The sequence below is a fragment of the Numida meleagris genome, chromosome 8, assembly GCF_002078875.1.
Source record: "Numida meleagris isolate 19003 breed g44 Domestic line chromosome 8, NumMel1.0, whole genome shotgun sequence".
In the NCBI taxonomy this organism is placed as follows: Eukaryota; Metazoa; Chordata; class Aves; order Galliformes; family Numididae; genus Numida; species Numida meleagris.
Window position 1 is genome coordinate 241,852 of NC_034416.1, and position 131,726 is coordinate 373,577.

The 131,726-nt window shown below is 47.9% G+C and overlaps 6 protein-coding genes across 15 annotated transcripts in view; 3 read left to right on the forward strand and 3 right to left on the reverse strand.

The window, feature by feature from the left end:
* Window positions 1,093-13,924, reverse strand: VSIG4 (V-set and immunoglobulin domain containing 4). Of its 3 annotated transcripts, none has more exons than XM_021406256.1 (9): window positions 13,905-13,924; window positions 13,689-13,785; window positions 6,859-7,215; window positions 5,611-5,892; window positions 5,193-5,231; window positions 4,432-4,500; window positions 3,665-3,772; window positions 2,966-2,987; window positions 1,093-2,317 (listed from the first exon to the last, which is right to left on the reverse strand). In XM_021406256.1, the coding sequence occupies exons 2-9, from the start codon at window positions 13,717-13,719 to the stop codon at window positions 2,080-2,082; spliced, it is 1,146 nt and encodes a 381-aa protein (XP_021261931.1). In that variant the 5' UTR covers window positions 13,720-13,785; window positions 13,905-13,924; the 3' UTR covers window positions 1,093-2,079. The 3 variants fall into 3 exon arrangements, with proteins under 3 accessions (XP_021261931.1, XP_021261930.1, XP_021261929.1); XM_021406255.1 differs by lacking the exons at window positions 13,689-13,785; window positions 13,905-13,924 and adding exons at window positions 9,484-12,321; window positions 13,380-13,396; XM_021406254.1 differs by lacking the exons at window positions 13,689-13,785; window positions 13,905-13,924 and adding an exon at window positions 9,484-12,611.
* LOC110403074 (heat shock factor protein 3) lies at window positions 14,808-30,589 on the reverse strand. 2 transcript variants are annotated; one of them, XM_021405872.1, is made up of 13 exons: window positions 30,385-30,587; window positions 29,360-29,468; window positions 28,061-28,188; window positions 24,551-24,675; window positions 23,640-23,715; window positions 22,898-22,959; window positions 22,354-22,435; window positions 21,925-22,058; window positions 20,282-20,527; window positions 19,909-20,014; window positions 19,337-19,402; window positions 18,157-18,223; window positions 14,808-17,571 (listed from the first exon to the last, which is right to left on the reverse strand). In XM_021405872.1, the coding sequence occupies exons 1-13, from the start codon at window positions 30,502-30,504 to the stop codon at window positions 17,240-17,242; spliced, it is 1,653 nt and encodes a 550-aa protein (XP_021261547.1). In that variant the 5' UTR covers window positions 30,505-30,587; the 3' UTR covers window positions 14,808-17,239. The 2 variants fall into 2 exon arrangements, with proteins under 2 accessions (XP_021261547.1, XP_021261548.1); XM_021405873.1 differs by having other exon boundaries at window positions 17,429-17,924; window positions 30,385-30,589.
* On the forward strand, window positions 30,713-55,652 carry HEPH (hephaestin). 4 transcript variants are annotated; one of them, XM_021405868.1, is made up of 21 exons: window positions 30,713-30,844; window positions 33,000-33,196; window positions 35,313-35,557; window positions 36,227-36,439; window positions 37,002-37,181; window positions 37,446-37,700; window positions 38,258-38,426; window positions 39,542-39,681; window positions 40,560-40,691; window positions 41,239-41,450; window positions 43,137-43,287; window positions 43,598-43,810; window positions 44,590-44,800; window positions 45,082-45,221; window positions 46,115-46,246; window positions 47,153-47,259; window positions 47,966-48,191; window positions 49,596-49,735; window positions 50,116-50,278; window positions 50,950-50,982; window positions 51,527-55,652. In XM_021405868.1, exons 2-21 carry the CDS (start codon window positions 33,000-33,002, stop codon window positions 51,769-51,771), a joined length of 3,504 nt encoding a protein of 1,167 aa, XP_021261543.1. In that variant the 5' UTR covers window positions 30,713-30,844; the 3' UTR covers window positions 51,772-55,652. The 4 variants fall into 4 exon arrangements, with proteins under 4 accessions (XP_021261543.1, XP_021261545.1, XP_021261544.1 ...); XM_021405870.1 differs by having other exon boundaries at window positions 30,720-30,884; XM_021405869.1 differs by lacking the exon at window positions 30,713-30,844 and adding an exon at window positions 30,955-31,342.
* LOC110403385 (probable G-protein coupled receptor 83) lies at window positions 71,223-82,194 on the forward strand. Its single transcript, XM_021406538.1, has 4 exons — window positions 71,223-77,196; window positions 78,924-79,049; window positions 80,676-80,809; window positions 81,327-82,194. The coding sequence occupies exons 1-4, from the start codon at window positions 76,819-76,821 to the stop codon at window positions 81,946-81,948; spliced, it is 1,260 nt and encodes a 419-aa protein (XP_021262213.1). The 5' UTR covers window positions 71,223-76,818; the 3' UTR covers window positions 81,949-82,194.
* Window positions 104,722-118,205, forward strand: LOC110403285 (probable G-protein coupled receptor 83). Of its 3 annotated transcripts, none has more exons than XM_021406366.1 (5): window positions 104,722-105,789; window positions 106,548-106,673; window positions 107,795-107,928; window positions 110,448-111,688; window positions 113,764-118,205. In XM_021406366.1, exons 1-4 carry the CDS (start codon window positions 105,364-105,366, stop codon window positions 111,040-111,042), a joined length of 1,281 nt encoding a protein of 426 aa, XP_021262041.1. In that variant the 5' UTR covers window positions 104,722-105,363; the 3' UTR covers window positions 111,043-111,688; window positions 113,764-118,205. The 3 variants fall into 3 exon arrangements, with proteins under 3 accessions (XP_021262041.1, XP_021262043.1, XP_021262042.1); XM_021406368.1 differs by having other exon boundaries at window positions 113,773-118,205; XM_021406367.1 differs by having other exon boundaries at window positions 117,063-118,205.
* Window positions 118,325-131,726, reverse strand: part of EDA2R (ectodysplasin A2 receptor) — a 14,750-nt gene continuing 1,348 nt past the window's right edge. For both annotated transcript variants that reach the window (XM_021406365.1, XM_021406364.1), the window contains exons 2-9: window positions 127,974-128,082; window positions 127,189-127,367; window positions 126,312-126,397; window positions 125,877-126,041; window positions 125,250-125,396; window positions 124,410-124,900; window positions 123,792-123,840; window positions 118,325-123,387 (exon numbers count right to left, since the gene is read on the reverse strand). In XM_021406365.1, the coding sequence (XP_021262040.1) occupies window positions 123,092-123,387; window positions 123,792-123,840; window positions 124,410-124,900; window positions 125,250-125,396; window positions 125,877-126,041; window positions 126,312-126,397; window positions 127,189-127,367; window positions 127,974-128,063 (1,503 nt within the window). In that variant the 5' untranslated portion in view covers window positions 128,064-128,082 and the 3' untranslated portion in view covers window positions 118,325-123,091. The remainder of the gene's footprint in view (window positions 123,388-123,791; window positions 123,841-124,409; window positions 124,901-125,249; window positions 125,397-125,876; window positions 126,042-126,311; window positions 126,398-127,188; window positions 127,368-127,973; window positions 128,083-131,726) is intronic.

A 131,726-nucleotide genomic window follows, 5' to 3' on the forward strand; every position in this document is an offset into this window, starting at 1 on the left:
ACCACGTCTCTGTGCAACATGATCCAGTGCCTCACCACCCTCACTGGAAAAGACTTTTTCCATATATCCAGCCTAAATCTCCCCTCTATATGCTTGAAGCCATTTCCCATTGTTCTATCACAACAGACCCTACTAAAGAGACTGTCCCCTTCTTTCCTGCAGCTCCCCTTTAGACATTGACAGGCCGCTATCTCTAGGCTGCACAGCCCCAGCTCTCTGCCTGTCCTCGTAGGAGAGGTGTTCCATCCCTGGGATCCTTTTTGTGGCCCTCCTCTGGACACTCTCCAACAGGTCTGTGTCCTTCCTGTACTGAGGACTCCACATCTGGATGCAGTGCTCCAGGTGTGTCCTCACCAGTGCAGAGCAGAGGGGCAGAATCACCTCCCTCGCCCTGCTGGCCACGCTTCTTTTGATGTAGCCCAGAATATGGTTGGCTTTCTGGTCTGTGAGGCACATTGCTCACTCATGTCCAGCTTCCCATCCACCAGTACGCCCAGGTCTTTTTCAGCAAGGCTGTGCTCAATCCTTTCATACCCCAGTTTGTATTGGTAGTGAGGGTTGCCTCAGCCCAGGTGCAAGATCTTGCATTTGGATTTGTTGAACCTCATGAGGTTCAGCTGGGCCCACTGCTCAGCCTGTCTAGATCCCTCTGGTGTATCAACCACACACCCACAGCTCGGTGTCATCAGCAAACTTGCCGAGGGTGCACTTGACACCACTGTCAATGTCACTGATGAAGATATTAAAGAGTATTGGCCCCAGCACCAACCCCTGGGGACACCGCTCATCACTGATCTCCATCCTGACATGGAGCCATTGATAAACACTCTCTGGACTTGATGCTACAGTCAGTTCTTCATCCATTGAACAGTCCATCCATCAAATCCATATCTTTCCCATTTGGAGAGAAGAATGTTGTGGGGTACCGTGTCAAAGGCCAAAAGTCAAACTGTGGCCATGTCTGGTCTGTACCCCTACGCATTCTTCAGAACTGAACCACAAGACAGAGCAAAAGCACAAATTTGTAAGCAACAGAAACATGAGGCACTGCGTGGTGAAACACCAAGAAAGCCAGCATACATACACCACAGATGCTTTTGAAGCATTTCATATTTGCCTGGGATATAAATCACATTGCACACATCAAGCACTTTTCAAGGCACTTTACAAACATAAAAGCTCACAGCATCCTCATTAGATAGATGAGCATGAACATCACAGTTGTAACCAGACAGATTTAGTTGTGTCCCATACAGTGAGCCAGTGTCAGTCTGTTGGATCCAGGGAGATCCCTTACTCAGTCACTATTCCAAATGCCTCAAATTTATCTCTGCAATGCTTCTTTTTTATCATGCTTCTGGTTTCCACACCGTAAAATAAACTGCTAGCAATCCCTTCAACGCCAGCTCTGCTTTGCCAGGAGAAAAACAGGGTGCCAGTTAAGAGGCTCATCACCTACAGGGTTATTCTCATTTCCTCTACATGATGAGCTCCAGTTTGATTGCAAAATGATATTCCTGGGATATCGACCCCCTGTGTGGTCCCTTAACTATCCTCTAACAACAACAGAAAGACAACTCAGGAACAAACAAGCTGTACAAACAGTATTTGCTGAACTGTAAAAGCCAGAGGCCATCCATTTCCAGTACAGTTCCTGGCTCCTCACGGTCTGGTATGCCCGAACAAGGGAACATGCACTTGAGAGTGCACCTTGCTGGCATTACTGGCTAGCAGTGTTGCACCCACCTACACCTTGACCTGGAGGCAAAGGGCATTTCTGTTTCCACTCCTTCAGATCCTTTCTTTTTCACTTCACTCCTTCAGGCTGCTCAGAAATTATTTGCTATTTAAAAATGAATAGACAGCCACGTGGCTGAAGGTTTCTGCACCAATGGGCAAGGACTCATTTGCCAAATCCTAAGACGGTTATGCAGTTCCCCTGGGTTAAAGAAAGCAGTAAAACTGGTACATTTATCAGAGGAGAAGGCAGACAGGAAGAAGTTTCCCTTGGTAAAGTTTACCGCTCAGTATCTGTAGCACCATCTTCTACACAGCTGCTCATGTGGAAATGCTGGTACTCTACTGAAAGTTTTGTACTTCATATTCTGATTCCATTGCATTCACAAGCGTCTCACTCTCAGCATTTTTACTCAAGCATGTGCTCTCATAGCTGTTGCCTGCTATGCTCTCATAGTTGTTGCATGCCATGGTAACAGTTTCATAGGTTTCTTCAGTGTCAGAATGTATCTTCTCTTTTCTGCACTTAGCAGGGACTGCCACATCAGTGTCCAGTCTAACAACATCTGCAGTGCTGTGGCTGAAACAAAGAGACATTAGTAAGAATGGGACCAAATCCTCCTAAACAGCTGCTCTCTCACTCCACCTCCTCAACAGGTCAGGGGGAGAATATAAAATGGGCAAGTTCTTGAGTTAAGATAGAGGCCCTTTAATGACAAAAGCAAAGGCCATGTGTGGAAGCAATCAAAAAAAAGAAGTGGGGAGATTTATTCCCTACTTCCTATCAGCAGGCAATGCCCAGCCACTGTCTGGGATTCAGAGCCTCAGTACACGTGATGGTTGCTTCCAAAGACAATTGACATAACTGAAAATGCTTCCCCCTACTCCTGCCACATCCCTCAGCTTTTATTGCTGACCAGGGTATCATATGGTGTTGAAAAGCTAGTGGTCATGATAGGTCAGCTGTCCTGGCTGTGCCCCTCCCAAGTCATTGCCCACCCTGACCTGCTGGCCCCTGTGGGTTGGGAAGAAAGCCTTGGTGCTGCACAAGTGCTCAGCAATAGCCAGATCCCTGGGGGGTTACCAACACTATTTTAGACACAAATGCAAAGCACAGCACTGTTAGGGCTGTTATGAGGAACGTTAACTCTATCCCAGCCAGATAAAAGAAATCTTTGGCTTTTCACTGACAGTCTTCTCAACATAATAGGTGAAAAATTGTACTTACAAAGCAACTTCATAAATGGATTCTGAAAAAGAAGGAAGAATTCAACACATGCATCAATACATTTAATGACTAATGTGCCACAGGAACAAAAATAAAAAGAAAAGAAAGAAAACAAAACCAAAGAAACCACGACTGGTCCCAGATATTCCCACCTCAGGAATCACTCTCCACCCTGTCGCTCCCTGGGGGACACTGGCTGAGGCAGGGTGATGGGGACTGTGGGGATAGGAATGGGGCTGGGAAGAGCATAGTGCCACCCCGCCCCATCCCACCACGTCCTACCCCACCCAACCCTATTAGAAATATGCTATTCTGAATATCTTTAAAAATAATTAAAAAAAGTGTTTGATAATAATCATTGTGAATTAGCATCAAGAAGTTATAGGAAGGTAATTTAAAGAACAATGTGACAAGAAGAAAACTATGGCCACCTATATTTAAAAATAAAACATTATGTCCTCTGCATGCTCTTGTGTGTTCAAGCATTCAATAAATCTATCCTTTGTAAACTAAGGAGGAAATGCATTTTTCAGTCTTTCACCACCTATTTTGATTTGTGTGTGCTTTGGTCAAGTGTCTTCACAACTCAGCTAGCAGACCTGTCACACGTAGCTGTGAGGACAGTACCAGCCCTGGTCCACAAAATCCTCAAAGCTAAACCACAGTGGGCATTCAAGCTCCCCACAACAGCCTACTCACCATTTTTGGGCTTTCTAGCACAAGCAATAGCGAAAATGACAAGGAAAACCACAGCACCACCCAACACAGCAATCAGGATGACCAGGTACAGGTGAGTCCTCTGGGAACCTAGAGCAATATGGCACAAGACTTTCAAACAGAGAAGCCCTCCCAAGCTGCAACAGCACTTACATGGTGCTGACCACATCCTGGAGGCCCAGCCAGCTCCTGGGCTCTGCGTGCAGTTGTGTGCTACTCATCCATGTCCCTGCTATTCCCTGTGTAACAGCATCTTACCCATTTGGCTCCACATGGGTGTATTTGTGTGAGCCAGAGCCTCCTGCTGAGTGCTGAGGCTGCAGCTGTGAGCTGGGCAGTGCATGTCATGAAAGAAAGGCTTTCAGGTGGTGCCCTCACCACTTTTCATTCAAGGATACTGTCCAATTGTATCTGGAGCATGTTCAAACCTACCATGGCACTGCAAACCTAGGTGAGGTACAGAAAGTCAGCTTGAGTTGCACAGTCCTTACTGTTGCTCCAGCCTTAAGTTCAGAATGAACTACTGTTCAGGAATGTGGCAAGAAGCCCGGATGTTCTGGTTATGAAATTTATTTCTTTTTTCGCTAAAAATATCCGGTTTATTTTAAGAGTCCCTCTAGGTCCTTTGAGAACAGGCAGTAATACCACTTGTAGCCAAAATACAGAACATGAACTTGGGAATGGAAGACACCGAGTGGTCAGTTTGAGTCCCCAAACTTGTTCTGAGTTACACTGATGTCCCCACTTACTCTGAGTTGTTTCATCCTTTTCTGGGTATCCCACAGCATTCTCAGAAGTCACTGCTGCTACAGGCAGATCTGCAAAACAAACAAGAATGAAAAGCGTGCAGTGCAATTCTAATCTGCCTTTTCTAGGTGGTGAAAACAGATAAAATCTTGAAATAAGCAACCCCTTAAGTTCTAGCTGCTGAAGCTGATTTACATGACCTACTATGGTGGGGCACAATCAGCTCAAATGAAATATGACCTCAATGTTAAAGTTTCTACAAGAGGATCTACTCTAGCCCAGGTCTGAATTCCCACAACCCACAAAGATGAACTGGCAACTGCGAGTCCTTCCTCAGAGGAAATATCCTTGGCAAGGAAAGCAACCGCTTTCCAGCAGCTTTTGTCTCATTTGTATCTGTTGTTTCTGTTTGGCCCTTTCTGAGGTCTAAGGGGAGTCTGAGGTGGCATACCTAATTGTAGATATCAGTATGTTTTACGTTTTGCCACAAGCTTTCGCATCCTTTGGGCTAGTTTAATGTGGGCATCATTGAGTTTGTGTTCCCATGGATGGCTGCCAAGAGACTGCCGTAAGGAGCCAAAGTGGCAGTACACAGTCTGCATGGGCTCTTGGGAAGGATTTCGGGCATTGCATCAGCTTGTTGTCTCGGTGACTTTTGGATTGTCTTAAGCATCCCCCCCAAGAACATTGTTATTACTGCTAAGCACTGGGTCAGCTCCCGCCCCCAGCTCCTCGCCCTGGCCGCACGCTGCTCCCCACTGACCTGTGGCTGGACGCTGTGCCTCCGTCGTGACGGACAGATCTGCAAGTGGAACAGGGCAGGAAGGCTCAGTGTGTGCCAGCAGGACACAGCACTCCCTCAGCCGCTCCTGGCAGCCTGGCATGCTTCCCCATGGGCACCACAGTGTTGGCCTCGCTTGGTCCATGTGGCCTGCCAGGCACCATGAGGTGTGCTGAGGGCTGAGCAGGGCTCCTTCCTGCTCAGACCTGCTGCAAGGGGCTGGGGGCCATCTCCTGGGCCCTGCCTGACCTGCCGCACTCTGAAGCGGGCAGGATGCCAGCTGCCCCTGTGGTTCCCCCATCGTGATCCACATTTGGCATTAGGAACCTGAGCCCTGTGCAAAGGGAAAGGTTTTCCACTCTGTGGCTCCCCTGATGAAGAGCTGAGGGCTGGGACTCACCTCTCACTGTCAGCTCAACAGGATCGCTGCGCTGCACCGTCCCTGAGCCGACCCTGTTCTGTGCCTCACAGTAGTATGTACCAGCGTCGGAGGGCTGCAAGCTGCTCCACACCAGCTCGGCCTCGCTGCCCAGGAGCTGTCCTGTCCTGCCCGGTACAGCCCGGAACCAGCGGTAGCTGATGGGGGGGGACCCATGGGCCACACAGGTCAGGCTGGCCTTGGCTCCTGCCGGCACTGCCAGCCCCAGCGCTCCGGGCACAATGGTAGGCTTGGTCACAGCCACTGCAAGACAAAGCACATGGGCCTGGATCATGGTGGAAGGTTTCCCTCATGCTGAAGCAGCTCCCATCCTCACTCTCAGTCCTTTCCCAGGACATCACCACCCTGCTGGGTTGCACTCTGTGCAGCTGTACCTGCAGCTAGGTCTCCACCAGCTCTGTCAGCTATCGCCACTGCTGCACCATAGCAGCCTGCACTGCTGAGCCGTTGCCTTTTCCAATGCTGCCATAAGCCCCCTCTGAGGAAATAATGTTTTTTTTTTTTTATTTGTTTGTTTTTTTTCCCCTCAAACATGCTCTGAGGGTGCTTGGAAAGGGAGAAGGCACATCTGGCTAGCATGACTCCCATGAGCTACAAGAGCCAGGGATACTGGGTATCTGCACAGAACCAGAACCAGAGCCAGCCCTGGGTGCTAGCTCAGTGTATGGGAACTATTGAGTCACAGCCTGAACCACTGATTGAGCACCTGGAGGAAAGACCCAGTCAGCCCTGAAAGCACAGGTGAAGGCAATTTACTGTGTGACCAGAAGGGCTGGAGCCTGGCTCCTCTTAGACCTCATTGAAGGGCTGACTGCCACTTGGGGAAAGATCTCTTTCTAGAGATCTCTCCTTGGTGGTGCTTTTCCCTGCAAACCCAGAATCTTCTGATACAGGTGAGTGATCTTCCCTTCCTTTGTAGCACATTTCTATTGTGCTGGTCCTTCCACCTCTTTTGTAATGCCTTTTCCATTGTGTTGATCTTTCTGATTGCTATACTCGCCACCTGGATCTGTGGCCCCTTGGGAGATCCAGACCAGGTGCAGACTCACTGCTACCCCTTTTTGAATCCACAGTACTGAGCACAAGGCTCTTCCTGGCTGGGTACCTCAACACCCAGCTTGGGTGTGGGTAGGCAGAATGGGGTGAACTGCTTCTTCTCCTAATTGTTCTGCAGATTAGACAAGAGCAGGGCTTTATTGTTGGATTTACCTTTGATGACTTTAACTGTAGTGATCACCTCCTTTGTTATCAAGCTGTAGTTTTCAGACCTCCAGGTGATTTGACAGGAGTAGTGTCCGCTGTCAGGAATTTCAAGGTCTGTGATTTGGAGTGAGGCATCCCCTGGGCTATGCCTTGGGACACTGACTCGGTCTCGGAACCGAGACAGCAGGATGTGGTCACCAGAATCATCCCTCCGAAAGATGGTGGAGGTGCTAAGGTCTCGCTCCATGCTCCAAGTGAGTGTCTGCTGTGTGAAACCTTCTGAGGGCGTATAGGTACATGGTAAAGTGGTGGATCCCATCCATTCCCCGTTGACCTGAGCGGCACCAGACAGATCCAGCAGGGCTGCAGGAAACAACAATTGAAGGGAAGCAACAAGAACGCAGCAGAAGAGGAGAACACCCCTTAGGACCATCAGAAACCACTAGGTAGTGGAAGCCAGCATGTGGTAGCATCTTAGATATACTGTAGACCATAGCCAACTAAATCTGGGCCTGTCCCCATCTCACTGAGCATAGGGAAGTGAACAGTTACATCAAACTCATGGCTATTCTTATTGCTTCTCTCTGGACACTGGCCAGTTTTCAATTCCTTCTCTGTACTGAGAGGCACAAATCCTGCTCCCAGAAGCAGTATCACAGCTGCAGGCCTTGCAAGAACTTAAAGGAGCATCTCTTATTCCTAATCCCTAGCCACAGCCTCCATGCCCTACTTCTGCTCCTTGGCGTTCCGCTTATGCTTGCAGGATGACTCAAACAGCAGTGGCCTCTCGCTCTCCTGCTGACACTGCTTGTTCTGACAGCACCGCTTGCAGCATTGTCCTGTACCGTCTGTGTGGGAGGAAGGATGAACAAATCAAATTTACTGTGTCACTGCAATAAGCACGCATGTTAGACCAGGCGTTTGCACCCCTTAGCATCATTAGCTTATTATGAAACTTCCCCAGTGCTCACGGAGGCAGCAGTACAGCTGTGAAGGGAGAAGCCCTTCTCTGTGCAGCAGCGTGTCTCTGAGCTGCAGGAGGGGCCCTTCAGGTGTGGAGAGGGTCTGTGGGTCTCTGTCCACGGGGGCAGCTGAGGGAACTGCCAGGGCTGAGCTCTGTGGAAGCTTGTTTCTGACATGCACCAGCGAAATACTTATCTCTGAGACAGTATTTTTAAAAGAAATATTTCCTCCCTGTGATGCTTATTAAACTGAGATGCTTCCTGAGACCTCCAGAATAGCACTGTCAGTTCTCACACCAGGGGAGGCAGAGCTGAACTAAACAGAAACCTGCAGAGCTGTTTGGAAACAGCAGACTAGTGAGAGAGATTTGTATTATCAGTAATGCATGAAAAAGAAAAAAGTTCTTGCACTCCGGTCTATTGGTAAACAGTTGAGTACCTCCTTCCTAGCCTGCTAGCACCAGCTTTGCTGGTGGCATGGAAGCACTATGCAGGCAGGTATCTGCCTTTACTGGTCTGAACTACTGGATTTGAAACTGGAACAGTGGACTAAACCCAATCTTTTTGCACTATCCTTGGAGAGCTTCAGCTCTGACCTAGATTTCTTGGCTTGTATCTGTTTCAGCCAAATAAACACCCAGCCCAGGACTCAAGTGGGCTCAGGAGGAGAGGGAATGGACTTCACTTATTCTCCCACTCTATCCAGCTGTCTGCCCTAGAGGCCATCGATCCTCTGGGAAATGTCTCACATCAGCAGCATATTTCCTAAATTTTGCTGGACTTGGCTCACTTCTATCTATGCCCCTTTTTCTCATTCCCCCTTTCCCTAGAAAGGGGCAGGTTGTGTCCCACTGCATTAACTCACAGTAAATGACTTAAGTGAAACCTGCAGAGAAGCTTTTTTATGAAACTGATTCTATGATTCTGTGAAATGTGGAATATACTTCAACCTGTTCTTCCCTGTATCGGGAGCAATTCCATGCTTCTGTAAGCAACTTGTCAAAGCACCTTTCTCCTGCTTTCCAAGACCTTCCTCTGCCAATCTCAGCTGTCCCAGGAGCAGCACTTATGAACTGAAGCCAAGGTTCCCATGTCACCCCTCCTAATGCACCTAGAGAGCCAGTACATCAGGAGTAACCAAGGGGAATCGCGTGTGCCCGCATATACCCTCACAGTTACAGCTGTCTATCATCATCTTCCCAGGACCACACTAGCAGAACAATGGAGATGCATTATTAAATTGGAATCATAGAATCACCAAGGTTGGAAAAGACCTCCAAGATCATCTAGTCCAACCGCCCACCTACCAAATTCTAGAAGAATGTGCACAGTCCAACTTCACAAAGACAGACTTGGAAGGTAACGCACCACGTCAGAACACCTCCTCTACAAGGATCCTGAGGAATCCTGCTTTGTTCCTGCTCTGGCACGTGGAGCAGACCTTCTGCCTAATTCTGCCCCGTTTTCTCCACTCCCAGAAGCAGCTGGGTGTTCCTGAAAGGAGTCTCCCCAAAGGAGATTCATGAACTCTCAGGCTCTATTTTTCAAGCAAGAAACTAATGACTTTCCACACTACACAACTTTCAAAAAGCAAGACATCATAATTGAAAATAATTTTCCTACCCTCTTAGTTCTCTGGCTTTTCTTGTACAAGGAAGCAGTTACTTACCCCTGCAGCCAACAAAAGCCATCGCCACCGCCACCAGCTGCACCACTCCTCCCATTCTCGCAGAACTGCGGGTCTGCTCTCCTACTTCTGCACTTGGTGAGAGACCGCCACACTTCTTGGACCAGAAGACAAGTCAAGAACACTTCCCTTTCTTCTGTCCAGTGTCATCTAGGATCCAGGCTGTGCTGCTGTCCTTTTTCCTTCCTTCTTTTTGAAATATCACGAGTCCATTCACCGAGGTGAAGGATGACCAAAGACTGCCAGGATCTGTCTCTTTCTATTTCAAATCCCCGGTCGCCACCCCCTTCTCTTGCCATTTTCTTGCCTTTTTCTGACTAATACTCTTTTGTTTTCTTCACGGTTCTGTGAATATTTATTTCTTTTTTCCTTTTTGTTCTTTCAGTTATTCCATGTATGCATTCACTTCATAACGAGCTTTATGATGGCCACATAACCAAGTACTCAGTAATGAGGGAAAGCCAACTTGAGAATGCTTGAAAAGCAAGAATTCAGCTACCTCTGACTTGTGTGTGATGATATGGCTCAGCATCTCTTTCCATCACATGCAAGGGTTCAAAACTGGGCATCCAGAAATGGAAAAGCACAGTAGCCTTCAGGTGGGAGGTGTGCCTGCACCTACTCACTGAACACTGTGCAGGAGCAAGAGGCAGAGATCAATGTTCTGAGGCTCCGTTTGTTTCCTTGGTGCCTTCTTTGCTGATGATACTCCGCTCTTCCACCACACGCATGCACTGACTTCAGCAGCACATTACGTGCAGGTCAGTCTGCGGCCTGAGTGAGGAAAAGGAACAGCTCTAGTTCCTTTGCCCAACTGAGCCTTCTAGACCACAAAAAATTGTACTTTTTTCCTATTTCCACAGAGAAGTATCGAAAAACCAACATCCTGCTCTTTACTATGAAAGGAATTTCCCCACAAAAGCTGCATTTTTCTCTACCTGCCCAGAAACTGTGCCCTGTTGTGATGCAGCTGCAGATATACTTGCTAGGGCAGCAAAAGAAGGTGCATGGTGAAGGTCAGCAACCTGGAGTCATCCACAGTTAATGCTACAGAAGATTTTACCATCCAGAGGTGAACAGACAATCGCTGCCTGCTGCTCTCATTTTCAGAGCATCACAGATTATCTTGGTGCACTTTTCTGCTGCTGTCATCTGGCTCATGAGCCAAAGCCATCATGTTTGTCATGTTTTGTGCTCTGGAAGCACATGCAGTGCTTTCTGGGGAAGTGACTTGTGGCTGCTGGCAGTGGGACTTGGATCTAGGAGGTGTTCTGGGCACAATCTAAGGATGCCTTTAAAAGTAGATCCAAATGTTATCATAGGTGTTATGTACAGAATTATTATGTGTGTAGTATATAAATATTAATAAAAAGGAGGAGTTACAGAAGACAATAAATATATATGAAAGCAAGTCTACCAAGTGAATTATGTAACAGGCAATTATTCATTAAAGCTACTGCTTAATATTTTTTCAATAGTCATATTTTTAACATCCAGTTAGTATATAATTTTAACAGCTGCATCATTCAACACAACGCACTGAAGTACTTCCAAGAAACAATTTCATTTCCCCTGCCACTCCTCATTATTGTGTCAGTGGTGAAGATTTCCGTCCGCACAGACTTCTTGGTAGGAAAGAAAAGACTGATGGAGGGAGAGAAACAGCAGAGCCCCCTGGAAGACTTCTCTCACAGGGAAGTCAATCACATCAGTATGGGAGGTCTAAGGGCTGAAAGAAACACCAAATGGCATTTCTAAGCCAAAGGCAGATGTGTGTGAAATATGGGGGCCATTTTCTCTTGGAGCTGGAAGAGAAGGGCAGTTTCTCATCTTGCCACAGCCGTGTCCCATCACTGCAGGTACCCATCCTGGTTACGCTGCAGCTGAGTCAGACTGTTCTGTGGAAGTGCTACAGCCTGGTGGTGGTGGGCAGCTCTTCCTTTCTGTGCAGGCCAATGAAATCCAGTGATGATCTCCATTTTCTGAAGTCAGTAAACTGATGAAAACAGTGCAGGTTTTGTTTCACTCTTTGGGTGGAGGCATATCCACAGTTGGATGATCTGAGGAATGTGATTTCAGCTGAGCTATGCTTATTGCTGCCATAAAACTTGCAACAGTAAAATTTGCAGTAGAACTATGTTAAGCATGGCCAGCCTGCAGGAAAAAGCTGAATGTGGCAAAACTGGTGCAGAAAACTCTTCTGAGGCTCTGGGCTAAGAATTACCAGCAGCTGTCATGTTGCTGAAGAAAATAACAGAGGCAGAAGCTTGTTCCAGTAGCCTACCTCCTATTCAAAGGCTTTGCAAGAAGCTGGATTTGTGGGACCACGCCCTGCAAGAAGCTAAAATTACTGATATGACAATTTTTTTTAACCGGACATGCAAGACTTCCCAAAGCTGCAATTGTACAGGATAAAAGTTGACTACTTCACTAAACCAAACATGAAGAACCATAGTTCCTCAAACATGATCAGCACTACATCTTTCTCCCCTTGTGACAGAGATGTAGCAGTCAGTGTTCTCCCTGAGTCATGCAGACAGCCCATTTCTTTCTTACTGGAAGACTTCTTGTGGTTTTGCATCTGAGCACATCAAGAAAAAGCCTTTCATGTCCTTATATTTCTGCACCTCTGCTTTGAATTGAAAGCACTGATTTCTCCCTTTGCAGTGCCAGGCCGTAAGGCACTCTGCAGCCGTGCTCATCACAGGCACCCACCTTCCTTCTGCACACTGGGCATGACATGCTCCCCAGCATCATTTCTTCAGCTCTGACAAAGTGACCAATATCGCTCTTCGTTCTGGTATTTCTGCTCCTACATCTCTGGCCAGTAAGAAGCAGCACAACAAAGGTTCGTGTTTCACAAGAAGCGAGTGCAGATGGGACCTCCAACCCCACCCATAGGGCCCAGATCTACAGAGCTTGTGTCTTACCCCCAGGTTTTGAAATAGCCTGCCAAGGGCTAGAGAAGTTTGCTGCAATTTTCCTGATGATGCAAATAAGTTTTTTAGCCTGCAAAGGGGTGACAAGCACTGCTAAGCTTTGTGCAAACCACCAAGAAGAAGGTGACTGAACAAGATAGAAAGCTCTCAACGTGCTATTCATAAAGCATTTGCACCCAGTTAAAAAAAAAAGTTACTGCAGGACATTCTTATTTGGCACAGCCATAGCCAACTGCCTAGAGGGAGTGCAAATACTTTCTGGATGGTCCACAGAATCTAACTGCATTGGACTTTACAGTTGTGTGCATCACAACAGTTTTCCCACACTTACCAGAGAACTGTACAGACAATCAAGAAAACACTGCCTTTGTTCTACTTGACAAAACAGGATTTTAGTGTTAAAGAGCACTTCCTTCAAGGCTCAAGTCATGCAACACAGAAGTAACATACAAGTGATCTTTCCAAAAAATTAACTTCCCTTCCTAGAAATTCCCAGGTCGTTGACATCAGTTCTGGGTTACCCATGACCTCAGCCAAACCCTTACAAAGGTTTCCTAGCACTAGGAAAGGAACCTGTATGTGTGAAGCCCTCTGAGTATTCATTTCCTGCTTGGTGCCACTTAAGGGTTCACAAACGCAGGTATCAAATCCTCCCTATACCTACAGGTTTCCCACTCACCAGTTACCAACGCTATTGGTAGCCCCACTGCTATCACAGTACTTGTTCTTTCCAAGTTCCTGCTTCAGTGGCTCCTTGAAGGCTGTCTGAACTCTGATTTTAGAAAACACAAATGCTTCCGTGGGATGATCTGCCTTAACCTCAGCTTGTCTTCCTGCAGGTTTACTGCATGCCATCAACTGTGCTGCACAAGATGCACAGCAGCTGCTCTCTTCTCCAGAGGTATCCCACACTGGGTTAGGAGCCTGTCTCTATTTTACCTTGCCAACTGCCTCAAATCCTCAAGGAGGGTTTCACCATCCAGTGCAAAATCCACAATTTTGCTTTGAAAACAAAGATGAAAGAAGAAGGGACAGCAAGTTAACTTTTAAGAGCAAGGGTCACGCTGCCTAAAAGAACTACTTGTTTGAGGCAGAACACAGATGTTCTTTCCCAGCTAGGTTAAAAGCAGCAATAGCGGAAGCACAGGCAGGGAGAGAAGCGTGGGCAGTGCAGACTGCATTGTCATTCCTGAGTCCATACAGAAGAGCCACATCTCGTGGTTTGGCTGGCTCTACTCATTACCTCACCTGTAGAAAGGACAAGCCCCTCTCCCTTCATTCTTTGCTCAGATGTTCATCTGGTCCCCTAACGAGTACCTCTGCTTTCCAGTAGCTCCATGTAACACTATAGAGCAATGGAAAGTACAGCAATAGTGGGGTAGCAAAATCCAAGGCTACAGCAAGTGAGGATAAGACCAAATGCAGCAGCCATGGACACAGAAACAAAAGAAAAAAGCTGCTTACCCTTAGAAGACCTCAGGTAGGCAGGGATCTCCAGCAAAATACCCTCACCTCCACTGCTAGCCCTTAAATGAGGGCTGGGAAGGGGTGGATCCTGGCTGCTGGCATTGCATGCACCTGAGCTCCCCTGGGCTGGCCCTGCCTTGCACCAGGTGCTCCATCACTGCTTCAGGCCCTGATTTAGCATTTCAGCTACACTCCATACAGCACCATAGCCCCAGAGTCCCACGTTCTCATTGTAACGAGTTCTGAGATGGACCTGAGACAGGTGGGCTGCTTTTCAGTACGAGAGACAATCCCTTCCCAGCTCCTCTCCACAAACACATGCACACACATACATACACTTTTAAAAATTATCTTTCTTAAAAAAAAAGAGCATTACTGCAAGGCTCCAAAAACTGCAAGCTCATCTAGAATTGAAACATTAAGAAAACATAATCATTTCCCAGAAAATTTCAATGGTGTTGATTTCTTATTCACTCATGATTTTTCTGTTGTTCTCTGTGAAACCCTTTTGGTGATAGTTGCGTGTCTTGCAATATTACTGCAGCTATTACTCAACTTCCACACTGGGTAGAAAGATGGCAAGGCTTCACTGGCTTTCTACGCTCTCCATGGTACAACTCATTTTATTTCACATGCCAAGCGTCTCATTTCACTAATTCTGAATCTCAGATTGGATTAGCAACAATTCTTGCATCTTTGATTCCCTAACCTGTGGCTGACAAATATCATTTAAACACAACATCCAAAACATATCCCAACTCAAAGAGATTCACCATAATTCCTGTACTTATAAGCATAGGACCACGGTATGGTCCCTGGGCACACACAGATGCTCACACACAATCATCTATATGGGCAAAATAAAGATAACAATATAACAAAACAAATGCAACAAAACAATGCAGTCCTGAAGTTTAATGATTTTCATTTGCTTCCCCACATGTGCAATAAGCTGCATGTATTCATTGGTCATATGCAGTCATGTTAGGATTAGAGCTCAAGGGGACTAGGGTGAGATCATGGAGTCACTGAATCGTAAAGGCTGGAAAAGTCCCCTAAGATCATCAAGTCCAACCCTCGACTGACAAAGTCGTATTTAGCAGGACAGCACTGTCAGTCCCGAGCAAGGCCTCAGTCCATCAGTCATGCAGTGGCACAATGAGACCTAGTGAAATTTAAAGCTCTTCCTTCCAGAAAGTTCTGAAGACTGTTTGGGAAACGTATCAGCACGCACAGAGGAACATAAACAGAACGTACAAGAATCACAGTTCGGGTTTTGCAATTCCATAGTTTAATTAGTTCAGCGTGTATTTTTTTTTCCTTGCTAATCAGCCTTCTATTGCAATCTTTGTTAGGAAACTAGCAACTATACCCAGTTCCTAGGCCAGTACATAAACCAGACACAGATTCACAAATTTTAAGTTTTCCTAAGCCTCGGTTTCTTACTTCTTAAGAGACAAAGTGTGTTAAAAAAGTATTATGCAATTCAAATACCTGATGGTGAGATGCAGTGAGACCAGACTCCATCATGGAAGAACATGACACTGATCCATCACAGGACTATATTTCAAGTCTAACCTGCTCAGGAAATGGAGGTTACAGAAGATCAGCCCCTCAGAGAACTCTGTTACCTGCACTGTGCTGTTACAACAACACCAAAGAAAAGTTTGGTCTTTATTGTTTCACTCTTGGCAAAAATCAGGACTTTCGGGAAGAAATAATTAAAAAAAAAAAAAAGGGAAGGTGTCACAGATGTAAGGAACCGTTAAAAGCAGGGGAATAAAATGACACTGTGAAGGTGTTTGAGGTGTACACATACTCAGTAGCAAGAGCCTCCTTCACAGCTTAGAAGATTTGACAATGAAGCAGAAATCTAACTTAGCCAGGTCAGCATAGATAATATGCATTATCTAGAAGGCTTCAGCATATCAAAATAACTTGGATTCTTGAACATAAAAAGAACCCAAATCTTATTAGCTCAAAGACTTCAGAGAGAATAAAGCCTGTAAGTAGACCGACTTCCTAAAACTGAAAAACGTCTCCTAGCACTGCAGTTACTTGAAGAATCAGGTAGTGCTGTACAACTGTTTTTCTGCTCCAGGCCTCTTCGAGCTCCAGCAGCTGTTATGGCTGTGGAAAATTTCAGATTTCTGTGAGCTAAGGACAGGCTCTTCCCAACCTGGTGCTGGTGAAAGAGCCCTTGTCCTACTGATAACAGGGGATAAGAACTGATGTCCACGTCACAGCTGTTCAAAGAAGCCAAGAAAACAGTGTAGGAGGGAATTTTGGGGAAAATTTTCTGATGAAGCTGATACTAGCTTTTGTAATTCGCTGTCAATCCATCTAGTTGATTGAGCTTTAAGATCCAACAGGCAGAAAATCCATGAAAAAGTCCAATGTTTACAAAGAGTCAGATAAACAAGCAGCTATTGCAAGCAGAAGAGGAATCTTAACATCATGTCCCCTGTCAGTGCAAGTTACCCATGACTTTTTGTGTGTTCTTGTTTGAAGGATAGCTGCTGGACTGTGCTAGACATCTCGTGAATCAGTCCTACTCAGAATTTCCAAGAACAAGCGACCTACGTGCTAGGTGCAGGTTACTCTAGAAAAGCCGCCATGCAATGTGCATGAGAAATCAGCACTATGCACGGTGGCAAGCACTTCCTACCGCAACACCTACAATCCGTGGCAATGGATGTGTGTTAGCATGTTAAAAAGTAATACTCCAGAGTTCAAATGTAATTTTCCATAGGAAAAATGTTCACTGTACCTAGGAGCAAATCTAGGAATAGGAAAGTAATTTAAGCAGATGCAAACATTTGTAGCCACAAACTATTAAAAAAGAAATCCCAAAAAAAAACCAACAGCAACAACAACAAAAATTCTTAATTCCAATCAGAAAACAAGTCACTTCTTGAAACACCTCAGAAAGAATAAAACCCATGTTTAAAACATTACACAACACGTTACTACATAGCTAATAACAACAAAACAAAAAAAACCAAACAGCCAAACTTTACAAACAGGATACAAACAGATTTCCTTTTGCAATAAGGATATCAGATAAAAACAGTTATGAAATACACTGTGGTATGTTTACAGGGAGGTTGTCCTTCCCTCCTCCCAGTGCCTTCAATCCCATTAGCTCTTCTTTTGAGGGCTTTTTTCAGCTTTCCCACATGTGCTCTCTGCTCACAGAAAGAGAACTTTCTTTAGGTGATATAGAATATGACACTCAGGAAGCAGGAGAGGAGAGAGAAGATCAAACTTCTCACTGATCCATTTATCTTTGCTGTCTATTTCACACCACTAAGCCAGTTATAGATGTAAGTTCAAGAAGTTTCTATCTCAGAGGCTTCTTCTATGAAGTTAGCAACGGGACTGAGGAGTAAGAGTGGGAACAGCTTGTACTCTCCATTTCCATCTTCCGAGAGAGGTGGATCACCCATTCCCAGAGTGTCCACTGGGGGCTCAGCCTGGTTTGCTGGAACTGCCAGTGGCAAGACTGTTTCACTGCCTGATGGAGGATGGAGAGCAGGTTTTTCCTCCAGGGGTGCCAGGAGGAGGTCTTTTGGATCCTCTGTCTTCCCACCAGCTTCACCAGAAGGCAGTTCTTCAAGCAACGAAAGCAGGGGATTGGCCCTGTACTGTATCAGCTGCATATCTGAGGGAAAACAAACATTTTAAACTCCTGGCTCCTACAATACGTAAGTGAAGTCTCTTACTCAAGGCAAGGAAAACTGGAGAGGCTGCTTCAAAACTTGGTTCACTAAAGACAAGCACACAGCTGAGCTCTGACAGATTACACCAAAAGCTGCAAGAGACTAAAGCCTGCAGCTAAGGCTCCTGTGTCTTTTAAGATCAATGTCTGAAACACGCATCAAGTCCCTACACAGACCGCATGCACTGGCATCACTGAAGTAGTAAAATGAGTTGCACTGAATTTATGTGGGTTGTAGCCCACAGAAGAGATACTTCCACAATGGCATTTGCAGTTCTTCTCCTTAATGTGGCACTCTGTCACACATAAGAAAAGAGGAACAGTTAACACCAACGTGGGAAACAGAACAGGGTTTGTAAAACTGAGGCACAGCTTCATTAAGATCAAGGAAATCCCAGTCGTCGTAAACATTTTAAGCCCAGGCCAAAGAAGGAAATAAGCCGTATTACAGGCTAGAAAAATTCCATTTCAATACACAGTTTTGGAAGAGCACGGAATTGTCACAGCTCTCTGTTCCTTCCTGCCCACCTTTGCTTCCTGCTGATTCTCTCTCACTTGCTCCCAGATCTTCAGTGCTGTCTCCCAAGTTTGCAATCTGAAGCAAAAAGGACAGAGAATAAGACAGAGTGCTCAACAAACAAAAATATCCAATTATTTACTGACTGGTTATCAAAATCAGTGGTGAAAGGAGGAGCGAAGAGGAATGAAACAGCTGACCAATGTAAACTGACCTCACAAACCCATTACTGGAGATAAAGGCTAGTAAACAGGAGAAGACACTGTGAAGTACAGACAAACTTATCTTACCAAAATCGAACAGTCTTCTGATTAGCAAATATTTATTTTTCCAAACCAGAAGTTTGTCTTGTTGGAATAACACAGTTAAACATGATTTCATCAATACAATCAAGTTTTGCAAACACTGCTTAAACACAGCAGCATTTTACCTCAATTGTGGTGTAAGCTATTATTACAGGGAAGTCTTAGTTTAAATACTATTTCTAGGCTACAAAATAAATGACAGTGCAAGACTCTTTTTGTAATGTGAAACATTCTTAGGAACAGGGCCCAGAGAAGCAAAATTATACTGAGCTTTTACACGTCCTCTCAGGAAGTTCTATATGGCCGTGTTCAGAATAAATACAACATACTGCGTTTTTTAATTCCCTTTTTGAAAAAATACTTTCCTTCAGCCTTCTGATAGACCGCAGGCACACAATCTGAACTACAATCCCAGATCTCATTATTACTTGGCTAAAAGACAGCAAGCCAAGCAACTCTTCTCACACATACCAGAAAATGACAAGATTTTCTGACCTCCTCTTTCTAAACAGAAGATACAGAAGTAATAGAAAGGAATAAAAAAAGTTCCTCAACACAAACAGCTGATTCAGCAAACACCAGTCTTCTTCTTCCTTATGTTCTCAGATGCCTCTATTATAAAGCAAAGAATACCTTATTTTAAGCCAATTGGCACACCAGGTTATTACCGCAGCTGGAAACAAGACATGAAATTCTTTTGAGAATCCTCTTAAATTCCTGTATGCCAATGGCAATAACAGAAAACATTAAATCACCTAGATTAGATAAAATGGTAGCTTCATCCTGTGCTATCAATCCAGTCCCTACCCTCAAATTGCATCAGTCAAAATTTAACTTCCTACAGCATTTTAACCCTTCCCATCATAGGAGCAAATCTTACTCTTACATTTTCCATACCAGGGGAAGTTTCCATCAAGTTCATATCCAGGGCTGGCAGTTCAGAGTTAAACACCTGAAAGCAGAAACAGATCATACGTAGGAGAGCACATCACATAATAAAGTTCTTAAAGCAAAACTTCAGAGCAATCCCACTCCATCCACCCAAGTAAGCACAGGGATGGTGGCTCCCTGTGCCAGTTAACTGAGCTGACAGGAGAGGAGAAAGATACCATTTTTCCCAGTGATTCCAAGTACATGGCTGAGTTTAATTCCACAGTGCCACGATGCACAATCAACCAAATAATGGGGATGTGATGACATACAACAAAGCGGAGTGTATTTTTATTTTCTTTTGAGCTGTACAAGATGAAAACACTACATGAACTGAGAATGGCTCTCCACATTAGTTTGTACTTTGTTACACTCCTTGGATGACTATGCACCATTCTATCCGTAACTATTCACCCTTCAGGATTTTCTTCTCACTTGATAATTATAACACAGAATAAATTTGTGAAATCTCCTAAGGCAACCTAACCAGTGTTTTTCAGACACCAGAATAAATGAGAAGACACTTACATCGCTGAAAGTTTCAGAACCAAAGCTATACTGCTTCCCAGATAACATTGCTTGAAGCTCTTCAAGGCTGGCATCAATGCAATTAAGAAAATCCTGAATTTCTTCTCTAAAAAAGACAAAATTATACAGTACCATAAGAAACAGTCAGCACTTAGGGCCCTTTTTTGCACCACAGGGCAGGAAAAACCTTTTACAAGTGAGAAGTTAATTTCTGGGTTATTACAGCTGTTGGGCAAGCTGAGTATCAGACTGTGTTACTCACAATCCAGAACAGTTTATTGCCAGATGAGCAAAACCACAGTCCTGCATCAGTTTCAATGGTCCAACTCTTTTCACAACAGGAACAAGGAAGCCCAAAGAGAGAAGTTAATACCTGTCCAGTAAAGGATCATTTTGGCTTCCAGAGTTATTCTCGTTCAAGATGGAGTCAATCACTGACACGGGGTCTTCTGGAGCATTAGCTTGTGCAGTGCGGAGTTCCACAGCAACATTGCCCATTTCACTGGATTTGCTGACATCATTTATATGAACTGGAGGGATAGGTTCTGCACAATGTAACTCATTTGGCTGCGATACTTGACAAATAGGTAAGCCAGGATCCAGAGATGTCTGTGTCTCTCTAGAATGTGACCCAAAGAGAAACAACACACAAGAAAATTCATCAACCATGTTACTGCTCGTTACACATTTAGTATTTAATATTTTAATGCCTAGTGAGGTCAAGTACATCAAGGGCTCAAATAACCAACCATTTTTTTATAAAACAAGGTAAGTGCCCTCCTAAAGGCAAGTGACATCACTTGTTAAAGCCTGTACAGTCAGCACATATTAGCGCAGGACACCCCATTTACACCGATTCACAGAACAGTTTGGGCTGGAAGACATCTTTAAAGATCCCCAATCCAAATGCCCGGCCATAGGCAGGCACACCTCCCTCTAGAGCATGCTGCTCAGCAGCCCTGCCAAGCCTGACTTTGAACACTTTCCATCATTGGTCATCCACAACTTCTCTACCCAACCTGTTCCACCACCTCACCACCCTAATCACAGAATGAATTCTTCTTTATTTCCAATTTAAACCTACCCTCCTTCTGTTTAAAACTCTTGCCTCTTGTCCTGTCACTAGAGACCCTGATAAAAATCTCTTTCTTCTTACTCCCCTTTATATATTGAAAGTCAAGCTTTATCAGTTTCTAGAAACAAGAGATGCACCTTTAAGCTTCTGACTTCTACACAGGAAAAACCCAAAGAAAATTTGTGAATTTTTAAAAGGTTCCATTTTCATTCTAATTTTTTTAATTTATCAGAAAAATCTAAAAGCTTTCTTCTTTCAGCATGGTGACCAAATGCTGGCTCTGGAACTGTTTAGACGGATAATGAGTTCTTAAATAGAACATACAGAATGTTCTTGACTTCAAATAATGAGATTCTGACGGACCAAAGAAGGCATAAGACTACATGGACATGTGGCCGTAGGGAAACTTGTAATATTGTGTCTCTGGAAATAAAAGATTCCAAACTGGTCTATATTTTACTCTGAAGGTTAACAACTGAATGGATTTTCACAAGAACCTGAGATCACAAAAAGAGTGCCCTCCCTCCAGTTGCACTTAGCACAATATTAGCAAGAATAATACTGAAATCAGAGATAAAATTACAAATTTCACATTATCAGTAAACAATGAATGCATTCAGTTTGTTGTTTGGTCAAAAAGTTATGTGCTCATTTGTTGACCAGACAAAAGCAAGTTCCCAGAAGTCGTATCACAGAATCACAGAATGGTTGGGTTGGAAGGGACTCTACAGCCCAGCCACCACCATCCCTGCCGTGGGCTGGCTGCCCCCCAGCTCAGGCTGCCCAGGGCCCACCCAAGGCCTCAGGCACCTCCAGGGATGGGGCACCCACTGCTCTGGGCAGCAGTGCTGGGGCCTTCTGCCCTCTGAGTAAAATGTTTAACTTACATAACGTAACTACTTAACAAGTTAAGCATAAATCTTTCACATCCTTATACGTACCTGTCTCTGCCGCTTGTGTGTGCTACAGCAAGGAGACCATTGGTGGCATTCTCCAGGGTATCAGTGATATCTCGAATGATGAGACCTGTACGATTTCCATCCTCATCATCTGAATTATGTTCAGAAAAAGCCATCTGCAGGATATATCAAACAGAATGAATAAAACAAAAAGGTTTGTTTTGTTTTTTTTTTTTTTAAACATTTACTCTCTTCTCTTCTTGCAGCTTCTATTTCCCATTCAGATTTCATCTACACCAAGTTGCAATGATTTGCATGACTTTACAGACAGGGCAATGCTTTAAATGGGTCTATTTCAAAATAGAGTGCTTTTCATTATAACATTAGGGCACCTGCAGCTGTAAGGAAGACTTCAAGATCACTGTGCAGCATTTTGTCTAACTCACTGTCTCTTTCCCTGCACAGACTTACTGCTTGGCCACTCTCCACAGGTATGCGAACATACTGACGGCTGTACTTGGAAGGTGAAGCACCTGCAGCATCCGTTAGAGACCTGAGACAAAGTACAACGTTAGTGTATCCTTCCACAGTAAACAGCTCTAGCAATGCTGAACATGTGCAGTAGCAGTAAGAACTATTATTCATCCACTTCTAAAACTAGCTTTTTGAAGTTACTTTTAATGAACAGATTGCAGACCGATCAAATTCTAAGTACGCTTTTGGTTTGTAATGAATCAGTAACACTGGCACTTTTTTAGAAAAGAGTTAACATTTCTGGCAACTGTTTCCTTCAAAATATAAAACTATAGTGTACTGCCTTCTCACCCTATTGTTCAGTTTTGAAAAGAAGAAATTCATGCTTTTTTCAACTTCTACCAGTTTTCTCAAGTATGAATAAAAGAACACAAAAGTGATAACAATATTATACACCCTAAGAAAAGCATCTTGCTTCTAGAAGTTGATTCATCTCCACAATGCACATCGGACGCTAGTTCATGACCTATCCAGTAATTACCTTTTTCTTTTGACCCCAACAATATAATTTCCTCGCATCAAACTTAGTATAAATTGAAGAATCTAAAAAGGAAAAACAAAAAGCCAAAAAGAAATGATCAGCTTGGCAATCTGAATGCTAAGATATTAACTCAGACTTAGCTCTTATGATCTAAATAAGCAGGTAAATTAAATATCCATTCATGCCCTTATCTTAAAAAGCAAAATGATAGTTACAAGAGGCATTGAAAAACCATCTCACTTGGACAGATTTTTTTTTAATGCAATAAAATACCACAGGTCACTATGGAAGATTCCAGACCAGAAAGAGACGAGGGATAAACCAGAGAAAACCTGATCCAGTGCAGCAACTCCTACAGCTTCCACACCGATTTCTTGAGAGGTCTGTCCAATCTTTCACAAGCTCCATTCTGTGTGCCTGCAATCTCTTGCTTTAGGTTCCCATTACTATGCACTGACTCCAGCCCCGCATTTACCCCCAGTTAACTTGATTTTCTGGTTTCTCTACAAATAAGATTCACTGAATTGAAATTCTTTTCACTAAGATTTTCTTTAGTTTTTGCTTGTGATTCTTTGCTGGGCTGCTTCTTGGACACTCAGGAACTGTGAACATTTTCGTTATGCTGTATTAATATAGCCTGTTCAGCTCTGTGTCATTTATCATTCTACATAAGCAAAGAATGCCATCAAGTATCACAGAGGCAGGAATAAGGATGGTAGCACTGAAGATGCTGCAATGGTACCTTAGACAGCAGCTTCTGTTGTTGACTGTGCTTCTGCCTTAGAACTGCCACTTCTTTCCACAGGGCCTTATTTTCTCTGCAATGCAGAATAAATCAGAAGACAGAGGATGAACAGAGTTTACTTTATGATTTAGTTTCACAGCTTTCAAACTTTCACAGTACCTTGCAGGACCAATGGCAACATATTTTCCATGGGTAGCTAACAATTGGTTCATCAAATCCACTACTACAAGCTCTGGGTTAAACTAACTCCGTTTTCCCTTCAGCAGGACCAAAAGCTCATTAATAGCACATTCTAATCTTCCACTGTTCCATCAATAATCTTGATCTGAGGTACTCCTTCTTTCAAAGCCTCCAAACCTTAGAATAAGGACACGGTGTTTGGAAACAGGCTAAGTGCAACACAGACCACCTCAGAATGGTTTCAAATAATTTAAAAAACACAAAACCAAACAGGAAGTGGAGTGTATGCATCTCTTGAGCTCTGGTTGATACCCACTTGCATGCCAACGATCTCAGCGCATTACCACTGCCCATTCAAAAAGCACACGAAGGAACAGAGACAAGGAAACACAAAGTCTATTTCCAGTCAGGAAGAAAACCAAACATTAATTCTAGTTGCATCTATCCCTCTTGTGTGTTTAGAAGAGGAAATGATTTGATCCCCCTAAAAAGCTACTACAGATGATGGCAACAAAAAGCAAACCTCAAGATAGCCAAGTAACTCACAGTTTGAATCTCCAGTCTGCTACTGCATTATGGAAACAAACAAGATCCAGAATGCTGTGTGGCATGGAATGAGGATTCTTAGGAAAAACAGTTTCACCTGTTTGCAGTTCAACTGAAACATGTATTTAGTCAAGCTCCATTACATGTAAACAATGCCTAAGTGCTCCTGAAGGAGGCGGTACCTCTTCATGTTCGCCAGTCTGATATCCATGTTGTTCTGCTGCTCCCTCATTTCCTGGACTTCAGAGAGTACTTTGTGTAAGTCCTCTGCACAGACCTTGAGATCCTCAGTTCTCACTGCAGATACCTAAAATAGGACCAAGTTTTACATGCTTTACTAAGGACAGTGCCTTTTACATGCCATTCTGAGTGAGCAGCGCAGCAAGGCTGTGGAAGGGGCATCAATTTCATTAAAAAATTAAGTAGGATTACTAACTCTTACATATCACAAAATACCACAATTGCTAAAGACGACAGCCCTTACGACAACCTCGATTGTCCGAAAATAAACAAGATGTGAATGAAAACACCATCACAATTCAAGCTAAAATCCAAAGCATTGGTTGAAAATGGCCTTCCCTAAGGGGTTCTTCCAGACAGGCCTGGTGAAAGCTTGCCCTCTAGTGTCAAAAGGTAAAGCAAAACCAAAACGACTGACCGAGGAGTCAAGAGGGAATGGTCTCACTCCCTTCAGGCGTGGGTATACCTCCCAGCACAGGAAAAGCAAATTTCCATTAAGTTGCTAAGGAAAAAATACAGGAGTCTAATTACATGACTGGAAAATTTGTCCCACACCAGGTGAACTGCAGATTCCTAAAGCACTGCTTCATCTGTTACCTCTCAGTGACATTCCAAGACTTTGTAGAATTGAATTCATGAAGTCAAACTGCTTTTCTACCCACAGCAAAACTTATAAATGCCACCTCTTCAGTGAGGGTGGAAGAGTTATTAGACAGCAAAGAGCTCAGTTTCTCCCCCCCACAGTTCCACACTTAAAATATTCCAGCTCCTTTAGTAACTCTGTGGTGGTAGCATTAACGGCTTATGTCCAATTGAAGTTTAAAAATAATATATACAAGTTTTACATACAATTTTAAAATAATGTTTTAAAATCATATGAATGATATGTACAGGTTTTGTAGGCACAATTTAAAAAAAATTATTTAGCCAAATACAGACTGCAATCAAATCAAACGCAGTCAAAGCAGGTAACCACCACATCTCCCTTCCTCCCTAGCTGCATGCTATCATTTTACTTGTTTTGTTAAAATCCAAGAGAGACGTGGAAGCATCTGAGATGAGCCTCCTGTTTTCATGCAGGTTGGCTCACAGATCCCCACATCTCCTTTTTATTAAGAGTGGTATTAATTGGTCAAAATTGACCAACAATGCTGTAAAATAACATTCCATCACTTTGCGATGAAACAATGCAATTATGAAATTTTGTGCTAGAATTTCTCCTGCTTCTAACAATGTTCTTACACTAGCTCTTTTACACTAGTTTGAGGAATAGACTTGCAATTTCATATAGACTTCTCAAAAGCTGTAACTGCAGGATCATTGTAGGATTGTCCACTCCAGCCCAACCAGCTGGCTGTAACCTCTCATGCTTTTTCCCCAACGTTTTGATTCTGTTTCAGAGTAAAACATCATTCACCAAGCTAAAAGGCAGCTGAGCAATTGACAAAGATGGTTCACAGCCCCCTGCCGGTTGCTAGCAGACAAGCAGCAAATGTTTTCCAAAGCAATTGGGTATAATGTGTGGTTACAGCATTTTGATGTTAGAGCGCACATTTGTTGTTTTTTTTTTATCTTAACTACTTTTATAAACTCTGGGGAGACCTAATAGCAGCCTTTCTGTATCTAAAGGGGACTATAAGAAAGAAGGGGACAGACTCTTTAGCAGAGTCTGTTGTGACAGGACAAGAGGAAATGGTTTCAAACTAAAAGAGAGGAGATTTAGATAGGTTATAAGGAAGAAGTTTTTTACAATCAGGGCAGCAAGGCACTGGCACAGGCTGCTCAGAGAGGAGTGGGTGCCCCGTCCCTGGAGACATCCAAGGTCAGGCTGTACGGGGCTCTGAGCATGGATGGAACTGTGCCTGTCCCTGTTCACTGCAGGGGAGTTGGACTAGATGACTTTTAAAGGTCCCTTCCAACTCAAACGATTCTAAGATTCTATGACATTATCCCTCTGCAGAAATAACTGTTTTCTTAGTACAATCCAATGTTAAAAAGGATGCACTGAATGGCCTGACAGTTCTTTCCATCTACATTTTCAGATGCTTCATTATTTGTTGTAGATAGTACCATATGCTAATATACTTTATGTACCCTAAAGGAAATTCTGATTCCTCTTCAGCACATCACCTCTTCATGGGAAGGATACCCAAAAGATGCAGACAGGGGTGGAAATTTCAAATGCAGCCAGCATACCTCTTGGAAGAAAAGCCCAACTAAGACATTCTGCCAAGTACAAGGAACAGTTTTCTTCCAAGTTTGTGACTACATAATACGGGTGTCAAGACTGAGGCGCATCAACAGAGATCCTAGCCCTAACAGGGAAATGGAGTAAACAAAGGAAGTCCAGCATTTAGATGCTCGCCTGTTCGAGGCTTAAAAGTCACTTCATAGCACATACTGAAATACATTTCCTTTCCAGACAGTAAAGAGCAAGAAAAGCTAACGGACATTTTATTCATTGCAAAAATCACATTTCCTGTGCAACAAAGAATATATTTCACCAGAATTTACAGGAATGTCTTTGGCACTAACTAGAGCTTTTGTCTTTTCATCTAGAGTACTCCACCCAGTGCAACACTCATGGGATACATAGTGCCATACGTAATGTCAGCAGCTGACTGTCCCAGCATACCAGAAAGGAAGGTGTGCAAGCTAAGACAAGTCAGCAGTTACAGCATCTGCAAAGAGCAGAAGTCTGTGTCAGAGAAGCAACTGCAACTACATTTGATCAACTGTGATTCTGAGCAGAGAGCTCAGCGAAGAATCAATCAAAACACAATTGTGACTCTAGCTAATCCTCAAGCCTACTCTCTGCTTTTATTAACTTGGGCAATGTAGCTACCACATTATGACACTCTAAAGAAAGAACTCTGAAGTTCAAATGTCAACATGATGTATCATGATAGGTCTTTCTCTGGCAGCCAGGACATTAGTAGCTGTAACGTGCAAGCAGAGAATACATATATATGCAGATACAGTTAAGACAAGGCCCAAATGTACAAAAGAAAGCTAGAAAGTACCTAAAAAAAAAAAGCAGCTTAAAATATAATTTATATGAGCTTGTCCAAATGAACTGATTACTGCTGCCCATGCTGTAACCACCTTTATCATTAACGAAACTGTTGAACACTGCTGGACCCAACACTGACCCTTGAGGTACACCACTTGTTACTGACCTCCAGCTAGCGTCTGTGCCACTGATAAAAGCTGTAGACCTTCTTCTGTGTGTTGCTAGACAACAACAGGGTGCATTTTGTTTAACAGCTGACAAGAGGAGGCCAAGCCAAGCATTAGTGTGGCATTCAGGAGGGAGTTGCTAAGGCTTGCCAATGCACAGCTTTGGTTCTCCTGGAATTTGTTGGCTGTAAGTGTTTGAAACACTCAGAATTGCTCTAGACAAGCTTGTTTTTCAACAAAAACAGTGAAGTAAATAAATGTTTAGACTGTACCTTGCGTTTTATGTTTTCCAATAAATGTGCATTTCCTTGCTTGAAGAAAGGGTGCTGGAACTCAATGACTGAGTTTTTCTCTGCTGTAATCATACCATTCTCCAAAGCAACCACCTTCCTGAAACCATCTGTGGAGAGGGATTGAAATAAAGTCATTTCTTTTAATGTAAATCTTTACTGTTACAAAATGGAGCTAAAGAAAACCGCAAAGCTATTGAAATACCTACAACTACACAGTTATTGGAAGCAGGAGCTTCCTTTCAGTGCTCAACCATTTCACTGTTCTGATCCCCGCAGACAGGGAACGCACCCACCACACCACCAAATGATCTTTGCAGGTTCTACAAACAGCATGCAGGGCGCAGGCCTACTAGTCCCGGGAGGCAAGACAGTCCAAATAATCATAGAAGCAAGTCAGCAGAAATTTCTTAGGACACCTCGCATAAAATCTTGTCCCAAAGGAATGGACAGTATGTCCCACCTTCCCTTTCATCCCTATAAACTCAGGTGACTGAGTATCAAAGCAAATGCTGTTGTATCCCACCAGAGTCTACAGAATAATAAAAGGAAGAGAAATTAGCCCTCAGCCTATGGCAACACAGACACATACAGTCTTCTTCCATCCCAAACTGCCTGCATGAAATAAGATATTGCCAGCTCTATTTCCACTACTGCTTTAAATACCAAAGAGAAGATGCAAATTAGTTGACAGACCAACGCGTATCTTCCCCCATTCAAGTTTTTTAACACGGTTGGTGTATTCCAGCCTCACTGCACCCCGAAAGCACTATCATGAGAAAATTTCAATTTAAGCAGCATGAGGAGGAGGCTGCCATCCTACTGCATGCCTTTATAAGAATATTTGTATTTTATCATTTAACCGTGTAATGAAACAACTGACAATTGTTTCTTCGCATAACAGGCAGACAAAGCATCCTCTCCTTTCCCAGGAAGGACTCACTTAAGCACTTAACCCCCTTACTCCAAAGGGAAAGTCTAACCAAGGCAGCCAATTTCTGTGCAGTCTGTACCTCCACATGGCCCCAAACTCATCTGCTACAAAGCAACTATTTCTGCTTCGCACACTGACCTGACTTGGGATTGCCATCTTGTTCTGACTTCACTGCCCGTACACGCTGTATACACATTACCGAACAGGCAGTATGTGATGCTCACAAGTAGAGCAAAGAAAACACAAACAAGAGACTCAGTCCAGCTTAAGCCATCGGTACAATTAATCTTGCTTCAACAGAGGAGGCAACACATATGCACACATGCACAGCAGCAGCTGATGCTTACACATGTTGAGCTGTCGGATGAAGCTGGAGATGTTATTGTGTTTAAAGTACTTGGGGAGCAGCTCCTTGGCAAACCGCTGCTCATCCAGGATGCAGAAGTTCTCACCATTCTGGGAAATAAGAGAGAGTAACAGTGGGGTCAAGCATAATGTTTCCGAGGTGCTGCTTTTAAGTCAAGACCATCGATAGAGCCAATTCCTATGACATGATGGGCAAAACACAGCAAAGGGCATCACCTGAGAGGGCTTAATGAGTTTTCAAGACTGTAACAAAAAATTGGGGGAATAAAAACGTTTCATGGAACACTCCTCTGGAATTGTTTTTTTTTTTTTTTTCTTCTTTAAACTCCGAAGTTCCGGCCTCGAGCCAAAGAAAAACCGTTCTAACAACAGTCCCAGCCCAGGAAGGGCTCGGGCCGTGGGCCGCACCAGCCGGGAGCAGCGCGGGGCGGCAGCGACACGGGGCGACCGGACCCCCCCAGTCCGCACCTCGCGGAGCCGGATGGTGCTCGCGCGTTCGTGGCGATCGCGATGGGAAAAGAACGGCTCTCTTCACCTTCGGCTTTTAAAGGCCGACACCGGGAGAAACGGGCGGAAAAGGGACAGAACGAAAGTCAGCGCCGCCGGCGTTTGTGCCTGCGTGCGGCTGCGGTGTCCCCGCCCGGAGGAGCGCAACGCCAACGCGGCCCTCCGCATCACAAAAGGAAAACATTAAACTTAATGGGTCCTCAGAGCGCCCTACTGCCGCGCGCCGCTCGTTGCGCCGTCGGGGTTGGTGGCTCAGACGCAGCGCCCGGGGCAGCGCCGCTCCGCTCCGAGCGCCGCGCGGTGGGGCCGGGACGCGGCACAGGACCCCGACGGGCCCCGCTCGTGCCATGCGCCAGCGCGCCCGGCCCGGCCTGGTGCGTCCCCCGCCGCAGACCCCGTGCGGCCCCGCTCCCCCTCCGCCGCTGCCTCCCCTGGGCCTCGCTCCCCGCGGGCCCTCGCAGACCGCCACCGCCTCCCGCTGCCCCGGGGCCGCCCTCACCCGGCTCCAGCAAATGACGTCGTCGCTCTGCGGATCCTCCACCAGGGCCCACAGCTTGGCCAGAAAGCCGGGTACCGGGGCGGCGCCGGGGGCGCCGGGCAGCGCCGACCCTTCCCTCATCCTCAGGCCGGGCCGAGCGCTCGTGCGACGGCCGCGCGGGCGGATCCCCACCGGAGACCGTGACGCCACGGGGGGCAGGGCCTGCGGGCCGGGGCAGCCCGCTCATTGGTGGGCGGGGCCTGCGGGTCGGAGCAGCCCGCTCATTGGTGCTCGCCGCCCGGCTCCGCCCCGCACGCCGCGCCCCGCCCCCTGCCGGCGCGTGCCTCTTGTTTTGCTCCCAGGGGAGCGCGGCGCGCGGTCCCGTGACCTCACCGCGCGCCTTTAAAGGGACCGCGCGGCGGCTGTGGTGGGTTTGGCGCGTCCCGCGGGAGGGAAGCTGCGGGCGAAGTCGCATCCCCAGGCAGGTTCCGCCGAGCTCCAGCCCTACCTGCGGCGGGCAGGTGTGGGTCCGTGATTGGGTGTGGGCGGGGCGGCTCTGGGACAGGTGCGGGACAGGTGCGGCCGGTGGTGGTGGGCGCGTGTCGAGCTGCGGCCGCTGGGCCGTGGTTGTGCCGCACACCTCGGCGGGGCCTGGGAAGCGCCGCGGGCGCCTCTGTCCCTCCTCAGAAACGCGCGAGTGCCCTTCTGCACAGTCAGTGCCGGGAGGCGGCGCCGGGCGGACGGACCCGCAGGGTGGAGGGGAACCCCGGGCCCCGCCCCAGGTGCGCGCTGCTCTCGGGCCGGGCCCGGCCCCTACCTGCACGCGGCGGGCGTCGCCCCTCTCCCGGGCAGACTTTGCTCCCGGAGCGCGGGGACCGCGGCTTCCTGGGCCGCTCCCTTTGCGCTGCCGGCACGGACGGAGATGTTCCTCCGCTGACGGCCGCCCCTCCGCAGGACCGCGCCGGCCCCGCTCCGCACGGTAAGGGACGATGCGCGCGGCCCCGTGCGTGCTTCCCCTCCCCTTCCCGTTGCTCTTTGTGTTTGTCTCTACTGTGAAGCCGGGGTGAGCCCCGCGTTCACTCAGATAACTTCGTCTGATGAGCGGCGGTTGATTAGCGAGACGATAAACTGAGACTATTCGTTTAAATTCCTGTTTTACTAATTAATTACGAATATGAAGTCTTGGGATTAGAACTCTGCTATCAAAATATCGAGGTTCAGGGATGACTCGAGCACAAAACTCGCGTCTTATTTCAACAAGAAAGGAACTCCGGCAGGCAGAGCTGGATGGCTGGGGCAGAGCCGCGGGGCTGTGCGGGGCCGGGGTTCTGCGTCGTGTTGGTGCTCCCCGAGGCGGGCGGGTGAGTGATGAGAGCCATCTCTGTATTGCAAACAAAACCCATTTGTGTTTGCGTGGCATTTTGCCACCATCCCCTTCTTGAAGTTTAAGAAAACTGAGGACGTTGCTCTTTCATTGCATTTTTCTTATACTTGCATTTTCTGTTTCTCTTCGAACTTTTTTGAAGTTGCTTTCATGTATCTCAAGAGCTGGATGTGTATTTTCGGTGATGGTTTCTTTATAGGCTGCATCCAACGCTGTTATATCTCTGGATGAGATCTTTCTGAAGCACTTTCACGTGGGTTTGTATTTAGTTTCTCATCCGCTTTATTCCTTACTTTTTTTTGTATCCTTTGTGTAATTCTGCCCTCTCATGCTCCATCAGTTTCTCCTTCATATAGGTGGTTCTTTAACAAGGTAGAATATTGTGAATGATTTCAAATAATTCCTGCTATTTGCTTTGGATCCCCGAGTGTTCCTGGTGCCTCGCACTGAGCTTGGCGCTGATGGCAGGGTTTATGAGCGAGCTCCTTGCTTCATGATGTAGATCATGGAGAAAGTATTACTGGAACCAGTCAAAGAGAACCGCCTTGTGCCGCTGCTCCAGACATACTCCCTGAGTGGTAGGGAAGCATTCTTTAAGGGCAACCTTGAAAGAAGTTAGAATTTAAAATGCTTCATGGTGACTAAATCGTGTTTCTTGGGTGGCTTAGTAGAGCAGAGAGGGATTGTGGCAGTAGCTGACAGTACTTACTTGCTCAGGACTGTTTTCCTTTGCCTTTTATGTTGTCCTTTATGATTATTTGGGACATTGGTGTTGGTGGAGAAAAGTCACTTCTGGTGCCTGTGGTGGGTTCAGCTCAGGGCCCCTCTGATTTAGGTCACGCAGCATGAGCGCTGTGGGTTCCTCTGCTTCAAACAGTTCTGTTCACCTCATCTCCCTCTGAGTGAAGGATTGGCAATTATAGCAGCGTTTTCTCAACACTGTTAAACAAAATATTTGGAAGAGCTACTGACAAAGGGAATTAAACTGTTAGGAGAGAAGCGTGGTGTGGGGTTGCATGCTGGTTGTCAAGGCGAATCTCTGTCCACCTTGTGTGTTATGTGGATGATTTCTTTTATTTCTCAGACCTAATGGGTATTCAGATAATGATCCCTGCAGAACTTCTACCTGACTTCACACCCTCTCAAATGATGTTGGTTTGAAGTCCTGTACCATTAAACCAACTTATTAAGGATAAAGTTATGTGGTCAGGTTCTGCTTCTATTTCCTTTGTTTTTCTTTCCCCCCCCACAGATGTATCCTCCACCAGAGCATTTGGCTTGGACCATGATGCAGTTGTTCTGGTTGGTGCTGCTTTGCATCCATTCACCATTGCCCGTGTTTGCTGGAGGCATCACCCGAATCTATTACCTGGGGATCCGTGAGGTGGACTGGAACTATGCCCCAACAGGAATGAATGTGTTCAGCAACCAAAGCATCGCACATAGCCTGTATGTTCAGTTCTGTAAGAACCGAGTCTTGTGCTAGCTGAACGTTTTCTGTGTGATTTTGTGCAAGTATTCTGGGTCATCTAAGCAAGCAAGAGACATGATCAGCTGTTTGGTCTTTATGAGCTTAATGGTTAACTTCTTTTATCATAGGAACATAGAAACTGTACCAGTGGGGAAACGAATGGTCAATTTAATGGAGCATCCAGTCACCAATGCCAGTTGTGCTAGAGGGAAGTGCAAACACTATAATAGAACAGCTTGTGTAATGCTCTGAGGTTTGGCTTTTCCTAGTTCCAGCTGGTGATGCAGGTATCCTGAAGCATGACGACTTTTCACCTTGATGTAAATGACTTGGTGGGGCTGGCTTGTTTTTGTGTAAATGACATTTCAAGCCTTAGAGGTGATGGAACTTGCTTAGTGAAACCTTGGGGTTGTTTGGAAAAAGTTCTGTTTTTGTGAGGGGAATTAAATCTGGAAAATGCAGTAATTCCCTTGAGTCACTACAAAAACAGTTTGTTCCCAGTTTTCAGAATAACAAACTTTTTTGTTTTTTTTGTAGCTTTTCACAGACTTCTAAAGGCATTTGTTTTAGCCCTTTTTCTATGACAAACTATTTGTTGATGTGCCCAATCATTTAGCATTACACACCATAATAAATAGCACCCAGGGGTTTCTACATCTTTCAGAAACACAGCAGGAATTGGAGGAGGTCAGAGGAAAAACAAGGGCTGTCAGTTCAGTGTGGGTCCCCTTTCTGTGGAGATGCCAAATAGACTCAATTTGTTTGCAGGAGAAGCTCCCGAAGGTTCAGGCTAAATCAAGGTGATACAGGTGTTTTCACCGATTCCTACAGTGATAACAAATGCAGTATTTTTGGTTTACTTTCTCTTGGAGTACATGAAGAGAAGAAAATGAAATGAGAAGCTATTAAACTCTTTTAAAACTGTCACTGCCAACAGTTAGCTAATGGTGCTCCTGTGTGCGATGATTGCAGAAGTGAAACTGCTAGCAATAAGAAAATTGATAGGAGAATGGCAGGCATGGTAAAATGGTAGAGTAATTCTACTATTTGTGAAGAGATGGGCTATGTGGAGAAAGACAGGTTGCAGAAAAGTATGAATTACCCATATACTTTGATGCTAGCCACGGGATGACTTCACTAACATGAGCTTTAGATTGCATAGCCCCAGCCCTTCACAGTTTTGAATGAGAAAGGAGTGTTTACTCTTCTGGCCTCTGCTGTTCATCTTCTGGAGGTGTGCATTGGCTTTGCCCCTGTTTCAGAACAATGAACATTGCTGCAGTTTGAAGGGGGTGGGGGAAAGTAACCTGAGCTCTCGTCTATGCCTGTCTCGTTCATATCTGGGCCATGACTCATCTCTTTATCTACTAAGAAATAGTCATAAAGAGCAAATATACTCATGTCTTGAACTTTAGCACCTCTGGAAGCTGTAATGTGCTGGGTGTATACCTGCCATACTTGTCTGTCATTCTGCAAGTAACTGGCAATCTATGTAGGAAAGCACCTTTCAGGCTCCAGGTCTCGGCTTGAGACCTGTGAGATATTATTTTTAACCTTGTGAGCCAGCAGCAAACCCTACAGAGGCATTGAGATGAGTTTCCAAAACACCATTGAAGGCTGAAGCAGGAGACGGAAGGGCTTTGGTCTTCCCCATGTGACTGCCAGAGAAGTGCCATCCTTCCCACCTCCCTGTTTGCATAGCTAGGGCTGCGCTCTGAGTCCTTCCATGAGGAATTCAGGACAAGGCCATGGCTGTGTATCTGCAGGAGTTTGGCACCTACGTGTGCCTGTGGCTCACGGAGCTGTTAGCTGGCCGGTGTCCTCTGCTGAATTTTGTGTACTCAGAAGCAGGCAGAGCTGTTGGCTGTGCTGCATGTTTTGTGCATGGGCTGTGTTCCCCTCACAGCAGTCAGAGCTGGGAAGTGGAGGTTTGCTGCTGGCTGTGGACGTATTAGAGTAGAGAATGGGAGGTTCCTGTGATGCTGAAAGCTTTGGGGCTTACCTGAAAGCAGCAGTGACACACAGCTTTCTCCAGTGTTACATACTGTTTTGTATCATGACTCACTGTGCCTTCCTCTTCTCTGAATTTAACAGAAAGGCCTCAGTGTTCCTCCAGCCTGGCAAGGACAGGATAGGAGGTACATACAAGAAATCTGTCTATAAGCAATACACAGACTCTACCTACACCACTGAGATTCCCAAACCGGCATGGCTGGGGTTCCTTGGGCCCATCATCCGAGCGGAAGTGGGAGATACCATTAAAGTACACTTGAAAAACTTTGCTAGTCGGCCATATACGATCCATCCTCATGGTGTCTTCTACGAGAAGGACTCTGAAGGTAAATGAACCATGTCCATAAAGGAGATGGATTTTTCTGATTGGGAACTGAGGAGTATGCACTGAGTAGAAATGTCTGTAACGAAACCTGAGACTTGGTTAGCCCAAAGCTGTGTTGCTGGAAAGCAGCTGCACTTTGGTCTGTACTAATCCAGCGTTGTGACTTGACTTAGCTTCTTGGATCTGGGAGCAGTCTTCTGACCTGGGCATTATGGTACACAGTCCAGATTTCTTGATTTTTTTCATAGAACCTCTAAAACTTACTTGTGGGAGAGCAGCATGGGAGAAGAGTTATATTATTTGAAGTGTTCGTAAGAATGAAGTATGAGGCCAAGGAGCTGCTATTTCACGCAACCCTAGGGACTTGTAGGGAGGCTGACTGTGGCATATGGCATTGTTGAAGGCAAAGCAGTGGTAGGCAGAATGGGAACAACCTTTCTGACTATGCTGACCAGTTTGTTGGGCAAGCTGCCTTACAATGGGTCTGTGCCTTGGTTTCCTTTTGAGAGAGTGATGTTTAAATGCTATTTCAACCCTGGAATGCCAAGTCTTGCTTTGAAAGATGCTCTCCAACTTCTTATATGCAGCTATCTGAGTGTGAGAGGCTCATTATAAAGCTACGTGTATGAATATCTCTGCTCTTCTTGAGTTGATTGCTCAATTGTTCTAGGATCCCTGTATCCCGATATGTCCCCCCAGGATCAGAAGAAGGATGATGCTGTCTTCCCAGGAGGGAGTTACACCTACACTTGGACTGTCCCTGAAGATCACAGCCCAACAGCTGATGATCCGAACTGCCTGACCTGGATTTATCACTCTCACATTGATGCACCAAAGGACATTGCATCTGGGTTAATTGGGCCATTGCTTACATGCAAGGAAGGTAAGAAGAAGGCAAAGCAGCTGAGGGCTGCAGTTTAATGGTTGTGAAGATTTTGTGATGACTTAAGGGCAGGATGAAAGGATGCTCCTGTGGGCAGCTCCCAACTTTGTAGGGAAAATGCAGCATGACTGGAGATGACAGCACCTGTGTTGTAGCTGGGTTCCAATCAGTACATTTCCTTTATCCTGTTGTGGCCAGGTAGATGAGTTTGTAGGTTTGTTGATTGAGAGGGCTATTTGAATCCATGTTAAGAGAAGGAATCTTGCATGAGACCTAGTTTGTATTTTTTAAAAATAGAGATACTGTTTGATTTCAGCAAATCAAAACTCTGAAAGAGTTGCAGTTCAGCCACGCAGAGCTAGGGCTGTGTAGAACTGAGCTAGCAGGGTTAATTAGAAATTCATGAGATCACTGGAACTCTGCAGTGTGCTGGAATGGTGGAGAAAGCATCTATCTCTAATTTGTATGATAAGTTGCTGTTCTTCTGTTGGTGCTTTAAACCTTTAAAATTGATGTCTGCTTTTCTGCACAAATGGGTATTTATTCTTTTCTTTCACCCTAGGGATACTGACAGGCACTTCTCAAAGGCGCCAGGATGTGGATGTTGATTTCTTCCTGATGTTCAGCGTGGTGGATGAGAACCTAAGCTGGTACTTGGATGAGAACATTGCATCATTCTGCACAGATCCGGGATCTGTAGACAAAGAAGATGAAGAATTCCAAGAGAGCAACAAAATGCATGGTCAGTGTCACTTTTGTAAAGCTGCTGACTTTGCCTAGATGCTCAAGATGTGTCAGTGCTCTGATAAATTTATTAGTTGTTTGGAGATTCTGAAAAATGGTTTGCGTTATGAAATGAGTTGTGGAGCTAAGCTCTCCAGAACAAGAAGAGGAAGGTTGGTTCTGGCTAGGTTCCTCCTTCGAACATGTCTGTGCTGTGACTTGCAGGCAGAAGCTCTGATGGTCCTTTTTCTAACCTCTGATTTAACTTGCTTGCCTTTTTCAGCTATCAATGGTTATGTGTTTGGGAATCTCCCTGCACTGACAATGTGTGCTGGGGATCATGTTGCATGGCATCTCTTTGGCATGGGCAATGAAGTTGATATTCATACAGCCTACTTCCATGGAGAAACACTCAGCATTCGAGGCCATAGGACAGATGTGGCCAGCCTCTTCCCAGCCACTTTTGTTACAGCGGACATGATCCCCGGTAACCCCGGGAGATGGCTACTGAGCTGTCAGCTCAATGATCACATACAAGGTAAGATGGAGGCTGGAATCTGTTCTGCACTCTGTGGCTTCCCTTTTCTCTTCCAGTGTGGTCTTGTGATGTACAGTGTGATAGGGGACAATGCCTTGGGCAGCATTCCTGCTAGAAATGACCGTAGTTAAATGGCTAATTCCTTGTCTTGTATAAAGTAGGGTTGATTGGCTATTAATACGTAGGTCAAACTTACTGGGGATGGTGTGATATTCTACATCGATTGCTGGTGAATGATAAATCTGACACAGCAGGAAGTTAAGATGAGATGGTGGCCTAAAAATGCTAGTTACTTTAAGAACCCCTGGTGTGATACATTAGAAGAAGACTGTTTGCTGTCTGTCCATACTTACGAAGCATCCAGTATTTAAATGTAAGGAGCTCTGCTCACCAGCAGAAAGAAGCTTCTTTCTGTGGGAACAACCTAATCACCTTCTCCCAGCCACGTGCCTTCTGGGACAGCAGAGAATGTCCAGTTTCTGGTAGGAGGGTGCTTTGTTCCGTGGCTGAGAGGTTTAAACGTTAAGCCCGTCTGTCTTGCACGCTGTCTTGAGCAGCTGGGATGGGGGCGATCTATGAAGTCCGGCCCTGTTCTCGGCAAGCTCCGGAGCGCGCCCTGCAGGGGAGAACTCGGAAGTACTACATAGCTGCAAAGGAGGTGCAGTGGGACTATGGACCTTCAGGACGTGACCGAAGCAGCGGGAAACAGCTGAGTGAGGCGGGCAGGTAAGCTGATGGCCTTGCAGCTGTGGCTGGGGGTCTCTAGTCTGCCTCGGGGAGGCTGGGTAAAGATAATGTGGGACTTGTTTCTTAGCAAGCTACGTGCCTGCAATTCACATGGAGTGGCCCATCTAGAAATGTCAGCTGCTATAACTGGGCTGTACTGAATGCAGTACTAGGTATCTCAGGGGACTTCACATGGAAGTGTGCTGTTGTGTTTCATAGCCTTACCTAGAAGCTCCAAGAGTCCCTGTTTATGTGGAATGTGAGCTGCTGCTTTTGTCTCTGGGCTTCACTGCTGTTTGTCATGTCTGACCTAGCAAGAAATGTAGAGAGCTGATGAGCTCTTAAACAAACACACACATCTTGCAACAGGCACAGGGTGGCAGAGCTAGCCTGCAGATATGCTTCAGTGTACCCTTGCTGCCGCAAGCGATTTCTCAGAAATCAAATGTAGTGACCTCCATGACATCCTTCCATCCCATGTGTCAGGTGGTTTTGATAGTGGTTGGTTGAGTAGTTTCCCTTTCAGACTTTGGCAAACTGAAACAAAGGCATGCCTCTCTCTTCATTCCCTTCCCCAGGAAGCTGCTGAGAGAAGTAGAAGTGCAGAGTGGTTAATGATTTACCCAAAGCCTTGCAGTGACTCTTGCAGACCTTAGAACTGAAAGCTGTGACTGGTCCCTGTAACCAAACTGCCTTTCCTGCAAGGCAGGTTACAACTGTGTATTGCTGAGGATGGTGACAGAAGAAATAAAAATACAGAACAACTGTAAACATTTTGTTATGATTGCAGCTGTCCCCTGTGCTGTGTCCTGTCTTCCCATTTATTCTGTTGCCCTCATTTGCTTATCTTGTAGAGAGATGTTGTGCCTCTGAACCTGGCAGTCTCAGCTGGGAGAGGATCTTGTATCATCACAGCTGGCAGATGAGCCTGGAGGGTGGAAATGCTTCACAGAGATGCTGCCCTTCTCTGGAAAGCTGCTAAACCTGGAGATGCGACTGGCTTTGCCAGAGGGATGTGTTGAGAGGGCATGCTTAGGGTCCTTGTGGGAAGGAAACAGGAGAAAAGGACTGATTTTCTTCATAAAAATGACCTGATATCTGCTTTTTGTGTTTAGTCCTGCTGAGCAGTTTTTCAAGCGTAGCCTCTACCGAATTGGGGGAGTTTATTGGAAGGTGAAGTATGTGGAATATACTGATGAGAGCTTCCGTGAGGAGAAGCAGCAGTCTGAAGAAGAGAAACACCTTGGGATACTTGGTAGGAATCATCCAGCAACACAAACCCTCTTTCAGTGCCAGTAAGAATGATGGGCTGATGTAAGGAGTGCCCTTGTTTCGTAGTATAGTGAGGTGTTTTACTGTAGTTTTACTTAAGAGTGAGGCAGATGGGCCAAGGATATCTGATGGTAGAGCACAGGGAATTGCCTTTCTGCCAGAGCACTCTTCAGAGGTCAGTAGTAGGGACTGGGAAATGCATTATAGTATTTGACAGTATAATGTCTGTAACCAGAGCAAGCCTATGGTTCTGGTGAGTATCCTCAAGGTGAGGTACAAATCCGCTGCTCGCAGAAAGCTTCCACTTGAGTGATGTCTGTGATAGCTGGGTATCAGTGGTGAAGAAAAACAAGAATATCAGGAGTCTGTAAAGGCAAATGAGTTAAGTGAAGGCTGTGATGTGCGTGGTAGGGGCATATATATGTGTGGTCTAATTTCCTGCATCACTGGAGACTAATGACACCAGAAATTAGTGGTAGCAATACTGGGAGAGGCCACAGGAGGAAAGAGCACATGGAATAAAACACAAATCTGTGGGAAGAGAGCAACGGTTGTTATTACCATTAACAGCCACATTCCTACGGGGAGACAAGTTACTGAGGGTAATCTTGCCTGTGACTTCATAGGAATTGTGGATATTTTCTACTAAAATAAACAGGAAAGAATCCAAGGAAATCATAGTCAGATAAGCAACATCCAGAGGGGGAACTGCACAAACTCATTCAAACTGATCTCGCATCCACCTCCGCTCCTAATCTGCTCCCATCTGCCTTGGATGGAAGGTGGCCCTGCCTTGCTTGGTTCACCAGTTGTCCTGGGATTTGCTCCATTGTTGACATGCTTTCTCTACTGTTCATGTAGGTCCTGTAATAAAAGCTGAAGTTGGTGATACCATTCTGGTGATGTTTGCTAACAAAGCCTCCTGGCCATTCAGCATCCAGCCTCATGGAGTGTCCTATGGGAAGGCATGGGAAGGGATGTGGTACCATGATGGTTTGTGGCTTGTTTATTTTCATTAATTCAATACTCTTCATGGTGGTGGAGCTCTGCAGCCCGTGCCTCCTCTGTGTTGGAAGTTCCTGCAGCCAGGAAGGACTGGATGGGCTCAGGAGCTGGGTACTGGGCCTGTCTGAGGAAGAAGTGAAGGAGTCTTTCTGTTGAGCTTGTGCCCAGGGAGGGTGCCTGAGGTAGCATGGTTCCAGAGGTACCGTCTTCACCTGAGAAATGGTAAAACTAAACCTCAGGTGTTCTCAAACAGAAGCATAGTGAGCAGAGGAGTGTGCCCACTGCGTTCCAGCTTAGGTAGCCATGTACTTCCAGCACTTGTCCTAGATGCAGTGGTATCTACTTATCTGCTGTCAGCATGCCCATCTCTGCCTTGATACCAGGAAGGGGTTTGTGAGAGCAGCTGTGTGCTTTCTGAACACTTTACATCATACCTTGGATGTCTAGCGACATGCATGAACATGTAACTGGTGAGAAGATGACTGGGTTTGTACAGGGACCTTGAGAGTAACCTTGTCTGTCTCTGTTTTTGAAGGTCTGTCCCAGAATGGGGTGTCTGTTTTGCCTCTGCACAACTTTACATACACTTGGACTGTACCAAAGCATGCTGGGCCGACATCCAGTGACCCTCCCTGCCTGACCTGGATGTACAGCTCTGCTGTGGATCCCGTCAGAGACACCAGTTCAGGCTTGGTAGGCCCTCTGGTCATCTGCAAGCCAGGCACTTTAGATGACAACAACAAACAGGTAAAAAGGATTTTTGCTGCCATGCTCTTACCAGATTCTTTGTATCCTTGTAGGGGAAGGAAACATCCCCCAAACACTGGGGAATGTGATGGAAAATAAACACGTGATAGTATGAGTCCAGGAGAGTCTAATCAAAGTCAGGAGGCAGGTTATCAATGCACTTTAGGTGCTGCAGGTCTGGTGGTAAAGGCCAGCATTCTGGACATCCAAGGGCTGCTCTTGAAATAGTTTCTGGGCTTTGTTTTAAATCTCAGACAAATCTGAATGTACCTTGCATGTGACTTCAGAGGTAACTTTGGTCCTTGAGAGTTGTACTGGACTGCTGAAAATGCTTTTTTCAGTGAACAAGGTATACTTATTGCAGCCTCAGAAACACTAGAGAGTCATCTTCACATGCAGGTGAAAATCTGCATGGTGTGCTCGAATGATTTTGATGCTTTGAGGTTTTGGTGAGCCTCACTTGCTCTGCAAATTCAGCTCACTTTAATGCAGAGCTTACTACAACAATCTATTGAAAATACGTGTCAGTCTCTGATTGTGATGAAAGATAAGTGAAATCTGGAAGATGACCAGAACTTTCACTTGGTATTTCAGTCAGGGATAACTCTACTCAATGCAGTAAGTCTGGGGAAGGCAGTAAACTAACTTTGGGAAGTGAGAGACATTAACAAACTTGTGTTGTGAGAAACGGTAGGCAGCAGAAAAACAGCTTAGTGTCATCCTGCCTATCCAGCAGTTTAGATCAGGGGGTGGCTGAAAGATCTGAACACAGCTGCTGCTAAGCCTCGCTAGGGGAGTCTGCTTTCACTGGTGGCATGATGTAGCTAAACTGAGAGTTCTGAGTAGTTTGGAAGATTCACATTTCTATACCAGTGAGCTGGCTGAGCAGAGAGGATTGTGACTGTATGAAGTCCAATGTGTGAAGGAGCTGTGGTAATGATAAAACCTTTTCAGTATTGAGAGGGAATAATCAGAACAGATGGACTTGTCTGGAAATGTATGATGGGGGGAAAAACCATCCGGGGCAGCAATTCTGGCTCCGCTATGATAGGCAACCCTTTAATGGTTAACTGGGAAAGGTACATGGGCATTCCTCATGCACCTATGTGCCACAGACTGCAAAATGCTTAGCCCTGTCTCCAGGATGTTTTCCTGGGTACAGCTAAGGAAATAGATACCAAAGTGAGCATCTGGACAGTACTGGCAATGTTCTGTTAGTGGAGAAGCACATTGTCCTGTGGGTGATCTTAGGAGAATTAACATTTTTAAGGCTTTAGGGCAATACAAAATTCCCAAACTAAGGCCTGTGGTAGGAGAAAGGAGGGGTGGGACATGGTTATAAGCTTGCCCCATCGACCAGGGTCTTGTCTCAGGTCTGATTTGAACAAGTAGTGAAACCTACACATAAATGTAAGCATGTTGGGGGAAGGAGGCAATGTTCTCGTGTTCCTCACCTGATTTTGGTCTCTTTACTCGTGTGGCATACCAGGGCAAACCCGTAAGTGGTGCCTCTCATGGAACAGAACTGAAACACTCAGAATCAGCTAAGGACAGAGCCCTGGCCCCCAGTGTGCCAAGTTACAAGAGAAGGGGGAACATTAGAGCCAAACAAAACAGTTTGATCTGTAAGGGCAGTTAATGGGTGCATTTTAAAAATTAACAGCCATCGTTGTGATTGTATCTTAGAAAGGTATCGACAAAGAATTTTACCTTCTCTTCAGTGTGTTTGATGAGAACCTCAGCTGGTATTTAAGTGCAAACATAAAGTACTATTTGAGGATGGAAGAGACTTCTGTGAAAAAGGATGATGGCTTTGAGGAATCGAACAGGATGCATGGTATGGCCTGGTGCTGTTCTGTGGGCAACAGGAGTGAACCTGCCAAACATGGCTCAGTGCTCACCCAGAGTCTGAGCTGGGAAGCTGGAGTGGCTGTGTGTTGTTCTGGGCTGAAATTAAGCAAGGCCAAAGAGTGGGTGGGATGGGGGACAAGAAGCACCTTTGTCCTGGGAAGTCTGTCCTGAGTGTGTTCAGGGGTGAATTACAATGAAGACACTTCCCCTGGTACGCTCACTCTATCCAGGTAGATGCACGAAACAAGCCTACTGGCTGATATCTACCAGAGAGTGAATTGTTTTCTCCTTTGCAGCTATCAATGGATTTATGTTTGGTAACTTGCCTGGGCTGGATATATGTGAAGGAGACAATGTATCCTGGCACCTTCTGGGATTGGGCAGTGAAGCAGACGTACATGGGGCTGTGTTTCAGGGAAACACCCTGCAGATGAATGGGATGCGGAAAGATTCAACCAACCTATTCCCCCATACATTTGCTACTGCCTTTATGCAACCTGATAACAAGGGTAAGTGTCTGCACATCTAACTCAGCATCAGGAGAAGTCTCCAGTTGTAACAGTTGTTACTATGGCTGATTCATTAGCACAGCACAAACTCTTATGTATTACAGGCTGAATTGTGCTTTAGATCCTGTTTGGCCCTATTTACAAGCCCAAAGCTCTTGTCTTTGCATCTGATTCTGGAGAAGAATGGGAAATACAGGATCTTGTCCCGTTGTCCCAAACTGATTCTCTAAGCAGTCGCTTCCTATTTAGTATGTGTAATAATAGGCCTGATGGACACTGCCTTGTGATCCATAGAAACATGCAGCCATACCATTCAGAATGAAGTTGCAGAGAGTTGTCATGGTTTGCAGAGGTTCACAATAATGACAGACCTCTGTCTTCCCAGTTTGGGAATTAGGCACACAGTGCCACCTCTCCATCACACTGTGATGGCTTCAGCTGCTGCTTGTCTCCTCCCTTTCAGCTTTTGCAGGCTAGATTTCTTGCTTAAGCAGCAGTGGTAACATAGTTGTCACCTCCTTGGTTTCTTCACATTGAATAAGCTGCTTGCGTGTAAGACAGCCTCCTGAGGTAGTTGTTGTGTGGGACTTTGTCATTCCTGATTGGTTTCTCTATCAGCCCCTTCTAATCTCAGCCTATGGCAACCAAGCTCCCTAAACAAACACTCAGATATGCACCACATGCATGCCACTGTCAGCCATGTCACAAACTGCGTGGGAAGCACTACTTCCTGGGATCTTTAAAGTAGCTGATTTCCTTGTTTGTGCTGCCTCCTGCAGGGATTTTTGAGATCTACTGCCAGACAAGCAATCATTACCAGGCAGGAATGAGGGAACACTACTCCGTTTCCAAGTGCAACAGGAGGGATCTGGCTCCTGCTCTTGCATACAGAGCGGTGCGCACGTACTACGTGGTGGCAGAGGAGGTGGAGTGGGACTACGCACCAGACCGGAGCTGGGAGAGGGAGCGGCACAACCACTCTGCAGAGAGGTACAGCCCTGCGCCGGGGAAGCCCTGGACAAGGTTTTTCAGTAGACCTCAGTAAAATCTATCTTGGTATCTTGGCCATGTGTGACATGGTGCATATGCTATGGTATGTACCCAGCGCTGCAGGGGCTGGTGGGAGCCATAGCCCCGAGTGTCCCTGTGCCAGCCTCTGCAGCTGGAGCAGGTCTCTGGGAAACCTGTCAGGTGCTGAGCCCTGTACCATGGGCTGGCTGCCTGTGCCTAGTGAGTGTCTGAGTAACGCAGCACTTGTTCTCATTTCTCAGCTACGCCGATATATTTTTGAGCAATAAGGATGGACTGATTGGCTCCAGGTACAAGAAAGCTGTTTACAGAGAGTACACAGATGGGACTTTCCAGACCCCTAAGGCCAGGATAAATGGTGATGAACACTTGGGGATACTAGGTAAGGAAATGTGCGGGGAAAATCTTCCATTCACACAGGTGGTGCTTGGTCTCTGGTGCCTCAGTGGCTAAGGACTGTAATCTGAAGGCCTCCTGCATACTCGGGTGTCTGCTGTATATGCAAGCAAGGAGAAATCCAGAGTTTCTCTGTTCAGATCTGCCAGCTTTGGAGAAAGCAGTAAAGAGGGTCCTGAGTACAGCTTGTTAGCAGAGAGCTGGGTTCTCATTCCTGCGTTTGCTGCCAGTTTTCTTCCATGCCTGAAGCAAAGTATTTTTCACATCTGCATTTCTCTGTGGAACAATCTGTTTTCTGTAGATTGGTCCAAGTGATGTAGGTGAAGATCTGTAGGTATGGATGATTTTTGGAGGGGGGATAAAAGCACACAGGCTTTGGGAAATGGAGAAGCACACTGCAATGTTGATGGAAGCCTGTGGAGACACCGCTTTTATGGACCCAGGAATGTAAGTGGTGGCAGGGCAGAAAAGTTGAGGCAGTTTGTGCCATTTGAAATAGACTGCAGCTCTGATTTGTGACACTGTCAGGCCATATTGAGTATTACCAGGTGTTTTTGAAACCAATAGCATGGGATGATAAAGAGGTTGTGAAATTTAATATAGCAATATTTAGAAATTAAGGCCTAGTTGTATGGGGCACAGTTAAAACATGTAACAGCCCTCATTTCCCTCATTGTGAAATTCACATTTCATTGAATTGCGACTGTCATCCAATTCTCTCTTCTGGTGGAAGAGCTCTGGTAGTGAAGACTAAGTGGTGCATCATATATATTATAAAGGAATATCTCTGGGGAGAAGAGGATGATGAGAAAAGGGGAAATAATCTTGGGAGTTGTGATAGTTCTTGCTAGTCTTAAAGTCCATTACTACAATTTTCAGGTCCTTTTCTGTGGGCAGAAGTGGGAGAGATTCTCAATGTTGTATTCAAGAACAACGCTACACGACCTTACTCCATTCATGCCCACGGGGTGCTGGAAAGGCAGACAGGACAGCCACAAGTAGCAAGTCCTGGTAAGTCACAGTGTTCTCCAGCCTTGTTCCTGTACAAAGTTAGGAAGCTAATTTTAGCCTACAGCTAGATTGTTTCTTTAAATAGGCAGAATTGAAAGAACAGAACAGTAACTGATGTTTCAGGATCGCTGTGTTTTTTGTGACTGTCATTTATGTGGGCATCCCAGGGGAGTTTTCGTATTTCTGCTCTGACTTGGGATAAATGCAGCACATGTTTTCTGTATAGCCTTGTCCCCAGCACTGAGCATGGTCTATCTGCAAGAAGAAGGCTGATCACTGTTCTCAGCTCAGTAGCTGGCCTGGCAGCCCCAGTCTGATGGCCTGTGATGGGGAGGCCTGCTTCTCCATGACTTGTCCTTCTTGTAATGTGCACAGCTGCTTTCCGGGATGTGACTGAGATGGCCAATTTCATTTGTGATCCAGATGCCCATTTATGTAATTTTTGGTCCCCTTCAAGAAGTATGTTCATCAGAGAAGGCTGTCTCTGCAACAAACAGGCTTTCAGTTGGGCCCCATCCTTCTGAAATGTGTTGCTAATAAGCAAAGTAGTAATCTTAAAAAGGAATTTGAGTATCATAAACTTCAAAGAGGTGAAAGATCATTTCAAACACCATTGGTGCTGAACAGGGGCAGAATTCCTTTGGTCTGGTCTAGTCTCAAGCATGGCAGGTAAGTGTGTTGTGCCAATTCCGGTTAGTGTGCATCTCTTGTCACCCCTCTGCTTCGTTTGTGAGAGGGGGGCTTCTGTCCTTCCTTTCAGCACCTGTGAGTGATACAGCATCCAACAGAATCAGAGTTGTACTTCTGAGACAAGGCAGTCTCTTGTTTTTGTTCTACTTTACTGCTGCTCAGAAAGTTGGTGACTCCGTTTATCACTGGTGCTAATGGTGCTTCTCTCACCTACAGGTGATATAGTGACGTACCAGTGGGAAATTCCTGAGAGGTCTGGTCCAGGGCCAAATGATTCAGCTTGTGTCCCTTGGATCTACTACTCCGCGGTAGACCCAGTAAAGGTAAAATACAAGAAGCTAGAACTAGAAAAGCACGGTTAGACCAGTTTTCATCCCATCTAGGAAAGCAATGCAACATGATTACATTTTAGGAATTGGCCCAGGTGAAAGGTAGGAAAACCACCTAGTTGGCATATCTAGCATTCTCTTGGGAGAGGGGGTCCTCTAAATTTGTCCTGGTATTTGTCATTATTTTCCTAATGCAAACCTACATAAAAGAATTCCATGTCACACTGAAACTAACCTCCTTCAGTTATTTGCAGGATGTGATGATATCTCCCAGTGAGTTCTTGCTTCTGTTGGTGAGAAGTTTAATTCAGAAAGGTGGAAATTGTCCAAATTTAGGCCAGATGGATGAAGTAGGGAAATTCTGAGCTTTGCTGCTATCAGCTGTCATAGCACTGATTCCACAGGGAAACAACCTGAATGATACTCCAGTAAAGTGTCACATTCAACCTGGAGATAATGGGCTTTTCCTTTCAAGTTCTCGATGTTTTTGTGGCCTTAGAGTGGAGAATATGTTGATACCATCCACATTTGACTTCTTGATTTGCATTCATAAGAGCATGTGTAGTCTCTGTCCTTCTGCTCAGCTTGATTTTTACCAATGAGAGTACATTCACAGTGGCGCAGTTTAAGTGGGGTGTGATGCAGGGAGCAGTTGCTGAAGGGCAAAGAGCTCAGATTTTCTTTCCTTCCTTTGGATTAGGATATGTACAGCGGTCTGATAGGAGCCCTGAAGGTCTGCCGGAAAGGGACACTGCAAGTTGATGGGATCAGGAAGGATGTAAAGAGGGAGTTTGCTCTGCTGTTCCTGGTTTTTGATGAAAATCTCTCCTGGTACTTAGAGGAGAATGTGCAACGTTACAGTAATGGAAATCACAAGGATATTGACCTGCTGGATGAGAAGTTTGTGGAAAGCAACAAAATGCATGGTAATGCTGGCTTGGCTCCTAGGCACCCAGCTGTCGCTCTGTGTGGAGTTGGTATTGACTCTCTGACCTCTGTAAGCAGTCAGAAAGGCCCAGAAAACAAGAGCCTGACTTCCGGTGAATTCCCTCACCCTTTTCGTTCAACAGCGGCACAAACAAACCCTGTGTTCTCAGTATTGTAGGACGTACACCACAGATCTTTGAACTCCAATGAAGGCTAATCATTATGACTGTCACTCTCAGGAATAGCAAGATTTGGGCCAGAGAGGTTAATATGTAATGTGTCTGAGTGACTCTGGATAGGAAATACTAAATGTGAATTGAATAGAATGAAATCAGCCTGACATCTTCATCTTGGGGCCATTACAATATGTTAAATTTCAAATTAATTGACCAGGCTGTGTGACAGCAATGCACAGACTGATTCTCTTAGCTGATTACAAAAAAACTATCCCCATCATAGCAGAATTAATGAATTTCCTCTAAATTCATGTGTTACTTATGATTCCCTCCTTACTATGTCTCTCTACCTAATGTATTTTCAGCAAAATGAGCCCCTAGGCACTTGCAGAGACGAGAACAGCTGAGTAGTGTTGTGTGCAATTGTTACCTACTTATTTTATATAGGTAATATAAAGGATCTCCAAATATTAATGTCTGTTAAGTTATAATTGTCAGCCCAGTGTTATAGCATTCAGCTTTACTGTGTTGTTCCACTAGCTTGCTCTGGGCTGCAGAAAGTGCCCGTGGCAGATCTAGGAGTACAATATGGGTGTTCCTGTTTTCAGATCAGGTCTCTTTCAGTCTTTTTTACTCCACTGTCATTTGAGCATGGAAGTTGCCCTGTGTACTTCATTCAGCTCACTCACTGTTTTGGTTCCTTTTCTGCATTTGTAGTCAAAGCAGTATTCCTTCTTGCCGTGCTAATTATGAAATGAAGTCCCATGTAGTGATTTTTCTTTCAAATGATCAGCACATAATGTGTGCAGGCAGCATAAGACATACAGAATAACAGAGTTCCTGCTGGCAGAAATTACCTGTTATCATTCAGCAAGTAAATGTTTGAGTTGTATGTATTCGTGTATACTTCCTTGTTTTGAGCCAAACTCTGGGATTTCAGCAAGTAATTTTTTAGATTTGGGATGGATTACAGAATGGCTGTAGATGTAAGTCACATCTTCTGTATCTGTTAACAAAGTGAATGGAATAAGTAGTTCATCTGTAGAGAGACTGCCAAACTTTCGGAGTCTGTTGTATGGAAGGTGTGAAATGCCAATGCACTGGTTCCTAGATGAGCTTTGAAGCATCTAACTTGTTCTGTGTTTTCTTCCTCTGAGGCGATTCAGCATCTTTACCATTTCAGTAATAGCCTTTTCTACTTTTCTCCGTATGTTATTCACTGCCCAGCAATCAATGGGAGGCTGTATGCAAACTTGCCTGGGCTGACCATGTTTGAAGGGGAGTGGGTAAACTGGTACCTGCTGGGAATGGGACAGGAGATTGATGTCCACACGGTCCATTTTCATGCTGAGACCTTCATATACAAGGTAAGAAGATCCTGCTGATAATAGAATGACCTGATCACTGATATGTTGCATTTGCATGACTCTGACTTGAACTTCTTGAATGGTTTCACAGGAACATCACACAACTAGGAGAGGAATGTGGTTTTTCATGCCCAGACTTGACAGGCTGAGCCTCTTTTTAGCTGATATGTCCAGCTAAAGCTGCTTTGGCTTAGGCATTACTATATTGTATTTGCTTTCTCGGTTACAGCCTTGGATCTGTTCTTTGGAATGTTCTGTAGAGCTTTTATAAACTGTAGTAGCACTGAAGTGGTCTCCAGTGAAGCTGACAGAATTCTAGAGATGTTTTTCAAGAGATGCACGGAGCACTACATGTCAACAGTCTCCCTTCTCTTTCACAGAGAGGCAAAAGCTACAGAGCAGATGTTGTGGATCTTTTCCCTGGGACCTTTGAAATGGTGGAGATGTTGGCTGGGAACCCTGGGACGTGGCTGCTTCACTGCCATGTGACTGATCATATTCATGCTGGCATGGAGATACTCTTCCAGGTCTTGCCCAGACAAGGTAAGAAATAATCACTACTTATTACCATCAAACATGTAACAGCGTTTTCTATTAATGCTGCTAAATCCTATTTGCATCACATTTGCAACTCTTTCATACCATAAGCAGCTAGTTAATTGAGCAGATAATTGTTATTAAGACATTCCCTTTGAATATAGTAATACCTGCAGCTGGAGGCAATAACAAATTGGTTTCTGGAGTTCACTTTGCCTAGGGTATTATTATGAGTTTTATTTTAGCTTGAGTTTGGGAAGCAAAGTTGAGATATCAGCTAGCAATTGTTCTCAATAAGAATATTACTAGTGATCTAAATGCATGTCCTATGGCTTCGCATCCCACCAGGAAACAGTGGGAGGTGCTTAAAGATGAGTGACGCTGTTACTGGGTCTGGCTGCAGTGGAGTTAATGTTCTTCAGAGCAGCCTGTATTTTTGCTGTTACCCTCTATGGTCGCTGTTTTGGTTCTGTGGCAGGAAGGTAGCGTGGTGCTCTTGAAGCAGGTAATGCAAAAATACTGTCTTGGTGTGATGCAGAGGGAAACCACTGACAGGAGACTAGAAAATGTACAAGTCCTGGAAATCTGGATCTGATCCTTTCCAGAAGTGTCAGGTCTCTTCTGGACTCAATTTGTTCAGTCCAACACTTCGTCACCCACTTTTTGTTTCCTTTCAGAGCCAGTGCCTGAAGTTCTAAACTACAATGAAGGTAATGTATGGCGTGTGCTGCTAAGTAGTGTCTGTGAGGCAAAGGATTAGAGGTCTCCTGTCAGTACAGAGATTTAGACTTGTGCTAGAATGAGGGGAGAGGGGAGGAGCACAAACAGCATATACAGCCTCATCAGCCAGACAGAGCAGTGTTAGCTCAATGCCTGGCTATTAATGGGTAGCAGGGAGGTTCCAGGTAAGTTAGTTTATCTGCTTCATAAATATCTGTGCTCTGATGATAAAAATAAGATGCTTGGGCTTGTTCGACCTTGTTAGGTCAAAAAGTTTAGTGGCCTCATACCCTGCTCTACTTCGGCGTACGAATAGCTGTGAGAACTGCTGAGGTTGGGGGATGGAGTGGATTAGGGAAGGAACCATTTATTCTCAAATTTCTGACCTGAGTGGTGTGGGTCTTTTGGGTTGATGATGGTGACTGGGTCTGCTTTGATTGTGTTGGGTCATTTTTTTTTGCTCTTTTTCCATATTTCTCAGAACCTTTCAGCTGTATTTCCCACACTCATCAGCACTATTGTTTTTTCTCTCAGGGACACAACCTGAGGATAAGGATGAGTCCCAGAAGGTCAGGATTTTTGGAGCTAAGTTGCCTCTAGGGCAAGTAGAAGCTGCAGTCATTATTCTAGCCGTTTCAGGATTGGTCCTCCTCCTGATTGCTGCCTTCCTCTTGGGAGTCGTCATCTACCTCAGGAGGCAAAGGAAGCTAAGACGCAACCGGAGGTCTATTCTGGATGATGGATTCAAACTCATGTCTAAAAAGAACGCGGGGCTATAACAGCCACTAGGAACTCTGGCTGTGTGCTTGGAGCAGAGGCTCCAAGCATTGGAGCATTGTCTGCAGCAAAGACTTTAGGGCATCACTTCTATTGTACACTAGGCTTCTAGGAGCCAAGGAGGGGGACCTTTTCAAATGAATGAAGGCAAACAACGGGAATACTTCTCATCCATAAGAAAGAGGAAAGAATTCCCTCATTTTCTTCTCTCCAGAACAAATTTGGTCTCTTTCAGCACAAAATCTTGGACCAAATCCAGTCTTGCTCCATTGCCAGAGCTGAGTTGGGCATCGTCTCACAGCCGAACTATCAGCCTTTATTTTTCCCCTCCAGATTAATTTAATCTGTGGATCTGTGGTTTTGAGTGTGGGTTTTTTTCTGATGAATCAAGTAAGAATGCAGAAGACAAAATGTTAATCTAGAGTTGGATTGCTGTTTTTTGATGAGTAACTGGACAGCTGTAAATTCAGGACAAAGCATGTCACAGTCTCTGAGAGCTGCACCGGGGAGCATGACAACAGCTATGCATCACCATCAGCCTTGCTGATGCATCCTTGTGCTCACAGCACCCTGGGCAGTGTGTCCTGTGTCTTGTGCTGAGTAATAAGGCTTCCCTGTTCTGCAGAGCATCTGGTGACTTCCCTGTGTCACAGTTCTGCTGGTGAGGTGCTGCACCCCAGCATCTGTGCAACTCCTTTGCAGCAGGAGCGAGGCTGCTGTGGTGTTCTGTGATATGGTTTGCTCTCATATACATTTAACTGAAGTTCTCTCAGTTCAGCTGCTGCCATGTGGTGTGACCTGGAGTTTGTGCTTGGGGCAGAAGCGTGGGAGTGCTCCCCCCACAGAGTGTCAGCAGTGTGCTGCTGTGACAGCCCTAGGAGAGGGGCTGCGGCTGCGGTGCCCCCACTCACCCAAGAGGTGAGGGCCCTGGGGTCTGAGGCCATGCGAGCGCTGCTGGCGTGTGGGGTGGCACAGCCCTGGTGGGCCCTGGGCCCTGTGTCTGCTGCCAGGCAATGCCTGTCCTCCCACGGTCACGCTGCCCTGCGTGGGAGCACCGAGCTGCTCTGTGTGCCTGCCTGTCTGCCTGCTCTGAATCCACTTGTGCATCCGTGCTTACGTACTTCTGTCCCTGGTCTGAAATTGGAAAAGGGAGAAAAATCCTTTCTGGGTGTCTTTCAGCGGCAATTAAAGCAGAGCTAGCTGAGTGGCTCTAATGACAAGGAACTGCTGTGGGCTGTTTGGCTATATCACTCTTTTATTTAGAGTGGTGGTTATAACGTTCTTAATCATGCTTGATTCATATTGGGTCCAGCTGCTCTTTCCTTTGGCAAATGGGGCGAAAGTTCATTAATTTTGTTTCATTATAGTTCCTTAAACCTGGTGAGGAGCTGGAGGGCTGTTGAATGCTCTGAACATAGGCACTCTGCTCGTTGTCAGCCCCAGTTCAACTGCTGCTGCTACAGGCTTCCCACTCCTGAGCAAATCTTAGCTCTGTCATCAGGAGTAAGAACTGCACAGAAACTTTTGTTTTCCCCCCACACTTTGTCAAAAAAAAAAAAGTTATCCACTTACACTGAGAGAAAAATGAGTTGTTTTAAATGTATTCATCTTAAAACAGAAAGGAGGAAGTCACCCTTTCTTCAGTTCTTCATCTGGGTTTCAGTGCTGGCTCTGAAGCAGGGAAGCATGGAGGCTGGAGCGGGATCTCCAGATCCTGTGTGTTCCTTAACCAGCAGGCTGTCAGGGTTTCTACAGTGTGGTGCTGAGGTTTGGTTGATGGGATCCTGGTGGAGGTCTGTTCTCCAGCTCTCTTCCCAGGCCATGGAAGGAGCCTCACTGAGCAGCTCTTCTGGTTGGACAAGACAGGACAAAGCTTTCTGTTGGAGGGGGGAGCTGTGACAACAGTTTATCAGTGACTTCACAACTGCCTCATATCAGAAGTTGGTTCTGCCAGCTGGTGTGTGTGGAGGAGGAGATGTTTCACAGTTCTGGTGACTGCGAGCTGCCTGCAGCCTGTGAGCAAATGTTTGCATTGGCAGCAAGCCTTCTCTCTGAGCACCCTACAGCATCTCCTTTCTACTCGTCCCTAATGCACAGATGGTCACCAAGGAGTCATCTCGGCTTGAAGAGAGCAGGAGGGGCAGGATGGGTCTCAGCATTACTGCTCGGGGCAGACAATGGGATGGGGGTGGCATTCCCCTTTTCATTTCAGTCCCAGTTTAGCAAAGTGTAACACTTAATGGTTTCTGAACTCTTTAAAAATATCATGAGAGAAGCACCCTGTGTTTGTCTCTTTCTGTTTGTGCGGAGGAGGGTGTGGGTGACCCTTGTAGTTAAACCTGAAGCAGGATCTGATGTGATGTGCATCCGTTCCCCTTCTAGAAGTGGGGACAGAGGTATAAGATGCAATTGCCCTGTGCTGAGCTGAGGCAATAAGCCTGAGGGGTGCTCCCACTTCTTTTGCCCATGCAAAGTAAACTATCTGAGGAAAACTCTGTAGTGGTTTGAGCTAGATCACAGAATGGCTGAGGTCATCTTGTCCAGCCCTTGCTCAGCAGGAACACCTGTAGCAGGTTGCCCAGAGCCATGTTCAGGCTGGTGTTGATAACTCTGTGAATGGTTTGAGATGGTAAATACAGGAAAGGATTGGAAGTGCACGCGCATGGGCACAGGGAGTGAAATGTAGGTATCCATGCATTTAGATAGCCTAATGGTTTAGGAAACTATAACAATAACAGTAGTTATTAACAATAGTGCCATTATGAGTACAGAACATCATCTTTCATAAAGAGCTTCTTTTTGATGAATTTCTTTTGTGAGATATGCATAAGGAGCAGCTGATGCTTCCTGTTGTATTTTCTTATAGCAGTACCTTCTGTCTGCAGCTCTTCCAGATTTGATAAGCTTTTCAGATGTTTATCTGCGGGACTACTCACCTACACAAAGTCACCAACTCCTTCCCAGGCTGTCGTAGGTAACTGCAAAGCTGAGTTACTCATTTACATGGCAGCAGGTGGATGTTTGCAGGAAGGCTGAAATGAAAAGCCCTCTGTTAGTGCTGCCATCATGCTCAGTAATGGGCATAATCAGCCTGCAGTACTTAGTGGGGGGACCACTGCTACTGTGCTCTGTGCCAGGGCCAGTGTTCCAGGTGCCTTTCCTTTATGCTCCCACTCATGCTGCAAATATGAGAGATACACAAGTCAAAAAGCCTTTAGGATTTGCACGTGGAAGCAAAAATGCTGTCTTGTTTGTTATTTTTCTCAAAACATAAAAGTTAACGTCAAATTAACCTGAGGTACACTGTAAAAGTAGACTACCACTGGTAATTGCCTGAGTGTCTTTCATGTGTAATGTAGTCTTTGGTTCTGAATTAAATAATGTACAGCTTAACGTGCACTGCTTTGTAGTATGTAATCACCATGTGGACTATTTGCAGTGGTTATAATTTCGTTGGCCCAGCAAATTACAGGAATGAGTGTAAGCCCAGAGCTGTGTGCACAGATGCTGCCTGGGGAAAGGAATTGAAGCACAATGGCTGCAAAGCAATCTGCAAGAGCATGATCAGAGATGGGTCTGAATGCAGGTGAAGGCTGCCTTCAGCTTATTCCTACCCAATGTTACAACTGTCAGCAGGGGAGTTTACCGTGCCCCCTTAGAACTGTATTTCCACTATATCGTCATGCTGTTACCAGTTCTTACAGCTGTCCTGCAGCCTGTCAGCTGCAATCAATAGGTACCTGTCTGTGCAAATCTGGAGGAGAAATTTTAGAATGACAGTGCATTAGGATAAAAGGAGCATCACCAAGAAAACTGAGCTTGAAAAAGAGAAAAAGCAGTGGCAGGAGAGGGTGGCAGCAAGGATTTTTGTTGAACAGTGAAAGTAGGAGAAAGCAGTGACCGAGATCTTTGCTCCCTCTTGCACCCTGAGGGACTCACCAGGACCATGATGGTAACCTCTCTCCGAGCTGTTGCTCCCTGAGATGTCCCCTGGGAAGTCAGCACCGGCAGAGCCTGGAGGGTGCCTGGTGTGCAGCACCAGCTTGGTGCTGGGCTCGGCCCTGGGGCAGCCCCCCTAGCAGCAGCCCTCCTACACCCCCTGTGTCTCTGGAGAACAGTTTCCCCCATTTCAGAGATGCTTGGTGCCTGAGGCACGGACCTGGCTGGCAGAGCTGGGCCTTGCAGGTGGCAGTGCTTAGGGGCTGCGTGTCGCTGAGCGCTGCCTTGCACAGCTTTTGTTCTGAGAAGCGTTTGTAATGGTGTGGAAATGAGTGGTGATGCTGAAGTGAACATGAATTTCTGCAGCTTTTCAGACAGGCAAAAGTAATATATTCATTTTGTAGCGTGTCCATTAAAATAAAGCGAACCTGAACTGCTCCTTGTTTTTTGTTTGTTGTCACTTTCAGATTGTGTAGCTGACTTCTTTTTCACCAGGGACTGTTTTCCTGCTGTGCTCCTGTGTTCTTCTGTCTGCTCTTGCTGCCTTGTTCAGTGCAAGCAAGGGCTTATGATCACCAGACTGGTTTGGGTGCTCTGCCCTTCCTACATAGAGTGCATTTTCCTGGATATCAGCGGCAGATTACACACAGACTCCTCAAGCTGCCACCAGGCTGCAGATGAAGATGTGTTTCTTATAGCTTTGGTTCAAAGAAATTTCTCACAGTCTCTTGCTGTGATCCAAGCTGCTGTTTGCAGGATGAAGCCTCTTAGGTTCAGCAAAGGCAGAATGAGTACAGAACCCTGCGGTGAAGCACGGAGCTGCTTGCCATCCACGCTGGGCCCTAGGGTCGTTCTGCAGCACTAATGGAGAAGCTGCCTCTGCAGGAAGGAAGGCAGCAGAGTTGGGATGGGCTGTGTGGAGCATTGCAATGTCCTCAGTGAGCAAAGATGCATCTGAACTGCTTTCTTGTTAAATAAAGCTGTAGAGGGAAGAAGGGGGAGAGAGAAGCCATGTGCGTAACCAAGGTACCACACTTGCCAAAGCATTGGTCTCAGAAACTGCTGTTGGAATTAGTTGCTGACTGTTCTGGCAATGGGAAAGCAGCAGGACTGGGCATGTGATTGATGGGACAGCTTTTACTGGGAATTAGAATTACAGCGTTAAAATTCAAATACTGCCTGTCTCCAAAATCAATTTGTTTGTTAATTTGTTCCTATTTGGGGGAAAGTAAATCTGTTACTCAGTAGGCATTCTTTGTAAACCTCAAATCCTCTGGTGTGCTTGAAAGGCTTTATTCTGCATTCGTAAACCTTGGGAAGGAAAAAGAAATAGTCACCTATTTCCTGATTACCACGGAGGATGGGTAAAGGAATAACTCAGCCTTGGGAGAAGGTATGGGATGTCAGATAAGGAACAGGAAAACAGCTTTGATGCTGTGCTGGCAGTGTGTCTGGCACAGCAGAGAGCAGTTCCCTGTGTTACTCGGTGTCATTGGGAATAACAGAAAATAGTCTTTCTGTAAGAGGATTATTGATATGGTAGGAAGTTTTGGAATCTATCACTGTAAGGATCTTAGAAAAAACCTGCTGCAGCAGTTCCCTATGAAATCTCTATTGTTGGTATGTAGGGTTTCTTGTATTCAAATGAAAGCTTGCACGGTGGAGCTGAGCATGGAGCAGCTCTCTGCTTTTGCTCGTACCGTCTCCTCCTGGGGCTGCTGTTGCTGCACAGCTGCTGATATGTGTCTGTGCTACTGACACGGACCAAGACAGTGTCCTGAATGATTTAGAGAGAGGTTGGAACTGGCTTTTCAAAAGTTAATGTGTTGAACAAGATGAAGTACAGGGATTATGAGTACTCCAATTTACAGACTCTCAATTTGTTAAAAATCTGAAAAACAAAGTGTAACAGCAACACTGGTTTAAAAAACACTAGAGTTGTTAGCTGGATTCCATTTATCTGAAAGCGCTGCGGTGCTCTGGCTCGTCTGGAGGAACTCATTAGTGGTGCATTGAACTGGAGTATTTGTCAGTCTGCTTTTAATACATGGTGAATAGATAATAATTAGGTTATGACTGGTACACAAGCCCTGAAAATTGCCTTTTTGCTTTCTTTTCCCAGTGCAAAAGAAATAATCATTCTGGGGAGAGTTCTGTTTTTTTTCATTTAATCTGCAGTTTGTCCTAAACATTGGCATAGCGTATATAAAATATAAACGAACGTCCTGGTGTTTGTGGACACACATTTAGCGGCAGCCAGTCAACATTTGCACAGCATGTGTTGTTGAAGCAGTGATGTAACCACACGGGGGATCCTCTTTGTCCCCAGGTTTCTGCAAGCCCTGTACGTGGGAGCACATCCCACCCTGTGTGAAGGATTTCATGTGCAAAGTTCCCAACTTCAGTCTTGCCGTGCTGTTACGCAGCAGCTATGCACAGAGCAGGGCGGGGGTGTTCTGTGTCTCGGGATACACCACAATTTTTGAGATGTAACCTCTTCCCACCTCCCAAAAAAAAGCCAGCCTTCAGTTCTGGACTGGAAGTTCCTGCTTCAGTGCTTCAATAGAACTGAAACATGTGTTCCAGTTCTGATTTCTAAAAAAACTGAGACAGTTTTATGTTAGAACTATGGCATCTCTTTTAAGAGCTGTTCACAGTGGGAAATGGAACTCGTACCTTCAGTCTCCAAAGATGTTCTGATGCTACTGGAATGTTTCATTTATTTTTACGAGGTATAACTGAACCTGATGTTTCAAGAAATAGCTATCAGTAAAATCTTGTGCAAGTTCTTCCCACCATTTCTTACTCCTGTACATTTCAGGAGACTTACCCAATTCCTCCTGTCATCTGTAACTTACAGAGAAAGCACAGCTATTATAAAACGCTAGTGACCACAATAAGCCTCATGGCAGGAGAAATGCAGCTGTCTGTCCTCATCCCCAAAGATTACCTGAGGAAGAAAGGCCTGACCTGCTCCAGCTCAACGAGGCAGTTACCCAGGCTGGGACTGGCACCACAGTGACCTGGCCTTGAGTTGGTCCCTTCTCTTACAGCCATTGGTTCTGAATCAAAGCACTTTGCATAAAGTGCCAAGGAGTGTTTGGAAGCAAATCTCTGCTTTAGCACAGCAGCTTCCACTTCCTCCTGAGCTCAAACCCCCTCTGACTCCTTCTCTGTCTTTCTTCATTCTGCCTAAAGATTTGGCTGCAAGCTTTTTTTTGTGAAACAGCTCATAGCTCTTGGCTCTCTCTGCAGCCGGTAGAGGCCCTCATCTTGCAGGTGGGTGTTTCATGAACTGGTCTGGAAGACCCAGCCAGGGCCCCTTGGCCGTGCCCATGGCCAGCCCTCGCAGCATGGTGTGAGGTGGGCTGCCTCGGGTGCTGCAGTCACAAATCTGCTGCTTTCAGTGATGTTGTAGGTGCATGGTTCAGAAATGGCTTCCTCTTGGGTGCTCTTCTTTTCCAAGGATGAAAGTGTTCCATAAGCTGCAGAGTTCTGTGTGAAATTGCAAATTGTAGATGTAATAAATATCAGGTTTGACTGTTGTTTTATAAGCAGTCTTCTGAGAAATCTGCTGCTGGTGTCACGGCTGAGTGATGTGATTTCCCGGGGGTGAGGCTGTACAAAGGCTTGATAAAACTGACAGCCATGTTTCATTAGCCAGCACGTTCCCAGGAGGCCCATCATCCATCACAGCATCCAGTCATTGTCAGCAAGGATGCTGGATGTGGTCCGTGGCCGCATAATTCACCTGTTTGAGAAACTCAGATAAATCTCTGTGAAGGTAAGTCATTGTGCTGAGCTGTGTTAGAACACCGAGACAGGCTGAAAGGCTCACGATTGAATTGGATGGGTTGTGAGGAAAGGAGTCTTGGATTGTTCAGCACAGCCAAGGTAATACAATGACTGGAAACACCCCAAAGCACCAGTTGAGTTAAAAATAATGGTTAACTACTGAATAATATAACCTAGGGGACTATAACAAAGCAAATATTATTTTGAGAGATTACACAAGGCTAGCTTTATGATTTTCTAAGAATTTAAGTAAAAATAGGTGATGCTGCCTTTTCATGGAGTTACACACAGCACTTTTGCTCTTAACTCCAACATTTTCAAAATTCCAGTTTGTATACATAAAATCAGATCAAACATTTTCTCATGTTTTGCCCATCAGTTCTGCAAACAATTCAGTAATAATTACATCCCCACTGATCTGTGCAATCCCTTCAGTTGGTCTGTGGCCTCTGCCCACTCTCCAGCTGTGCAGGCCCGGTGCACTGCAGCCCATCCTTCAGCACTCCTGTGAAGAGTCTCCCTCCAGGAGCGGTTTTGAGTTCTGCCTCAATCTCAGAGTTGGCCAACTGCAGCATATGTGCGTTATGCACTCAAGTGAGCCCCACATTGCCAGGAGTAGCATGGGCCTTCCTGTGTTTCCGCAGAGCGCTGTGGTAGCATTTGTGATGATTTTTCAAGTGATAACATTTAATTAAGTACTTTCTATCTAAAGATCTGCCAGCACCCTGCTGACATTCCTTGGTTCCTGCACACCCAGGCAGGCTGTGCTTTGCCCCCAGCGGTGCCAGCCTGCTCTGCGGCAGAGCTCCAACTCTTCTTGCAGCTACCTGACAGTTGCTGACATAGATTCCCCTTCCTGTATCTGCAGAGTAGGCAGTTTGTCACCTCTTCATGGATAAGCACTGAATCCATGCCTAGCTATTACTTAAATTGAAAGTTTTAAATCTAGATTGGATTGCTGAAGCTGCAGGTTCATTCACTCACCCATTTTTCTCTCTCCCACAGTACAGTGTGTATAATTAGTCATTTTTCTCACGTTTCTCACTGCTTTGCAGGCCCTGTGAGCCTTCACTGGCTCACTTGAAAGCCGTACATATTTATTCTGGCACTTGCTTTTACATCACTTTCCCTCCATGCAGAAGCCAGCATCATTTGTAAACGATCAGGCTCAGCGAAGCCTGGGATCCTGCAGCTTGTTCTCAGTCCTTTCAGCCCAAGAGTGATTCTGTAAAGGAGCATGTCAAAAAAAAAATCCTTTTCCTAAAAGCTATGCAACAAGAGATGAGCTCTTTCTTTGCTGTTAAGAAATCTTTTAGAAGTTCAGAAAGCAGTGGCTTCTGAGGCACTGCTGCCCGCTCAACCCGTGACATTTCCAGGTGCTGTGGCTGCATAATTGGGCTGTGATTGCAAGGCACATGTTCTAACAACTTCCAGAGTCTGATAGCAGCTGAGATTTCATGCTGCTTGTCTGTAAAACTGTAAGTGTACAAAATACTTGCCATCAAAAAGGTAACCATGGAGTTGGAATTTTCTATTCCATTACACTAAAAATGATCATAATGCTAAACTCTATCTGGACACGTCTAACTTGCGCAGAACAGCCTGTATGGACCTCCCGTGAACCCCGCTGTGGATATAAGTGCTCTACTCCAAATAATTTAATTGAAACATCACTCAGGAGGCTATGCTTTAAAATATCATTCAAGAGAGAAGGAAATAAGGCATTTTAAAGTCTGGTGAAAGCCTGGGGGTTTACATATGTTCATTTGCACCTCTCTGAGGTCGATCGTTAGACCACAAGATGAAGGCAATTATCCAGCTTTCTGCAGGCTAACGATAAACTGCTAAACTGGATGGGGATGGGAGGAGCTTCATAACATCAGCAGTGATGAAGCTCTTCCCTGTTCATTCCCTACTGAAGTATTACAGCACTACTCAGTTGGTCACCACAAAACGTGGTTAGCTATGTCTGCAGGGCACGGTTTAGACAGGCAGCAGAGAATTACCCGAATGCAAGCCTGCAGGGCACTGACAGGCAAGGAGGAGCCCCAGTCACAGATTTGAATTGCAGTTCATCCGAGTTTCCAATTAGATATCTCTTAGGCAGTGATTTTAATTTGTCTCATTTGTGTACCCAAGACAAATCATGCATGCAGAGAGCCAAGGATTCCCCTTCAAAACTACTTTAAGACTCCTTGAAAGTGGTCAGACACCAGTGAACTGTTTGGGAAAGTCAAGTCCCTTGCCTATCATCATGGCTCAGAGTTCAACCTGAGGAGTCTTGCAGGTCTGGCAGGTGGGGAGCATTCATTACACTTAATAAGAATAAACTGTTTCTACTTAAGATTGTGCTCTGGGGAAGATGATCTTACAGATTCTTGCAGCTAGTCAAAACATGCCATCATTTTACAAACATGTGTTTAGTTCTCAGTTATCAAGGAATGGGATAAAATTTAGCACTGTATTAACTGAAATATTGAGGAATGTGCTCTAGAAAAAAACTGTTTTATCCTTTTTCTGGGCTCCAGGCAAACACACCAGAGCAGAGATAAGAGAGACTGCTGCATTCCCTGACTTGCTCTTCTTGTGGCACTGAGTGAAACCCAAGCACTGGTCCCCCTGGTCACATTGAGTGGAAGCATCTTGATAAAATTGCTCAAGAAGCAAAAACTCAGATAAGCTGCAAACCTTCTGTATTCCACGGTCTCACAGACTGCTGTTTTATCTCCTTCCTACATGTATTTTCTATCTTCTCTAATATTCAAATGAAAATCAAGTCTGGCAGAGATAGAGGTCTCATATTCTGCATGGGCAAGTGCAGGACATTTCCCAGCAAGTGTGTTTTATCAGGCTCGATCATACCTGGGTGAGGAGGTGGCTCAGCGGCAGGAGGGCAGGTCTGGCAGAGAAACATTCCCACGCCACATGAACCTGGACAGTGTGAAGTTCTTGCTTATGATGAAGCGTTTCGCTTATGAGCTGTGAAGGACAGAACTGGGAACATCCGTGTTGGCACTTTGTTTCTGCGGCATTACTCCCACTCAAGCTCCTGGCAGACATCAGCCCCTGCTGGCCCCCACTGCTGCTGGAGGTGGCTGCTGTCCCAGGGATGGAGAGGCCTCAGGGCTGCGCTGGAGCTGCTGGGGAGCTCTGCCTCGCAACCAGCACAGCCTTCTCAGTGTGCCTCTGGTGAGGGACTGCTCTCCTGAGTGCTTCATGCTTACAGCTGCAGGCTGACATGATGGGCGCTGAGCCGTGTATCTGATGACAAATGTCAAAGGAAAGCTTACAAGGCTGATAATTTCAGAGCTGGAGTAGCACAGAGGAAATACTCTTTTTTTTATCCGAGCACCAGCAAATAAAATTGCTGAGTTTGTAGATCAGGTATGTTCTTTCAATATAGCTTTTCTTTCATAACTAAAGGAACAATATATACATTATTTTACTCACGCAACCAGCACAAAAAAGCAAATTGCAGTTCATCCCAGACACCCAGCCAGACAGTATAACGTTCACAGTCGTTACTGACCCTCCAAAGAACATTTAGGGAAAGTCATCCAATGGCATCTGTAAAAGATGACTCTGGTCCACACTGTGATTGCCAAGCAGACTCCATCCCAGCTGGGAGGAGCCACCCCTACTCTGGCACAGTGTCATCCACAAAAGCTCTTCAGTCGCATCTCACTCCTGACATTCTGCACCCAGGCTCCAAGCCAGTGTCTGCTGCCCTGGAAGCATCAACCTCCTCTCCTGTTGTAGAAGTTTGCGGCAGATCACCTCAGCCCGGGTGACCTTTGTGTCCAGCCATTGTTCTAGCCCTGCATGACCTCTGTCCAGCCTTTCCCAAAACACTATCAAAACGTCTGGGTTTGCACCAATACTCCTCACAAACACTCCAACACATGTTTTTCTTTGCTGTCGAAGTGTCCAGAACAGATATCAGCATTCCTTCTGTGTCCTATGTTTCAGCTCTGAGAAGTTGGTTCAGTAGAAAACAGAGGGAAGAAAAGATCACTATTCTCTAAGATGCTAATTAGTAACAGACTGGCCAAGCTGAACCCTGGAAATTCAGGGCTGGTTCTGTAGCCACTTGGCCTGCTTTTTCACTATAACAGAAGTGGCACTAAAAACAAATACATTTCCTAAGCCAAATGTTTGTGCAGAAGTACAGCCCTTGATTATTATTTCTTTCCATACACACAGGAAACTTCTCAATCTTCTTGAAACCATGGCCAGCTGCTTAGGGCACGATTATTGCTGGTTTACCTTCCAGCAGCTCCAGAGGCTCAGCATTTGCTTTAGCAGAGTACTCTCTGACACATGTCAAGGCACAACCACAGATCATGGGATGAAAAAGACATTCTTCGTTTGCAGGCTTCTGAGGCTTGTTGTTTTGTTTCAGGTTGACTCACAGCAAATGTTCCGAAGTGACTCAGAAGGAGCCAATATTTAATTACGGAAACATTCTGTACTAGCATCTGAGGTTCAGCAACTTAAGATGGTGCTGCTGATAACAATAACTTTGCACTAATAGCCACTCATTCAAGAATCTCAAGGTAGTTTCAGCATTAGTCTGCTAAGCTGGCTGAAGGGATTTAAAAAAGCATCAGAAGCAGAACCCTCTGCCCAGCTTGGGAAAAGTTTGGATGTGATTCAGGACTACTTTGCTTCAGATTGTTTATAATTAAAAATCCCTATTACCTCCTGAAGGCAAGATTTATGTGCAACAGAGCTACACTGGTAGCAAGCTACATAATACCTTCTTTGGCCAGTGTTAGAACTGCTGTTGTTTTGAATGTACAAAATGAGACTTCTTGTTCCCATTATTTTTGATCTTTCATAGGGCTAAGCTCTGGGAAACTTCAGGAAGACACAGACAATAAGACTGTTATTCATTTCAAAGAGATCAGAATTAGGACTAAAGACAGAAATAACCTTTTTGAGCTGTAAGCTTTTTTTGAGAAATTAGGTGTGTTTTCCTATATTTCATCTTAGTCTTTGCTCAGCATCGTTCTAGCACATGGGATGCCACATTAACTACACCTGTGCTTCTAACAAAGCCTTCATCTCAGCTGAGCTAAAGGAAAGTGACATAGAACAGCAAGTACATAAATCATGTTCCTCCAGCTGTTCACTCTTCTTCCGTTAACCATCTCCTTAGTGCCAGCAACAGAGAAGTATTGAAGCAGCACAGCCTGTATTTTATTCAAATTTTGTTTTATTATTTATTTTTCTAGGACTGCCTCTTGTGCTGTTGTCAATATAATCACAGCTGTTCTTGTTCTGAAACATTAAACAAAGTCCTAGGTGCTTGTTATATGGAGATGATAATTAACTACTATTTTATAGAAGAAGCCTTGCTTTAAAACAAGCAGCTCTTCAAGTGTTCAGACTGTAGGAGAGGTTGTGTCTGAGTAAATCATAGGGTTGCTCTTTGAAAGCAAGCTTCTCTATTTCACCAGCCTGAGGAGAATTAGAGGCAGGGAGGTACTGCGTGTGGTCAGCTCTGCTCTCTGCTGCTGGTTCTGCTCTGCTTTTGACTTTGGGTTTCCTCCTCCTTCTCTGGGGAAGAAAAATCTCAAACTTCTAGGTCATCTTTGATGCCTTAAAACCATTTTTTTTGCCTTGTGGGTTTCAGGACTGTTGCAATAGCTGTATGATCTATTGATGAACAAGGAAACTACAGAATATCAAAAAAGCATTTTGTATTTGTTTAATTCTCAAGTCTGTCCAATCTGAGGAGAAGTTCCATACTCCAAATAACCAGTGCCAATACAGAGCAGAGGAGAGAAAATGTAGGAAGCTGTCATCTGTGCTGGAAACCTTCCATCCAGGAGCCTTCACAGAGATCTTGTATCTCTCTACGAACTCGCAGTGCTGGGAAAGATGTAATGCAATATCAGACTTAATTTCTTTCTCCTATCCTGCAGTTCCTTACTTTCAAGCACCTCTTCCAAGCTGAGAGCATCCTAAATTTCTAGACACAATTGTAGCTCTTGTAGGAAATTACTTATCATGATGATTGCAGCCCTCGTAGCATCATTCCCTTTTGAAATTCACCAGTTTTAAAGAAATGAATTACACTATAATAATTTTATTCTTTTTCTGAAGGCACACGAGTTCTTGTCAAGCTGCATTATAAAGCTAAACCTTCAGGACAGTTTGACTATGTTGTTTTTCTTTCTTTAATACATGCCTCCCTGCATCACTGGGGCCCTGTTGGCAGTGATTCAATCCTTAGTTTTTCAAACAGCCCAACCTAAAAAAGAATGACTTCATCTAATTTTTAGGAGCATTTTTATCTTCACCACATTAGACACTTCCAGGACAATGTGCAGTTCAGAGCTTGCTAATGGCTCTCGCTGAGCAGTTTCCCTACTGATTCACAGTGCATTTTACATTAAAAAGTTCCTCTAGTCTCTTATTTGTTTGGAGAAGGTATGGAACTCTTTGCACTCACGCTTGTAAGTCGTGCTGGAGAGATGTAGAGAAGCACAGATGCTTATCTGTTATTCCTTCACTCACTTACAAACCCCTGATCTCAAATACTAGCGTGCTGGGCAGAAAAGCAGGACCAAAATGTTTCTGCTTTGCCGATCACCAATAATTTACAGTACTGCCAAGAACGTCAAAATTCAAGTTACTAGGAATTTACTGAGAACTTTCAGAGAGGTTTTAAGAGCAAAGTGACTTCCTGGGGAAGGCTAGAATGGAAGGGAGGTGGTGGTGGAGGACAGCAGTGGGCCTGGGCACAGGCTGGGCCCACGCTGCCTGTGACCCCCAGCTGGATACTGGCGCAGGGCTGTGCTGGGTGCAGGCCTGGTGTGGATGGAGCAGGGCAGCATGGAGATGGGCACTGGTGTGGTCAGCCCTGGGGTGCGGTGGGGCTCAGATGAGCCTGTGGGGCTGCTCCTGCCTGCTGTCAGGCCAGGCTGTGCACACACTGTCAGGCCCAGGGCCCTGCTAGGCCATGCGCTGTGGGGTTGGCCCTGCCTGCGTCCTCCAGCAGTGCAACTGTCACCCAGCAAGTCCAAACTGTAGATGTGGTGGTTGATGAGTCCTTGCTGTTCAGCCCAGCACCACTGTGTCTAGAAAGTGGCTCCCTGTCAGTCCCAAGACAAGTACAAGAGGTGTACCTTGTTTTTGTGAAGGTGTTAGGTAGTTTAAAGCCATCGGCAATGCACTGGCTGACTATCAAGGAGAAAATCCATCCACACAGCTCCTTGGGAAATCACCCTTTTTCCAAGTGGGCTTGCAGGATGGTGTGAAGCTGAGAGAAAGCTTTCCTGAACATACAGTTGGATCTAATGCAAGTCATCCGACTTCCTCCTCCCCTCAAAATGAAGGAGAAAGAGGCAGCAGAGTCCCTGAAAGCAAACAACAGGAAGTCTGGATATTGGACAGAGAAGGCAGCAGCTGTGTAATTTTACATAACAAAGCAATTTTAGGAGGTTTCTGCTTGTTCTTGTACTGTAGCACATCTTTTTGTTATGCTGCTATAGCTACAATTTGGCTGCACTCTGAAATGGATCAGCAGGAGATGGGGGTCATTAAAAATCCTTAATCAGGCGCAGAAGTGGCACTCATCCAGACCCCTCCATAAAGAGGTGTATTGGTCCAGGCTCAGAGGTCAACAGCCTCTTCCAGCCACCTCCAAGCTCCTGCAGCCAGGTCTGCACACGCCCTCCCTCAGGGACAAGCGTGAGGTGCAGGTGCAGGCGTGCTGCTGGGTTGCTTCCAGCTAGCAGACCCTTACTGGTGCCTAGTTTCAGAGCACCAAAATGAACTATGCTGCTTGCCAGTCGAGTCATTTGGAGCACAGACAGCTATTTTGTGATAGGACTCTGCCTGCTAATGATGCCATTATCAACATTCTACACTTTTTTTTTTTTTGCCTTATGGAGTGTGTGGTGCCTCTATTCCTGCTTTTGGAGATACAGAGGCTCATAGATCATTCAGGAACATGAATTGAGCATCTGAATTTAAAAGGAAGTAGTAGTGTGGATTTTGTTCTTGAAAACATGGAATTTAAGTGAGCACAATGTGACAAAGTTAAGAAGATAAAACTGCACTGGGCAGTTCTGGATTTGTAGTGATTATTGTAGGAGAAATGAATGAAATGCAGATGAAAATGAGAAGACACTGCAGGCAAGACTTTTTTTCTGTAATATGAATGCAAATCAATATCAGTGGGAGCAGTCACTGATGTTTCAAAAATTAACCCCTGAAACACCAATATTTCAAGAAATAGAGAAAATAAAGAATCTCAGAGTAAAAGCCATTGAAAGAGGAGACTGGGAATACTAGAAGGACTAAAGAATCCCAGTGGGAGGTGTTTGGGCTAGAAGAGATGTAGGAGGATGCTGTAAAGCAGATGAGCGCTAGTCAGATGAAGCCAAGGAGTGATGCATGAGGGTGAACTTCTCCCAGAGATAACTTCCATATCCCCAAAACAAGGCACTTTCCTGCATCTCACTGTTCCATTTCTGTGACTTCCCTCCCTGAAAGATGTGCTTGTTGCACCGGACTATTTCTTCCAAACTTGTTGACCCTTCCAGCTCTCAACTTTTTAACGAGATCACGCTGGGTTAACAGCAGATAAGCTCAGTAATTGCAGTCTGGTTTGAGAGACTGATGCTGAATTTATTTATTTTAAAGGAAATTCTGACTTCCTAAAGAAAACAATATATTATTTAATGGTGGCAAATTTTCTTCTTTGTAGCTAATTTTTCATGTTGCTTTTGATTACATTAATGTCTTGGCTTTTATTCAGATTCTCAGTTAAAAATTGGCATTTTCAGAATGTACAACCTGTGCCTGTTCTTCAGTCACTTCTTAAAAAAAGAGATTTGCTGCTCCAAGAAAGGGTTTGGAGCCGTGTATTTTGCAGCTCATGTCATCCCTGCCTCCAGGGAGCCTTCAGAAGTGTTTCAAAGCTTCTCACTTCACACTTCCTTTCAATTTTTATTTTCTGCATCACTTACTAAAGGAATTTGTTTTCTTTTTAAAAAAAATATTTGTAGCTTTTAGTAAAATCAAGCAGGATTTTTGTTATTTCAGAAACTTTAGAGCGGTTTTTTGATCTAGTGCAGCTTCAGATCTTCAGTGGGCAGCAAACCATGATGCACATGGACTTGCATTATGGTTGAGGGGTCTCTGTTATGTCCCTGGTCCTAAGGGCCATTTTTCTCTGCACATCATGGACAGGATATGACCCTGGAGATGAACAAGAAAACACTCAGTAGCAGCACAGAAAAAAAATGTGAATGAGAATTCAGATCATTCCTCTATGAGCCCCCAGTGTTGGGGAAGAAGGAAAAGGAAACCTCTCTTTCACTTCTACTTATTACTTCGCACAGACGTGGTACCGAGTGTCCCTTATTCTCTTCCCTAAGCCCCTTGTGATTTCCTGTCCCACAGACTGTTTTGGACTGTGTATCTGATGCCTCATCCCTCAAAGCCATAGCTCCTTTTTGTAGTCCTGGCTGTTTGGAAAAGATGCCTCCAGTGAGGGGCAGCCCAGGCGGTACTGCCTGCTGCAGCTTCGCAAGGCAGGGGATGCCCTCACTGTGCTCCACTGCGTGTCTGTCCATCCTGGGCAGTGTGTCCATCCATCCTGGGACTCACCAGCTATTCAGTGAGCAGCCAGCTGTGAAATATGTTTGGTGAGAACAGCCTGGTGCCAGGGAGGCAGGAGTCAGATGAACCGTGAGGTGTTAGTGCTGACACTGGCAATCGTAATTTTACTGCTGCTCATCCACTACTTTATTACCAAAGGACCTGAGGAATATCACAAGACTTTGTTCAGGTAGTGGAAAAAAGGTTAAATTATGAAAATTTGATATCAATGGTGGGTTTTGATATTTAATATATATTTCTGGAAATAATTCTGGGACATCTAGTGTGCTGACAGCCTTATGAACAGGAGAGTGACTGAAGGAAGGGAAGCAAACAGAAGCCTTCTCTATTTGTGCTGTTCAGTACCTTGCTTGGAAATAAGAGTTTTCAGCTTTCTTTCCCTTATCTTTTTCTCTCTGGGTGTTATGGCCACATGTAATATCTCTCTCTGCCTCCCCTTCTTGCTTCATCAGTCCTCTACTTTGTATTTTCCCCTGTCCCAAGCTGCTAACAGCCAGGCCAACCTGGGGGGCAGCTGGCCAAACACCAGCTCTTTCAGAGACAAAGGTGCTCTAAGTCAAAGTGGTGCTACCAAGAGAAAGTAACAGATGTACTCAAAGGGCTTTTAGCACAAAATATTAGAAAGTTTTGCATTAGTTCCAGGTAGTGGCGCTGAATATTTCAGGTGTTTCATAGTACGTAGGATGAACATGCTGAGTTTTGCCCATGAATCATTTCAGTTATGTTTGCTAGATCCAGTCCATGATATGGAGTTAATGCAACATATTTATTGCAAGGTCATGCAGTATGCCAAGCTCCAGTTCCCCATGAATATTTGTACAGAAGCATAGAATGGTTTGGGTTAGAAGAGACCTTTAAGATCATCTAGTTCCAACTCCCTTCCTATAGGCAGGGATGCTAGACCAGGTTGCTCAAAGCCCCATCCAGCCTGGCCTTGAATGCTTCCAGGGAGGGGGCAAGTGCAACCTCTCTGGGCAACCTGTTCCAGTGTCTCATTGCCCTCAGGGTAAAGAATTTGTTCTTAATATCTAGTCTAAATCTACCCTCTTCCAGTTCAAAACCATTTCCCCTTGACCTGCTACTACAGGCCCTTATAAAAAGTCCCTCCTCAGCTTTCCCATAGGCCCCCTTACACCAGCCTTCCAGTATCTGAAGGTCTCCCAGGAGCCTTCTTTTCTCCAGGATGAGGAGCCCCAGATCTCTCAGCCTGTCCTTGTAGGGGAGGTGTTTCAGCCCTCTGGTCATCTTCATGGCCTTTCTCTGGATGCTCACGCGCCTGTGTGCCTTCACTAGGGGAAGGCTGGTTTAGCACAGGAAGAGAAGTCGTCCTTGGCTCCTCACACACACATCATGGATAATCGCACCCATCTGGTCATCCCTTCTGCTCCCTCCACAAAATCACAACTTCCCGGGATAGCTGTGAGAACAAAAGCTCAAACCTCACTTTGGGGAGGTTGAATTAAGTACCTGGCAGGTAGGCAGTCTCAGCACCTTTCTTTCCCATTGCTCCTCACAGAGAGGATTTTTTTTCCTCTGTGAACAAAGACATCAAAACTGTGCAGTGACTGTTCACCTCCAGGCAAGTCGTTCCTCTGAAAGGAAAGCATAGCTCTAGGAGGAGGGCCTGAAACTAATTAGTGACGTTTTCTTTGGAGTGACTGCTTGAACAAGATGTACTCCACCCACTCCCTTTGTAGCCCTGCACTTTTCCATTATACGATTCACTTCTCTCTTTGTTTACTGATGCTACTTCTTCAAAAGAGTAAGCAGATACAAACTGCTGCGTTCTTTACAGGCGTATGAGCTTGTGGGGATCTCTGCCCACAGCCTTGCCTTCTGGGTGCTGGTGTAGCATCTGCAGCCTGTGCCGGGGTGAGGGCAGCCCCTAGCCCACCCCAAATGCAACGCAAGCTGCACTCTGTGCTCCCGGCAAGGCTGAGCATCCTGCACCAAGTACCAGGTTTGAATCAAAGGAAAATTATAATCTCAGCACGGCTTTTTTTTTTTTTTTTTTTTTTTTTTTTTTTTTTTTTTTTTTTTTGCTGTGTTTCACCCTGAGGCACAGTTATGAGCACTGGAGGTAGCAAGCATTGTAATTCTCAGCAGTGTGGAGGTAAAAGCTGGCAGAAGAGCAGATGCAAAGCACTATGATAGCAACACTTCATCTTTTCTGGGTGGTCATGCTGAACAGCTGGGTGTGAGGGGACCTGTGTCTGGCCCAGCTTTGCTCATTGTCAGAAGCAGAATTCTGCTTCAATTCAAAATAATTGTCTGGAATACAGTTGTGGTTTTTCTTGAGTTTGGTTCTTATAATGTTTTTTTCTTAATAATATAACTTCCCCACTAAAAATATAAATAAACCTGGCAATAAGGGGAACTAGCAATTCCACATACATTTAAAAGCAGCATGAAGAAATGCATCCATCTCCTCATTGGCCCCATTAGCGGGGACGGACGCGGACTGTCAGGTGTCAGGGTTTCAGGAAGGGGCTCAGAGCACTGGAAGGCTGCGCTGGGATTTGAATTCCCTGGACTAGAACCCTGTAACAAGAAGAACAGGCTATCAGGAGAGAGGGGCTGTGTTTCCTATCATCTCCTCAGAAGTGACAGCCCAAAGTACACAATTGTTTTAAATAGTTTTCCTTGGTTTTGCAGACACCCAGACTTTGGGTAGTGAGCCAGCATTCACAGACTGTCCCTGCATGTGAACTTCTCCAGTTGTGCTGGGGTGTCACTAAGCCCAGCAGTCACCCTGAGTGTGGGAGTGTGAAAAGAGAAAAGGGAGAACAGAACTGTACTTGATTTCATTGAAATTTGGAGCTGAGAGAAGCTGAAACAAAGCAGAAATAATGTAAGCCATTGTCTGTGAAGTGCGTGGCAAGCTGCTCTCCTTTGCAGCAGGCTGTTTAGATCTGAGCACAAAGCCATTCATACTGTGACACTTGAATCCTGGCAGGTCGGTGACAGTGCTGGGTATGACACTGCGCTGGGTAATGGTATGTTACCACAGGCAACAGCAGCCACGGGAGCTAAATGCTCTTCATGGCCTCTGTGACCGATTTCTTTCCTTTCTGCAGAGTCCCCCTCTGCCTGGCTCTGCGACTGTCTCTCACCTCTCTGCCTTTCTGAGGGGATGAGGCCCAGCTCCAGGCTGACCTCAGTCCTGAAAGCTGAAGGCACCACTGGCAGCTTCCTCAGTCAATGCTGAATGGGTGAAGGCATTAATTGGATGCTGAGCTGTCAGCAGGCACTGGGCAGGAATCATTTGTGGTCCCAGCGGCGTAGTCCTGTTTGGGTTGGAGCTGAATCACTTTGACAAGGACTCAGGGTGCTGCACGTGGAAGGGGCTCACATCTGGGTGCTGCACTGTCATGGCAGAGTTCACAGAGCGGAGATCAGACTGAGGAATTATTACTTCCTAAATAAGCCCCGTCCACACCAAGCACATCAATGTTATTGCCATCAGCAGAAATGGAATTAGTTGTCAGGGAGTGTTTCCAATCTAAATGTTAGCAGCTGTTATTATTTCAGTATGGCAAATTTTATGATTTTGCCTACAAGTCTGCTCTCAGTAAATTTAAAAATTATGTACAAGCCAGATTGTATCTGCTATGGATCTCACTTACCAGGAGAGGAACACAAGAGGAAGACTGCGATGCATAATGTCAGTGGGGATGAAGAGATACACAGACCAGACCTGACATAGCCAAATGCTGCAGACTGAGCCCCATGTGCCCCCTGCAGCTTGCAGATCTTCGGGTGCTGAGCACCTTGCATAGAACTGCTGTGCTGGGACAGCGGCTCTGCACTGCGCGGCTCTGCACCGTGTAGCTCGCAGGCACTGTCGGCTTTGTGTGAAGCTGTTCTGCACCCCTACGTTAAAAATATTGGAGGTTTTGAATTGTCAGCGTGTCTGAATTTCAGAGCTGCGTTCTTTAATTCACTCCTGGGACAGTCACTCCATTATCACCAGTTGTGGGGAGTCTATGAAATCTTTTATTGTCTGTGTAGTGTCCTGCACAATATCTGTGCCTGTTAATCCCATGTTTCTGACTCACAGAAGCAGTACTGATCACTGCAAATGAAGAGGAATACAGTGTCCTCGGAGCATTAAAGCAAATCTACAAGGTAAGAATCCCAGATCAGAGACTTCAAGGACTGTTATTCATAGCACAACTTATGAGTGAAGGAAAAAAAAATGGAGGGATTTGTATACAGTTCTGATTGTTTCTGCTCCTTCACCAAACTGTGTATTTAAAACAAAAAAGTACAAACTGCTGGCTTCTCTGGAGAACTGCAGTCTTCCAGAGCACTCTCTGAAGGAACTGGTACATTGATGGAAATTTTGATCATTTAGACTTAGGAAATGTAACAGTTGAATTTTCTCCCTTTTGTCCACACTCAAGCAATGAAACATTGCATCTTCCCCAGCTACTTTCAGCTCTGAATTGCGCAGCACAGACATTTTCTCTTTCAAACCAGAAGTCCTTGATCAGCTTTTGGGGCCACGTGGGCTCACACCTGGGCACGGCCATGCTTCTGCCCTGAGGACGCTGCCCACTCCCCATGGATCTCTGCAGGTCGCTCTGCTGCTCCATCGTACATCCTGAGGTAGTGGGAAAAGGCTCAAATTGTGAATGTGTGAGCAGCTTTATCTGGAGCAGCTCTCATGAATTTTCCTGGCTGTGGGAGGCCCATGGCCAGCATCAGCATCTATGCTTGCAGGGAAACGGATGGGTGCGGTGCCAGGAAGAAGAGAAATGCACATCTTGAGCATGACAGAATTTTGGGAATAGCAAACTCTCTAATGTAGTGGCCTTGTATACTCAGTATCACCCACATATCTTCTTATAAAGTATTTACATACCTCATAAATATGGAATAAGATAACTTGCAGGAATCTGTAGGGACAATCTTATTCAGCTTTTCAAACTCATTATGCAGGTAATGAAAGCATTTTCCTCCTGCTATGCTTGTTGCACAATGGCGCTTTTGTCACTGAATTCTGACTTCATCAGCCAAGCACAATCCTGACTGCTGATGCAAAAATCATAAATGGATTATGCATATTAAAATATTTTTCATGATATTGAAAAATGAATGAAGATATTTCTATCTAGGAGTTTAGTTGCCCTGAACAATTCAGCTGCAGACCCCACATCTGTGTAAATGATGTGACTACTCCCACTGGCATCATCCAAGCATAGAAGAGCCCTCCTAGCTGAAGCATTAGAAATCACCATCAATTCACTTCATTTCAGGTCCCCAGCACTGCTGACATCCCCAGCTGTGGTCCTCGCAGTGGTCTACAACTGAACGTATCTGCAGTAGCCATTAAGGGCAGTGCAATGTATCTGCCAGGAGATGTCCTGGCCAATTCTGGGCTTTCTTTCAAAGAGACTTGAAAATATCTTTATAAATTGTCTCTTGAACTCTCTATTCCTCTTGATTAAACAGGCAGGGCTAATTACAAGATAGAGCCCAGAATTATCTACTAGAAGACGGATCTTTGTTAATGAAATCCATTGATAATGAAACTAATGATGTCCAGCGCTCAGGGCTCTCCTTGGTGAAGGATGTAGTGCTGGTTTGTGAGTGCACAAAATGAATGTAGCTGGCTCTGGACCCTCCCTCCCAGGCAGTTATTTGTGATTGGTTTTATTTCACCCCACAGTACAATAGGGTAAGTAAGAGGTCTCTTTTACACCTCTGTTTACACTAGAATTACACCTATTTTGCTCCTCTCTGAATTCAAGTATCTACATCCCTCTACTCAGAAAAAACAATATTATGGAAATGAAGCCATCTTAAAGTTTTTTCTTTGAATCTTCACAGGAGCAGACAGGAACAAGCACTTAAAAATACTTACTGCTAAGACTGTGATAGCAGAGCCTGGGGGGAAAGGCTCCATAACTATCAGTATTTGGCATGTAGTTCTGGACTGTCTGGTAATGAAGATGAATCATGTCTTTTGAAGCTCTTTCTTTAAAATTAGCTTAAATGAAGGTGCAGGAGTGAGCATTCTTGACCCTGGGCACTTCTACAGAATGTACAGTGAAGCTGATTGCTGAATTATCTGGCTTATGTTTGTGAGATGGGAAAAGGTCCCTGCAGGCAGGCACAGGGAAGGTATCCTGGAACTAAGACAGGCAGTGATGTGCCCATGACAGCTGGCCTCATCCTGGCTGGGTGTATTTGTGCCCTTACAGAACAGAAGCTAAGAGGAAAAAGCTGCAGCACCTGCCTGTACACTCATACCCCGAACCAGCTGCAGGCCGATCTCAGTCCTAGTGGCAGAACATATGAGAAAAACACTTATGACAAAAGACATTCTGAATGGCCAAAGGTATTTTGAATTGTCAAGCCAGTGCTGGGATGCTGAATCTGCCAGAAAGGTGAAGCTGCCTTCTGTCTCCAACACAGCAAGAAACCCGGCTGCTCGTGCCCAGCCCCACTGCTGGTGCTGCTCTGGCAGCTGACCACTGGCTTTGAGCTCAGGGACAGAGCTGCTCTGCAGGTGGCTTTGTCTGGAGAAGAAGGGAAGGAGAAGATAAGGGATTCCTGCCTTTGCTGTTTCTGGCCCTTCTGCTCCTGCTCTCCCATCCTGCCTTGGTGTCCAGCTGGCCAAGCTGCGATAGAGTCTCCATGAACACCCAGTAGCATCCTGGAACTTCTGCTCTTGTTTCCATATCGTGTTTCACTTTTTATGGTGTGCTCCGCATCACGAGGGGATTGCCAAGGGGTCAATACCAGGCACAAAGTGGGGAGCTCACTGGAGGAAGAAATCTTCAGATACTCTCTGTCTGCAGAATCACAGAGTCAGAAACTCTAGAAGGCAGCAAAAGAAAGATGTTGAAATTTAGTAAAGAGGCTGCACCCCACCAATCTTTTGTGGTGGGTACACAGAAAGGGGGGAAAAGACAGGAAAGAGGGAAGATAAGATAACATTTCTCTGTATTTTGCTGCTCTGCTAGAATCTGTAGATGCCAGACACTTCCATCACCTGTCTGTGGGGCTGCAATCCATCTCAGGGTGAGCCAGGAGGAGATACACTATTGGCTATTTCATATGCAGTGTGTCATCTGGAAAGCTGTATATAGAGCGAGGAAAGCGGGGACCACTCAGTCTCTGAGCAAAGCTGCTTCCAGTGAATAGCTCAGAGCTACTTTGAGGATGGAAAGAAAAAGGAAAGGCTTCCTTTGCTTTTTTTGGTTCTGATAAGCGCTGAAAACTGTTGGGAAATTGAGTGCTGATTGGTGAAGGACTGTGTGGAATAGCAATAGAGCACTTTTCCACAGAGAAGTTGTGGGAGAGAAGAACAGTACCTGGGAGGAAAAATTCACTAGGATTTCTTCCTACGTACAGAGAGGAAGTGTTTGGGGATATTTCAGCATCTGAATCAGCTCCTATATACAGGACGTATGCAACTGAAAATGAAGATCAGTACCTGGAGAGTCCTGGAGAACAGCTGATGCATAATCAGCACAGGAAAAAGGACCTGTTTATCAACTCCTTTATGTGGTTTGCAACTGCAGGGCACATTTTTACAATGAAAGCATGCATGTTCCTCCCTGCAACCGCTGACTGTAGTGCCTGAGCTCCCGGGAAGGAGGAGGGCAGGGAAACGTGCTGCCGGCCCCAGGGGTGCCAGGGACACTGGCAGCGCTTCCTGCACCATGAGCAGGCACACGTGGTTCCCTCTGCAGTACATCTCCAAGCCCTTCTGGAGAGCAGAGAATCACACCAGCACCAGCTTCCTCTCCACTCGGTACAGCTTCCCGAACCAGTCCTTCTTCCACAGCGATTTGGACCTGGAGGACCTGGGGGACTTTGGCAGCAGGACCAAATATGAGGGTGAATCCCAGAGCAGGACAGTGCAGGCGCTGCTGATCGTAGCTTACTCAGTGATCATCTGCATCTCGCTCTTTGGAAATACCCTGGTGTGCCACGTGGTGATCAAGAACAAGAGGATGCACTCTGCCACCAGCCTGTTCATCGTCAACCTGGCCGTGGCCGATGTGATGATCACCGTCCTCAACACCCCCTTCACGCTGGTAGGACCTGTGCAGGGCTCGGTGGGGCGGGGGGACATGGAGCAGGAAGGTGTGTGCACGCATACATCAGCACCCTGCTCATATGCAGACCTTTATATCGGCGCTCTCCCTCTGCTCTTGTCTCCCGGACAGGCTGTGCTGTGCCCCACTCCTCCCAGCTCCTCCTGTGCAGATATGGGCTTAGTGTAGAGCTGGGGCCTCGTGCCCTCATGTCCTAGAGCCTGCCAGGAGGCCCCCTCCTGGTACTGTCCCCCCTTTTCAGGATGGGGACGATACTGGAGTGTCCTGCTTGTACTTTAGCGGGGAAGGGAGCAGGGATATATGTCTGGCACTTGAAGGCACAATTAGCTGTCAATTTGCTATGGAAACGATGCAAACAGAATCACTGCTTGTAAAGAGGGCTGCAGGGGAACTGCGAGGTCTGCGCTGTGCTGTGCAGCTCGGTGTGCCTCTGACCAGAACCGGGAGTCCTTTGTTTGCTCCCAGACACTAAATAGTGATAGCCATAAAGAGAAAAACAGAGTGAGGTGGGGAGAATAGGCTGCTGCATTGCCTACAAGCAGTACAATGTAGGACTGTCTGTATAGCTGAATTTGGCGAAGTCCTCTGTTTCCAAAGCCTCCCAAGCGCTCCCTCTGTGCTCCTCACCCAGAGCTGCCCACGGCTCTCTTTCACTTTCCAGAAGCACCCCTTGTGTTGCTGATTTGAATTCACCTTTTCTTAAACCGATCCTATGTCTCTGGTGGGGTTTCTCTGCCTTGCTCTGTTGGGACTGTTCAGGGAAAGGACAGTTAGTGTTGGCACAATGGTTACATATTGGGCACAAGTAATTATGTAATGGTAATCCCTCTTAGAAAAGAGCTTTACATTAACTTTAGAGAAAGAGAAACTTGCTGCAGTTTCACTGTCAGAATCATAGTTACTGAGTTGTCTCTATGGGAATTTAATCAGGATTAAAATGGTAGATTAATTGAAAACGTTAGCTAGTCTTGACTAATTTTCTGTGTGGACATATGTTCTGCTGCCAATGTGCCTGATTTCAAATTAGCTTAATCTACATCCAGAATGAGTTATATTAAATGTTGCACAGTAAGGAACCGCAACGTGTGCGCAGGGAGCAGAACAACAGCAGGTATTTGGAATAACTGCCTCTCTAGGAAAGCCACAAGAAGCAATGCCTTCCAGGAATCTGTACGGGATGGCACGGCGCCTTTCTGCTGCGCTCTCAGGGTTCAGACTCCCTGTGCCCTCCCCAGCCAGGATTTCATGCCTGGCAGAGATAACATGGGCACCAGAGATCAGATTGATGAGGAAGGCTCATGTGCTAGTAAAGCGTCAGTTGCTTTCTCAACTGGAGGGGAAATTTTTCCTCTGTCTAAGCTAGTGACACCTCTGAAATTGCTTCAAACCAATGAACCTCAAAAAATGTGACAAGACCTCACAAGGTCGGACCTCAAACAATGTGACAAGAGGGAGCCAGCCTTAGAGATCTGGGTGGAGCGTGATGCTGCCGTCCCCGTGCGCTGCTGAGCGGCCACAATCTGCTGGCCCCAGTGCAGGGCACCAGCTCCGTTCCAAGCCTTCCATGAGTTCTTCTTCCATGAACTGATCAGTTTTGAACCTGTGGAAATTTTATCATGGCATTTCTTCCTTACAGTGCTCCTGGAAGCCTATTTGCAACCCTTCAGATAATGCACAGTTCTAATCCATTTTTGCCTGGTCTTCAGGTGCGGTTTGTGAGCAGTACCTGGGTCTTTGGAAAGCTGATGTGTCACGTCAGCCGGTTTGTGCAGTACTGCTCCGTCCATGTGTCCGTACTGACCCTTGCTGCCATTGCTCTGGATCGTCATCAGGTATGTGGTAAACCTAACAGCTGTGTTTGCTAGAAAGTAGGGAGCTACATGTGTAGGTTTCAAGTTCCAGTTCCTGAAAACCTGAGTTGTCTTGGGAATGAAGGAATCGGGCTGGAGGATTCTGGCTTTCACGCTGCAGGACAAAAATCTGCTTCTTCACAGTGACGGTGATCAAACAATGACTAGAGAGGTTGTGGAATTCCTGTCCTTGGGGATATCCCAAACCCAACTGGAAACAGCCCAGGGCAGCCTGCAAAGTACCCTTTCTTTCAGTGCTGGAGCCTGCAGTAATGGTTGTTACTGAAAAGCAGGACAAATGACACAGATAAATGAAAATTAAAGCAATAACTGATTCCATTCAGGTTGCCTGGGATGTGCTCCATCTGGTGTTGGAACACAGATCATCCAATTCCACCTCAAAAACTTTGGTAGTCTGCTCATTCTACAAACAACATTGCAGCTCCTGAAAGAAAATTCCAATAACAATGCATTTTAATTGGCAGATTCCAGATTGATCGCCAAGCATGGCTATGCATCAGGAAGTGTTGGTTTAGGTACAAGAAACACAGTAAGTGCTGTTAAATCCAGAGCAGTAAGTTCCTCAGTACTGGAATTAGCCAGCAGGGCACAAGGAGATATAAACAGAAGCAAGGGGACGTTGCTGAGCAAAGAGAAAGCAACACTTGCCTCTAGAATAATTTTTAGTCCTGAGAGGTAGCAGAGCAGACATGCTTCAGGGGAATTATAGAAGCTTGGTTAAGCAGGTGTTTATAACAAGATTAGAAAAGACATGCAAAGAATACCAAAGACTTTATCAGCCAAGACATCATGGGTATGACATGATAGATCTGTTTTCAATTGTTATTTAATCGCATGATATAATCATTTGTAGTTCACCATAGCTCAGTGCTCATCCAGACTGTATGACTTCTGAAGTCAAACTGCTGGTGGTACTCAGCATGTTTCTCTGCTCAGGGCCCTGGGCCAGCAGCATCATTTCGCACTTGCATAACTCATTGCATTTTCCAGCCTCTATCATCTCAGAAGTGCAATAAAACGGGATCCTCCTGTCCACCTTGCAGCACTGATGGGTGCAGAGCTGCCACAGTGTTTCAAACTGCAATGTGGGGCTGAAAGAGTGACCAAGACATTGTGAAATTAGCCTTCCTCAGCAACAAACACGAGCACTCCACCACTCCGTACCCAGTACTGCAGGGGACAAGCTGGACATGAAGGAGACCAGCTTTCAAGTTTATTAGTGCCGTGTTAGCCAAAGATTACGTGGAACTATAAAGTTCTCAAGCACCATGTCATATTGTTGTGCAAGTATGCCAAATGTGAATACCACAGCTGCCATCTGTATTTGAGACCTCATCTGTAGTAAATAAGAAACACTTTGTGCTCCCCATGGTACAAACCAGAACAGATTCCTGGCTGTCAATTCCTACCACGCTTAATGTCCATGCTGAGTGTGCCTTCCTGTCTTGGAAAGCACACATGCTGATCAATGTCAAATGCTCATTCTTGGACACAGACAAAACAGGTACGTTTTCTTTTCTAAAATCTGAAGCTCATTTTTATCAGTTGAGGACATTTTAATTCCACTGGATCGGTTGTTTTCTGCAGGTTATCATGCACCCTCTCAAGCCACGTATGTCCATGGTGAAAGGAGGGATTTGCATCATTATCATCTGGGTTATGGCCAGCTGCTTCTCACTGCCTCATGCCATTTATCAGACCTTGACAAGGTTTTATATCGGGTAAGGCATTTGCACAGTGCTCTTTTATATGATGTACTCAGTTTAGTCAAGGTCATGCAGATTCTAATGCACGCGTTTCTCTGTCTGAGTTATTGAAATGGGAAGTACGGTGAAGCAGAGAATTTTCCTATGCCTTTGAGTAGGCGGTGACTTTCTCTCGAAAGGATAATGAAAATCATTCAAATTGCTTTCAGGCTTGTTGTTGGTTGATGTTGGCTCAGAGATTCAGTGCTGTCATTTGAATCAGACATAGAAGAGAGATACTGTTCTTCATAAGAGGGCACAATGGCCAGTATGGATAAATATTCCATTTTTTTTATTTCTGAAGATATGTTTAAAATATCTTCATTGAGGCCAAAGGTCAGACTTAATGTAGAATTCTCCTTTGAAAGAAGCCCTCATCCGTGTTACTGAATGAGTTCTGCTACCTGTACCTTTACTGAAACGTATAAGCTTGTCCTCCATGTGTTGTGTGATGTGCGGTGGGGTTGACAGCTCTTTCTCTCTTTGATCCCAGGAACAGAACAATCCGAACAGTTTGCCTCCCCAGCTTCCCTCCTCCTGCTGACCTTTTCTGGAAGTATTTGGACTTAACTACATTTGTTCTCTTGTATGTTCTGCCCTTGCTTGTGATCTCTGTTACCTATACCATGGTGGCTAAGAAGCTCTGGCTGAGAAATGCCATTGGGGACATCACCATGGAGCAGTACTATGCCCATCAGCGGAAAAAGAAGATGACACTGAAGATGCTGATGGTGGTGGTGATTGTGTTTGCAGTGTGCTGGTTCCCTCTGAACTGCTACGTGGTGCTGATCTCCTGTAGGGCCATCCACAGCAGCAATGCTCTGTACTTTGCTTTTCATTGGTTTGCCATGAGCAGTACTTGCTACAATCCTTTCATTTACTGTTGGCTGAATGAGAACTTCAGATCTGAGCTAAAGTCCTTGCTGTGTGTGTGCCGGCAGAGGAGCACAGCCCAGAGCCACGCTCTGCAGTCCATCTCCCCTCCATTCAGGCCCGCCTGGCTTGAGAGCTGCCAGTACAAGACAGGCAGCACCTGCCAGAAAACAGAGCCGACCCAAAGGAATTCTACCAAGGCAGACATATCCAGCGTTCAACCAATTGTGGCAGAAAACTAAATCCCCGATCTGATGTCCAGGCAGCATTCAGTCTGTCCCAGTTCTGGGAATTAAGATGTGGTCAGCAGTGATAACGGTGTGGCAGCTGCTCAGCAAGATGCTGCACTTTGGATAGGTAAAGCCTGCACTGTAACACAAAGACAAATGTTTTTTAAAATCCAGAAGCAGGAAAAGTTGGCACAAGGTTTGTTTGTAAACCCCCCTAGATAACACAGAGCATGTGATAATATGCCTTCCACGTAACCTGATTTAGAGTCCTCATAGGCAGCGCCAGGCTCAGCAGCTGCACGTGGCTCCATGCCCAGCCCAGGAGCAGCAGTACCCTCACCTCCAGGTGCTGGCTGAGCCACACTGGCAGTGTTACCACATCAGGAGATGCCAGACTTGGCCCATTAATTTGATTTGTTTACAGCATCGTCCCAGTGCCAGGCACAGCACCTGCATCTTGCCCTGGACCCAAGGCCTTTAATTTGAGAAACAGAGGGATGCATAGAGAGATGTAGGTGAGCATGAGGGGTGGGGAAAAGTACTCAGCCCTAGAGGGTGATTCTCATCTTAACTGTGAAAAAAAGAAATCTGTAGATTCATTGTAGAGGCTTTTGGCTTCCTCTTCTGCACGCTGCTGTAAACTTGTCAGGCTGGTACCCTGAATTCAGGCTCAGCATTGGATTGCTGCTATTGCTAAATAATCCAGTGCTAATTGTGCAGGAGATGACTTTGGTAGTGAAGTAATCATTAGCTGATAGTGTAACTGTTAAGCTGGTAATTACAGCAGTGACCTTATTTCACTGTAGATTTTGTTCATTTCTTGAATTTTTGGTCACTGACTCAGACCTGAGGATTGTTCCCTGTTCTTAACCTATTTTCTATACAAGAAAGGCCTAGCTGTCACAAAGCTGTTATTTGCACAGATGTCAGTGTCTGGTAAGGTGAGAGTGAACCCAATATTTTACATGACAAAATGAGAACTCATTTTTTTCTGACAAAAAGATTCTTTGGCTTTATCAAGTGGGAAATCCTCCTCCACAGTAACTGTGCTGACTCTTAAACTTTCCCTTATTCTTTTTTCATTTTAATATTCTCTTGATGAAAAGTGGTCAAGGATAAATGGGTTTTCTATTGACCTCCATGTCACAGAAATCTGGTGTAAAGCTACACCATGGACGGGCTAAAATCCCACGGGCTGCGCACTGACAGCTGGCTGTGCCACCACAAACAGGGGCAGAAAAGGGTCTCCTCAGCAGTGGGGGCTGAAGGAGAGGCAGGTGAGACCTGTGGGACCGATGTGCTGGGAAGCTCTGTGGACCTGGAGGGGGGCATGCAACATGTGCTATGGCGTGTCATCTCTCACCCACTCCAAAGCCAAAGATTTGCAAGACTGGAGCCTGTTTTTCAGCTGGAATGTGTCACACCGATGTTTTGACATCACGAAATTCTTTGTAAGATCAGCATTGCCAGCAATGCTTAGTTATTTTACTCTGTAACTGCACTCCACTGTTTCAGCTAACACCTCTGCCCGTTTGCTAAAATGCTAAAGCCTTTGTGGTTTTCTTTGATTTATCCCTCAATATTTTGATGAGGTATAGAACAGACATTTCAAGTGAGAGAAACTGTTTGCCCAGCGTAGGTAACTGCCAGTTCAAATGTTACAGAATGGTCGCTGTCTGCAAGGAACTTTTGTATGTTTCGCTAATTCAAGGCTCACTTTCCACCTTATTCCCTAATGGAAGTATTACATTAAATAAGGCTGAAAAATAGGCAGGTCTCATCCACATAAAAGCTTCCATAAAACCCAGAGCTGAGATACTAAGAATTAATGAGTGGTTCTGAATCAGAGCCACTGAGAAACACAACAGCCAGCATCATTATTCAGTGACAACAAGTTTCAGATTGTTCCCAGAGACACTTGTGTGCATTTACTGGTAGAGCCTTGTCACAAAGGAAATCGCCTAGTATCAGGTCAACAACTTTGTAAGTGTTTAAACAGGACTGCAGTGATCTGAAGGACTTTTGTCTCCCATTCAAAAAGCATTTCAAGAAGCAATTTTCTCACCCTTTCATTGAAAGTAGTGAGAAGTGAATTCTCCTCCTTTGTGCAAGGAACCTGTACTTGCTTTTGTTTCACACCCGCTTCCCTCCTGCTTTGATGGCGCTGGTAGGAAATGACCCAGGTGGGGACAGGAAGGCTCTTCATTATCTCCTGAAGGAGGAATCCAGGAAGGATGATCTCAGCTCAGCTCTCCGTGTAACTTGCCTTACTGACCTCACCTCAGTGCATGTTGGAGCTGGCTCCTCTGCTATCATCCTTTAATGCAAAATTGAAAGATACGTGTGGTCCTGAGAAACAAAATCTCATTAGAGAGTTTACTGACAGCCAAAACCCTCAGTGCAGCACTGTGCACATGATCTAAATTCTGCTTCTAGTTACCACTGGATGCTGTTACTGAAGAGTTTGCAGCCTCCCTTGCAGCCAAGAAAGAACTTCTGCACGTGCTCCGCAACACTTCCCAGGCCTGGTGGTGGCAAGAGCCTTTCCTTCGGATCAGTGCCCCCTGAAGAGACCATTTTCCCACATCAGCATTTCAAATACCTCCTAATGAGCTCAGAGAGTGTGGCTTATGCAGCCTCCCCGGCTTTACCCTGCATTATCCTTTCAGGTGTTGCGAAAGGGTGACTGCTGCCTCCTGATGTGTTCTGACCAGCCCAGGCACCCACCCTGGCCTGTGGTCTGTCCAGCAGGTTCTCAAAAGCCTTCTAGACCTGAAAGCAGGATGCCTGGCCGTAGGAAGAAGTAATCTGGCTCATTCCATTTTAAATCTCTAAAATAAGGTGCCTGGTCTAGACTTATATCATTTCCTGCCTTAGCCAGTGCAGACAGCGAAGTGGGCTCCCCATCAACACCTGCTTTCTTGCTTTAGGATGAGAGGCAGTGGCCTTACATTGTGCAAGGTTGGGTATTAGGAAACATTTCTTTCCTGAAAGAGTGGTCAGGCACGGGAACAGGCTGCCCAGGGAGGTGGTGGAGTCACTGTTCCCAGAGGTGTTTTGGAATCGTGGAGATGTGGCAATTGGGCACATGGTGATGGGCGTTGTGGGGATGGCTTGGGCTTGGGCTTGGTGATCTGAGAGGGCTTTTCCAATCATAATGGTTCTGTGATTCCATGATTCTTCTGCTCTTTCTCAGCCAACACGGGAAGGCTGAGCTGCCTTGGAGCTGGCAGAGCCCAGTGTTGCAGTGCTGCGAGCACCCGGGGCCCTGCTGTGAGCGCTGCCGGCTAAATCCAAACTACGGCTCATCTGGTCAATCCCAGTGCACTGCTTTGTGAGCTACCTTGCTGAAAGAATTGCACACAAAACCAACATATTTTCTCTTATCGGGACATGCTGTTGGTCGTCAGTTCTTGTTTTTCACGAGAGGAAAAGGGCAGGAGCAAAGCAAAGCAAACAAACCCACCACGGAAATGCACGCAAAAGAGGCCCCGAGGGGAGCGGCGGGACGGCGCCGCGCGTGGCCGCCAGGTGGCGCTCTGACACCGCGGGCTCGGCTGGGCGCGCTCCTTCGCGCGCTCTCCTCCCGCGGGCGCAGCCCCGAGCCGCGGCGCGTGGCGGCGGTCACTGGGGGCGGAGCGGGACGCGGACGGAGGCCGTCCTGCGCGCAGACATCTCCTTAAAGCGCCGCTGTTTCTGTAGCGCTGTAACAGGAGGAGTGAAGAAGAATTTCTCAGAGAATTTAAAAAATCACATCCGAATGTGATTAGAGTTCAGCAATACGATATGAGCTTGGGCAGCTGCTTCGAGCGCTTCAGTCCTCTCTAGCACAACCGGCCAGCAGCGGTTCCGTGGATGGGCTGTGTGTGCCCGGCGGCGCTGGAAGCTCTCGGCAGCTCGGAACCCCGGCCTGCAACAGCCGTGGCCGTGGCCGTGCTGTGCTCGGCTCCGGTCGCTCCTTAACGCCGCTGCTGTGGCTCTGCAGCGCTGCCCGCCGCCCTGCACTGATCTCCGGGGCCTCAGGCACAAAGCACGTGTGAGGAGTTCTGTATCGAAGTTAAAAGGACGCATTAAAATAAATAAGATAAGGTAGCCTGGCTGCGAGCTCCTAATGCAGCCCAGCTAGATAACCACAATGGGACCCGAGTTCTCAGAAGTGATAGCGCAGGTCGGCAAAGGAAGCGAAGCAATTATGTTCCAAGCACACTTCGCTGATGGATCTCAGCGAGCTGGGCTGGCAGGCAGACTTTGGCAGAGCCTTTTGTGCTCACATCCATAGAAAACAATCAATAGAAAAGCTTAACTTCCTGGACCTACGCTGAATGCTAAGTTAGCAAAAGAGTACCTCATTATTATACTACTTTTTACAAGGAAACAGTGGGCAGAGGAAATGTGACTCACTGCAAACACTGGGATAAAAAGGTACTGTGCAAAGGAACAAACAAGCCACTTGCAAGCAAGCTCCACTGAGCGCCACTGTCGCATTCTTGTTGAGTCTCAGGACATTTTAGGATCTACTCCAAAAGCGTTCTTCGTTATTCATGCTGCTAAAAATAGACCTGACGTCTCAATTGCGGTGCTCAGCCAAAGCTCAGAGCCAAGTAACACTGATTCATTGAATCCAAACCTTTGGGCCCTTCCAGAAAACCACAAGGTAGGTGACAAAGTCCCAGTGAAGTTGATCCAAATGTTGACAACATCAGCCTTTGTCCTCTGACAGTGCCTCTCCTTTCCAGATTATGACTATTTGCTAGTAATAATATTGCAACTAAATATACACAAAAGCCAGAGATTGCAAAACAGTCGCCCTGGGGACGTTAAAACAAACAGAAATCCCACATGTATTTTTTTCTCTTTCAATGTCTGCCAAAGTCTGATGGCTGCTCTGAAGGCTGCTTTGTGCCATCTTTTTTCTCCATTTCTTCTCATGAATGGACTTTTGTCCACTCTTCTTCCATGTCCTCCACGCTAGTCTTAAAATCATAGGACTCCGTATTTCTCATATGGAAAGCCCAGTGTACGCGAGGTTTGTTTCCATCAGTTCGCTGTCAGAGGAAAAGATGCTGAGAGCGTGTTGTGCAGAAAGTATCAGAACAGAGATATACTCTTTGGTGGGAACCACTGAAAAAAAGTGGTAACTAAAGAAACTTCTGTAGCGGAATGAAAAGCAGAGCAATGTTTCTCACCAGAGGAGGGGATGGGCGATGCTGCAGGCCGGGCCGCCTGGGAGGAGCAGGATGAAGAGGAAGGGCACGAGGCGGCTGGGGCCGATGGAAAGGCCGTGCCTCGCTTGCCCTTACCTGCTTCCCTCACCGCGTCCATCAAAGCCCCATTTTCCACTGTTTTAGCATCCAACAGATGAAGACAGAAACTTTGTCTCTTTTGAATTAATGCTGTGGTAAAACTCTTCTGAAGGAGCACAGCAGAAATCAAATCCACACCTTACTAACACCTGCACACCCTCAATATTGTGAGCAACTGCTTAATGTTTGCTAAAGTTCTGGGAGTGTTTGCAGAGCTGAATACTGCTGTTATTTGCCATTAGCTCTTCTTTCTCCTCCCGCAGACGCTGCTGTCTGTCTCAGTGTGACTCTGCTGATGGGCAGCAAGGAGCAGTGCAGTGCAGAGCAGCCCTGGCTGCACGGCTGCTCTGAGTTTGGGGTGGGGTCTCAGCCTTGATCTTGTGGGGCCTTTCTTGTTACATGAACACAAGCAAGAAAGTTCCAGCATTTCGTAGGGCACAAAAAACTTCAAAGCTTTCAGCTGAAATGTTATGTAAAAACAAAGCATACTGTTCTCATTATGTATTTCATTTTTATTTTCCCCTCCTTCACCATTTCTATCTGAAAGGAAAAAAAAATCGTGGAACATTATTAAAAATACTTAGAGGTTGCCATTGTCTCAAGTTGAAATGACACTCCTGCCTTAATGCACGCTGCCAGCTCCTGTCGCATGATTCACAGTGTTTGTGCTCAATCAGGAAGAGAGGGAAAGGTCATCAAAAAGTTAAAAGTTGATAAATTCAGGAGAAATATCGGCCAAGTAAGATTGCTCACAGCCACTCAGCCTGGCTGCACTGATCATGCAGAGTGGTGCTTCAGGGCACAGAGGCTGAAAGCAGAGCTTTATGGGAAGGAACAGCCCACGTCCAAGAATTGTTCTTCTTCTTTCATCTCCCCTAGAGCAGGACCCATGTGCAAGGTGCTGGCCATGCCCAGGGCTGGCTGTGCTGTGCTGGGCTGACTGGCCAAAGCCAGGAGCAATGCCTCCACTCCTTGACTGCAGCACCCCATGCTGGCAGCAGCATGCCTCTGCTGCCCAGGGCTGTGCAAAGTTTGGGGAGTATGGATGCCACCTTTCGCCCTTTGCTTTGCATTGCTGAGGACATGGGGAACCAAAGCTGGAGCAGGCACAGGGTGGATGCTGCTGCAGGAGGGGAGGCTGCCATTGGTGCAACAGCCACTTGTGCCCACAGGGCACACCCACCTGCTTCTGTCGGAGCAGGTGAGGCTGTGTCATGGCTAATTGAGGTGCACTGCTTTAAAAAATCAGGGCTTCTATTGTCCCAAACTCAAAATGAGCATTGAGGTCACAACAGGCTGGCAGCAGACTGAGGCTATAGGTACTACTAGCTGAGGTGAGGAAAGGAAGCAAAGCCCATTGATGATCATGTGTGTCTTTGCTAACCTAAATGACTCCATGACTGAGATGGCTGCCAGCTGAGATGGTGGCAGCCCTCTCCAGGTGCAGCTGCATGCACTCCAGCAAGCTGCACGTTGTTACCACTCAGTCACCCAGAGCTCATTTTCCTGAGCCCCCATCTCTGCTCTCAGCAGGTGGCAGAGCTGCTGTGTCCTGCTGGCAGGGAAGGGGAGGTTGCTGCCGCAGCATTTCCCTCTGACTCATTCTTTTGTGCCTCTCTCTGATGTCCTCGGTTGGTTCTCCTGCCCTGCAGGAAGACCAGTAATTATGAGCTTGCCTTAGGAAACTCCAAAGAGTGGATGTTGAACCAGAGTCCTTGGGGTTACGTCATGAGAGGTACCAAGAGGAATCTGGGGGAAGTATCCTGCGTTTAGAGAGAGCTGGGAGCTGGGAACTGTAAGCCTGGGTTCAGCTGGGAGCAGAAGCTCAAGGCTCTTTGCCCTGTCCTGTGCCTCCAGCAGCAGCTTCAGGTGCTCTGGGAACCCCTCCTTGTGGCTGGAGCTGAGCTCTGGTTTGCTCACTCTCAAGACAGACGAGCTGGCTCTTGCCATGCGGCTCATGGCTAAGATTGAAAGCTGAGGTGGTAAAAAAGCTCAGCTTTTGCCCCAGAATGTCTGTTTCTTCCTGGAAGGATTTTAATCTATGTTTTACTCTTTGCAGTTTTGGAGTATGTCTGTGAACATGGTCACTACTGTGACTAAGTATGATTTTCCTTCCCTTAATTTGCCAAAACTGTCTGGGCTTTAACAGCAGCTCCTGAAGCAAGGTGCCTAGCAACATGTACTGTGTTATATTCTCACTTTAGGAAATTCACATTGATGTGCTAAGCTCCACAGTAATTACTGTCTGTGTGTATAAATGTCAGTTCCATTTTCTTCATGGCCCAAGGTTTCTTAAATGAACTGAATCTTCTTGTTCCTTCGTCTATTAAAACATTATCATGGTCCCTTTGTGGCTACCTGAAGAGATATCCCTGGTATCTTTCCAGGTAAGGCAATGCAGAGTAAGGCATTCACCTTTCACATGGAACCCTGCTAACTTTATATTAGGGCATCCTGGCTCCAGGTTTACTTTTCCCTTCTTGATGTGTTTTGCTGATTTACAAATGTAGCAGAAATGCTAAGTCAGGGCCTGAAGCAGTGATGGAGAGCCTGGTGCAAGGCAGGGCCAGCCCAGGGGAGCTCAGGTGCATGCAGTGCCCCAGAGAGCTGGGATCCACCCCTTCCCAGACCTCATTTAAGGGTTAGCAGTGGAGGTGGGGGGAATCTTGCTGGAGATCCCTGCCTACCTGAGTTCTTCTGAAGGTAAGCAATTTTTCTTCCTTTGTTTCTGCTGCATTTGGGCTTGTCCTCATTTGCTGCAGCCAAAGACTTTGCCACCCTGCTATTATTGCTGTACTTTCCATCATGTTGTAGTGTTACAACAAATCATTACATTTCTGTAAGAAGAAGGTAATGGTTTGAAGCAACAAGAAGCAGCCCTGTCAATAGGGCCCCAACCTTCTGGGTAAATGGGGAAGTTTGAAAGCTGGGCTCTGGCTGTGAATTTTAAAAGCTAGTCTGGCACCTCCAATGACCGCTTTTCTAACAAAGTGTAGTATAGAAAAGGGTCTCATAGAGCAGCTGGAGAGACTCCTGAGAAGGCAGTAAAAAGGGTTTCCAGGAAGAAGGAATAAAGAGTTTATAAGAAGCAGAGTTGTTCCAAATAAGCATGCTTGTTCATGTGAGCTGAGACAATGTTAAGGTGGCAAGAAGCCCGTGAGGAATAAATAGAAACGATGCTGTGAGCACACAGTCAGCTGTGAGTCACCAGCATTCCCTCACTGCTCGCATTGCAGCGGGAGCAGCACATCTGGGCAGCGTGGCTCTGTGAGGCTGAGTGTCTGCCCGGCCGGGCTGCAGGGCGCTGCTGGGGGCTCCCAACCCGGGCACGGGTTCCTCCCCACACTCTGGATCTGGCATAGAGCAGCACTGGTCTCTTTAGTTCCATAGGAAACTAGCACAGTTTTGGAGAGCGCAACTGACCCTTCTTCACCCTTGAAAATGGGTGTGTACGTGTGTGTATATATACATGTGTTTATATGATATAAGTACGCAAGCCTCATTTGAAATGCAATACCCTCATAGATACTGAGTATGAGGGGCAGACCTCTCCTAGGTTTGCAGGAACCAGCAGAGTTAGGTCACAAATAAATTTGGTCGAGGTTCTTATATGGGATTGGATCACATTTTGGCAGCTGTTGCAGTTACCACCCTTCCATGATGCCTTGCAATGAGAATGAATAATCAGCGGTGTGGCTGGGACACTTTTCTGCTCAAAGTTGAACCCAGATGCTCTTCAGTGGCATCACCAAATTAAATCACCCCTCTCCAAAATGGATGATCATAGATTTTTCTCAATTTTCTGAAACACACGAAATCCAAACCAGTGCAAGAGCTTCTCTGTTCCTCAGCAGCTCTGCTGTTCTTCCTCTGTACATTTCTGCTTGGTGAGAACACTGCAGGTACAGAGTTGTGGCCAAACTGAGGAGCTCAGTTAAGTGGTGGAGGGAAGACAGCAAAAGTCAATGAAAATAAGTGTGGTTCATATGAAAACAGAACTTGCGTGACAATCGATAAGCTGGACAAATGTTACCCAGATTTGGAACTGCTTTTGGAGTGGGTTCTGTCCCAATCCCTCTTCCAAAATCAGGCAAGCTCAAAGGCAGGCGGAGGTTTGGCTGCCTCCTAAGTGCTTGCAACACTTCCAGACCTAAAACTCTTATGCGCTACTTCCCGTTACTTGGGGGTGACCTCCCTGTGGTGGCCTCTGCCTCTCCGCGTGACCAGTGGCACCTCAGCACTTCTGGTCTTTTCTCCCTCATCCCTCTTTTCTTTTCTGGTGCTGCTGTCAGTAGTCCCAGGAACAAAGCCATGGGGGAAGGAGGGTGCAGTGTTCCCTTGCCGTGATTAATGGGCAGTGTTCTTGGAGCTAGTAAGAGTGTTGTCTTTAAAACAACATTCATCAAAGGAAAGAGCTTGTTGCTCGCTGATTTATGCGGGAGAGTGACTACCCTCCCTCTGTAGGCTGCTAATCCCAAACTGACTCACTGACTAAAATTGTTTAAGCCGTGATATTCCTGAAGCATTACACTTCAGATCAAGGCTTAAAGGGCGAGGAGTGTAACTGCCTGATACCCTTCTGCACGTGCCTCCATCCGTCTTGAGGGAGCAATGGGGCAGCAGGAGCACACCCCGAACCTCCAGTGATCAAAGCTGCCTTTCTGGTTGCTTCTAATAATGCCAGTTTCTCCCTTTGCTTTGCAAAGAGGCAGAATGCTTTGCAAGCTGGTAATTTGAATGAGGACAAAGAGGTTCTTCCCACCAGTGTATGCTGTGGGGCTCTGTCAGGTGAGCTCCCAGAGGGCACGTGGGCATCTGCAGGCAGAGCTGGAGCCGTCCTCATGCCTCTGCTTGTCCCGAGAGCGTGCCGTTAAATCACTCGCCCGGCCCGGGGGGGCTGTGCCCTGCGGGATGTTTTTCTGAACCTGGGGGGGCTTTGTGCTGTGTGTTCCACTTCCCCGGAGAGGGCTCTCGTCTTCAGCATCCACCCGCGCAGGGAGACTGTGTCTGAGACACCGACGCTCCAGAGAAAAGCTCTTGTGCTTCGTGGATACTGAAAATCATCCCCAAAATCTTCAGGCGCCCCGCGGGCTGGATGAGGGCGGCTGGCGCCCTTCTCGTCCTGCGCTCGGGGTCGGTGTCGCTTCCCCGCGGCGGCCGCCAGGTGTCGCTGCGCTCCGCGGGCTGAGCGGCGCCGCCCGTTGCAGCGCGTGCACGGAGCGCCCGGCGTCGCGAGGAGCCCGCTGAGCTGCGGCCCTGAGCCTTTCGGGAGGGGAAAAACCAAAAATCTCCTGAACGTTGGCTGAACGGATCCTCTGTGAACTCATCGCACTTCTGTGGCTCTCAGGCTGAGCGCACCTCCCGCAGCGTTTGCAGGCTCTCTGCTCCACGCTCCCATTTGTCGGTTTTCTGCTTCTGTGCTCCCCGGGCTCTGATCCAGCCAGTTCCTGCAGGTGCATTTAATCAGCTGGTGAGATGTGTGCAATCCCGATGCCCTTCTGGAATTTTCCCTCCAGCCCCAATGCTGCATTTTGGACAGCGTTCACAGGAGGGACCATTGTTTGCAGCCAGGCCCGTGCTGCCCAGCGTGAAGCTGGAGGCAAACGACGCCTGCACTGCCTGGCACGGGTTTCTCCGTATTTTGCAAAGCATTTGTTAGAACCACCTACATCCCAGTAATTCTGGCGAGTTTGGATTGGTTAGGCAGTTTTTTTAAATAAAAACAAATGGCATTAAAAGAGTCAGAGAAAAATACAGGCTTTGAAGAATTGGCCAGAGAAGCCTTTTTTCTTGGAGTCTTACTCGGGTTTCTGCAAATTGCTCGGCAACAACGAGAGCATGAAAGTGACACCGAAACTGCCATGAATGACACGTGTGAGTTTCTTGATAGCCTGGGAATGGAAACCCACTGCAACCCAGTTCTGCAGTTATTAATGACATTTTAACTTCCATCTCATGTCAGAATGAAACCATGAAACACGGCTTCATACAGCGTGCTTAACATGGCAGTGCTGCCAACCAGCCCCTGTGATCCGCTCCACCCGATCGGAGAGGACGGGCGGGAAGGCCGTGGAGGACTCTGCTTTCCCTTTGCCTCTTTGGACTGAAGGTGCCGGTGTGGACCTTCCTCTCACCGCGCTCCTGAGGCAGAGCCTAAAGCAGCTCAGGCTCTTCAGTTAGCTACGAGCTATCTCAGGTTTATCACCATGTGGGTAGGTGTGGGACGCAGAAAAGCACTTCGATGTTTTCTGGGCCTGACTGTTGCAGACATGGTCCAGGAACGGGACCGCAGCCCAGCCTGTCCCTCACCAGTGAGCACTAAATATTGGAGAAGTGTCATGAATTCCACTCAGCCTTTGGTCAGCTGATCAAGTGAAGTCATACCTCGTGCTGCAGGGAAGCTCTGTTAATGGATGCACTTCTTGGAACGATAAACACACACCAAAATGTCAGTGCAAAATGCATTAGAGAAATAACATCCAAACTAAAATGAGAAACAGGGAAGAAAAGAAGTGGCTTTGTTGTGAAATGTGAGGTTTTTTTCAGGTCTGAATAAATACCAGTGTGACAATATCAGAGAAGCGTGTACCCTAACCTGCTGCGTGCACTCTGCTTTGTCTTTTGGTTGCATTTGAAGACTACAGCATCCTATGGGTGCAACAAATCAAAGTGCTGTATCAAGTTTTTTCAGGGTTATTGTGCTTTGCTGACTGAGCTTGTCCAGATCTTCAAGAATACCTTTACCGACACCTCCTCGGTCTGGGTTCTGCCTTTTGGTAACCCAGGCTCCCCTGAGCTGATACGAGCTTCCAGTAAACGCAGCATCCAGCACAGATACGCATCGACTGCAGGGCAGCAGCTCTTGTTTTGTTCCAGTGTCAAGCATTGTCGGCACGTTCTCTGCAACTCGGCCCTGTGACAGCTGGGACCCAGCTAACTGCTCCTATTTGTCAAACACGTCACTCAGCAGAAATAAAAACAGCTGAGAAAGCTCTGACTTCTGGGAAGCCGGCAGATACTGTCTCTGCATGTCAGAGCCACGGTGGTGCTGGAGGACGGCGTTATCACTGCACTTGGTGTGGTGCTTGGGCTCACAGCTGCTCCCCAGGAGCACAAAGCCCTGATGGGGGTGGAGCTGTGCAGGTACCGGGTGGTCCCACAGCGGACATGTGGGAGATGGAGCCCGACAGCGTGGCTGAACACAGCATGGCACCTTCTTCAAACTGCTGGAAGGCTGCACAGAATGCAGAAACACTTAGGGCTATGCTGTGGGCCTGCCTGGCAGAAGAGGGAGGCAAGGAGTACTTCTCTTACTGCTTTAATGCTTGAACAGCCCCAGAATTGGTTTTAAAAGGTTGTGTGGAATATAGAAGAGGAGATGTGAACACAGAGCAGTGTGCAACTCTGTCAGCTGCCCATGGAAGGACGGGATGCAGGAGGATGGACCTGGAGCTTGTAATCCCATGTTGACTGGTTCTACCTCTGTACCTTCAGCAAATCATTGAATGTCTCAGCTCTGCCCTTTCCATAAACTGAGGTTAATGGTAGAAAATTCCTTGCTTCACGAGAGTGTTGGGTATGAATTAACACGTGCTGAATAATGAGACCTAGAAGACATGATGTTAGGATGAGATAAAATTGCTGCAGAGGAAACGCATTTTTTAAATTGTTGGGATCTCAGGAGTGAAATAGCTGGGCATGATGGGTCTAGACCGAGGAATATGAATTAGATGTCAGAGACATCTGGGAGTTCATGTGATCTGGACTGGAATGCCTATAGCTGAAGCAGGAAGAGTATGGGGTTGACTTCAGGGCACAGAAGAGTGTTCATTCTTTCACTGGAAATGGAAAGGGGACCCTCAAGTTAATGAGCCTAGTGATGAGTGGGTTTTTTCCTTTCTTTTTGAATTGGCAAATTTACTATTAAACTCCACGACTTGAAGCTAAAAATTCATAGCAGACAAACGTGAGCCCTGGTGCTTTCTGCCCTCCAACCACAGCGGGGGAAGCCTGGTCCAGTATTTATTCCATCATCGGGATACACACAGCACCAGAGTGAGGATGATAAATGAGCAATTCATTCTGTTGGATGGGATTCTGACTTTGTCAATAATTCCGGAATAGTTCCAGAATTAGTCTATCGCTCATCATCCACTTTCACCATAATTGGGAGGCCGAGAAGTTCGAGCAGGCAGCGAATGAGGCATACAGGAGAAAACGATTAAAACAAAGCCAAAAATACCGCCCCAGCGGAGTCATGAGTCAGACGCCGACCTTCACGTAAACGCCGCGGGGAGGCTGAGCTGGGGCGGGCGGCAGCGGGGGCTCCCGGCGGGAGGGGGGGGGCAGAGCCGCGCCGAGAGCTCGGAGCGGGGGGGACGCGGCTGGGCGGTGACGGGGGCTCGGGTCGGGCTCTGCTCCGGCTCTGCTCCCCGCAGCTTCGCGCGGCGCTGGCACGCACCGAGCCCGGCACCGAGGGCAGCGGTTCGCTCCAGCATCGTGAAAACTTTAAACTTCCATCGAGAGGGCGGCTACGGCCTCGCTTCTTAGGGAGTCCGCAGCGCTCTGTGCAAGTGACTGCGAGTGGCCGAATTTCAAAGAGAACTCACGCGCTGTGAGACTCCCTGCGAACCTCTAAGCCGGTGCTAGGGCGGAAGTAACAAAACGCTTCTCGCGTCCGCTGGGGCTTTTCTCCCAGTTTCGGCTCTGGATGCAAAGTCAGAACAAACTCCCCTCGTTCATGGCTCGGGCCGCAGGGAGCGCAGCGCCGCGTGCTCGGCGGCGTGGAGCGAACCCTGACCCAGCCTGCGTGCCTCGGCCTGGCGCCTGTCCCGTGTGTCCCCATGCTCCACGCCAGTGGCCGCCACCCGAGCGAGCAGCCGGAGCCAGGGCCGTGCCGTGGGCCGTGCCGTGCCGTGGCTCGCCCTGCAGCTCTGCGTGGAGTCCCGCACCGCCGCTACAGAGCGCTGCTCTCGAGGCAGACGGGGGAGGAGATTCCAATCGCGTTAATCAGCAGAGTGCCGACCTTACCCCTTCTGCTGTCGGAAAACATTTCCTTTCGCTCCCTTTTAAAGATAACGCACAGCTCCGTCCTTCAGACCCTGCCAGATCCTCCGCAGGGGCAGAGAAGAAAGGCCCCGTCCAGCCCCGAGCGCGGCACTGCGCGCGGACCAGCACCAGAACCGAGCCCTGCTCTGCGCACCTCCACAGTCAGCAGGGGCTAAAAAGCTGGGAGATGGAAAGGAAAATTAGAAAGTAGTCTTGATGTTTTGTTTCCAAGTCCAGAGTTGCTCACTGGGGTCTACTGGTGTTTGGCCATGGATGTTTCACGGGATCACAATTTTCTCCCTCCCAGGCAGAAATTACTCAGCCAGATAAAACAAGCAAAAGATACCGGCTGTGCTGATTCACGAGGAAACAATTTCCCTTCTATTTTAGCAGCATACCAGCAGGAAACTGCAGGGCAGTTTGCCACAGGGGCATAGAAAATGAGACAGGTTACACATTATCCAAGACTTCCTGGGTGCCCGATAAGTCCTTCATGGCCTGAAGCCTGTAAGTAGTTTTACACTGCACAGTATGGAGTAAGGAGAGTGATCCTTTTCTTTAGGGAACTTCAGTACCAGGAGGAACTTAAAGAAAGCAGCCTGGTGCTCAGTGGAGTCTGATTTACAGCACTGGAAATGGGTTCACATCCATACCTTGGAGCGGCTGTTTTTCACAGTGATGCAGCTGAAAGTTTCAGTCCCCGCATCTCGAACTGCTCCAGAGTTTCAGGAGTTTAACCTTCAGTTTGCACCTGAAAGCCTGATCGGCTCCCTGTGTAAGGATAATGGCCCGCTCTCATCTGCTTTCTGAAATCACGGGGGGGTTTCTCCCTCCTATGAATCTTTCCGTGCCACATCACCCCTCTGCTGATGATGAGGCTGTCCCACAGCTCCAACCCCTCTGAGCACGGCAGCTGTCCTGCGGGAGATCTATGCCATGGGGTTGTGCTGCAGTGGCCAGAGCCACCCTTTGTGCCTCTGCTGCCCTCAGAAGTTATCACACTAAATGCATTGCTCAGAAAGAAGATGCTGTGTAGTGATGCTTGAAATCTCTGTTTCTGAGCTCACGAGAGTTCAGCCCTTCAGGTGTTACTCTTAGCTCCACTCACAAGGAGAGAGCCCCACGTTCCCCAGGGCCCTCTGCTGTATCCAGAGCTGTGTCTGGAGCCTGTGGCTCTGGCTTTTAACAGCAGCCACTCACAGAGCTCCAATCTGTGCTCTGTAAGTATTCAGAAGAAGAAAAAATCTTCTCTAAACAGAGTGAGCAATTTTGCTTTCTCTGAGAATTAAGCAGATGCTGAACTGCCTCTCCACTGAGCAGAAGAGTCTCCCTGCCCGCGGTGCCCAGCCGCTTGCTGCGGTGTGGGAGGTGCCAGGTGCGGCTTCCAGCACCTGCTGCAGCCCTGCTGGCTGCCTGGGAGCGCTGCTGGCACAGGAGGAGCAGTGGAGATGCTGCTGCCTTGGAACTCCCTGCAGCCTTGGCACACCTTTCTGACATCGAGCTTCTTCTTGCACATGGGGACGTTGTCAATGTATAATTGCTTTAAATGCAGGCAAAGCAGCATATTGGCCTCTGTTTGTTCGCAGCCCCATGGAACTGTAACAGACACTTCTGTGCCTTTTTCTCTTTGGAGATAGACAAATACTATTCCTGAGTCAGAACGGAAGAGCTTAGGCTGCAAAAATAAGCAGATGACAATAGCCCAGAGGTTTTTCTGTGCTCTCGTATGAGGTCTCCGATGTTGACAAGAGATGACTTTTCATAACAGAAGGATTTTAGTGTTCAGTTCTGTAGCTCAGTGTAGGTCTGTGCTGGGTGCCCCTCCTCCTCAGCTGCAGCAGCGACCCCAGCGATGGCCCGGGCTGTCAGCTTTTCACTTAGATTACACTCTGTTCATTAGCACAACTGAGCTGAATAGAATGAGGAAAATTGCTCACCAGAGCCTGCATTTGGCAATACATTTTCTATATGAAAAGGAAAAATCTCTTTGGTTTTAATTGTTCATACTCTTAAGCTAACAAAGAGAACAAAGTAAAGAGAGGTTCGTGGCACTTCTCCTCGGAGGCCATTCATGTGCCTCCGGGAAAGATGCAGCTTCTGCGCTTGCCAAGATAATCGGTGCAACAGAAAACACAGAACATTAACATGCATTTAAATTCCAGGCTCAGTGTAGTCATAAAAAAGAAAATACGTTTGAAAGACGGATCCACCTGATCCCAGGGCCACTCGACAGTAAATGCCTCAGATGAGAGAGAGAAAAGCAGAAGGGGCTTTATTCGTGTTGGGTTTTCTAACTGAGATACCAGCCAGGGCAGGAATGAAAACTGGAAGGGGAATGGGTAGGACCTGAGCTCTGGGTTGGAGAAGTTCCACATGCACAGATCAATGCTGGGGGGCAGGAGGAGTGCTGGGGGGATGGATCCCCCTAACAAAGGTTTCCCTGCACAGCTGCAGGATCTCCAGCCTTGGATCAGTGAAGAGCTTGCAGACAGGCTTGTTTTCAGGGCTTGTTTTCAGGACTGAAGGGTGAATGAGCACTGAACCTTCCACCAAAGGCAGCAGGGCTCTGTGTGAACGCAGAAAGAAGTGCACTGCTCAGTGTTGCTATGCGGCCTCACAGTGAACTCGGGTGTTTCCCACTCATGTTTCTGTATTTTCTTGCAGGCCCAAAGTGATACGCACTGTGCAACAAAGAGTAAAAACTGCTCTTGGAGATGAAGAAGTAAATGTATTCGGTAACTGTATACAACACACAAAAAGCTGCTGATCCTTTCCCTTTCTGTTAGCAGTGAGTTTTCTGTTAAGGAGAAGATGGTTCAGGTTTCTTTTCCTGTCCTGTATTCCAACACTGGTTATGAGGAAGGACTCAGTCTGGGACTAAGGACTGTGGAAGGCTTGGAGGCTCCGGGAGCCACAGCTTTACCACTGCAAAGGAGAATGTCCCTTAGAAAACGCTGAGCTCTGCTCCAACCCGGGAGTGGGGCCGAGGGCTGCAGCGTGCTGCCCTGCCCTGAGCTGCACTGGGCACGAAGGTGCTGGCAGGAGCTTGCTGCTGTCATTGCTCAATGCTGGCTTCATTCTGCCATGGAAATCGTGTGGCCAACTGTTGGGTGAGGACAGAGCGCACTGTTGATGGCAGTCTGTGTGATTTTAAGAGATAAAAATAAGGACAAAAATAAGAAAAAAATGAGACTCAAGATCCAGACCCAAGCATCTTCAGTAGACAATACCTTTGGCTCAGGAAGAGGGCAGATTTACGATGTCATGCTGGCGTTCTTCGTTCTGTCACCCAGACCTGTCAGAGTTCAAGGACTATCAAACCCTTTTTAAAGCCTTTCTTTTCCAGACACCCTGAAGTTCTGTTATTAGTCCCTATTATGTGCTTGACATCTGTAGTTTGAAAAACAAAGTCTAAATTGGAACTATCCACAGAAAATCAAATGCAATTGCAATTGCGTTGTTGTTTTCCTCTTGTTTCTCCTTCTGAAGCCATTCTGATGGATCTTACCCCCCCATCCACCAGCTTGTGACAAGTATCTGTGCTGTTTAAACTATATGCTAATGGCAGACCTTAATCTGAAATAGTGTACATGAAAGTAGTGCTCCCGTTTACATAGACAGCTGATGCTGGATCATACACTGATCCCAGGGAGACTGAACCTGAATGTCACTGACATTTGGGCTGTAGTTCTGCTGCCTGAGTTTGGGTTGGAATTCAGACAGCAAAGGAACTTAGTTTGGTTATAGGTTCTGTTTCAGATTTGAGCCATCTGCTGCTCAGAATTCCTTGTCTTTACCCCAGGTTGCCACAGCTCCACTCAGCTCCATGGAGGGAGGCTCACAGCCATGGCCCAAGAGCTGAGCTCCAAGGGCACAGGGGCTGATGGGAGCAACCCAGGGCAGTTCAGAAGTTATTGATTCAGTCCCTGGCTGCCCCGTGTACACCCGAGCTGGCTTTATATGCATCTCACGAGAGAAAGGTGAGCAGCTGCACACACTGAGCTGCGCCTGTGGGTGCCATGCATGGCAATTGGTATTGCAGGGCGTCAGCTTTGCCTTTTATACCTCAAAACACAATGATGTTAATGGAGTAAACATCAGTATCTGAGAGCAAAGGAGCTTTCTTGTGGCTCCAAGTTACAATGCTTCTGGTTTCATGTCTGTGCATTATCAATTCATTTCTCCAGAAAGCACCCAGCCCTCCAGGAGACAAAATAACCTCCTGACATTTAACAGTAAGACACCCGAAGGAAAAATACCGAACACCTTCAGCATCTTCAGCCTGCAAAGCCTCCTCAGCCATGTGGGCAACTTGCATTTTGCTGAAGGAAAACAACACAGAAAACTCTGAATAATTTTCTTCCACGGCTCAGGAGCTGCTCCCTGCACCCCCGGACAGGTGAGGGGAGGGGGGGTGGGGGGAGGCAGAGCCCGGGGGGGCGGGGCGGGGGGAGCTGCCGTGCAGACACAACGGGCAGCGCCCAGATCTGCCGCACCGTCTGCGGGATGGAGCCTGAGAGCCAGGGCGCGGCACTTGTCGTTGGTGTGAGCTGTGTTAAAGCAGCCCGCTCTCAGCCAGGCGCTTCAGGCCGAACGCGGCACGCTGCCTCCCGTCCCCAGTCGCCTGTCTGCGAGCAGGAACCGAGCACGGCCGAGGCACAGGCAGCACAGCAGGGCGGCTGCGATGGGGCGAGCACCGTCCTGCCTGGAGGGTCAGTGGGGATTATTGTTGTGAAAGGAAGATGGGATGCAGGGACGGGACCGCACCAAGTTTCATTCTAAGTGTTACAAGAGGCTCTAGTGCATTCTTATAAATAAATCCTGAAGAAAGATAATGTGCCTGAGATTCTGCTGAGGATCTGATTAAACCCATCGCTCTGGTCTCTAAACGTGTTGGCAGCATAAAGCCAGCAATAACACATGTTGGGCAAGACATGAAGCACACGCGGGCTTGTAGACAGGATAAGGCAATGGCTCTTTAGATGCAAGGAATCTCACTGTCCTGATGGAAATGACTACAGAGGCAAAAAAGAAAAAGCAGAGGCCTAGAAGATCGTCTTGTGCAGGATGTCCTTACATGCCTCAGGCAAGAAGATGCAGTAAATACAGACTTTACCCATCGCCTGCTGAAAGCAGCCGGAGGTTTGTCACAGCCCTGGGCTGGGCAGCACTTGGACCCCAGGAAACGCGGCAGGAAGGTGTTCCCTGGAAACATCCATCCCGTGTACATCTTTTCCCTCTCATGGGAAGAGTTCCTATTTCAGACCTGTACCTCTGCTATTTACTGCAAAGATTTCCACTGGTTTCTCCAAAAGCCTCTGGCAGATGCAGCACTGGCTGCACCAGGTGCCCAAACTGCAAAACTGTGCAATTATGAAAAGGATCATCACTGCTTATGTGCTTTGGAAGAGGTTATATGGCCGTGGCTCACTCCCACCGCACGGTAACAGAACGCCCGACTCAGGGAGGGAGGCAAGGGCTGGGACCCCTGTGCAGGGAGAAAGCAGCTGCGACAGAGCCACAGCACAGACGAGATGGGAGGAGGACAGAAGCCAAAATCTTTCTTCTTTTTAATAAGGTGTGAGCTGCACTCTGGGTGGAAAATGACAGTGACAGCAATCTCCAGTTCAAAGATGTATCTTCTGAAATCTATGTCTGAGACCTGAATCACCTTTGTTTCTTGTGAGGCTGTGTCTGTATCTGCCAAGAGGGATTCAGGTGTGGGAAGAGTGCTTATCTAAGAGCAATCCATCAGTGCTGAAATTCCACTAAGAGCCTCACTTCAAAATTTCAGGCTTGGAGATTTTTGTGATTGCTGTTCTTTCTGTTAATTGCATTGCCCCCATCTCGATGCAGATGCTGCGTGGCCTTAGGATGCTGCAGGGCTCAGTGCCCACAGGGTGCTGCGGGGTTTCACACATCCCAGGACCAATCCAGAGCCCCGTGAAGCACACAGAGATCTCTGCTGAGCCTCCGGCTGGGCTTCACAGCAGCACCCTGTCAGAAAGGTGCTGTAAGCACTGACTTTCTCCACGTACTGGCCTGGGAATTAATCTGTGGCGATCAGACTTTCATCCTCAGCATCAGGGGTGTGTGTGTGGGCAGCCCACACAGATGGGTGGCCAATGTGTCCTTCCTGCTCCTGCTGATGACTTTTGAGATCATCCAAATCTCTCAGAGCAAGGATAAAAGAATCCTGTTCTTTCACAAGAACTGGTGAACAGCTTGTACCCAAAGAGACGTGACGATTGTACTGCCTGCATTGAGCATCCTACCTGCTTTATTCCACCCTTTTAAAATGAGAGGATGAAGCTTGTAAACCACAAGGGCTGCTACAAAAGTAATGCCTCCTGTGTTATCATGCTGGCTCACAAGGTCAGAGGTGGATGCTGGTGAGGTGGCAGCAGAAGCTGAGCCTTCCCACCGATGTTCTGCCACATTTTGTTGCTGTGTGACTGATGGCAGCAGAGGGGAGGTCTGACAAAATGGTGTCTGACATAGAAGTACATATGGAACAAAGGGATGAAGCCGAATTTTTCCACGCAGAAAAAATGGCACCCATTGACATTCACCTTGCTGAGCATTTATGGAGACCAAACAGTGGATGTGGACACAGTGAGGAGTGGATGGTGCATTTCAGCAGTGGTGACAGTGACAGTGGATCACCTCTGCTGGTGCAGATATTTACAAGTATGGTGTGCAGGCTCTTGTTCATCGCTGGTGAAAATGCACAGCTAAAGGTGGTGACTACGCTGAAAAACAGTGTGTTGTAACAGAGAATTTTCTCTCTCAAATAGTGTTATTGCACTTTTTGCATCTGTTGGAGTTTCCATGGAAATAAGTAGGAGGCATAACTTTCGGAGCGACCTACATACTCTGCCAGAAAGTCACAGGGGAGCCTATGAGCGACAGCTCCCGCAGAGCAATCTGTGCAGGAAACTTCTCTGCCCGGACCTGCCCGTTGTCTGTCCGTGGAGCACGTGCGCAGCTCCGGCTCCGCGAGAGGCGGGCGCGGAGTCGCTGACCGCGGCGCTGCTTTGCCACCGACCTCGCGCGCTGCCGGGGATGAATCGCGCTCCCCGTGCTCCGACCGCTCCGACAGCCCCGCACCGAGCGTGCCACCGGGCTCTGCCTGCAAGCGCCGATCTCTGCTAAAGCCAAAGGAGCGGAGCGGAGCCCGCATCGCCCCCGGTGCCGCCCGCGGGTGGAGGCTCCCGGCTCGGCGTGGGCGATCCGCGGGGGGGCGGCTCCGGCGGAGCCTCCGAGCCCGGGGGGGTCCGAGCCGGAGCTGCCGGCGGGCGGCAGAGCCGGTAAGTGACGGGGAGTTTTTTTCCCTCCGTTATTTGGCTGTTGTTGGGAATCTGCGTTTAACTCGTGCTTGCGACCGATGTGCTCTTCTCTAAAGATTCGTGTGGTTCAGTGAGCGAAGCGTTGGTTTATGTTCAGAGTTCAACTCATCCGACAGATGGTTGTTGGAGAGATGTCTTTAAACTCTTTTCCATGAAAGGTGAGCGCCTCTGCAACAGAAAGGATTGAGCTGGAGCCGTGGGTGCTGCAGGATTTCCCTCTCTGATCCTTCAGGTTACACGGAGATATAAAGCTGAAAGCTGAACTCTTATTGCATTCAACTGTGGTGCAGGGTGCACGCACCTTCCCAGTTAAGCAGATGCTGTCCCTGCTGCACCTGTGCTCTGCTTGAGGCTGCAGCCAGTGCTGAGCTCCAGCAATCTCTTCAACAATGTTACAGCAATTTCTAAGGAGAAATTCCATGCTGGAAAATCAGGTTACAGCTCCATTATCTCCTTAAGCTCTCCCATTCCCCTCGGCCATTTGTTCCTGGAGCCTTCCTTGGAAGGAATAAGCCATGAGCTAGGCCGGGTCAGCAGCTGCGCCAGCTGAGAATACTGCTTGTTTGATTTTCAGCTGGGTCAGCTTGTTGATGTGATCACACAGGGGCCTCAACGCGGGTCCTTCAGTGCCCCGGTGGGGTGGGAGCAGCAGGCATCCCCCCAGGTGGGTGCAGTTCTGGATGCTCTTGTTGCTGGGTGAGCATCGGGGCATCCTGACATCTTGGGGAGTTTCTACAGCTCTGAGAGTGCTTTTTCTTAATCCTGCACTCCATACGAGGTGCATTGATTTGTGCACATAGCCACGGGGCATGCACAAAGCAAAGCATCTCTCCTCGCTGAAAACCTGATGCTTTCCAAACAACTTTCTCCTCCTGTACGCAGTGTAGCTGGAAGTACTGGTGTGAGTGGTTCCCAAGTTCCACCTAACAACGATAGATCAATCTGAAATCACCAGAAATATCTAAAAACAGGAGAAGGAGGTCTAGAGTTGAGTAAGTAGTGATTTTTATGCCTGGTGAATTTTCTGATGCTCTGTACTGGTTTGTATACGCTGTGAGGGTATTTTCTGACCTGTGTGCCTCTTTATTGCTGAGCGATGCCTTTGCTGGACAGATCGTTTTCTCACTGAAAATGAAACTGAACAGAATGTAGCTGTTGTTTGGAAGAGAAGATACGGGATAGACTGAAGTCAACTTCTGATGTGATTTTCAAGATCTGAACAACTTTAGGATAATTGCTGGGGTTAGATGCATACAAAGGCTACCTGTGCTCTCAGAAATGATACCCTAAATGGATTTGTTTCATCTTTCAGCAGAAAAGAAATAAGTATTTTGAAGTACAGGATGAAAGCAGCACCAGAACATCCTTCCCTGAAAGTTGGAGGAAAAGCGCACTCATCTGAGAACAAATTAAAACAAACCAACAAATGCCCATCTGAGGTTTTCCTACATGTGCTCCGTGTAATAACGAATTAATCTCTCCATTCCACCTGTGGAGCTATTGCAGCTCCTGGTATGCGAAGGAGTTGAGGGCGCGCAGTCCCAAACCAGCCCTGTTCTGAAGTCTCTGCTGTAAATGCTCCCCGGTGCTGCTCCTGGGGAGCCCATCGCACCTTAGAGGCTGTGCACCTACAGGCATTGCTCTTCACCAGCTTCCCAGAGAGCTGTGCAGCTGCGGCTGGTGGCTCACTGCTGTGTCAGCTGCCCCGTGATCCCAGCTGCCCCGTGATGCCGGCTGCCCTGCTGAGCGATGACCTGGGTTCACCCACCATGCCTCATGTGCTGCATCCGTCCTACCGAGCACAGATAGCAGCTTTTCTTGGGGAGTTTGACCATTACTATTCCTTGACCAAACTCATGTCCATCTACCAAGCAACCAACAGGACTACCTTCAACTGGACAGACAGCCGCATCGTGGAGTGGGAGAAGTTTGCGGAGCTGGCTAGATATGAGCCGGAATCCCAGAAACCAACCGTGAAGGCTCTCCTGATCGTGGCGTACTCAGTGATTATCATCATGTCTCTCTTTGGGAATGTGCTGGTGTGCCACGTGGTGCTGAAGAACAAGAGGATGCACTCGGCCACCAGCCTCTTCATTGTCAACCTGGCAGTGTCTGACATCATGATCACGCTGCTCAACACGCCCTTCACCCTGGTAAGTGGCACACAGGGCTGTCCCATTGGCCAGGGGCCCTTGCCCCAGGAATACGCAGCCCAGTGGTCGCTGTGCTAGAACTGAGGCGTGGACCCAACACAGCCAAGTCTAATGGATGGCTCTGCCAGGCAGGTAAAGCACCATCCAGCAAACTGCAGGCTCCCTTGGCTCTGTTAGACTCTGTATTTCATAAAGGACTCTGAAGTCTCTCTAGGTGTGCTGACAAACTGCCACAGATCAGGAGAGCTTCCCAGGGAATTCAGAGTAGGTGTCTGGGTGTGTCAGTGCTGTTAACGTGCATGCAGCAGGACTGCAAATCAGACCTAAATCCCAGGGCTCTAAGCAACGTGGCTGCTGGTCATAGCTGGGTAGCTGGGGGAGGGCAGCCAAGTCCTTCACAGCGAGCAGCTGGGGTAAAGACTTTGCTGAAAGCCCTCCAGATGTGCAGGGGGCGGTATGGGAGCAAGGCATGGGCCACCTTGTCCAAATGTAATTATTGATATAATCAAAAAGTAATTACTGCTGTTTGTAAATGTTGTTTATATGAATAAGCTGGGAGGGCTGCAACAGCACGACTCATTTCTACTCAATATTTTAACCTTATACACTCCTATGTAAAGGTGTTTCAGCATCCAGCGTTGCTCGTTTTGGGGTTTTGGATGGAGCTGCCCAGCAGCCAAAGGGCAAGAGCTAGCTCAGGTGCAGCCCGAGGCATTTCCCGCAGGTTTCCTTGCTGATGGCTTTTGTTTTCCCCTCAGGTTCGGTTTGTGAACAGCACGTGGATCTTTGGGAAGGTGATGTGCCATGTCAGCCGCTTTGTGCAGTACTGCTCGCTGCACGTCTCCACGCTCACCCTGACAGCCATCGCCCTGGACAGGCACCAGGTGAGGCCCCGCTCACCTGCACCTTCTTGCAGGGCTCCTCCCAAGTCCCTCCGGTCCCAGTTGAGCCATGTGTTAGCGGTGGTTAAAGCAGGTCCAGCCTAGCACTAAGGCATGGCAGCCAATAGGTGTGAGTGGTTTTGTTTGCAGTGGGGGCCTTGAAAGGCAGCAGAGCTACTGCCAAATGCAAAGCACTGGCTCAGCTATGCAGGGGATGTTTCCGAGCTTTTCAGCTTTCTGACTCAAACCCATAAAACATGTCTAGCATCCTGACCTTAAATTCTGACATGGCTGTCTGCTTGGTCTGTTGTTGTTGTTTTTGCATTGGGCATTTGCTGCACCAGGCTGCAGGGCGCTTTGAGGTGGCAGCAGTTCTCATCTCATAGCATCAGTAAAAATCCCAGTTAGTTAACTGTGGGACTGAGCTGCATGAAGGGGAACGGCAGGGTGAGGAGCTGCTGTGGGAATGCAGGAGGACATGTTGGAGCTGGGAGAAGATGTTGCCCACCACCTGCCTGCAGCCAGACTGCATCAGCTGCCTGCTGCAATAAGCACTCAACGTATTGCAAGAACAGGAAGGAGAAGGTAGACCAGGCCATGTGCTTGTATCGGGCACTCACTCTCCTTTCCCCTACAATGTATCAGCTAAAATAGTGTTCTTTATATTCTGAGCTTCTATAAGCTCTTAAAATCTTTTCATCTAACTCAGGAAATTTCATGAAAGCTGAGCTAATGTCTCCAGACGGGGGGGGGGGGACTCAGCTTGAACAAACCACACTTCATTACGTAATTCATACTGAATGAAAGGATGTACCCAGAAGTGAAGAAATTTGCGTAGGATTATTTTTTTTCACTTAACATTACACAATTTGAAGAAAATGATGCTCACAGAAAAAAACAGAGAAATAGGTTATCTGAAAGCACTTCAGAGCAGATTGAAAAGTTCACTGTTCCGCATTTTCTAGGTCACTCTGATAAGCAAGACTTTCTGCTAACCATGGCGGTTATTTTCTAAATGGCATTAAATGATGTAGAAAAAAAAAAAAAAAACCTCTGCTGTGTGCATTGGTGGAGGGACTTCGCTTTCCCATGAGACAAGAGCCTTTGTGAAATCTGTGTTATAGGTCATTCTGAACCCGCTCAAGCAAAGGATGTCTCTGACAAAAGGAGCGCTGAGCATCGCTGTGATCTGGCTGCTGGCAGCCTGCTTCTCCCTGCCCCACGCCATCTACCAGAAGCTCTTCCAGTACAACTACAGGTGAGCTCCTCCCGGCTCTGAGCCCCTCCCGCAGCCTTCTGCTCTTAGTGGGGGGGCTGGAGGGGTCCCAGCTGCAGGGAGACGTTGCAGCACTCGATGCCATAAGTGGGAATTTGTGTGCGTCACTGAAATCTCATTTCCTACGGCAGAGGCTTGGCTGCAGTGAAGAGCCTCTCTGCTCACTCCAGTGCACACAAGAACTTGGGACCTCGCTTTGTTTTCATCTTTTTCCAGGAGGAGGTCTGGGTGAGGGGGCTTAGCCTGACACAGCCGCACTGTGGGGCAGCGTGGCACTCCCTGGTTCCCAGCACCCGGGGCTGGCTTCCCCCAGGGGCTGTTCCTCATCCCTCCTTGCATGCACTTGGCTTTCTAGTCCCAGAAAGACCATGTCTGAGCAGCCCTGTGCCCAGGCAGGGAAGAAACAGAGAGCAGGTGCTGTGGTTTGGAAGAGAAAGAAAATAAACCACGTCATGTAAACATCTGCACTACATCTGTACTTGTACAATGCAGGAAAGGCAGGGAGGGGTAGGACTGCCTCTGAGTCAGCCAGGCCGTGAACCCCGACTTCATGCGCTGATTCACGCATTGCGGCTCCTTAGCATTTATCTTTCTGGATTTGTGCAGCAGGACAACCTTCCTCAAAGCAGGAGGCTGCTCTGCACAGTGCTGCATACACTAGAGAAACAGAAGAGAAACACCACTTCTCTTCTTGCGGCGAAGGGCTGATGAGCGGAGCAGAGAGGGTCGTGAGGTCTGGGCGTGCTGCTGTGCTTGCCTGGCAGCACAGGGAGCTCCTTGCTGGGCTGACCACAACAAAAACTTATTGAAAGGAGGGAAAGTGGAACTTCACACCCACCTGAAGGCTTCCGAAGTACTGGAAGAAAGTCAAGGTTCTGCTCTGAAAGGAAAAACCAAACTCTTATCTTCCCCTGTGCGTGCTGTCTGGTGAGGGCACTCATGGCTCGGAATGTCTTCCTGCAGCACAGCCACTCCCCTCCTGTCGGTGCAGCCGGGCCCATTCACCTCCTTGCAGCTTTTTATAGCGGTTGTGTACGGGCTACACAGACAGGAGTGCAGTGTGGGCTTCCACAGCTCCTCCTTGCTTGTGCTGTGATTTATGTGCCCAAGAGGTGTCCTGCAGGGGGATATGAGAACTTCAGCTCTCAGACTTTGTAAACAGAGTGCTGGGTTACTCCAGTGCCTGCACTGCTCCACAGCTGCGCTCAGGCTATTACCCAACGAATTGCTTATGAATGAACAAATGCCACTATCTCTTTCACTGCACCTGTTAGTGCTCATCCTTCAGTGTGCCTAGAGGAAACCCAGCCTCAAGCTGGCACGGGGCAGTAGGCAATATAAGGACTTCCAGGATGTTATTTTCATCGCTGTTTTCCATTCAGTAAAAATGCTGGTGGTAATGTCACCCGCAATAGATCCCAGGGCTGGGAGCTGACCGCAGCAGGAGCTGCTTCCTTGGGACAGGAGTCAGGCTGCAGCCAGGTCCTGCTGCCTCTGTGCTCAGGGCTGTGCCCAGAGCCGTGGTGGGCATGTGGCCTCCCTGTGCTGCCCACGGGAGTGTGGCTGCGTGTCCTGCTGAGCGGCCTCGAGTCCTCCACATCCTCATGTCCTCGGGTTTGCTGTGCCCTGCTTCCCCCTCCGTCATCTCTTGCAGCACGCATGTTCACTGCTGTCCATTTCCAGGCAATCTTCTATTTGTGGCACAAAAGCCAACACCGACGGCTGAGAACAGGATATTACAGACACTAATCAATACTGCAGCAAATAGTGCAGCTTGATGGAGGCTAACAAGTGGACAGAGGACGAGGTTTGAAAAGGGCAAAGTGAAACAAGAGAAAAGAGGCAGGGACAACAAGGAAAGAAGAGGAGAAAACATCACCAGGAAATAGACCTGTGAGTGCCCCTTTCTCTTAGTGCATTTTTGTTTCCAGTGTGTGTAGGAACACTCAGTTCTGTGTGTTGTGGAGGTGCAGTGAGGAGTGCCAACAGAGCACGGATCTGTTGTGCTGAATTAGATGGATAAGGTGCGTTTAATTAGTCTGTCAAATATAAACTTTGTTGTTTTGTCTTGTTATCTAGCCACCAGAAGTTAAACCGCTGAGTTTAAGTTAAAGATGGGCCCTCAGGAGCAACTTTTTGCCGTGTTAAGGGAATGTGAGGGTCTCATTCAATTAAAATCTGCTGCAGCTTCCAAGAGAGAACTCCACGCTGTCTTTCCCAGACTCTTTTTTGGACAACAAAATAACTTAGGGCAGGAGGCAGTAGTAACGATGCGCAGTAACAAGCATAAGCCTCAGGGTGACAGGCACAAGGAGAGGGTTTTCAGGGAAACAGCTCTGGCTGACTCTTGTTGGTTAAGATGAACAATATCTGCCCCTCCTCTGCCGGCACCACATCTGAGGCTGCGGGGCTGCGAAAACCTCACCACGTTTTGCCAAATCAGCAGTGCCCGTCTGCACGGCCGTGGCCACGTGCTACCCATGCACCTCTTTGTTTTCAAGGGAAGCCACCGTGCGGAGCCTGTGCCTCCCAGATTTCCCTGAGCCTGCGGAGCTGGTCTGGAAGTACCTGGACCTGTCCACCTTCCTGCTGCTCTACCTCCTGCCGCTGCTCGTCATCACCGCCACCTACACGCGCCTGGCCAAGAAGCTGTGGCTGCGCAACGCCATTGGAGATGTCACCACGCAGCAGTACATTGCCCACCGCAGGAACAAGAAGAAGAGCATCAAGATGCTGGTGCTGGTTGTGGTGGTGTTCGCTGTCTGCTGGTTTCCGCTCAATTGCTACGTAGTGCTCATCTCCAGCCTGGGCATCAAGACCAAGAACTCACTCTACTTTGCCCTGCACTGGTTTGCCATGAGCAGCACCTGCTACAACCCCTTCATTTACTGCTGGCTGAACGAGAGCTTCCGCGCGGAGCTCAGGGCCCTGCTGTGCATGTGCCAGCGCGCACCTCGGCCCCGGGACACTGCGCAGCCACCCGCAGCCATGTCCTGCCACGAGGCCTGGGGGGAGCGAGCGGGCTGCAGGAGGGGGCCCTCATCTCATAGCATTTGCTCCACCGTGCTCATCCCGATGGCCAACGCTGACCTGTGAGCAGAGGGCAGTGAGGGGCAGCACCCTGTTTCTTCTCAGGAACCCATCTTGCTGCTCTGGTTTCTTATTGCTGCTGTTCGCATCCTGCTTGCTGCTATTGCTGTGGCACCGCTGCATTCAGTGCTGGGGAAATGCTGCCTTTTGAGTACCCACAGTTGAAAATGGCCCATGGAGTATGGTACATAGGATACACAGATGAGGTGGTTGCTCTCAGGGGTCCCATTATATTAAGAGATTGTGGAGCCTAGCTACCTGCATTGCCAGCTCTGAGCCAAGCCACCAGACTGTGTCAGAGCCTGGAATGCTGTAACACTGCAGCACCAATGGAGCTGCCACAATGGATGGAGTCTGGCACAAATTTGAAGGAAGGATCTTCACAGCCAGGTGAACCTCATCCATAGGGATTCTTCCACATAACTTGTACTAGAGCCTCCCAGTAGAGTGCAGGTGTAGCAGAAATGCTAAGTTACTGCTTGAAGCAGTGATGGAGCACCTGGTGGGAAGGCAGGGCCATCCCAGGGGAGCTCAGGTGCATGCAATGCCCCAGATAGCTGGGATCCACTCCTTCCCAGACCTCATTTAAGGGTTGGCAGCGGAGGTGAGAGTGTCTTGTTAGAGATCTCTGCTTACCTGTGGTCTTTCAAAGGTAAGCAGCGGGGGTTTTTTTCTTTTTCTTCCTTTGTCACCCCACTATTGCTGTGCTTTGCATTGCATTATGGCAGGGTGAGAGGAAGTCAGCAGTGGGTGTCACATCAAGTCCTGCTTCTCCTTCTGCCCTGTCCCAGGCAGTGTGCTGGTGGAGCAGAGCTCTGTGCTGCTCAGCGCTGCTTCAGGGCTGCTTCAGGGCTGGAGCTGCACCTCTATGTCAGACCTTGTTTCATTTGGCCCATTGAGAATTTCTTTTAATTTCTGTTACAAATACATGAATTCATCAAATAAACCTACAGAGGCACTGAATTAAAGGCCACAAAATAATTCATCAGGGCTGTAGCATTCACCAACTGAAGAATGAAATAATTCTAGATAATTACTAATTGTTCTAAAAGAGATTCATTGAAACAACTGAATTGAATCACAGTTAAAGGGAAGGCTTTCTTATAGTTTTGGGAAAAATAGTTTAATTTAACTGTACTTGGGAGGCAAATGGAGAAAAGAAGATAAAATAAAGGAAAGAGAGAGGAAAAACAAGAAAAAAACTATGGAAAGACAAGGACAGAGGACATTAAGGCAGGCAGAAACCGGATTTGCTGTGTGATTTTGTTGCAGTATGGAACAGATGGACACTGAGAAACAGTGCTCCTGCCTGGCAGCAGTGGCCCTTCCTATCATGCTGCTCCTCAGAAACTGCACCATGGCTGCAGGGGCCATGCCTGCCCACACCTTTCTGGGTTGTGCTTGGGTGAGGAGTTGCTCCAGCTGTAGAAGGCTGCTGCTAAGCTTCTCCAGTATGTTTTTGCAGGAGCCCTTAAGAAAACAAGGTTTAAGGTCACTATTTGCCCATAGGTAATGTGATTCGGCCCAGGTGAACCTTGGGAACAGCCTCCATCGGATAATGAGCAGTCAGGAGCTCGATTAGCGAGCCCCGGTGTCGTTTGCTGTTCACAGCTATTCTGCTGATTCTGATACTCACTGGCATCACCTACAGACTGCAGTTTAGCAGGAGCATTCAGCTGCAATTTCAGCCTGGAGGAGCACATCCCCTGTGGGCTATGTTTTATTGTCCTGAACAAAACTTTTAAAGTAATACCCATAAAAGTAACCATTTAACAAAGAAACAATAGAAAATGGGAAGCTACATCCTGTTCCTGAAAGCATTCTGTAGCAGCACAGGAGCTGTAATTGTGCCCTGGTGTTGGCTCGTGCACGGCTCCCAGCACTGCCTGCATCTGTCAGGGTCTGGGGCACTGGCACTGCCACCTTCGTGCTGGGTCCCACCTGGAGATGGTGCTGGGCCAGGAGACTGCAAAACTAGCTGCCTTTGGTTCAGGCCACAGAGAGCTTAAAAAGCACAGTGATGTGTTTGGGGGGACCCAGACACTTGCAGAGCACAGTAAGAGTGTAAGGTTTGTTACGTACAAGGCTGAATCACCACAGTCTGGTTCATCATACAGCCCTGGATCAAGAAAGGCCGAAGAAATCCCATGAAAACATGCTGCCCCAAGGCAGAGGCCCCTTAAACCCAGAGGTCCCCTTAAACGCCCAGTTGATCCCAGTGTGTCTTGGTGCATCTTTCCATCCTGTGCTGTGTGAAGCGCTGTGTGCGCAGACCCTATGGTTTCTGACAAGCTCTGTCTTTTCACATTTTCTTTCAGTGTTCAAGTTATAGCTCAGGCTTCAATGAAATAACCATGGCAACAATAGTAATTCAGACACATTTCATGAGAAATATTAAGCTATGGCTCTTGCTGTAATTCCGAAATGAAATCTGCCGTGCTGCTGGCTAATTCTGGAGTATGAGCTGACCCTGGGGCTGGATACCACCCCGAGGCTGTTTTGCAGTGCAGGATGGATGGGCAGAGGTTCTCAGTACTGAGTATTCAGCACTGAGGCTGCAGTCCCTCGGGCAGAGCCCTGCCTGGTGCTGGCACTGCTGTTGGCCATGTGGGCATCAGAAGTCTCTTAGAAAGATCTGAAGCTTGTCCCGAGTCCATCTGTGAGACTTATTAGTGTTCTTTTTTTGTCTTTCCTTTCTTTAAATGGCTTTATGATCTTTCTCTGGAGGAACTGAAGATCTCAGTCCAAGCAGCAGGTTCCAGCTCATGCCTTGGTCTCCTGCCAGTCCCCTGCCGTGCACATGGCTGTCTCTTGCTGTGAAGAGTAACTGAGCCTTTTCCCCTAGATCTGTAAATTGTAGCATGTCTGTATTGCTGAGCTTACTTTCCCCTAAATGGGCACGATGTGGGAGCTGACTGTACTGCAGCTCTGTAAGGACTTTGCTATCCGGGCTGGTGACTCTCAATGCCTGAATGAAATTCAGAGCCTCGCAGCCCATTGCCCAGAGGCCTTGTATCACTTGAGGATGCTCCAACATGGCAGCACTCACTCAGCAGCTTGCAAGCAGAGGATGGGAGGCACTACACAAAGGCTGAACTGACTTGTTTGAGTGATGGGCACAGTGACTGCAGGGCAGGAGGTTGTGTCTGCCGCGCTGCAGGCACAGGGCTTGTGGCAGCAAAACTTGGAGGGCTCTCCTGGCTGAGGACTGCAACAGACAATGTAAGAACTGCTGTGGCTAAAATGGGTCAAGGACAGAGCCAGCCCAGCAGGTAGATGGATACTGATGTGCTGCAGTCATTGCTTCACCTTCAGACGCTGTGTGCGGGTGGGAACCACCTTACAGAATCTGCTGTACAGAAACTGCCTGAGCACACGCAGAGCGCAGAGATCCAGCAGCGATGTCTGAGTGATTCATGGCCTCGTGTTACTCACGTTAGCTCATGCCAGATGCATCCAACTGCCTACAGCAGAGCTGCTGATGGAGGCGATAACAGCACAGCGTGGAGGATACCTGAATTCCAGAGACAAATCCCTTACACAGCCCCACTGCATAATGAACAAAGAAACCACCAAATGCCAACCAGATTAGTAAAACAAGGCAGAAAGAAATGCACAGTGAGTCATAAGATTAGCTCAGGAAGGAGAAGCAGAACAGAGCTATTAGCAGTTAGCTCTCCAGGTAGAAAACAGCACCCTAGGTCTGTTTGAAGGGGTACATGGAAATGTTCTCAGGTGCAGATCCTGCCCTGGCAGATGGGAACATGGCTGGGTCAGTACCAGGACTGTCTGCTTGCACTGCTATGAAACCAGCAGTTTTGTCCATCCTCAGGCTGAGGAAGGAGAGGGAGCAGAACCACTCTGCCTTGCAGGGGCAGTTCGGGTGCAAAGTGTGCACCCGGAAGGAACAGCTGGGAAATGGTGAACAGAACTCAGCTGGGTGCAGCAGGGATGGCTCCCTGCTCCTGCAGGGCACGGCTCTGCCCTCTCACTGACCAAAAGCAATGCCCGTCTTCCTCCAGCTACTGCCTCCTGCACTGCTGTGGGGAGAGCAATGCCTCTGATCTGCCTGGCTTTGGGTGAGGCCTGGGCAGGAGTACCAGAGGGATGAGGGCTGGGTTTTATGCCAAGTGTAACACTGCAGCCAGCTCTGGGTTTGACTCACGGTTTTGCAGAGCCCCAAGAGCACTCGGCAGTAACCCCAGATCCATGTATGTTCCTGTGCTGCTCTGAGGCCCGTTTCCCAGTGCTCCCGAGACCCTCGCTGTTCCCTGCCAGCCCTGCAGCTCGGTGCACGCAGCTGTGCCAGAGCCTGTTCTGTTCCATCTCCTGGCAGAGCTGACAGATGGGGCAGGCGGGAGCAGCTCCTGACCACTGCAGTGTGTGGGAGTCTGCAGGCAGCATGGAGAGACTCCTTGGGGCTGTGGAGATCTCCCTACAGGCCAAGCAGCTGCACTTGGTGTCCCACCACCCCACTCCCTGGCAGTGATTTCTCCTTTGCTGCCAGCAGTTGGGGTTAGGATAGCACTTTGGCCCATATAATGCAGCCAGGAGCCTGCAGTGCCACGCTGCCCGCAGTGAGCTGTGAAGAGTGGCTGTCACCCACCAGAGTGACTGGGAGAAGTGGAAAAGTAAAAACTCCACAGGCTGAGTCCTGCAGGAACTGAGGGCCTGGTCCTACCGTGCAGTTGTCTGCCACTTGAAGACTTCTTTTGTTCCTGTGGCAGCTCGCATAAAAAAATCTCCTTGGTGGAGAAGAACAGACAAATTGACTTATAAAATTGGATTGATGGATCTTCTAATTTGTCTGCTGGAGAGAGAAACCATTGCAGGGTGCATCCACGTTAACAGAATTCCTGCTTGTTGACGTGCAGTTAGTATTGCTTTAGTGTCTGTGAGTTTGTACCTTCTCCACGCCTCTCTCTGACTTACTGCAGCTGTCCTTGTGCACACAGCAGCCCGCGCTGTGTCCACCTGCCCTCGGGCGCTCTCAGAGGGAGGATTTCACTCAGGCAGGAGCTCAGCTGGGTGCTTGGAGCTGAAAGCAGCTGCAGTGATTTTCAAGACATGATTGTGGGCAGCTCTGTGCTGTATTCCTCAGCTACATCTGCGAAATTCTGTGGCTTTTGTTTTTAACTGGTTGGAAAGAGAGGTGCAGAGGTACAGCCAGCTGCTGCTGCTCTGCCCTGCCTTGGGGGCTGCACAGCACATCTATCAGCGTGTCTATGTGCAGATTTCTGTTGCAGGCTGTAGATTATTCCTCTTCTTAAGCTTGAGGGTTAATTTTAGCAAACCTAGAGCTGGAGTCAATTTGAAAATAAGGTTGCCTTGTGTTATGTTAAAAAGCGTAGTGTTGAATGGCATTAAATTGTCTTTTACATAGTGAAATGCAATACTCTACTGTCTTTCACAGCTTGCAAGGCATAATGTGGAAATATTATGTTCATCCTTTGGTTGAATGGTGATGGCTAACATTGCTGATAAGGACCATGAATGCTAATTGGTTATTCAGACATCTCAGCTATAGGTGGAGTGGGTTGCTAATGAACACTGAGCCTGCTTGGGCCCCAGCAGCCAGACCCCTCAGACACTGTCGCGTTCCCCCTCCCAGCATCTCTGAGACGAGCAGTGGTCACTGCACACCTGCTGCCTGCGCGCAGTATTTCCAGCAGGGAGCTGGAGGACTGTACCTTCAAATAGAGTATTTCAAATAAACCCTTTGCTCTCTACATTGCTGGTTAACTTTTAGGGATTCATTTCTAATTTGAGGGCAGTTTATTTAATTATGATGTGATTCACAGTGCGGATGGAGAAATGGACAAAGGAAAAAAAAGGGAAGAAGAGACTCTGAGCGTCGGTGACAAGTGCAGTTGTTGCAGCCCTTCCAGCAGCAATTGGTGTGCTCACTGCCACAGCCTGTCCACGTCCCCCAGTCAACTTCTACCTCCTGGCAACAGTCAATAATTCGATATTATGCTGTAAAATGTGTGTTTTCACTCACATACAGTTGCCCTTGTGTTCTGCAGGGAAGAAGTAAGGTGAGAACCACACAAGTGGAAGAAAATTGGAAAATATAAAATGGAAAAATGAGCAAATGAACAATAAAAAGTCATCTGTGCAGAAGGAGAGAAAGGAAAGCACCTTGGGCCTGGAAATTCAGCTCTCTCTAATGGATTTAAGTCTTCATTTTCAGCAACCAAAATGTAACTGACCGTTCTCTCAACTCCTCTGTGGAGATGGGAAGGGCTGGCAGACATCACCATGGCCCTGACCTTCAAAAACACAAACTGAGATTCGATGACCGGCTTTCTGCTCAGCTTTTCTCTTACAAGTGCCTCCCTCCTCCACCATTGTGCCCCCATGCTGGGGGACAAACCTGGGCTGTGGCTGCCTTGTTGGGTGCTGCAGCGTTACCTGCTGCAAAGCAGGTGCTGAAGCCACAGCCACCTCCAGGAACCATGGTGTGGGGGGCACTCCCAGCCCAGCTTAATTCTCAGGGGTGGCACTGCTGGTGCTGAGCCTGGAACCGGAGCCCACAGCAGCGGAGGGCATTGGACAATGGGGAATCCATCAGATGTGGCGATGGCAGAAGCAGAGGGGCTTGGGAAGTGCACTCTGATCATTTATGAGCAGTTCTTGTAACTGTCACATAATTGCATGTAATCAGGCATCATTGTGTGCTAATGAGCAGCTGTGCCACGTTAAACCCTGGCAGAGCTCCTGCTCTGTGCACTGTGGGTGGCTTTGCTGCCTCTCTGGGCACTCCCAATGGCTTTGGCATGCCCCAGGTCGCTCCTTGCCTGCTTCTGCCACATGGCACATGCTCCAGCAAGGCAGTTGCAGGCTGTCCTCCTCCCTGTGCCCGTGTTCATTCCCGATGCCTCCTGCACTGCTTTGCTGGTGCAGATGCAGTCAGCGAGGCACGCTAGACTGCACGTGGCTGTTCCTTATGCCACGAGCAAGCTATATTCGTACAAGAACCTATAAAGCATGAGAGAGTTTGGGCAAGTATAATAGCTTTAATTAAAACAGAAACCCATATCCTTCATTCTAATAATTATTTTAAAGAGCAGACCAAGTGCAGGGGCATGAACAGACTTAACGAGGGCTGTAATTACGGAGCTGGAAGAACAACTGCTCCTCGGCGAAGCTGCGGAGGGCGGCTCTTTGGGCAGCGTTTGGGGCTGTCTGCCCCACTCCCGTCCCCACACCCGGGGACACACGAGCACTGCACCCAGCCTGGGGGGGCAGCACCCCGCAGAGCCACAATGAAAACCCACCAAGCACCTCCACCTCTGGGATTTATTTAACTACATGTACACAGCATCCGACAGCACCACGTCTGGGTGGAATGTGGGGAACAAACACCCCGTATTTAACAAAAACTTAAGAGCTCCAGCTACTGTTTCATTTGAATACAGACAACATCCCAAAAAACAATGGAAATAACTAAACTTCAGAATTGTAATGCTAATGACATAGGAAAATTACAAAAATATAAATAACCCATTCACAACCTTGAAGAAATAACATCTACCATAAAAATTACCAGGTATTCCTAGAGGTAAACCATGGCTATAAAACGTTATTTATTTTCAGAAAAGCACCAGAATCTGCAATGTTAAGTAATCTAAACAAACTGTAGTGCATCTCTCCTTAGCACTTGCAGACTTCTGAATGTGTGCCCATACTGATCAAAAGCTTTCTGCAGTATTGCCTGCTCACGGAAGAGCACAGTGAAGGTACAATGCTTATAAACACCCTGTTCAAGAATAGCACCCAAGGATGTACTCATTACTTGTTCACTTTAATTGGATTTACGTATGCAAGTGTGTGCTTAGGAGCTTTCAGAACAGGACTGGACCAAAACCCATTGCATAAATTTTTCTGTAGATCAGACTTCCAGACAGCACTGGTGTCAAAACAATTGCTCGTTGCAGAAATCCCACTGCCCAAGAGTATTTCCATTGTTCAGTCCCAACTAAAGTTTGCACAGATGCTGAATTATTTTATTTCTTTCAACTTTCTTTGAGCCGTGCCAGCTTGGCACCAGTAGCTTCCTGAAGTTGAAATGCAAGATCTAACACTATGGGAACTTCCTTCCCGTACATTCCAATTGTTGTGCTGAAAATACTATTAAGGAGAAAAATCAGAAGTCAAGTATCAAGCCTATTAGTTCCCAGCTAAAGAAACCCATGCTCGCCTGCCCGCCCAGCGATGGCCACTATTTGCCCGTGTCAAACCGCAGCCTCGTGGCCCCATCTCGGGGCTCCTGCGGTCCCCCTCTTCTGAGGGCTTCCGCCTGGCAGTGAGGAGCAGCCCCATGGGCTTCAAGTGAGCTACATCCCAGCTGCTCTGGCAACGTGGCTGATGGGAGCCTGCTGCTGGCACAGGTTGATGGTGGCCGTAGGCAGCCCTGTCACACAGCACCGCAGCAGACATGGAGCACCGCCCGCGGCGGCTCACAGCGACACTGCAGGGGCTCTGGGTGGGCTCCACAGGGCCCAGGGACAGTGAAACAGTGACAACAGTTATAAAGTTAAAACAGCTAAAACACGGCGGCCGGCCCCGCACCGCCTCCTCAGCACCGCGGCAGAGGTAGGCTCTGAATGTGAGCAATATTGCTCAGGCATCAAACAGCTAAAATATAAAAGTTTCCCTTAAAAACTGTTATGAGAATGGGTCTGATTTCTTTAAAGAAGGAAAAAAAAAACCAACCAAATCTTTTTCTGTCCAGAGCCCACCTACATCAACACAAGTGTCCAGTGAGGGCAGGAGGGACAGAAGCCACCCCCCCGTGAAGCTCTGCAGCACACACTGTGGAGCTCTCGTTATCTGCTCCGTTCCTAATTCACTGCAGTGCTGCAGGGGCAGGAGCCGCAGCCTGGTCCCCACCAAGGGGCAGAGAAAGGAGCTCCCAGGGCACGGCATGAGGCACCAACCCAGCTTCACCTTCAGAGCCACAGCTGATAGCACAGCTGCACGATTGCTCCTGCCCCAACAGCTGCAGGTGAACTCATCACAGAGACATTAAATATTTGATTGTGTTATGTGATTAATCCAATACTCTCTCCTTGCTGCAGATGAACCTCAGATGAAAAAAAAAAAAGCTTAGCCCCAGGGCCCAGGGCTGTGTGTGCACCAGAAACACTTTCCCTGATGGCCCTGTAACAGAACAAGCACATCTCCAGAGCCTGGCTAGCCCCAGCCAAAGAGGGTGCAAGGTCTGACTGACATCTCTAGTTCTCACAAAGCAAAGAACAATGAAACAACTGCAACTCTGGAAGATATAAACAGCGGGAGAGAAAATGGTACATCCAGTGAAGCTATCCAGGCCTCCCGTTATCTGACCACATCCTGAGCACGTTCAAGTCTTAACAGCATTTAACAGGAGAAAAGGAGAAAAAAAAAAAAACAAACAAACCAGAACATCTATTAATATTGCTGTTGGGCAGATCTGAGGGAGGGCTGTGTTCCCAGAAAGTCGTGCACTTTTTCCAAGCACTGTGGTCAGATAAGAGGCAGAGCCTGGGGATGCCCCAGGCAGGGGAACAGTGCCACTTGCTGGCAGCCACCGCCCCGCTGGAACGGCCAGGGACAGCGCAGCCGGCCCCAGGGGGGAGGACACAGCGCTCAGATCCAGCTGCAGCCTTCAGCAAGGACATGGCACTCAGCAAGCATGTCCCAGGGGCCCTGGGGTACAGGCACTCAGGACCAATAGCCATCTGGCTGTGAGCAGCAGCTGCAAGGGGACAGCAGCACCAGGAAGGACAGAAATGGCCCGAGATGTCCACTAGACCCCAGGGGTGCAAGGAGCAAGACTAGGGCAAGGGGAGAAAGTTAGGCAGGGAAATGGACTCAGCAGGCACAAAATGGTGCAGAAAGAGGGGAGAAACAAGACAGGCTCATGCTCCCTGGTGTATCACCGGAGATGTCAACCCCAGGTCCCCTGCCTAAAGGCACTTCTGACTCTGATCTTCAGTGGGATCAGTGAGCACCAGCGCGAGGCCTCCCATCAGTGCCCCGAGGTCACCTTGCTGCCCCCAAATCCCTGGGTTTATCAAATCACAGCATAGTTTGGTCAGAGCACTGAAATGCTCAAGATTGAGCTCACAAGATGCAGGCAGCAAGTCACAGGTATACGCTTCTGGGCAGAGGCAGACAGACAGCTCAGCACAGCGTTGTCCCAGTGCAATCAGCAGGGAGCTGCGGGCTGACACCTCCCGCCCACCCTGCAGCAACCAGCTCCCAGCTTGGCCTTGTAGCAGCTGCTGGAGCCGGGCATGGCACAAAGACCTCAGCTCAGGGAACCTGCGTGACAGTCCTTCCATCGGACAACACTGCCAGGGAGGTGAGCTCCCACCAGTGCCGCTCAGCTGCTGCGCGCCATGACCTCAGCGGTGCAGGCATCCCTGCTGGGACAGGCATCCCCGCCACGGCGGGGCCGGGCGCGTGCCGGGCATCTCCCCCAGCTGACAGGGCCTCGCATTCCACCCACCCCCGCAGGGCCGCTCCCCGCATGCTGCGCTGGGATTTGCCCTCGACAAAAATCCTGGGGCGAGGGGATTGTGCGGGCACTGCTGCCTAAGGCAGGGCACGGTGTCCTGCTGCAAGTCACTCCGGCATGGGACACAAACCCTGCTTGTCAGAAGGCCCCCTGGAAGCCCCATGACACAGGGAGCTCCTGAAGCCGGCGGTACAGAGCAGTGAGGCAGCCACCAGCCCTGCAAGCTGCCCCACAGCTCTGCGCCCAAACTCGTGGGGAGTCTCATGCAGGCCAAACTGCTGCAAGCCCTGACAAATCCATCAGGAGCAAATTAAATGTGGAAGGGTGTTCCCTCCCTAACAGCTACTTCCAGAAATGAGAAAATTAACTCATTTTTAGGCAGAAAAAAACCAAACCAACTTAAAACAAGCCTGCTCTGCTGTCGTTGGCACAGGGACTCCAACGCTCCCCACAGCGCAGCCATGGTCATGAGCTTCGGTCTCCAGCCAGCCCCAGTGTGCCTGGCAGTGGCCGGGCACCAGCCGCACTCCGCGGTGCAGCAGAAGGCAGTGAAGGGTCCCGGCCTCCAGCACTCTGCTGCACCCAGCACCAATGCTGGAGCCACACCAGGCAGGCAGCACATGGATGCACTGGCACAGTACAGCAGAGGTGGTCACCAGCAGACTGGGGAGTGAACACACTGCCCCAGGCAGGGAGCAGCACAGCGCTGCATCCAACAAAAACCCACACCAAAGTATTCTGGTACTGAAAGAAAACTGTACTCCTTTAAGAAAACCGTACCATTTCAAGTAAAGGAAATGAATTTAAACATGCCAAATGCTGCAATGGCACTGAGAATGACTGCGTGACTCCCAGCCACACAGTGATGGTCATGCAGGTCCTCCTCCAGGAACTGCATCTCCAGTGCACAGAGAGCAGAGAACAGAGATTCAACTCAAAGTAGGAACAGGAATCCAGAAAAACATAGTATGGGCCAAAGGAAAAAGTTCTGAAAAACTGGAATGGGAGAGAAGTGATAGTTGGCCCTGTCAGTGAGCAGTACACAACTGAGGAGAAGCCAGCAAACATCAGCACTGTTGGTGTGGAAGACACCCCGAGGCCTCCAGAGCCCCTCATGGCTCATTGTGCCAGCAGAGGAAGGTGCTGGGAAGGAGATCTGCCATGACCAAGGACCTCACAGAATTGATCCCAATGCCAACAGCTCACAAAGGACTAGGCTTTCTACACACCGACAGGCACAGCAACTGTGACATTGCTATGCTGCTGGACATGGGAGTAAGTACAGCTGAAGAAAAAAGAACAGCAGGAGCTGAGCACAGCGTCTCCCAGGAGTGACAGCTGTGAGAACGCACGGTGCTGTCACCTCCCCAGCTCCTCTGCTCTTCAACAAGGAAGGATGCTCCTCCTTGCATGCTTCTATTCCACAATGCAAAGACCATCTCCCCACATGCATGTTAGAGAGATGATGTGACCACAGGGCTACCAGATCCTCTCCCGTACCAGTACACACAGTGCTTGCAGTTTCCTCTGTCCCTTCCCTGCCTTCTCCTAGCACTGGCGGCCCTGGATCTGGCTGAGAGCGAAGTGGTCACACAGCAGGAGCAAGGCGTCGAAGCGCTGCAGTCGCTGCAGAGCCTGGGCCAGCCGAGGAATGGTGACCGTGTCTCCCGAGTAGGTGAGGTGGGCGACGAGCTGCTCAAATCCAGAAATCCGGCCCAGCAACTGAGGCATGACTCCCAGCTCCAGTGCCACATGGCTGAAGTTCTTCACACCGTTCAAGGAAGGGTCTAACAAGAAAGCCAGTGACTGCACCAAGGAATGGGGCAGCTCTGCAACAGGGAGACCTGGGGACGGCAATACAGTAAAGTGGGGTTAGAAATCATGTCCAGCTTGGGTGAAAAATAAACAGTAGCCAGATTCAAGCCCCAGCCCTGCTGAACAGGTAAAACATCTGCCTGCCATAGCAGGTTTCTCCTCCAGCATTGCTTTCAGAGCCCAGAAGCACAGAGCTGGGCCAGTCCTGGGGAGGCTGGTAACAGGTGACAACCCACCCTCAGACCACTTCAGGCAGTACCACAGAAAATCTGCCCTGGAAACTAGACTGAAGGCCATGAAAGTTAGCCAAACTTCTGTGGTGAGGGGCACCTCCATGCAGCCAAGATGGGCTTTTGAAGGAGCTCCTTTCCAAAATCTCTCTCTCTGCTGTCTCAGTCCATAGTGAACCAAGATGAGGCTGGAAGCCACTTACCCTTCATCGTACTGCTGATCTGAGTCACAAGGCTCTGGGCATCATTCACCTGGCAAGATAAAGATTCCAAGGTTAGGGACGGTCTGACAGCAACAGTGATCCCTGCCAGTGCTCCCAGACCCATCACGGAGGTTCAAAGGAACGGCACTTGTCCTTCCAGCACTACTGCCCTATGAGCTAACAGCCTCTGAGGGCTGTTCCCAGGCCCCCCAGCAGCAAACTGCTTCCACAAACGCAGACGGGGAGCTAAGCTAGTAAACAGCTAGAAAATGCTTTTTTTTTTTTAATTTTAAACCAGGTATTTTCTGAACTTCAGTTACATTAGTGATGGGGTTCATCACAAGCTAACCTGTGCAAGTTAACAAGATAATCAGCTGCTCCAGGGCTTCTGCCTGACCCACAGACAGCGATCCTCACCCACTCCCAAACATGCCATGAAACACCTGGCAAACCAGTTTTGGTAGTTACCAAGTCAGCCAGACACAGATGGCAGTTCGGTGCACGGCAGTCACCTCAGACACAGTGACCCCAACTGCCAGGAACCCATGTTCCCTGAGCACCAACCTCCTGTGCCCGAGGCACAGTCTGTGTGAGGGCACTTCACGGCGCTGCGCTTACCTGCCGCTCCCTGCTCTCGGTGCCGGGGCTCTGCATGGTGGGGGACATGCCCCTCACTGGGCCCATGCCGAGCCCGCTGCCGGCCTCCAGTGCTGCACTGCCGCTCTCCTTGGGGGCTGTCCGGCTCCCCGCTTCTTCTGACCGCTCACTGCCCACGAACTCCATCTGGGAGGAGAATTTCTGCAGGTCGAGCTCAGTGCACTCCACCGGGGTGTGGGGCCACTTGTGCTGCATCTCAGAGGCGCAGGAGGAGAGCGGGGCCAGGGCCTCCGCTGGGCCCGGCCTGAGGTCAGAGGGGGCCATAGCGGTGGCCCGGTGCTCGGCACAGCCTCGCATCAGGGGCTGGCTCTCCAGGCCGCTCCTGGCCAGCTGGCCCTTGGGCACAGGGCTGCCTGCCACGGCCGGTGGCAGCTCCAGCTCGGGCTGGGCAGGCGGCAGCTGGAGGCCGATGGCTTCTCCCTCTGAAATGAACTGAACCGCTTCCACCGGGCCTGAAATTGGAAAGGCTGCAGTTCAGCACAACCCAGCCCTGCCCCATCCCACCTCCCAGCCGCACCCTCAGGCCTCAGCCCAGCACAGAGAGGCTCAAGAGCTCCTCTGCAAAGCTCCATCCTGTCTGTGCCACCCCTATGACAGCAAGGACATGGCTGGGTGGAGGCTGGGAACAACTGGAGCCCATTGAGAGTGTGCCTTGTATAAAACTTGCATGCAGTTTTTAAGAGAAGTGCCAAACTATCCAGCTCTTCCCCTCTTCACAAAGTCTAAGCACTTCTTAAGACAGTGCAGCTGGGAGCCCAGCATGTTCCCCCTTCCCGCAGAGCACACCGAGAGCCGTGGTACCTTCTGTCTGCCTGTAGCAGGGGCTGAGGTTCTTCATGCCCAGGCAGCAGGGGCCAGACATCTTCTCCTCACATAGAAACCTGCCGGGCACTGACGAGGTGGGGAACATCGCCCGTTGTCCTGAGAAGTTCTGTGTCCGCAGGAAGACTTGGACATAGAGAAGAACCAGTGTGAGTGAGGGCTTGGCTTGTGGCCCCAGCATGCCCTCAACTGTCCAGAACATTGGCCGATGAGGAGCTCCAACACCCAACCGCTCTGACAGCCCCGGCTGGGGCCATGCAGCACTCCCTCCCACCTCAGCACTTCCCAGCCCTCATCCTCCAAAAACCACTTGGCATCCACCGGCTCAGCAAGAGAGAATGCCAACTTTGATAGTGAAATTATATTCTACTGCGCCTTATGGTACAGGGGACAGGGAGGCTTCTTGGTATCTTTGTGCAGACACAAGAAAGCAAAAGAGAATTGCAGATGTAAGAAGCAGGATGAGGTATTTATTCTCTGTGAACAGAGGAATGTTTGATTGACTTTCAAGACTCGAGGCAATGCTCTACCCAGCAAGGAAGGGGCCTGGAACGTGTGCAAACAGCAAAGGCAGAAGGGAGACATGCGCAGCATGCATGGACTCACCTCGCTGGCACTGGCTCTTCCAGAATCGCTTGCAGTAAATGATGGAGAGGGCCAGAAGCACCAGCACGATGATGACCAGGGCACTACTGGTCAGGGCAAGCAGGGCTGTGTCCTGTGGCGGCACCGTGGGGACTGCCACTTTCACCAGGTTTGTTCTGGATCGACCTGCACACAGCAGTCTGAGCTTTACAGCCTGACCAGAGGCTGCAGCACTTCAGGCCACCCTCCCCGCCCCATCCACCTTCACACGTAATGAACACACTTCTTCCAAGGTGTCCATGTGGGACAGGGGCTTGGTGTTGTAGAGAGCAAATTGCATCTCTACAATGGTACAGGAGCACAGCCAAGCAGCTCTGACATGCGCATGTCAGCTCTGTGCGTGGCTTCCCTGCCCTGTCCTCCCACTTCCCCCACTCCCAGGGCTGTGTCACTTACACTGGGGCTCGGAGGAGGGTGTTTGCTTGGTGCAGGGGATGCACTCCCAGTCCAGCTGCCCACTGAGCCGTGCCTTGCGGTAAAACCTGTGAGAGAGCAGAGTGGGCTGTCAGCAGGGCCAGAGCCAGGCCTGCTGCAGGAAGCAGCCGAGTGTTCCTTCATGCTGCAGCAAGCCAGGATGGCTCCAGGCATCACGACTCCCTCGGACGCCAGCTAAGCAGTGCTCAGAGCTACTCTTCACTTCTGTAGTTGTTTTGCCAAGGAGTGACATCATCTGGAGACAGCCTCCCTCCCCCTCCCTGGGTCTTGCTAACAGAGGGCGATGGTGATTAATGGCTCCACAAAACCACAAAAAAACTTCAGCTAGCAACTCCATCTGGGAAGAAACTCAAAACCCTGAACTCTGAAATTCCTCTGTTACCAATCACATTGCTCACGAGCAAACCGTCTGCAGCTCTTTGGTCCTTCATGGGCTGTCTGTACAGAGCAGTCCTGGCTTCAGAAACTCCTTAAAAAAAATCAGCTGAGGTCAACAGCCACAGAAACCACAGTGTCCTCTGTATGGCTGTGCTCAGGGTGTGGTTTTCACCCTCCTCTTTGGAGGCCGCTAATTGCAGTGGTCTGCAGCCACTCATCCCCAGGAGGCCAGCCACCCTTGTGACCACAGCTCAGGCTGAAGCCTTCCACTGCTCTGCTCTCCTGGGAGCTCCCAGCTCCTTTCTCGTGACTATGAGTGCCGTGTCCTCAAAGAGAACACCAGGGTTTATCCTGAGCACCATGGGAGAAATGCCCTCCAACAAAGCACCTCCAGCTAACCCCTGCCTGTGTGCTCCCCTTGGTGCCACCGGCGCTGCCCACCCAGCCCAGCCCCACTCACCCTGGCAGGCATTCCCCACACACTGCGTTGGCTGTCGCTGTGCAGTTGGACTTCTGGATGCGGTTGATGAGGGCGCAGGACAGGCAGGGCTTGCAGCCATGATGGCCCCAGCTGTCCTTAAACTTCCTGGGAGGGCAAGCAACGCACTGTGCATCCCCCCCTACACCATCACCACAGTCCTGCAAGACATGAGGTTTGGTTTATGGCAGTGAGGAACCGCCTCAGGGCCAAGAGCAGGCAGCCTCACGCCTGATGTCATGGGGAGGCTGTGCTTTGACTGGCAGCAGCCCACAGGCAGCCTCGGTCCCTGCAGCATGTGTCAGAAGGCAGGAACACGCCGCAGGGCTGACCCAGAGGGACTGCTGGAGACTGGACACAGCCCGGTGCCATGGCCAGGGCCACACAGCAGTGCCTCACTGTGCCCACCAGCCTGTGGCCTGGCCTGTACCGAGAGCTCAGGAAGGAGAGAACAGCTTTCTGAGAAGGGCTGCAGAACGGCAGCTGTACCTGGGGCCACCAGAAGGAAACTGAGATTTTCTTTGGCAAAAAGGAAAGAGGACAACCTGAGCAGCAGCATGGAATCCCTCCCAGTTTTTGCTTCCATCTTCTCACTCTTCTATCCAGCATGAGTGAAACCCTTCACCTTCCCTTCCTACCGAGTGTAAGCTCTTCCCAACATACAGAGATCCAAGATCATCCCTCTTAACAAGGATTAGCAGAGAATCCACCCTGCACTGTGAAAACCATGGTGCTGGGTAATTCCTGGTTCTTCAAGAGCCATTTACCTTGGAGAGCTCCTGCCCAGGCATGCAGCTCCTGCACAGCACGCACTTCCCATGCTCATCCAGGTACTCGCTCTCCTGGCAGCCCATCATGGCTGGGAGGTGCTGGTACCTGAAGGGAGGAAGGGAAAGCAGAGTTCACACAAGTCCCAACACTCTAGCGGAGTAGTGTGCCCTTTTCTGGGCAAAAGCTTCCACACCGGCCAGGAGACAGCCTGCACTTCTTATACACCAAGAATGTCACTTTGGCAGCAGTGAGGCCGCCTGATCTCACCCACGCAGCAGTCTGCACCGAGAGCTCAGGAAGCAGAGAAGAGGCTTTCTGGGAAAGGCTGCAGATGAACTCTGCTTTTGCTGCCACATTGCATTACTCACAGTGGAAGAAAAAAAAGTCATCTTCAATACTAAGCTGGACACAGTGACCACTGAAGCCAGTTTGGCAGTCAGTCAGTGGATTCTCCTGCACCAGCTGTATTTTAGGGCATCCCAGACCATTAGACAGAGAGGAGTCCCAGCTCAGGGAGATGGCGGCTGAGCTCTGATCAGAGCCATGGCACTGCATCCCAGACAGGAGACACACAGTGCCCTGCGGGCTGCTCACGCTCCTGCACCGCAGAAGTTTCAGTGTGGTATGGACTCACTCGCAGCAGTCTTGGAGGGCCAGCAGAACTGCACCCATCTACTGGCAAAATGCAGATAGAGCCTTTCTGAGGGGAATTCATGGTCAGCTGAAACTAACAGCAGAGCTTCCCCAGCCTCAGCGGAGCCAGGATTTCTACTTCCAGTGAGGATGGCTCGTGGGAGAACTTGGGATCAGTGTCACCGAGAACAAGCAACAAAACCTGAAGCCATGAAACAGAGCAACTCATTCACAGCTTCAGGGCCGCCTGTGCTCTTCTGTATATTCTAGGTGAGTTCTCAACCTGATGACAAAAAACAGAATAAAATCCATCCCACTACACTCTTAATTTGGCTTCTCTCCGAAGCTGGTGCAGCAGCCAGGAGAGGAGCAGCACTCTGCCTGAGAGCCAGACCTGCTCGTGTCTCAGCACCCACCAGGAGCAGGAGGCGCTGGGAATGCTCTTCTGAAGAGCACCTGGGAAGTCTGGCACTGCCTGACAGCCCCAGGGCAGCACTCAGTAAGATGGTCTCAGCCAGCCTCCCGGGAAGGGGACGGCTCGGCCCCCATCCCCTGCACTGCTGGCAGGCATGGACACCGGATCCACAGCACGCAGCTCCGGGGGCTCTGCTCCGGGTCCAGCCCCCCCTGCTGCCCCTGGACGCACAGCTGGCCGCGCTCCGAGTCGGAACGATCGGGATTCATTCATTAGGGATGAAGTCTCCCCCGGACAAGCTTAGAAGGTGAGTCACCACTCACTGCTGCTCACGCGCACGGCCAGCGTCTCGCTTGCTGCAAGGAGAGGCAGTGAGAGCCGGCGAGGATTGGACGTGAAGACATGGGGCGATGAGGAGCTAAGGGAGCTAAATTTATCTGGCAAGCATCTCGGGAGGGGCACAATCACAGCCTATTAATAGCATAAAGGTTACTGACGTTATAGAATAAATAAAGGAAATTCGTCATCATCTCAGAAGGTGGCGAAGAGGAACCTCTCTCTGTGCCAATGTCAGGGGACGAGCGCTCAGGTTCGGAGTTAGGACCTGCCATGTGCTGCATGCAGGAGGACGAGGAGCAGGCGCCCAGCTCAGGGCTCACTGCTGCATGTGTCCTGCAGGGGCTCTGGTACCCATGGCCAACCCACAGAGAGGGAGATGGGACTTCAGGCTGCCTGCCACCAGCTCTCTGAGGCATCGTGGTGGTACGAGGAAGGAATATGGGTGAAAAAGGGATCTTTTTGGTGAAACTGTCCGGCTACTACAGCTTGTGCTGGCACAAACTCTCCCTCTCACATATTTACACGTGCTTCTCCACTTTGGAAGGGTTTGCAGATACAGATGCACCCCTCACATCCTATCTCTCACAGAGAGACACAGCTTAGAACAATTTCCCCTACAGAGAAAGTTAGACAGGCAGAAGGGATCCCACACCGCCAGCACGGGGCGCTGCGGGCACATCAGGGCACAACTGCCAGCACGGGCCGGGCTGCTGCTGCCTGGTCAATATACTGATGAGTGGGATGAAAGCTTTCGTCAGTACCTGGCATCAAATTTGGAGCTGTCGGATTTATTCTATTTTAACAATATCAGAATCAAGAAATTTAATTTGTATATGAAGCATACATCCAAAACATCATAGCACTGCCTTCATAGTTTCTGATAGCCTGATTAGCAGCTACAACAACCGGTCCTCATTAGGAGCACGTAAATAAAAACAAATGACAAAGCACTCCTGCCTCCCTGAAAGCCACACGGGCCCTTCAGGTGACTGCCACAGAGGAACATCAGCAGGGATGGGATCACTGCGCACCAGCTGGCAGGAAGCAAAATGTACCGCCGATGCTTTAAGGTGTGCAAAATCTTCCAGCATAGCCACTGTGCTACTGCTCAGACAGCAAAACTATGAATGGTAATGAATGAGTTTCACTGCATGAGATAAAAAGCATTGCAGCAAAGTGACAGTGCTGCACTCTTACCTCTGCAACAGTTTTGATTGTCCTTTCCTCATGAAAATTTAGCTGTGAAGACAACTAAACTATATGGGATCTATATTTAGACATTTCTTTTGTGCCCAAATAATGGGTTCTGGTAGAGAACCAAAACGAGGAAGAAATGAATGAACTGGTACAAAAATGTCCCCAAAGCAACCATTGGTGGCCCAGGGCCAGGCAACCGGGCACTGAGCAGAGTCAGGGAACAGCAGCACTGGGCTGCCACCAACACGGCCTCAGATGAGACACAGGTACAGACTGAAAAGTAGAACTGGAGAGAACAAAAATCCTAAATAACAACTGCAAATGAAAAGGAAGGGAAAAGAGAAATGTTGTCCCAAAAATATGACTGCATGCTGCGCGTGTGGCCATGCCCAGCCCCCACCTCCTCCCTTGCCACTCTCTGTGCTCAGATCCCTCCAGCCACCAACCTGAGCCCCGAGCAGCATGGAGCGGCTCTGCCCCATGGGGCGCCTGGGGACCAAAATGGGAAAAATGGGCTCAGTCGGAATCACTCACACGGATTAACACCAGGAAGGAACAACTATCGTGCAATTTGAATGACAGTTAGGAACAAGATCATTTGCCATCAGTACTTATTCAGTACAGCTTCACTGTGCTCGCAGGAATGCTCAGTGCCCATTCATGGCACCTGCACGGGGTGATCGTGGCACCTCGCGCCCCACCGGCAAACAGCCGCTCTGTGCCCCACCGCAGCGAACCTCGCGCGAAGATGAGGCGCGAATGAGCGGCGGCGTTTCTCGTGCCAACAGCCGCAGCTCCCGGGGCCAGGACGGCGGAGTTTGGGCTCAAACGATCCGACGTGGCCATAACGGGAAGCGCTGCCCTCAGCGACGCGGAGCGCGTCACATCCACGAGCGGCGCTGCCCCCCAGTTCGCCGCGGCTCGGCCCACGCGCGCCGCCGCCGCCCGACCCCGGTCCGACCGCGGGACAAAGCTCGGTCCCCGCCGGCGCCCCCCGCCGCAGGAAGGCGGCAGCGCGCCGGGATATGCCCGGGCACGTCTCGGCGAGGGGCTCCCGGCCCGCAGCCGCACGGCCGCCCCGCACAGACACCCGCACCCTCGGCCCCGATCTCCGGTCCCCGCCCTCCTGCACGGGCACCCCGCGCCGCGCGCTCGGAAGTTACCG

What these genes read in the sequence shown, in the direction of transcription:
- VSIG4 (XM_021406255.1), bottom strand. Translation starts at nt 9,538, where the DNA reads ATGGGAGGAGTGGTGCAGCTGGTGGCGGTGGCGATGGCTTTTGTTGGC. An exon ending in GGCTTTTGTTGGCTGCAGGG is followed by an intron (nt 7,216 to 9,483) that starts GTAAGTAACTGC and finishes TGTTTCCTGCAG; the next exon opens with CCCTGCTGGATCTGTCTGGT. An exon ending in AAAGGATGAAACAACTCAGA is followed by an intron (nt 3,773 to 4,431) that starts GTAAGTGGGGAC and finishes ATATTGCTCTAG; the next exon opens with GTTCCCAGAGGACTCACCTG.
- LOC110403074 (XM_021405872.1), bottom strand. Translation starts at nt 30,504, where the DNA reads ATGAGGGAAGGGTCGGCGCTGCCCGGCGCCCCCGGCGCCGCCCCGGTA. An exon ending in CTTCCCCTGGTATGGAAAAT is followed by an intron (nt 18,224 to 19,336) that starts GTAAGAGTAAGA and finishes TTTTTGCTTCAG; the next exon opens with ATTGCAAACTTGGGAGACAG. An exon ending in AGAATCAGCAGGAAGCAAAG is followed by an intron (nt 17,572 to 18,156) that starts GTGGGCAGGAAG and finishes GTTTTCCCTCAG; the next exon opens with ATATGCAGCTGATACAGTAC.
- HEPH (XM_021405868.1), top strand. Translation starts at nt 33,000, where the DNA reads ATGTATCCTCCACCAGAGCATTTGGCTTGGACCATGATGCAGTTGTTC. An exon ending in GAAACACCTTGGGATACTTG is followed by an intron (nt 39,682 to 40,559) that starts GTAGGAATCATC and finishes CTGTTCATGTAG; the next exon opens with GTCCTGTAATAAAAGCTGAA. An exon ending in GGAATCGAACAGGATGCATG is followed by an intron (nt 43,288 to 43,597) that starts GTATGGCCTGGT and finishes TCTCCTTTGCAG; the next exon opens with CTATCAATGGATTTATGTTT.
- LOC110403385 (XM_021406538.1), top strand. Translation starts at nt 76,819, where the DNA reads ATGAGCAGGCACACGTGGTTCCCTCTGCAGTACATCTCCAAGCCCTTC. An exon ending in TTGCTCTGGATCGTCATCAG is followed by an intron (nt 79,050 to 80,675) that starts GTATGTGGTAAA and finishes TGTTTTCTGCAG; the next exon opens with GTTATCATGCACCCTCTCAA. An exon ending in TTGACAAGGTTTTATATCGG is followed by an intron (nt 80,810 to 81,326) that starts GTAAGGCATTTG and finishes CTTTGATCCCAG; the next exon opens with GAACAGAACAATCCGAACAG.
- LOC110403285 (XM_021406366.1), top strand. Translation starts at nt 105,364, where the DNA reads ATGCCGGCTGCCCTGCTGAGCGATGACCTGGGTTCACCCACCATGCCT. An exon ending in TCAACACGCCCTTCACCCTG is followed by an intron (nt 105,790 to 106,547) that starts GTAAGTGGCACA and finishes TTTTCCCCTCAG; the next exon opens with GTTCGGTTTGTGAACAGCAC. An exon ending in CTCTTCCAGTACAACTACAG is followed by an intron (nt 107,929 to 110,447) that starts GTGAGCTCCTCC and finishes TTTGTTTTCAAG; the next exon opens with GGAAGCCACCGTGCGGAGCC.